Raw genomic sequence first — 142,844 nt, forward strand, 5'->3', positions numbered from 1 at the left:
CGCACTCGATGCCATTTCATCTTCCCCATGAACCTCTAAAATGCAGGTGGTGTTGCTGCAGCTGTGGCCCCAGAGCCTGAAGCTTGGAGAAACGGACTCCGCGCGAAGTCACACCTCGATGGCGAAGATGAGCTCTGTGTTCCGCGTCTCTGAAGCCAGGGCCCAGGCTCTGTGTGTGTGTGTCGAGTCAAGAACGCCCCTCCCACACCTGCTCCGGACACCTCCCAGGAAAGATTTCCAGAATTTTCGTGACTACGTTAAAGTAGTAGGATCCTGAATAGGAAAATTGGACCATCCGTCCATCCATCTCTGATTTCCTCCAGACAGATGTCAATAAGCCGTGATCCAGATCCAGCAGACTGTAAATAAAGCTTTATTGGAACACGGTTAGCCATACTCACTGTTTATGTATCACATGTACTGCCTGCAAGTGAAAGACAGAGACCCTCACTTCATCATAAGAGCCCTGGAGACTCAGAGCACCAGAACGGAGGCAATGCCATGACCTTGCAAAGCCAGGTGTCGGCCTAGAAGGGCAGGCTTGCTGACTGGGCAGTTGAAACGCCTTCAGAGGTCCTCCTGCGTTCCTCTGGCTGACAGGGCACTCTCCACTCCATAAAGAGTACAGTTTTCACACAGATTGTCTGCCCCGCGTCCGTCTGCCTGCCGGGCTGAAAGGGATATATAATGAACAAGACATGGTCTCCAGGATTGGGAACTTACGGGCTTACAGAAAGTCAGAAAGAGACAGAGCTTTGGTAGAAAACAAAGAACTCAGCACACACGGGTAATCCCAGCTTGGGAGGCTCAGGCAGGGGGATTACTTTGAGTTTGAACCTAACCAGGGCTGCACAGCAAGACCTCATCTCAATAAGCCAAAAAAGAAGAAGAGGCGGGAAGAGGAAAAGGACATAGAAAAGATGGGGTGGGAAGGGCAGAAAACGGAAGTGGGTAGGAACGGAAGCTCGGAGGAGGGCCCCAGGCTGCTCAAGAGTTTCAAGTGCCAATTGGTTCCCATGAGTCTTTGCCAAGGGGCTTTCCAGAAGAGGCACCGGCATTCCAGGCTGGCCCTAATGGCAGAGCAGCAATCTCAAGAAGAGACCTCTGATTCCTTGCTCATTCTACTGGGTGGGACTGGGTATGGAGAGGGGCAAGCTTTGAAGACCATTCGTCCCCCATCCCTGCAGCTGGTTGGTTATGGAGGACCCATCCTAGGCTGCCTTCATGCCTCAAAGGTTAGCTAATCATCTAAGGCCCTGCCTTACAGGTGGAGAAACTGAGGCCTCTTTGCCATGGCCAGTCTCCAGCCACAGAGGGTCTCTGGTGGGGAAGTTGCCATGGGGATGTCATCCCTCCCTCCAGTGGAGTCTGGACCGACAGCCCATGATTGACAGCCCTTGAGGCCCATGGAGGCTGAGGCAGCCACACACACCATTCCTCACCACAGCTCCAAGGAGAAAGAAATTAACCACACAACATCTTCCATGCTGGAAATGCCCAGAGCCATAGTGAACCGTATCCGGTACTGCCCTTTTCCGTAGGTTTGGCTGACGTTTCTCTCCATTCCTCTGCCTAAACAGGGCTGACAGTTTTTCTGAGCATCTGCAACTACTATTAATAAATAAAGGTTCTAGGTTTCCTCTCCAACCAAGAACATTCCTTTATCACACCAGCTCCAGGCGCTAACAACAAAATCAAGTTGCTCTAACCCGAGGGGGCTGACCACCTGAACCGTGGCCCCAAACTTTCCAAAGAGTTTGAATCATGTGTTAATTTCTCCCAGCTCCACCATGGTTTATGGCTGCATTTGATCACTGAAGTTGGTGGAGTTGAGCCCTGGAGAAGGAACGGAGGGAGGGCCACCCCCCCCCCCTTACCAGCTGCTGAATGTCTTCAGTAAGTGGCCTGGAGCCCCTGGTGTCCTAGATTCAAAGTTGAAAACAGCAGAGGTCCCTCTGGGCAGGACATTCCACACACCTCCTTTAAAGCATCTTTCCGAAGCCCACATGGCTCGCCTGGCCGATAATTGGCTAGGCAATGCTTTTTCCCTTGCCGATGATTGACTGAGAGTGAGCATGTGACCCAGTTCAGTAGGGGAGTCACCTCAGCCCTCTTGAGAGATTGGGTCCTTTGCTGGGACCTTACAAAAGCCCACACACTGGGCTAGAGAGAAGGCCTGGTGGTTAACAGCACGTTATGCTCTTACATGGGGAGGCCCACAGCTGCCTGTGACTCCAGCACACACACACACACACACACACACACACACACACACACACACACACACGATTTAAAACCTCTTCAGGAGAGACAACCCCCCCCCCTGCTTGGAGCGGTGAGTGAATCGAACCCCAATGGTGGGGAGTCATGTGGCCAGAAGACATGGGTGGATGGGATAGGCAGAGTGCAGCCAGGCAGGGATAGAGCCTCATTTTGTGCTGCCCAGGCTCCACCTGAAGGCTGCTCTGGTACGGGCTTCCTGCCTTGAGTTATCCAGCTTCTTCCTCTTGACCCCACAGGATCACACTCAGGTCAGCTCTGTTACTATAGAGCATCGGGCACCCTGCCCAGGTGATCACACAATGGGATCCGTTTGCCCCCTACCATGACCCCAGGATTCTCCGCCTCTGGCTCCCTCCCCCAAAACTGACACATAGCTGAGCCCTAAGAATGGGTATTCTGACAGGCATCGTCATGAAGTAGCCATGATGCACTCACTATGCGGAATGCTGAACGAGTGGAGACCCCATCCCTGAAGAAAGAAGGGAGGGGGTTGGTGACAGAGCACACGATGTGATAGGTGTCAGGGATCACCCGAGGTGGCCAAGGCTGACTCCGCCCCCTCCTCCATTGGGCATCCACTGTGCTTGGGGCAAAGGTACTGTGAAAAGCGTGCCCATTTTACCCTGAGACAGGGTCCCCTCTGTCTGGTGTCTCCACTTCCTACTGTGAGGTGGGACATCTCTTGTCACCTCTCAGTCCCTCAGTCACCTTGTGCTAGGGCAACATGAGTAGTTGGCAAGCACGCACTTTGCTGGGTCCTCAGAAGATGCTCCACAGAGGACTCTGGGTGGTCCTGTCGATGACAAGGACTGGGCAGCATGGCATCACACTGTAGGAATGCTAACACCAGTCACCCCGAGCTGGGTGGCCTCAGCCAACTCCCGCCCTCTGTGGGCTATTCAGTGATTCCTTCTGTGGAGTCAGAGGAGAGTCCTTGACTCTGTGATGAAGATGTGAGGAAAGAGACTGGAACCCTCCGTCCCAACTTTAACTGCCACATTGCTTTGTCATTCCATGGGACTAGGGTTTCCCTAAAAGCTTCTTTGAAGAGGTACCTTTTACTAAAAAGGAGGACAGAGAAGAAGGAGGAGGAGGAGGAGGAGGAGGAGGAGGAGGAGGGGGGCAAGATGGATTAGGAAGAGGAGAGGACATGGAGGGGAGAGGAGCAGGAAATGAAAGAAGAGGAGGAGGAAGGGAGAGAAATGGGAAGGTGGAAATAGAAGGAAGGGGGCAGGTTGTGAGGAAGAAAGAGAAGGGGAAGGAGAGGGATGAGGAAGAAGAGGGGAAGGAGGAAGGGGAAGGGGTGGGGTATACAGCATCAGCTCAGAAGCCCCCGGAGAAGGGTTTTGGTTATTCCCAGGCTAATGGCATCATCTTGGGATTCCGCATCCCTGGTCTCTGAGTCAGGCTGGCAATCTCCTAGACCACAGCCTCTGCAGCCCCAGGAGCAGATCCTTCACTCTGACCCTGGCCAGCAGGGGGTGCTGTAACCCCTTTCATTCTGACAGTCTGTGGGGGGCAAGATTTCATTGGTACTTTAATCCACACTTTCCTAATGCTGAAAAGTTCAAGCATTTTTCCTATGTTTGTTCTCGGTCACATGGATTTTGTCCATGAATTCCAATCTTCCCCTGTTTTCTTTTTCTTTCTTTCTTTCTTTCTTTCTTTCTTTCTTTCTTTCTTTCTTTCTTTCTCTTCTCCTTCCTTCCTTCCTTCCTTCCTTTTTTCCATTTTTAACTTTCTTGTGCATGTGTGAGGTCTCTAACAGTGTGGATACTATCCTAATGTAGTGATGTAGTATGGATTATTATTTTTTTTAATTGAGACAGCATCTCACTATGTAGTCTGGGCTGGCCTTGAACTTACAGAAATCCTCCTCCTGCCTCAGTCTCCGAGAGTGCTGGGATTTCAGGTATAAGCTGCTGTGCTCTATTATAGTGTGGATTTAAAAAACAAAAACAAAAAACCTTTCACCGGCTTTTGCTCTTTTTAAATCAATGATAAGGACACAGACTGTCCTGTCCTGAGAGGATTAAACAGTTTAATAATGCAGAATTCCTGGTGGTGTGCCCTCCGATAGCCCTTTCTGTTACTGACGAGCTTGGAGCATGGGGATGTGGTCCTGTGGTTATTTGGAATGTGTGCTCATCACTGGAGTCAGTGACACTCATAAGGCCGGGCAAATGGGTCTGTAAGAATTGCCAGTGAAGAGGCACTCAGAGCTCTGGCCATCTTCAGTCTCGAGATGGGCAGCAGCGCCTGTGTGACTGACCAACGCTGGGCATCACGGGGCTCTGCGTCTCTCTACAGTTAAAGGGGCACTCGCATTAGGGAGGTGGCAGCCAGTGGGGATTCCCAAGGAGTAAGTGAGGCGGTGCCTGTGAGCCATTTCTGCTGGGCAGCCCTGCCAGGAACAGCCCTTCTGGCAGAACCAGACTCCACCAAACGTGAGCCGGCATCAGGGTCTCTGGGTGCTGGAATCCATCAGCATGAGCTGTGTTGAACAAACGACTCGAGGGAACATTGAATACAAGCAGTGAGCGACAGACAGTGTGACTGTGTGGTCAGCCTCTCCGTTTCGTTAGTCTTGGATGAGTTTTCTTAAACCTCTGGGCTCAGCCAGTCGGCGGCGGTGGGCTCTTCTCCACCTATCTGCCATCCTTGAACAAACAGCCCGGGAGTTGGGGGGGGGGGCGGGTCTCATGCTGTGGACACCGGCAGCAGCCATGTTTGAGCCCCTTTTGGCTTGCTAAAATCTCAAGAGGCCAGAGCGAGCCACCCGTGGCCAAATAGGGCGGTTCACCTTTTGTGGCTGGGTTTGCGGTCACCTAGGAGACGCGAGTGTGTCCGTGAGGACGTTTCCAGAGAGGAGGGAAGACCCACCCTAAATGTGGGCGGGACCATTCTCAGCTCTTGGGTCTGGCGGGGGGGGGGGGGGGGGGGGGGCTACATGAAACTTAATGAGCTGAGCACTGGCATTTGTCACTTCCTGCTTCCTGACTGCAGATGCGCTGTGACCTACCAACGCAAGCTCCTGCCGCCATGGCCCACGGTACCCTCAGACTGTGAGCCCGAATCAACCCTTCCTTCCTGAAGATGCTTTTTTGTCCCTTAACTAACCTTGGAGAGAAACTCCCCAGCTCTGTTCTGTTGGGCAAGTGACTGCATCTCTATGAGCCTCGGTCAGCTTATCTGCAGCATGGATTCGGTGGTCAACATTGCTCATCAACATGACTGGATTAGAAATGTCCGGGGGTTAGCCGGGCGGTGGTGGCGCACGCCTTTAGTCCCAGCACTCGGAGGCAGAGGCAGGGGACTCTGTGAGTTCGAGGCCAGCCTGGTCTCCAAAGCGATTCCAGAAAGCGCAAAGCTACACAGAGAAACCCTGTCTCAAAAAAACCAAAAAAAAAAAAAAAAAAAAAAAAAAGAAATGTCCGGGTTCAATAAACTCACTCCTGGGTGAGTCTATGAGCTGCTTCTGGAGATGTTAGATTGACAGTCTGACCCAGTTGATGGATCAGTGACGCCACAGAACCATAGACTGGCATGTCAGGAGGTGGGATGGGAGGCGTGTTCTTGGGAGCATTTTATCTCTGTCCTCTCCTTCCGTAGTCCCCCTCCTACCCACCAAGAAGTGGGACACAGGCTCTACCAGGCTCTTCCAGTTCCTGCCGCCATGTTCTGCCCAAGTGCCTGGGGCCAAGCCACCAGGGACTGAACCTCTGGAACCGCTAGGCACGAACTGAAACCAGCACTTTTCCCTTTAAGTTTTTTGTGTAAGGCATTCTATCGCGGCCACAAAGGGAAATTAACTAATGTGGCGGCCGGGAGGCCCAGCTGTGGGGAAGAGCTGTGAGCTGACAAACAGGAAGTCAACCTCAGAATTCCGTCTCCCACAAGCAGGGGAGACCACCCCCTACTCCTTCAGATGCACAGAGTGGGGCTCCCTGGAAACAGTTTGGAGGGGAGAGAGAGCTGTAGCCTCACAGGGTGTGTCCACAAGTCAACGGAGGATAGTCAGGGCAAGCCAGGTTTCTGCATCCAGGACTCGCAAATGAAGGTCTGGAACACACAGTTCTGAAGTCTGCGGCTTTCCCGGCTGAGGTTGATGGTAGGCAGGGGCTTGTCAGATCAGGCAGCTGTGGGAAGACGCTGGGAGAGGACTTCTGAGCTGCCTGGCGTGGGAACATTCCCTCACACCCCGGGGCCTCATGACCCCAGAGCTGTGTGTGACAGATGTGAAAATGGCTGTCTTCTGGCCCTCTCTGCGCGTAGGCTCTCCCATCCTGACTCCGCGTCTCCTTCTCCTAACTAATGATGTCCATTTCTCCAGGTCCCTCGACTCTGGTCTAGCCTTGTCACTCAATTTTGGCTGACCGAAGGTGGAGGAAGTGACTCCGACAGTCCCCGGCTCCCAGCAGCAATGGGATGGGAACCCCAGCGCTTTGTCTTCCGTAACACTGGCCAGCCACAGAGAACTAGCCCAGGCTAGCCTGCTGGAGAAGTCCAGCCAAGGCTGTCCTCGATCAGCTGATGCACACTCCATCCCAAAGCCAAGAGGAAAGAGCCACCTCCGTGACCTCCGGCAACACCCAGACACAGAAGGGGTTCCACCTGGCCCAGAAGAGTCACCAGTCACCAGTTGATGCACAGGCATCAACCCACAGGCAGCGACGGAAAGGATTGAGGCCGTGAGTCCGGGGGTGGAATCATACATCAGTAGTGAACTGATACATTGTATGTAACAAAGAGCTCAATTAACTACCTCTTTCCAGAGGCTGCGGACTTCACATCTCCTCAGCCCCTCGGTCCTCACCGAGACCTACAGAGGACACCGAGGCTTGGCCTAGCTTACGTGCCCTATGCGTTGCATTTAGTGGAGAAGCCAGGACCAGAACTCAAGCCTACCTGATACCAGAGCTGCTTCCTGAGTCTGACTTAGAGAGACCCATTCTCAGAGTGAGGCCACCCGCCCAACCGGACCCCTGCTTCCCCCAAGGACCTTCTCTAAACACCTTCTGTCCCAGGCCCTTCCTCTACCTTAGTCGACGCTAACCTCCTTCTTCATCTGGAGCACCACGCAAGAAAACAGCTCAGCAGACTCCCGTGAGGTTAGGGGTGAGGCGTGTTTGTTACACAGCGCTACCGCAGCCATTGCTGACTGAGACAAACAGCCTTCTTGACTGTGCAGTGCCTTCCTGAATGTCCATCTCTGCCGTAATCTAGAAAGAGGTCCTACGGAGCGCTCCGCTCAGGTGAACCTGGCACCCAGTGAAGGTGGAAACCGAGGGTCTCTTTCCTGCCGAGCATCCAGTATCTGTGTGTTAACAGTTATGAGTTTCTAGGGCTGCAGGATCAGGGGCTTTTTTTTTTTTCTCTTGTTCACTTTTCAGTGCATAAAGTAATGGCTGCCTTATGACATTTTCACACACACATGTCATTTTGCTTGGTCCATAGTCACCCTCCCACACTAATTACTAATTACTCCGTGTTAGTGCTCATTCCATAAGGACAATCATTCAAGGCTATTTTTGTTTATCGTGAATGTGTGTGTGTGTGTGTGTGTGTGTGTGGTGTGTGTGTGTGTGTACATGCACCTGCACCACAGTTTGCATTCAGAGATCAGAAGACAACTCCATGGATTTGGTTTTCTCCTTCCATTTTTTTACACACAATTCAAGGAACTCAGCTGGTCCATTTGAGCAGTTACCTCCTTCCAAGTATCGTCTCAGGAGTTGGGAATAAAGCTCACACAGAAGCCGGGCGGTGGTGGCGCTCGCCTTTAATCCCAACACTCGGGAGGCAGAGGCAGGCAGAATCTCTGTGAGTTCGAGGCCAGCCTGGTCTACAGAGTGAGATCCAGGAAAGGCGCAAAGCTACACAGAGAAACCCTGTCTGGGGGGGGGGGGGGGGGGTAGGGAGAGAACTCAAACAGAAGCCCTGGCCTCGGGGGCTGATATCTACTGGGTGGGGTAGTCAATAAGCAAAACACGCAAGCATGTAGCATAGTATTCTGGGCACTAAGCGTTTTGAAAACAACAGACTGAAGCAGGGAAAGGGGGCAATGGCATTTGCTAGTGGGCAGTGAGGGAGGAGGTGGAGTGCAGTGGGGGGTGGCAGCTTTGGAACCCAGCGAGGAACCCAGAGCACAAGGCTCCCTGTCTCTCCTGGGGCGGGGGGGGGGCGGTTAGCAGGGAGAGTTCAGAGCCGCTACAACCTCAGTGGGCGTGGGACCAGCTTGGTTATTCTTAGCAGTGTTAGAGGAAGAAAAGGCCCTTTGGGCGGCCAGGGCTCCTGACAGCCCCTGCAGACAGGGTCCAGACCACAGGGTCCCCTGCTGCCAAGTCTGGTTGGAAATTTTTTCCGCCTGAGGTGGTGGGGGAATGTGGGAAATGTGGGGTGCGTCCTAGGGGCCCCTTCACTGGAATTCCTGGGCATTCTTGCCAGGGTGGTGGTCAGGAGTCCTGAGGAGCAATCAACCCACCAGCAGGACCCCCCCCCCAGGACCCTCAGGCCCTGCGGCCTGCTTGGATTTCTCTTTCACCACGGGAATGCTCGATTCCCTCACGTTCTGGCCCCAGAGCGGATGAGAGTTGCTCAGAAGGTCCTCCAGACCCAGCCTTACTGTGGAAGATTCTAGAAGAGCTGGGCACGGTTAAGACCCTTACACCCCAGTTTCACTCGCCAGGGAGGCCAACACTGCAGAGTAACTGACAGTTGGGGTCCGGGGGTTGGAGTCCCGCTTGGGTGTGCCTCTAATGAGCTGGGTAGGTTAACTCAGTTTCCCCAGCTGACCATAAGCCCTACAGAGTGAGATGTCTGTGGGGTTGAGTGAACACATCCATTTCTTAGGACGGACCAACGGTATTTGGTAAATTGTAACCAGAGCTGAGAGAACCCGGTGACGTCTTTCCACAGTCCAGGCTATTTATTTAAGGACGTTACGGTAAAGTCAGGAGGATTCTGCTCAGGACCTTCAATCTACTCCTTTTACACACGTGGCCAAGAACTCTGGGCTCAGATCTGGGGGGTGGGAGCCACACGGCCACCACCACATACAGCTACGCCTTCAAACAAGTGTGAATGGTTAGACGGTGCCTGGCGCGGGACCCACAGCATTATCGTTGACTTACTCCACGACAACCTTCTGCTGTACCTCGGGCCTGGGCTCCCAGGTGCTCTTTACCCTCAAAGGACTGACTCTAAGGACCTGTGGGTTCCCTCTGCAAAAGGGCTTTTGTCCCTAGTAGGGAAAGGGGAAGCTGAAATGATCAGGTTCACTGGAGCTCCAGGGTCTAAGGTACCCATGCAGAGGAGGGGCCTGGTACCTAAGATGTGCCCACCTCTCTTCCTGTTGGGAGACTGACATGGAGTGGGTGGGGGGCCACAGACACTGCCCACTTCTGCACACAGTGCTTCCAGGTCCATGCATGCATGGTGTTGGTAAGCGATAGTAACGGGCAGATGTATCCAAGCGCAGGGGTCTCACACTGGGAATCTCTACACTTGGGAGGCCAAGGCAGGGTGAGTGTTGTGAATCAGAGGCCAACCTGGGCTGTGTAGTGAGTTTTAAGCTAATATGAGCTACAGAGTGAAAATGTGTCTGTTCCCCCCCCCCCCAAAAAAAAAAAAAAAAATCTTTAAAATGGGGCTGGAGAGATGGCTCAGTGGTTAAGAGCACTTGTTGCTCTTCCAGAGGATACAGGTTTGATTTTCAGTATACACATGGCAGGACGGCTAGGGGGATCACAATCACCACGAATCTATCCAGAGGACCTCATGCTTGCTTCTGGCCTCTTGTGGGCACCAGGCATGCACACAGTGCACATAATTCATGTAGGCAAAACATATAATATTAAAAAAAACAATCTTCAAGAGGAAGATGGAGAAGCAGCTGGGTGCCAGTCGGCCCTCAGGCTCCACACGAGGGCGATTCTGTAATATTAGGCCTGCAGCACCTCCCAGGCAGCCTGGGCACCTTCCCTTTTGAGAGTTTCTCCAGGGAAATATCTCTGCTTTGTCTCCATACATGTGGGGCCCACCCAGCAGCGGAGCCCGGGCCTCACACCAGGGCACGTGAGTCACACACTTGAGCAGGTGGTGGTCCCGAGAAGTCTGGCGTCCAGGAACCTGTAACCTCCATCTGACTTATGCGACCTTTAACCCTCTCTATGTTTGTCCTGGTCACTCGTGCTCACTAAGGTTTTGATGCGACTGGTCCGTCCACAGGAAAGACGGGTGGACCCAAGGAGCCTTCCGGCCTTGAGCAGAGGTCCTTTGCTCTCTCTGTGTGCTGTGCCGTGTGACATCTCTTGTGTGTGTGTGTGTGTGTGTGTGTGTGTGTGTGTGTGTGTGTCCCTGTCTCTTTCCATGTGTCTCTGTCTATCTGTCTGTGTCTGTCTCTCTGTGTCTCTGTCTCTCTCTGTCTCTGTCTATCTCTGTCTCTGTTTCTGTCTCTCTGTCTGTCTCTCTCTGTGTCTCTGTCTCTGTCTCTCTCTCTGTGTCTCTGTCTCTCTGTGTGTGTCTCTGTCTATCTCTGTCTCTCTGTCTCTCTCTCTGTGTCTCTGTCTCTGTCTGTCTCTCTTTGTCTCTGTCTATCTCTGTCTCTCTGTTTCTGTCTCTCTCTGTCTCTCTGTCTATCTCTGTCTGTCTGTCTCTCTGTGCTGAGAGGACTGGACTCCCAGCTTCTGCACCTTCCATATGAGGTTGGGGATTGTGGAATGAGATACTTAACTGTCATGGAAGGAAAAAATAAGGAAGATAATTTGAAGGATTATTGAGTGCCAGGACCCAGAACGATTGAACAGGATGTCTGAGAGGATTTCAAGCAGAAAGGTCAAAATCTGCAATTTAAATGTGGAGACAGGGTGCCTTTCCCTGGTTACATTGGGGCTCCAATTAGTTAACATGTGGTGTGAGACGAGGTGTGTGTGTGTGTGTGTGTGTGTGTGTGTGTGTGTCTGTGTGTGTGTGTGTGTTGTACCTGTGTGTCTGTATATGTATGTGTTTATCTGTGTCTATGTGTGTGTGTTTGTGTGTATGTGTTTGTGTCTGTGTGTGTCCATGTGTGTGTATTATATGTGTTTGTGTATGTGTCTGTGTGCCTATGTGTGTGTGTGTGTCTGTGTGTCTCTGTGTTTGCATGTATGTATATGTGTGTCTGTGTTTGTGTGTGTATATGTGTGACTATATGTGACTGTGTGCCTGTGTGTGTCTGTATCTGTGTCTATGTGTGTGTACCTGTGTGTGTATCTGTATCTGTGTCCATGTGTGTCTGTGTAAGTCTGTGTCTGTGTGTATGTGTGTGTGTGCGCACACACACACACACACGCATGCACATGCATATGGAGATTGTCGAGCTCACTGCTGGCCCTCAGGTCCTATCACTGTTTCTGAGAAGGGGTCTCCCTGTGACCTAGGGCTACAAGTTAGCCAGACCGGCTGCCATTGATCTAGGGATCCTCCTGCCTCCTCCTCCCAGCACCGGAATTACAAATCCAGCACCACAATCAACATCTTCATGTGAGTTCTGGAGGTTCTTGTGTACGCCATCTCCTCAGTCTGTACTTTATTTTTATTTTATTGTTTGAGACAGGGTCTCACTGTAGTGATAGCTGGCCTGGATCTCAGTACATAAATCAGGCTAGCCTCAAATCCATAGTGGTTCAACCTACCTCAGTCTCCCAAGTGCTGGGACTAACAGTGTGCACCACCACACCTGGCTTCCGACTCTAATTTTTTTTTTTTTTAAGATGCAGGAAGACAATCTTCTTACAGAAATTCTCAGGAGTGTGTCATGCCTCAGTAACGATGCTTTGTTTTGTGGAGGCTCAGGCTAAGAAATTGCCATCAGAAGGCCTGCTGAGCCCTTGAAATAAACAAGGAACGGGAAGGAATGCACATAATGTGCTATGCATACTTATCTTTTTATGATATGTGCATACAGTGTGTACATATATCGGGTCTGGGTTCTACGTGGGCTTTAACTGACTTTAAAGTGATTTTCACAAGGGACTAAGTTTCCCCTGGAAAAAAAAAGCAAGAACCAGTAAAGAATAGATATTCTGACATTTTAAAGTAATGTGCTCCTTCTCTGCCAGCATTTTGAGGTATTGTTGGCTATTAAAAGCGTGTAAATTTAAAGTGTGCACACTGGGGCTAGAGAGATGGCTCAGCAGTTATGAGTGTGCACTAACTCCCTCAGAGGACTGGAGTTCGGATCCCAGCACCTGCATCAGTGGCCCACAAATGCCTGCAAATCCGGCTCCAGGGGTCACACATTGACCTCCACTGTTTCTGTGGTGTGGGATGGGGGAGGCTCAGTGCACACAAGGCCCAGGATTCCATCTCTAGCTAAGAGGGTGACGCAAGACAGTCACAGCATCCAGGCCAGCCGGAGCAGTGAGCAGGGGTCTCCGTGGCAGCCAGTCTGGCCTAACACGGGGGCCGGGGAGATGGCTTGTCACACAAACACAACAGGGACACACATTCAGATCCCCAGCAGCTATGTTAAAAATAAATAAACAAAGCCAGCTGTGGTGGCACACACCTGTAACCTGAGCTGTGGGGAGGGCAGAGACAGGAGAATCCTTGACACCCTCTGGCCAATCAGCCTGGCAGGATCCACGAGCCCCAGGTTCAGTGAGAGGTCCTGTCTCAAAACAATAAGGCAGAAAGTGGCTAAGGAAGAAGTCTGACGTCACCTCTGGCTTCAAGTCACACACACACACACACACACACACACACACACACACACACACACACACGGGGTGGGCCAGAGGGGAGAGAAAGCTGAGGACATAGGCCAGGGTCTAACACATATAAAAAGAAAGAAAGGCCCTCCTTGGGAACTTTAAGCTCTGCTGTAATGGTGTGTGTAATCAACCACAGGCATCACACGCATGTGGACTTATGCAGTCATGATGAACCTTTCTTCCCCTTGGCCACGCCCATGTCTCACTCCCCTGCCAGTCAGCCCTCTGCCTCCTAGAGTCATCCCTGTCAGATTCCACAGGCCACTAAGGTAGCTTATTGTATCTACTAATAAACTAATATAGAAAACTCTCAGCCTTAGATAATTTGTGCTGATACGGATTCTTGTATATTTGATACAAATGTAAACTATTCTTATATTCCTATTTAAGATAATTGTATATTGATACACATTCAAAACTATAATCGTCATATTGTACACATGTTCCTACTCCTATTTGAAATGTTTTATATATTGATACAAATGTAAAATTATATTCGGATACTGTATGCATGCTCTACCTCTATTTAGGATATTTTGTATATTGATATATATTAAGGATATTGTTATCATATTGCACTATACATTTCTACCTCCATTTAAGATATTTTGTGTGTTGTCACAATTTTGAGGTCATTGTCCTTATACTGTACATCTGTTTACAGATTGTTTGCCTTGTTAATGTGTAGCCTCAGTCCTTAGCTTATTTAAGTAGAGAAGACTTACAGAACTATAGTCACCCGTGCTTGTCATTTCTATAGTTATGTTAGTTAGGTTCTCCAGATTTACAGAAACATATGTCAGATGGATAGGTAATCTTCAAACACTTCATAGACCTAGAGAATATGACATTTAAATGTTTTGGTAACTTAGAATTCTGTTGGCGTGAGACACGATTGCTCCTGGCAGCACCAAACTGATCCTGAGAGAATGTTGGGCTTCTAAAACATTTCCATTTGGAAGTTTGTCTTCTTCTTGGCACAAAGTGGCCTGCTGGGCAAAGAACTGCCCTTGCCTTGACTGCTGACAGTATAAATGCTGTCCTTTCTGGACGAGCAGGACACAAGGAAAAGTGACTACTGAACCTTGCCAAGACAGGGTAAGATAGTCTTTCAAAATTCCTGCTTCTGAAAATGGTCTGTCAGATATTCTAGGCCTGTAGACAAAATGGATGCCCCAACAGTGCTGAGAAACGTTAAGTGACTGTCCAGGCTGCCAGCTATCTCTGTCTATTCTTGCAGTTTTTTGGATATTGCTTATTTACATTTCCTGTTTTCTCAGGTAATATTATTCTCCATTTCAGGTCTTTGATGGGGCTGAAGACTAGATAGTTACAGTTACAATCCTCTCATATCTTAGCTAACATTTCAGATAATAAAGTTAGATTCTTTAAGATAGAACAGCTATTGGAATAATCTCTATAACATGCCATTTACCTATGATCTGGACATTTCTGGATTTTAGTATGTGTCTCTTGTTTGATGTTGTTCTTGCTGATTGTAGTTCTATTTTTGTTTATGTTATTACCTCTCCTGGACAATACTTGATAACCACCCCTAGCGTATATAGTTTGTATTAGATTAGAACCTTCTCATTTAGACAAAAGAGGAGATGTAGTGGATACCTGTTCTGTCCATGACCTTGAAGCACTGCCCCTAGAGATGTAGCAGGCAACTGTTCTACCTGTGACCTTGAAGTGCCCGCCCATGGGGTGTGGCTCGGGGCCACCCTTAAGACCTGAGACTGAAGTAGGCCGCATTCTTTGCTCTCTCTCTGGTGGGACTGGGATGCCGGACAGTCTCAGGCGGAAGAACAATGTGGGACCGTGCCTCATCTTTCCAGGACCCTGCGACAGTTCCTCTGTTCTGTCCGGCTTGTGAATTTTCCTCTCTTAATGAGCCCCTTCACCCTTTAAGCTGACTCCGTGGATTTCTCGCTGTACCTCATGATGTCCTGTGCCTGGCTCCCCTCACGTAACGTCCTCCAGGCTCATCAGTGTTGGTGCGGACCACAGGCTTCCTCCTTCCTGACAACTGAGCAACATTTCACTGTGTGTGTGTGTGTGTGTGTGTGTGTGTGTGTGTGTGTGTGTGTGTCTCATCTTCTTCATCTGCTCCCTGTCGGTGGATGGTCACTTAGGTTGAGTCTACACCTTGGTTCGCCTGACCAACACTGTGATGATGTGGCCGTGCGATATCCCTGCAAGGGACTGACTGAGTTTCCTGGAATATATCCACCGAAGTGTGGTTGCTGGGTGCGGCTTTGTGTTCCATAACGGCCGCCCCATTTCATATTCTCTCTGAGGTTCCCTGCCCCTTCCGACACTTGCTGTTTGCTTTTGATGACACCCATCCCGTGTGTGTGTGTGTGTGTGTGTGTGTGTGTGTGTGTGTGTGAGAGAGAGAGAGAGAGAGAGAGAGAGAGAGAGAGAGAGAGAGAGAGAGAGAGAGAGAGAGAGACTGCACTGTGGTGTCTACTTTTCCCCCTGCTCATTAATGGTACCCACACCTTCTCGAACAAGTTGGTTGTGTGCACATCTTTCTCAAAACTCCTTGCCTATTTCTAATGGAATGATTTGTTTCCTTGTTTCAGGTTTTAAGCGCCACTTAATTTTAAATAGCCATGTCTGCCTAGTGGCTACTGTTCCAGATAGCCCAGCTCCAGTCCGAGGGCTCCGTGCTGGCAAAGGGTCATAAGCGTAGCTCCTAACAGCGTCCCCGTGGCTCAGCAGAGAGCCTGCTCCACACTGGGGCCTCAGTAAACATTTGTAGTGACGCTGTGATGTGATATGATTGGAGAAGGACTTCAGCCACTAGAAAACTCTGTGGCTGTAAGACACCAAATTCTACCCTGACCTTGAGCCTGCTGGACACCTGCCAATTGGCTTTCAATCCAACTGGAACCGGAGGTGGGAGGGGGGAGCATCATGGGCCCCTTTGGAACCTTCAAACCTAGAGTCCACGTTCACCAGAAATATACCTGCTTCCCACCAAGAGGAGTTCCTCAACTGACTGAACAATTCCTGGATGAGTCGGTGTGGCCGGCCGGTGCTAAGAAATTCTAAGGCTAGCCCAACAGGGCTCGAGGGCATGGCGGTACACTCAGGGCTGGGACTCTGGGTTTCACTCCGGCCCCATGGTAATTCTGTGTTGAGATTAGGCGGTGGCTACTGAGCTGCTTGGTGGAGAAGGCGATTCCGCTGGACACCCTGGGCTCTCCTTATCGCTTATGTTACTGGGAAAGTAGGATTGCAAGAAAGGAAGCATCCCAATTCAGGGCAGCATCTGGAAGCGGCCAGCTGAGCAGGTGCATGCTGGGTAGGGAGGTGGAAGGAGGACAAAGGGGTTCTGGGGCGGGAGGGGCGTGGCAGAAGCAGGAGTGGGAAGGAGACTGGAGGACAGACACAGGCGTCCCTGGGACTGGGGCAGCATCTGCGCTCTCAGTGAGTCCCCAAAGGCGTCTGGGGGGAGCTTCAACAGGGACAAGATGTGATCCCAACTGTTTTCTTCAAAGATGGAGGACATCTCAAGCCCTTCCAGTTCGAGTTCCAGCCCTGTGACTGACATCAGGCAGGCAACCCGGCTTTCCCTGAGCCTCAGTTTCCCCATCTGGAAAGGGGATGGGAACGTGTGCCTTGCCCAGCAGCGGTAATATTGCAAGGCAAAGCGGATGTGACAGTTCCTGACCGGTAGACATCAGACTTCCATGGAGCCTGGAATGGAGCAAATACTGCCTATGGCTCTCTTTCCTCCTGAGAGATTGGTGTGTCCAACTTGGAAGACGCCAGAAGGAGGTCAGCCCGGTGTCTCTCTGGAGAGAATGTGGACCTTGTTAAGGTGCTGGGGTTGACCCATTAGCCTGGCCCATCAGCCACAAGAGCCTGTGGAAAGTCTCCATGAAGAATCAGGGCATCCCAGGCCTGATACCTTTACGTTCTGTGGCTTTGGGAAAATCACTTCCTCCATGGGGCCTCCAGTTATCTCTATGTGCAAGGAACAATTAAATTAACAGACCCGAGGGCCACATGGTCACATACATGGATGTGGTTGCAGTTTGGGTCCCTAACAATGTGAAAAATCCTCTGGAGAACATTAGCTAGGAAGAACAGTGGTGGACCTGCCTTCCAGGGCAGGCTGCATCAGAACAGTCTCTGAGGTTGTTCCTCTCTGCTCTCCGTAAGGGGTATGTGGATGCTTCACTGCGGTGATAACCGGTCTCATTTACAGCAGACACGGCTGTCCCCTTTCCCCGTGGGTAAACTGAGTCCAGAGGGCAAGGCCACTTTCCTCAGACCATATAGTGAAGTAGACCTGAGTCTAACACTTGAACCCGGATCTGAGATCTGAGCCCTCATTTGTAGCATTAAAATACACCACCTAGGATGGACGGACGCCTTCAGGAAACACGTGTCCGTCAGCGGACGCAGGTTGGCCAGCAGCATCGGCTGCCTGAGCACCCACTATAAGCCAGACGTCTCTGGGGACAAGGGGTCCCCTCCCTGGTGCTGTTTCGAGACCAGTGGAGAAAAGAGTCCCACAGGATAAGCACAACAGGTACCCAAGAGACGCCCCCCCACACCCCCTCTCACTCAGCACCCTGAACAAACTGATACTGCGCTTACCCTCTAGAAACTGCCCGCTCTGGTGAGGCAGGGGGCTGATACTGTGAGCCAACAAAACCCTGACCCAAGGCTCTGCCCACTGGGCAGTCTGCCCTGCAGCCCTGTCCTTTGGCTCCTTCTCAGAGCTCTCTGCTCTCTCTTTTTTATTTTCCCTGCCTCCCTTCCTCCTTTCCCTCCTTTGTTCCCTCTTCCCGACCCTCATCTCTCCTCTCCTCTCCCAGACGTCCGACCAGACTGACCATCTCGAAGTCCCCCCTCGCTGCCTCTGGCTTCCTCTCCCTTTGGCTTCCGCAGACATCCTCCTCCAGGTGGGCGCACAGGGCTGCTGGGGTCAGGCTCGCAGTGGGGCCCGATGAGGGAGGAGCCCCGGGTGGGAAACGGAAAAGCCCCTTCTGGAGGCAGAGGGCCCCCGCCGCGGTGTGAAAACCAGTTCTGAACCAAAGGATGCGACTTCCTGAAGACAACTCCTTTGAGCATCGTGGGCCTCAGTTTCCCTCCCCCCTGCCCCACCCTGCTTTCCTATAGCTGTGAGCTGTGGAGTGATGGGATCAGATGGGAAGAGGCCAGATCACGGTTCTGAGTGGTGAGCTGGGTGTGCCACTTGCCGGAGCATAAAGTATCAGTGCAAAGCGGGGGGCCAGGTGGGGAGGGGGCTGGCAGAGCTCTGGACCAAGCAAACCCTGCTGGTCTGTGCTCTCACAGACTCCCATGATCCTCCTGCAGAAATCAGACCCCGGGGCCCTGGCCTTGTTCTTCTTACCCACGGCGTGGCCCTAGCCAAAAGGTCTCCCTTACAGATACTCTGGCTATGGTGTGTGGTGTCACGGTGGCCGGTGCCGTTATCTGGGCCATTTGATGCCAGGAATCTGCCAAATCAGATAATTTGGGCGGCCAGCCCGTCTCTCTGGATCACATGTCCCAGCCCTGGCCCTCGTCCCCACCTGCCCTGGTTCCCCAAACACAATCCCCCTCTCAGGTAGCTGGGAACAAGCCTGAAGTGGGTGAGTTCAGGGCCAGTGCCGGGAGAGGGGTCATTTTGCCTTCCATGCGACCTCTCTATCAATCGGCCGTCCAGGGCGGTGATTAAACCTCTGTAACCAGTCAAGGTTACAATACCAGAACTTGCCTTTTTTTTTTTTTTTACGCTTGTAAACCATTTTTAATGAAGTCAGTAGGAGTGTACAGGTCCAGGCCTTTCCCGAAGAACAAAACCAGCCAGCACCCGGGTCACAGCCACCAAGCTGCGGCTTTAGTATTTAACAGCCATGCCCCAATTCTAGAGCTTCTGGACTCCATATAAAAACGGCAGCAAACACAGGAACCGTGGTGGTTCTGCCTCCTTCTGTTTGAGATTGTATGTGCGACATTCACCTGTGTGCTCCTGACAGCCACAGTTCATCCATGATCACGGCTATATACTATTCCATCAGAGGAAGACAGCGTTGTGTAGCTATGGTACATCCTGCTGCATTCGTGTTTGAAGACATAACCATGCGTGTTGAACATTATTTTTCTCATTGCTGACTAGACACCCGAGACATTGCCTGGGGGAGGGTTTATTTTGCCTTACAGGTTAGAGGGATGTTGACCATCCTTGTGGGAAAGGCAGGAGCAGGAGCCACAGGTGACATCGCATCCAGAGCCAGGAAACAAGGAGACCAGACAGGAAGTAAGGCCTCAAGACCCTCAGTGACCCATGTCCTCCAGCAGCTGTGCCTCCCCTGAAGGTCCAGGCCAGCTGGGGGCCACGTGTTCAAACAGGTGAGCGAATGGGAGACATTTCACATCCATATTAGCGTCAGATGTGGGGCCAGTCAGGAACAGAAAATAGAAAAGGATGACTCTGGAGGTGGGATGCGGCTCAGTCGATACAGAGCTTACCGAGCACTGCACTACACAGACAAGATTCTGGATTTGATTCCCAGCACCCTGGGGCATTCTTGTAACTCCAGAACTCAAAGGGTGAAGGGGGTGGGGATGGTCAGACCTTCGAGGTCACCATCAGCTACGTATCTCGCAGAAGGCTAGCCTGGAATAGCCGCCACCAAACTAAAGAGAGGTGTTCCATAATCTCTCTCATGGTGGTTGAAATGTGCTTAGAGCACATTAACTCTCCTGAAGTCAAGGCCAGGTGTAGTGACTCTGAGCACTGGGGAGGCTGAGGCAGGAGGATCGCAAGTTCAGGGTGAGCCTGGGCTGCATAATGAGACTTCGTAACATTAAAAAGTTAATGACATCGAGTCGAGGAGATGGCTCCGTGGATAGCACACTTGTTGAGCCCCCGAGCCCATGTTCTAATCCCGAGAACCCGGATAAACCCCAGCTGCGAAGCTCCTGCCTGTCACCCCAGCAACTCCTACAGAGAGAGTCCCCCAGGTACTCGCGGGCCAGCTAGCCCGGAGGACAAGAGCAGCAAACGAGAGAGACCATGTCTCAAACAAGGCGAGAGGCAAGGCCTGACCGAGGTCGTCCTCCACCACATGAACCTGTGAGGGCGCACATGGCTCGTACGCTCTCCACACACATCACACACCTACAAACAAACAAACAAAAAAACAACTCTACATCAATTAAATAAACAAAGCAAAACATCCCTGACCAGCGCTGTGGGATATACCCCCCTCTGTTTGAATTTGCTGTATTGCCCAGGCTAGCCTCAAACTCTCCCTCCTCCTGCCTCAGCCTCTGGGATGATAGCACTGGGTGATATAGTCACAGACGCCTACCGCACTGACACCATAGTCTCTTCTTCATACACAACAATGTCACGTGCACCACTTGCCCTGGGCCTGAAAATAAATCAAAACAGAAGCATCTCGCCAGGATCTCTGAATGTGCCGGCATTCCAGGGCAGTTCCATCATTCGCCTGGGCTGCCAACTGCCACCCAACATCACTCTGATCACAGGTCACACAGTGTGCCTAATGCATGCACAGTCAGCAGCGTGGCAAACTGTTCACAGATGCCACTCAATCTGCACGCAACCCTCAGGAGCTGGGAACGATTATCCCTATTTTTAGAAGACGGAAGCCCAGAGAGGTTAATTGATTTCCCCAAGGCTGCCCAGCTGGCAGGTGGCAGGGCCTGAGCTTTGTCCTGGCTGTAGCTAACTTCACAGTCCTCTGGCACCAGGATAGTCTGAAGGCAAGTTTCCTCCTTGCACTAGAACAATGCCATCAAAGGGAACTACTCACGGCTGGACACGGTCCTCTCTGCTCTCCCACATTCTTTCCTTTCGCCTCAGCTACACCCAAAATTAGAGCAAATTCTATTTTTAGAGGCCGTGCTTCGAGTGACAGTGACGTATGAGCGGTGACTCGATCCATGAACGTAGCTTGGAGGTGTTGTCTGAACTTGCTCTGAGAAACTCTCTGACATCACCATTGGATCTTGCTGATCCGTTTCAGAGGCCGCCGTCTTGCTTGGGTCTTTACTCCGACGCCGGCCTGAAGCCGCAAATCCTGAGCTCTTGCTGAAGCCGGTGGAGAGGACCGAGCTCCACTCAGAAGCTGCTCGCTCACGCAGGTCACAACTGGGATGAGCCTAGAGCACAGCCAGCCCTCAGCAATGGGGTTCAGAAAACCGGGCTCCACTCCTTCCCGGGTCTGTGGTCTGCCACAGCCCCTGCTCATTCTGCAAGGTCAGTCGTCTCGCTGTGAAGACCAGCGAGGGGGCGAAGCTGCTCTTGTGGGAGTCCTGGCTGCCCAGAGACACAGCACAGAGGGAGCAGGAACAGTGCGAGGAGACTTAAGCAGCTCCACTGCTTCTCAGTGCTTTGCAGATGAAGCAACTGGGGCCAGAGAGGTTAAGCAACTTTACCCGAGGCGCCCAGCTAACTCTGGAGTTAGGACCCTGCGAGGGTTCATCTTCGCCGTCTGCCTGGCTGGAGTCACCTCGGATGCACACCCGGCTGTGCCTGGGAGGGTACTTTCCGAGCATTTTAACTAAGTGTCCTAGTCAGTTACTATTGCTGTGATGAGACACCATGACCAAAAGCGACTTGGGGAGGAAACGGTTTATTTGACTTACACGTCCACGTTGTAGTCCATCACTTAAAAAGTCAGGGCAGGAGCCTGGAGACAGGAGCTGATGCAGAGGCCATGGAGGGAGCTGCTTACTGGCTTGTTCCCATGGCTTGCTCAGCCTGCTTTCTTATAGAACCCAGGACCACCAGCCCAGGGTTGGCACCACCCACAACAGGCTGGGCCCTCCTCCATCAATCACTAATTAAGAAAATGTCCTACAGCCCGATCTTATGGAGGCGTCTTCTCAACTGAGGCTCCCTCCTCTCTGATGACTCTGTTTGTGTCAAGTTGACATAAAACTAGCCAGCTAGCCAGGCAGTGGTGGCGCACACCTTTAATCCCAGCACTCGGGAGGCAGAGCCAGGTGGATCTCCGTGAGTTCGAGGCCAGCCTGGGCTACAGAGTGAATTCCAGGACAGGCACCAAAACTACACAAAGAAACCCTATCTCGGGGGGGGGGACCCTAAAAAACAAACAAATAAACAAAACTAGCCAGCCCACTGCGTGAGGAGAAACCTACCCCGAATGTGGTTGGTACCATCCCACAGGCTAGAGTCACCGACAGAAGTAAGGCACTGAGCGCTTGCATTGGCCTCTGCTCCCCGGCTGTGGACTCTGTCACCCTGCTTCCTTGGTGGACTGCGCCCTCCGCCCAGCAGCCAGAATAGACTCTTGCCCCGTGGATGCCTCCGTCAGGTGTTTTCTCACAGCGGCTAGACGGTAAGAATTAGCAAATGACAAACACGAAATGCCCAAGACATCTGTATTCCAGGCAGTAACGAGGGGGAGGCTGTCAGAGTTCACGCTCGCCTTGCAAACGTCAGCGGGCATCTTGCTTTTTACACGCAGCTCTCCACGAGGCTCAACCTCGCTCCCCCAGCCGGGCCAGGCACCCCTTTCTTCCGAGACGGCGTGCATGCAGTATCGCAGGCCTGTGTCCCCGGTATGCCCTGTGCTGGCACCCCGTAATCTTCACACTGCCAGTCTAATAGGTCTGAGCTGCTCCTGCTCCAGATGGGGAAACTGAGGCAACTCAGTCAGGGCCACATGAAGCAGGAGCGCTTGAACCCAGTTCTGTTGAGCCTCACAACTGTCAATCAAAAACACAAACCCGGGTCTTATGCTGGGGGTGGGGGGAGGTGGCTGGTCGGGTAAAGCGTTTGCTGGGAAGCATGAGGGCCTGAGTTCAAATCCTCAGAACCCAAGTAAACAATAGCTTAGGTCTCTAACCCAGTGGCCCAACCAAGGTGCGAGGTGGAGGATGGGAAAACCCCAGGACCGTGAGTAGAAGCTGAGGACTGACACCCTGGAGTTGTCCTCTGACCCCACACGGGAACCATGTCACACAAGTTCATACGTGTGGGCCTGCACACACACACTCACACACACACATGCACACATGAAAATTTAAAAAAAAATTATTACACCTAAGCCAGGTATGGTGGCTCACATCGTTAATCCCTGCACTCAGGAAGCAGAGCAGCAGGTGGATCTCTATGAGTTCAAGACCAGCTTGCTCTACATCGTGAGTTCCAGGACAGCCAGGACTACGTAGAGAAACCCTGCTTCAAAAAAAAAAAAAAAAAGTAAATGAACAAAAAAAAAAAAAAAAAAAAATTTACACCTAGATTTTTCTAGTCACCCTTGGACCTAACCTGGAGCCAAGCTAGAGCTGCAAACTGAGCTGATGACATCCCTCAAGCCCACTCTTGTCTGATGACCCTGGACCCCCTCAGGGACCTCAGCGGGAGTCATCCAGGAGTTGGGCCATTGGCCCAGGGTCACACCAGCTCAGAGAGGGAGTCGGATAGCCCAGAGGCCACACAGCTGAAACTCAGGGCCCGTTAAAACAACACGCTGAACACCCATCAACAAAACTGCCCTTTGTTGGATTTCTTTGAGCTGCCTGCCGGGCGGGCACCCGGCCAGGGCTCTGAGCAGCGGCGGCCAGCGCGCAGCACGCTCCCGCCAGGCCCCGGCCCTTCGCCGCCCGTCTCGGTGCGTTAGTCCGCAGCCCAGGAGCGGGGCTCAGCGCAATGCTCAACCTGGAGCCCAGGCCTGCGGCGGGCGCGGCGGGAGGCCGGGACGCAAGGAGTTAAGCGCGGGCGGCCGGGCCGGGCTGCGGGGAGGCGGCGGGCGCGGGAGCTCGGGCTGCAGACTGCTCCAGCAGGGCCGGGAGTGCGGGCGCCCGCGTAGCCTCAGCCTCATGCCCCGGCCTCAGCCACAGCCTCACTCAACCCCAGCCCCGGCTCCGCCGCGCTCGGTGCTCCTCCGTGCTCTGCGATCCATGCTCCTTGCTCCTCCGCGCTGCGCCCCGCTGGGCGCGGAGACCTCGGCGCATCTCCAGGTAAGCAGCGGCTGCTGGTCCCCAGCGAGCCCCGCGCTGCGGAGAGGTGACAGGCGGCTCCGGGGAGATGACAAACTTTCCTCCGGTCGCGGACGCGCTTGGGGACATCCCTGGGGCCATGGGGCTGCTGGAGCAGCGGGGGGGTTGGGGGGGGTCCTTGGATCAGACTCGCGCACCCCGCTGCCGGGCCAGCTCCCAGCCTAGGGAGAAGGGGCAAGCGGTACCTATGAGCCGGCCTTGGGGTGGCGCATGCACTGGGGAACCAAGCGGCAGCCAGGGCCCCGCAGCGAGGGCTCCGCGCAGCCCACTTTGCAGACTGGCCTCTGTGGGTCCTGAGGGGCGTGTGGAGGGAGAGAGTCGCTTGTCCCTATCCAAACCCCACCAGGCCCAAGTGCCCTCCCAGAAGCCCCTGGACGCCTCCTGAGGCACACCCCACTCCTTGAGGCTCCAAAGGGGCTGCTCCTTTAGGGAGAGAAAGAAAGAAAGAAAAAAAGAAAGAAATCGAATAGAGAGAGCTGCGAACACTCCTTAACGAGACGTTAAGAGGGGCCCGGTGACCAGGCTGCTGGTAACCTCCTGGCCAGCCCGTGACTGCCCACTTCAGGTCCCTGAGGCTGTCCCAAACCAGATCACCGCTCTGAGTGTGGCCGCACATCTTTCTCCCTAGAGAACGCACAGTTTCCAAGAGGCCAGCCCTGTGTCCACATTCTGGTGGAGGGCATCACTGTCCTCCATTCCTGCCTGGGGCTGGGGTCACTGGCACACTAGTGGATGGTCCTTGGTAGACTTGACGTCCCCTAGAGACGGAGACTGGGCGCTCTTCTGGCCATGAGCTGTGTTTGGAAATGATCCCTTGGCCGTGGATTAGCCTGCTGCTGGGGCTGGGTGTCTGCCTTTGGGGGGCAGCCTTGCTGGGGTCCTTACACAGCTCTTAAGCCGCTAGGTGAGATTTTTAAGGACGTCCTGCCTGAGTTTAGGATTCTGATCTGAATCAAGAAGCCACTCTCCCAGGCTGCCCAAACCCAGGCACTCCTCCGGGGTGTCAGAGTCTGTGCCAGAGATCTTGGGGGAAACCCAGCTCTGATTCAGGAGGTAGCTTCAAACCTGCCTTTGACATGCTGTGTGACTTAGGGCAAACCACTAGGCCTCTCTGAGCTCAGCTGCCGTTTCTCTAAGAATGAAAACGTGCCATGTAGCCTCAGAGATTCCCTATTCAGACCACTATGTGGCCTTGAGCAATGTGGCAAGTGGGATTTTCTCAAAATCTCAGGGTGTGTGTGTGTGTGTGTGTGTGTGTGTGTGTGTGTGTGTGTTGCATGTTAGTGTTTAGGAACCCAGGTCTCAAAGTAGATGATCTGAGTGGCGCCGGCCACTTCTCCACTGTAAAGTAGGAGTTTACAGATCCTACTTCGGAAGGTGCCGGGAGCACTAACTGGGATGATGCCGGGAGCACTCATCACAATCTGGCAGAGTAAGGGCGCAGTGGGGATGCCCATTTGGAGGTCTTGTGCACAGATCCTGGGAACTGTTCCCCCAGGGAGGCTTCTCCAGAACCCCAAGGATCCTTAGCGGAGGGCCAGGGTCCCAGGTCTCTCCAATCCCAGGATACCTGCTGTCCCCGCCCCTTCTTGCTCCCTTTTAAAACCGCTGCTGGACCAGCTGCTCCCAGTGGGGAGCCCAGGGCAGTCTGGGAGGGCTGGATGCACCCAGCTGCTGCGTCGTCATGACAACAGGAGATGGAGGTAAGCTGTCTCCATGGCTTCAACTTTGCAGCTGTCTAGGGACCCAGGGCAGGGACGTTCTGTCTGTTCCGGGTCAGGCATCCAGTCTGCCTCGGGGCTGGGCATGGCAGGCTGCTGTTCCCGGCAGGAGCAGCCCATGCTGGGAGGAGTGCTTTCTGGGTCTGCGGTGGGGGTGGGGCACAGCCAGAGGCTGCAGGGAGAGGGGCCGCCACCGCGGAGAGTTTCATTTCTTTCTGACTAGTTGTGACACTTCCCAGGAGATGGCCCCGGGTTCTTGCTGAGACCCTGGGTGGGGGAGCAGAGTTTGTCCTGTGTGGACTGACGCGGTGTGTGCAGATGGGCAGCTTAGGGACGGATCCACCATGCCCTGGTAGAGTTGGCACCGTTGACTTTCAGGACACTAAGGAATGAACAGTTTGCTCTCCTGGTGGACTAGGGTGCAGGGGGCACGTGTGTGACAGAAGCCATGTGCAGACGCTGCAGTCGTGTGCAAATGTAGTCATGAGGGGTGTGTGTGTGTGCGCGCGCGCACGTGTCTGAACAGCAGGGGTGAACTCGACTTCTAATGAGTGTGTGTGCCCGTAGGTTTATGGATGTGCATGCTGTGTGTGTGTGTGTGTGCCTCTGAGAGAACAACTACCTGTGAGTGTGCATGAGGAGTGTGAGGTGAGCTTGTGTTGTGCACTTAGGGACACACATGTCTGTGTGGTTCTCAGCGTGTTTCAGGCCTATCTATACATGTCTAGAGGCACAGCCCGACACACTGGCTCATCCCTCCCTGGGCCTGTGTACATCTCTGCATTCACATCTCTGCAAGCCTCAGCATATGAATTTCAAAGCTTGTGAGTATCACGTCTCTGCACATGTGTGTGTGTGTGTTTCTATGGGTGTGTGCCTCTGTGTTGCCATGGACACTTGTGAGTGTGTGTACACAGACTTACATGTAAGTGTGTGCATGTATGGGACATCGCATGCTCAGTTGTATCATGTTCATGCGTGTGTGTTTCTGAGTGTGGGCATCAACGGTGTCCATTAGAGTGTGCCTGTGTTCACTGGAGTGTCTAACTTTCACACACATCTCCTGTGGGTGAGTGAGCTGCTGCATGTATGTACCTGAGGTATGTTATTGCAGTGTGTGCCTGTGTATGGTCCTGTGGCTTCTGCATGTGTATGTGACTGGGTGGCTGTGGAGGCGTGAACATGTGACGGGAAACAGGGTGAACACACAGCATGGACCAGCTCCTGCTGTAGTAACTTCCATAGTGTGCTTTGAGCTGGGCACCCTGTGAATGCCAGTCTACCTGTGCTACCTCTAAGCCTGCTGGGACGGCGTGCGTGTCTCGGGCGCTCCAGAGCACAGTGCATTCCCAGCCTCCTCATCGCCTACACACCCACATCTCTCTTGCGAGAAGCTCCCACCCAGGACAGTTGCTGCACACACCCACAGCAGCTGGGAGCACAGGTATGCATTCAGGCAGAACGTCTGAAAGTAGGCAGCTCCGATGTGCCGAGCATCTCCACAGCGCTTCTAATTAGGAGCAACTTGTTTTCCTTAAATAAACAAATCAAGTGAGGAAAGAAATTGCCGGAGATTAATGGCTCCCCGGAGCAGGTCCAGATGTTTGGAAGGTGGGGACTGGGGTGACGCACGAGTTGGGTCTTCGGTCCTGGGGACTGAAAGGGCACCTGCTCAGGGTCCTCCTGGTATGGGGGTGGGGTGAGGAGAGAGACGCCAATGAGGAGGGCACAGGCCCTTCCCCAGCCTGGCTGGAGCAGGGCCGTGGGATCCATGTGTTTCCGGCCCCTTCGCCCCTGTCGATAGATAGCCTTGGCCCTGAGACCTCCTCTTGCTGTTGGATTCCCTCAAGGGGCAGGCAGCAGTGTTTGCACTCTTGACCCCCACGGTTGGGTTCAGCCCCCATGACTGTCACTGCCCATTAGAAGAGGTCGGAGTGACAACCCGTGTGGCCTTGTGTGTGTGTGAACCTGGCTGGCAGGCCTCCTCTGGGGCCACAGCTGCCTCCCAACCCTGGTGCGAGCCTCAGGGAGGAGCAGAGTCCAGCCTGGTCACCAACGGGTGAGCCGGAGAAGCCTCGGGGGCACGCACCGTCACTGTGGTCCTAGCTGGGTGACACGGTGGCCGCTGGGTAGGTTTGACTCCCTGACCCTGTCTGCCCCCGGTGCTCTAGGGAGAGCGTCACACACCGTGTGCTGCTCAGGGTGGCCACCCCAGCCGCACCTGCTCTCTGCTCAACCCAACACAATGACACTAGCCGATGATACTTAGCACCACACGTATTTTAAACACATGTCACCTGTCACTCATGGGAGCCCTGCGAGACAATTTCTGCTACCATCGTTTGTGGCGCCCAGAGAGGCACGTTGATTTATCTGGGGCCACACAGCCCAGAGAAAAGGCCTTCCTGGGGGAGTTCACAGAGGCCTCCTGATGTCAGAGAGTATTTTTTAAATATGATATCATATTGCCTTCCCAGCGCCAGAAAGGCAAGGCTGACATGATAGATGTCAGAGCTCGTGAGACCTTTTCCGATTAGCTCACCCGAAGGATACGTTGACGGGAATGGATCAAGGCAGAGAACAAGCCAGTGTTCGTAGGAATGTGGGGGAAATTTCCCAACCATCCGTCAGTCAACCCATCCCCCTACCCACCTACCCACCTACCAGCCCACGCATCTATCTGTAGATGCAGCTGCCCATCTATCCATCTATCCATCCATCCATCCATCCATCCGTCTGTCGGTCCACCTGTCTGTCCATAGACATATGTGCTCATCCATCTACCTATCCATCATTCACTCACATATTCATCCATTTGGTGTCAGTATTTGCTGATGCCGGTGTTTGCTGGGATTCCTCTGGGTGACATACATGTTCTGTGCTGGTCACAGCCGTCACATTGATGAGGTTCCCAGCTCTGTCCTCAGGGAGCTCATGGTCTGGAGAGGCAGAAGGGCCTGGGCTCTGGAAGCACCTGAGGTGCCCGAGGCAGGGCTGTCCAGTCCCCCCCCCCACATGCTAGCTTTTGTGATAGAGGACATGCTCAGCTCTTTGCAAGTACCTGGCACATTGCACGCCACAGTAAATGGCAGTCCTCCCCACCCCTGTATAGAGCAGACAGCCAAATGGCACAGAGCAAAGCTGTCCTGGGCAGCCAACTCTGGGAGGGTAACCCTTTGTCCTGCTCCGAACCCAGTCTTCCTAGATCAGGACTTTCCAGGCTAAGTCTGGAAAAGTCCCCTCACCTCAGAACACCCTCCTCAACCCAGCCCCAGAGGAGGAACCAGGCTCTGCTCAGCAAGACCTAGAAGAACAGGGAACTGGTAAATCAGGCTCAGGTTCTGTTTTTGTAAATAAAGCTTTATTAGCACACAGCTACATCCACTCATTTGTATGCCCTCTGAGGGGGTCCTGAGCAGTGCTAGGCAGGGCTGGTAGTTGGGGCAGGGAGTCTATGAGCTTCACAGGTCCATAGACCCTGCCAGGAAAAAATAATCACTGACCCCCAAACTCTTCCAGGAGTCCAAGCTGTGGCCAGAGAGGGGAGATGAGGCTGGCATTGATGAACTTGGATGGATCACTATGGGTCAAGTGGCATGTGACTCCTGAGACTGAGCTACGGACTTACTAGCTAGAGACGAGATGGGGCTTCTCAAGGCCACGTGGACAGTGAGGGGCCGTGGTTGTGATGTGGTCATCTGGATATCTGGGAGGACCTCTGCGTCTGATCCAGCCCTGACTCCAACGAGTACACCTGGGAACCGGGGGCGGCGTGGCACCCCAGCCTGAAGCACCCAGGTCTAAATGTCCGTGTTGCTAGCTCGGCTGTTGGATACTATATCATGCCCTGACCCCTTTCCATGTTCCGTGTGGTCCTGTGAGTGTGGACTAAAGGGAGAGTTCCTGGGCGTGTGTGTGCGTGTGCGTGTGCGTGTGCGTGTGCGTGTGTGTGTGTGTGTGTGTGTGTGTGTGTTTGTGCCCTGGGACAGCCTGCCCTGTGTGTGTGTGTGGTTTTGCGACACAGAGATGACTTGGCCTGACTTGGATTCCTGTAGCTGTCAGCAAAGCCGAAGGCTGAGGCATCATGGGTGGCCGCAAAGCACACAGGGTCCCCGAGGACCCTGTGCAGCAGCGGAGGCAGGGCCAAGGCCGGGCTGAGTGCACCACGCTCCAGCAGCCTTGCGGGTTCATGGAGGAGGCCTCAGCTCCAGGAGCTGGTGCAGCAAGGCGTCCGAAGCCAATGGGGTTCTCCAGCTGCCTCCCCATGGCCTCCGCTTTCCTAATGTGGCCTCCATGCCCCATCCAGTGTGGCTTTTTGCAAGACAGCGACCTGACTCTGTATTTTTGATGCCTGTCTTAAAGGACAAGTTAAAATAATAATGATGATGATGATATGATGATGATGATGGTGATGATGCTGATACACAGACACGCGCGCACACCTGTGCGATTCAGAACAGACTCCTTCTCCTTTTCACTCTTACACGCATCTCCATTTGTCCTGGCCACTCAACCACACACAAAACAGAACAGGGACGATGTCCCACGGCAACCGCCGGCACCATGTGGGAACAGGGCCTCCGTGTGCCGCTTGGCGTCTCCTTACTTTCTTCGCCCACCGTTTCTAATAAGCTTGGTGACCTGGATCTCAGGAATGACCGCGTCGAGAAGGAACAAATGAGGAGCGTGTGGGATGGTGGAGGAGGCACAGCCGGGGGTGACAGACGGCAGCCCTGGGACACGGGTGGGTGAGGACTTGGGAAAAAAATAAGATGCTTAAAATGAGGCTGTGTGCCAGAGAGGGCGTGGGGGGGGGAGCAAAGGCCCCTCCGCAGCAGCGGCTTGTTCTCAGCTTGATATTACAGGGCAGGGTGGGGGGCCCTGGTGACAGCCGCGGACACAGTCAAGCCCTGCTTAGCAGTCGGAGCAAAGAAAGGGCAAGGATTCCGCATGGATGGAGTTAAAGCTACCGCGGGGGTCTCACACCCGGGAAGACTCATCTGTGTGTGATGTTCCGCTTCCCGCCACGTTAGGCCGGTGACATCTGCCTGGCTGTCCCCAGAAGAGGAGGGAGCTCACAGGCCAGCCTCAGCACAGCAGCACCCTGTGACATCAGACGTAGCCAGGCTTGGATCTCAGCCCCATTAGAGCAACGAGTGGGTGGCTGCCCAGCCTTCACGTCCTTCCCTGGACACTGAGTGCAGCTTTAGGGGCTGGGCCTGCTCTCAAGGGTGGAGCGTTTGCCCAGCGTGTGCAAAGGCCCTGGGCTCCATCTCAATCATGAAAAGAAACGGGGGTGGAGCGGAGAGAGAGAGAGGAGAGGAAGGGAGGGAGAAGAGCACATTGGCTAGGTATAATGATGTCAGTCTCTGATTCTACCTGCTCAGGAAGCTAAGGCAGAAGAATTGCTGCGCGTTCAAGGCTAGCCTGGGCTACAGAGGGTCACACCAAATAAGCCACAGCTGAGGCCCTGCTGCTGTGTGGTGACTCATGTGCAGAAAGCCGTGCACCATGGGGCGGAGGCAGGTGAGGCCTTGCCGGAGAGGCCTTGAAGGAAGGTGGCACGGTCTCCACGCAGGTCCAGCCGCTGGGTGCCCACAGCCCCACCCAGCCCTGGAGTCGACTTCAGGACTGGAGGCCAACTGCTGGGATTCAGTGTCCCTAGGCTGGGGGCCCCATCTCAGCCCTACACATAGGCCAGGTGACCCGGATGAGGTCGTGGGATTAACTGGGGGTGGCCGATGCTGGAGAGACAGTGGCCCGAGACACCTACAGATGTTCCGCTCACCTGTCTTTCTGGTTCTTGTTCCTGGGGACCCGACGCAGGTGTGGAGCTTGCACACAGGCGCCGTCGTTCCCACTCAGCTAGGAGTGAGAGCAGAGTCCTCCCCAGCGAGAAGGAAAGGGGAGTGTGGAACATAGGGCTCTGCAGAGCGAAATGGAGCCCCTGGGATCCCAGAGCCCTGCCCCCTCTCGCTAGCTGTCCCATGTCTGAACAACCCAGTACCTCAGTCTTGTCTCCCGTAAGTGGGACGGTGGCGTGTGCCTTCTCCTGGGGTCGCAGGGACACTTAGTCAGTTCTCACAAAACCCCAGCACGGTGCTTGGCTCGGATCAAAAGCCCACACAGAGCTCCCAGAGGCCCAAACAAGACACAGCTGGTTTAAAATAGCAGAGATTTGTGCCGAGCATGGTGAGTAGAAACTTAGGCGGCCAGGAAAAAGCTGTGGAGGGCACCAGGCTCGGGGTGAGACGCCAGGTCCTGAACTGACCATGACCTTGGACTTGGTTCAGCCTGCTGCCATGTTACAGAGAGGGAGATAATGAGATGCGCTTCTCCAAGTGCCCATCACCTTCACCCAGTGTCATAGCAGAGAAGCAAGGATGGGTCACAGACCCTGGCTCAAACCTCATCTCTTGGATGTGTGACCTTGGGCCACTGAATCAACCCAACCCCACTGAGGCTCAGCTAACCTCATGCACCAAGTGGAAGAGAAACTTTGATGGCAATACCAGTCACTACGGACACCATGACCGCCATTCCATACCTCAGTTTCCCCATCTGTAAAATGGGGACAATGAGTTTATGTTGCTAGGGAATGTCCCCCTCGTGGCTAAAGGATGTCCAGCTCAGAGTGCAAAGGCAGGCGAGGGCAGCTTCCCGGGACCCAGCCCTGGCTCTCTGCTGCCTGTGAGTGACTCGGTTTCCTCTTCTGTAAAACAGAGATGATAACGATCGAAGCTGCCCAGGTGGCTGGGTGAGGGTCCAGTGTTGAGAGCAGAGCTCTGGCTACGTCCCTGGAGCTCAGGAGACGTGTCCCTGTCACTAGGTCCTAGCATTTCAGCCCATTTCCTGCACAGGACAGCAGAGGGGGCAGAGGACAGGAGAGGGAGGGACTGGGGACTCTTGGTCTGGGGGCTCCTTGTCATCCGCCTCCAGAGGCTGAGAGGGACAGTCCTTGTCTGTCCCTTTCATGTCATGTCAGCTCTGCCTGCCCCCTGATTTAGGGGCCTGGCTCAACTGCACCTTCAAGTTTGAACTTGAGCAGAGCAGGGGGAAAGGGACCAGAGAGCCTCCAGGGCTTACAAGAGTGTGGTGGTTATGATCAACGGCACTGGTGGCGGAAAAGTCATGGACCACAGGCCACGGCCACCAGAGTTACAAGGAGCTTTATTAGAAAGAAGGAGGGGTTGCTGGGCGGTGGTGGTGCACGCCTTTAATCCCAGCACTCGGGAGGCAGAGGCAGGCAGATCTCTGTGAGTTCGAGGCCAGCCTGGGCTACCAAGTGAGTTCCAGGAAAGGTGCAAAGCTACACAGAGAAACCCTGTCTCGAAAAACCAAAGAAGGAGGGGATAGGAGGAAGGAGAGCCAGGCCTGGAGAGAAAGAAGGATGGCGGGAGTAGAGAGGGAACAGAGAGAGAGAGAGTGGGGGATCTGCGTCTGGCTCTTTAAGGTGGGTACTTAGTCACCTGCACCTGCTGACGACATAAGACGCAAGACCCCGAGCTGCGCATGTGCCGGAGTGAGGGCAGGATCCTCACAGAGTGGCCACTCAGCCCAGCCATCCCGAAGACGGGGAACACTGGGACTCGGAATTGCCTCTGGTCTTACAGAGTTGACCACCAGGCTGGCACCAGAACCTGGGCCTTCCACGCCCAGATCCCCAAGATTTCCTCCAACTTCATGCAAGCGGATGTTTTTCCTGTAATTTTATAACGAGTGACCGCAGCAGCAGGTGTGCGAGCTGACGCAATCCTGATGTAGTCTCCTATTCTCCAGGCCAAGGTTATAAACAAGCCCGGAGGCTGTCACCCTTCTAGAAGCTCCAAAGCAGGGTTCCCTTGCCTTTTTTTTCTAGGGTGTGTAAACCACCCACATCCCGTCTCACGGCTCCGCGTGGTCCCTCTTCCATTTTCTATCTCCATCTGAATTTCATGCCTCCTCCACGTGAGGATCCTTGTGAGGACAGTGCCCGCCTGTGTGACCTGAGCTAAGCTTGCCGTCAAGACCCTCAGGCCCAGTTCCAGAACCCCTGGTTGCTGTGGACGTTGGGTACATCAATTCCACATGATGCCCCTGGGGACTCCTCATCTGCCTTCTGTGATAAGCGAGGAAGGTGGCCCTCCGCAGGCACACACTTGCGTACTGTACACAGGACATGCTTACTGAGCGTCCTGTTATGTTGAAAGCTGTCCGGCTGGTGCTGGAGCGGGGACCATGCCAGCTCCTGTGTCCTGGGGAAGATTCTGAGCTCAGGACTGACCCAGAAGCACCCAACAGGGCAATAACTGTGTGATAACTGACAGCTCCCAGCCCGGGTCCTCTCTCCTTCAGGAACCTCCTCTGGATCCTGAGAACTCCACTGTCCTGTCCTGTTTGGCCTAGACAGGGTGAACCACTCCCCCACTGTGGGTGGTCCAGCCAGAGTCAGCACTCAGAACAACGGTTCTCATAGTATTCGTGGGTGACGGAAATGCTAAATAAAGTGGGATTGTTGACAAGATCATGCACACACACACACACACACACACACACACTCACACAAACAGGCACACACTCAAATACATGTATGCACACATGATAAAATTTTGACACAGGCAACAACAGACTGTGAGTGTGCGTTTAACATTCCCGAAACACACTCTTAGACTCCGCTACGATGACGCATGGCTTGGGTCTGCTGGTTGTTACTGTTGGCTTTTCTGTCGATGTTCTGAGAAGAACCCAAAGCCTCAGGTGTGCCAGGCAGGGACTCTGCCTCCCAGCCACAAACCCCAGCCTCCTGGGTAGTCCTCATCAACTGAAGGTCCAGAGGCCCAGAGATGACCCAATGGCCAAGGCCCCAGAGGCAGAGCTGGCGCTCCAACCTCGATCCACCCCTGTGCAGTGTTCTAAGGCAATAAGATCTCACACACGCACCTACAGGGAAAAGCATCTCCAGAGGCTCTGGAGTGGGGCCCAGGGCTTGGGGAGAGCCCAGGGAGAGCCCACGAATTTGTGTCGCTGTGTGCCAGTCCTATAGAGACCTGGAAGGAAAGACAAGACAGAGTCCTTCATATTATTATAAATGGAAAGGAGTCTGGAAACTTAACAATCCACTGGGGAAAGCGTGCTCAGCTGGGAGTATAGGATGGCGTGGTCGACTTCCTGGAGAAAAGGAAGGTGGGGAAACTGAGGCTGGTGGCTAGATAGTGGAAACAGCAGGTGCAAAGGCCCTGAGGTCCCCATGACTGAGCCCATGGGCATGCACTGTAGAGCTTTGTGAGTGGGGGGGCAGCTGCGACCCCAGCAGGGCAGCACAGTCCTCAGGGCCGGGGGGGGGAGGGGACTCTGTCCTTTGTCTTCTGGACAGCTCCTGGAGGGTTTGCTCAAAGGGGATGAGATGAGTTCATGATGCTGGCCAGAGCAGCAGTGAGCAAAGCTGCCCTGTGTGAGGGGAGTCCACAGAACTCCCCCCAGGGAGCCAGGGGGAGTGGTGGCTTCTGCTCCTGTTGTGGCCTTGGGGTGGGGGCAGCAGGAGAAAGAGTCCAAGCAGTTTCCTAAGCTGCTGTGAGTTCCGCGAACACCCGCCCCATCCTCCCCTCGCCAGCCGGTGGCCTGTGGGCTGTTTTAACTTCTATTAACGAGATTTTCTTTTTACTAAAGGAGGGCCCCGCCCTTCCAAAAAGCAACCCCGAGCTGTGTTTTGATGGAATTAAAAACAGCGCCACTAAGAGCTTTGATTCTCTCTCTCTCTCTCTCTCTCTCTCTCTCTCTCTCTCTCTCTCTCTCTCTCTCTCTCTCTCTCTCGGCATGGGAACGGATTCAATACTAATCATGGATCTCATCTCCCAGCAGCCCCCCCTTTCCGCCCACCCTAGCACAGCCCAAGTCCCCATGAACTCTGAACACACAGAGATCCTCAGGGCACCCCGCCTCTGCTCCCGGAGGCAGGGGACAGTTCCCCCACCCACCCGCGCACGCACACACCCCAGAAGCAACCCGTTTCTAACCTAGCTGCCTCTGGGGGACGAGGGGGAGGGCAGGTCCGGCTCTCTGCAGACGGTGGCGGCCCCCTCAGCCCCCTCCTGTGCTAACACGTGGAAAGAAAGTTCACCAGCACTGCATTCTTTGGGTCCTAAGAGATAAAAATCTCAACTTAAATATTATCACATTCTTTTACGCTCAGGCAGAAAGGGGAAAAGTGTCCGCTTATGTAAGAATTCATCTAGAGCTTCAGGCTTGGCTGGATCCAGGAGCTCGAGAGTGCCCCCCCCCCGCCCGCCCCCCCACACACACCTTTCACAATTTATTTGTCCTTTGGTTCATGTTTTTCTTTTACAGACTTCCTCCCAGCCCAGCTCTTGCCTTCTGGCACAAAGTCCCATCAGCACCACCCCCGTAACCACATCATTGAACCATTGAGTGATTCTCAAATTTCAGCCAAATTCTCCATCACAGTTGCTGTGACCAACCAAAGCCTAGGGGACTGGGGGGTGGTGGGGGTGGTGGAGAGATCACCAGCGGGGGAATCGCTCTCTGCGGTTTCCTGAGCCACAGACACTGGCAGATGGTCAGGGAGGGGTGATCCCAGGGGAGAGTCAAGGCCTCTCAGCACCAGCCATACTGAAGCGACCCCGCAGGCAAGCTGAGAGCTTTATGGATGAAAGGAGGCCTCCCGCACACTGGGCTTCCCCTGCCTCAGGCACGAGGCAGCTCCCAGGGCACAGGCTGTCACTGTCAGGGTGTCACACGGGCCAGGCAGGCTCTCAGCAAGGACTCAGGAGACGTGAGAACAGCCCTCAATCTGGGAGCTCAGCCTGGACTTCACAGCTACCCCATGGCACCCTGGACTAGGAGTCACTCCCCTCCACTGTCTGCATGCTCATACACGTGTGCGTGCGTGCGTGCGTGCGTGCGTGTGTGCGTGTGCGTGTGCGTGTGCGTGTGTGTGTGTGCGTGTGTGTGTGTTGGGCTACCATGCCCTCAGGGAAGGGAGGACTCCCTCCAGCCTTCTCCACTTCAAACTGTGTGCCCAATGGGGCCTCAGTTTTCTCCCCACAGCGTGAGGGTGCCAGCACGTAGTAGGTGCTCAATAAAACAGGTCCTCCTTGCACACCACAACCTCGGCAGCCTGAGAGAAGAAAGGCAGATCCTTCCTAGCCTCCCCCCCGTCCCACCCCTTTGCCCCATGTGTCTCTTTTCCCTTCTCCCCCTCGCCTCTCCATCTGCCCCCCTCTGCCCACCCCCAGGCTCTGAGGTCACAATTAGAACTTGCACAACTGAGATTTTAACTCCAGCCGCCCTGAACCGAGAGGCCCCTCCACCTCTTGTGAGGCGACCCCACGGCAACCTGTGCCCACTCTCCACGTTGTGAGTGCCAGAAACAGACGGGCACAGCTGTGTTTCCACGGTCTCAGAATTTATTGGCTTAACAAATTCGCAAGCCTGAGTGTCTCAATGATCATAATTTGTCATGTCATCTGCCTGCCTTGGTGGTCTGGCCTGAGCGAACGCAGGCTCTTTAATTGCAATCTTAATGACTGATATCAGCTCTCACATCACACTACCGTAAATGTGCGTGTGCATATGTGCGTGTGTGAATGTGTGTGTACATGTGCATCTGTGAACACATGTGGTGCGTATGGTGTGTATGCGTATGTATGCATATGTATATATATATGTGTGTATGCATATGTATATATATGTGTGTGTGTATGTGTGAATGCATATGTGTGTACACATGTGTGGTACGTCTGTGTGCACATGTATGTGCGTGAATGCTGGGGGGCGCACTACAGAGTGGATACAAGCTGCCGCAGAGGTTGTGAGGCTGCGAAGGCTGAGGGAGTCTGTACAGCAGGGATAATGAGCCAAGGGAGCTGCCGCTCAGCCATAAAGTGAGAAGCTCAGTGGCAGGAAACAGCGGGGCGGGCCCAGGTCCTGACGGACAGACAGGTGGATGGACCAGCAGACATTAGCCTGCATCAACATTGAGGGACCAACCAAGCTGGGGAGTCCTGGGTCCTTGTCCAGTGACAGATTACTGTGGCCACGCCATGACAGGGGCGGGTGTCCATCCCTTTATGCGGTCCAGGTGAGGGACGGACACCTCCTACTTGGTCTCCCCTAAGCTCCGGGCCCCGTTTCCCTGATACGATCTTAACACACCCGTGTGTCCCCACAGTCTCAGCTTTTCCCAATAAACCAAGTGGTGGTCCCCTTCTCACCCCAGGAATAAGTCACTTAACAGCCTCACTGGCTGAGGGGGGGAGCCTGATGAGGGCTGGCGTCATCCTCCACCCTCAGAAGAGCGTCTGCCTGGAAGACCGTTAGACGATGGGGTGGCTGAGAGCCGGCACAGCCTGATGTCTCCACCCTCCTCACATCCAGGCCTGTTTTCTGAGCGTTTAAACCCACGCTGCTCCACCCCAGGACCTTTACACATGCTTTGACGTCAGCCCCCCGGCTTTCATTTGGACCAGTTAGTTGCAGTTCCCCCTTCCAGGGTGAAGGGTTCCTTCGAGGCAGTCCCGGGCCCTCCCTGGATCTGGTCACATCTCCTTAGATCTGTCAGTCCCTTAGGGTTCATGTTCATGAGAGCAGTGACTGACCTATGACCTGGGTCACCTCTTCTAGACTGCCCGGGGGCTAAGAACTGGCTGCCACTGTTTCAGGCTCATGCTGGTGCAGAGTTCAGTAGATTGGCAGTTCCCAGATAATGCTGAATGGAGGAGACCTCAGGACACCCACATGCTGGGGAGTGTGAGTCTGCGTGCCTGCTTGAGCAAATGGCAGAGCTGACTAACACAGCTCAGTCATCTCTACATCGTGGCATTAGACGCACACTGGACAGAGATGAAGTCCTTACCTGTAATTTACTGACAGTGGAAGAGAGGCCATTTAAACATAATCCCAGAATGCACAGGGAGCACAGGACTTGAACTAACCAGGGAATAGTATACGGCCACAACAACAGACAGACTCTGGCTATACACCACAATCGGATGCCTTGTGCTAAAATAATACCAGCCCCAAAAAAGCCCAATTAGCAAAAAGCACATGCTGCAAAATTCTGAGTGTAAAAAGCCCAAAATGGAAGCTACACCACGGTCCTGGGGATGCGTGTGCGCTCAGGTGGAGAGTGTCGATCCAAGAGTAGGGAAGGACGGCCCTGCGCTGAAGGGAGAGAACCCGGTTTGGTGTAGAAGGGTATTACACTATTCACGCTGGGCTGGTAGCTGCACGCTGTGTGTTCATGGTGCTGGTCAGGTTGTCTGCGCTAGTTTTCTGTTGTGTGTGTATGTGGGTCTCATTTCCCACGGACACGACCCCCACATTCCCAGATAATTCTCTCAGCTGGCCAGGAAATGCTTCAGCCCCAGGCACAGACCCTTGACTCCTGGTTGCTGTGCTGCTGGGGGTGGAGTGGGAGAGAGATCGTGTGTTTGGCGACAAGGTCTCACTAGGTAGTCCAGATCAGCCATGGCCTGGCTACTCTCCTGCCTCAGCCTCCCCAGATGTGGAGACACCGATGCCACACCCAGCTCTGTAACCTGTTTCAGTCCAAGTCATTGCTGGCTGCAGAAAATTCCCAAGGGTCCGACGCACACAAGCTCTGTGAGCAGCCTGCCTTGACTCAGAGGCTACCAAGCAACCCTCCGGCCTAGCCCGGGCTCTTTCCCAAAGTGTGCTAAGGCTAGGGGGGAAGGGCTGCCCCCCCCCAAAAAATTACAAAAAAAAAAAACACAAGAAGCACTGTGGCATCCCTAGCTTTGGAGGACACCAACGCAGGCAAAGAGATAAATATCCCGTGTGGTTCAGGAGACAGCCCCTTGACCGCAGAGTCAAGGTAGGTGGTTGCTCCAGGGGGAGGTGGCAGAGGCCAGCCCAGAGTGAGAGGGCCCAGGCCAGGAGCTGGCATCCAGGTTCAGGGCAGTCAGATCTCTGCAGTCACTCCCTGCCCATCTGGGGACCCCTTCCTTCCGACCGGGTGGCAGGATGTGGCTGGAGACCCTTCTCTACCCACTGGACCCCAGCTGGGTAGCAACACCCCTGAGGTTTTCACAGACCCTGGATGCTCAAACAGGGCAGGATGCGGCTGGATTCTTCCAGTGTGACCCTGAAGTCTGGCTGGTGACTTTGAACCCTGACTCCTCCAGCAGATGTGACAGGGCCTTGCACACACCTCAGAAAGAACCTTCCTAACCGGTTTGGGGTTTATTCAGCGTTCCCCCAGCCTTAGCACTGAACCTCCGACCATTCAGGTGTCCTGGTCCCAGGTAGCCCTGGGAATGGCGAAGAGCCCTCTGTTGCTCAGCCCTGTGGGACACACGACCTCACACACCAAAACAGGAAGTAAAGCCAGGAAGCAATGGCCTGTACTGAATAGAAGACAGGAGACCCCCTCCTCGCTAGTTGGGGGCTTCCGGGCTGAGGTGGCATCCGGAAGTGAGTCCTTGGGAGGAGGGACCACCAAGGCTGTGGTATGGGTTGGAGAACATCACAGAGGACTGTTGGTCGCTGTGCTCAGGACAGGCTGTGGAGAGGTTGAGAAAAGACAGAAAGTGTTATTTAAAGACCACCCTGGGAGACAGTGTAGTGTCACACAGCTGTAAGCCCTACACTCGGGAAGCTGAGGCAGGAGGATGACATAAGTCCTAGCCCAGCCTGGAACTGACCCTTCAGGACCCAGTGAGGTCCTGAGTCTCTCCCCCTCCCTCCCCTACAGAAGGTCTTCAGTCCACAGCCCCTCCAACCCCACACCCCCAACCAGGCTGTGTGTACCCCGGCCTTCGCCCAACAGACACCAGTATCCCCTGAGGTCCTTGCCACCGCCAGCGTGGTAACCTACAGTGTCCTCACCACCACCCCACCCCACCCCACCCCGTAAACAAGTCCAGGATGGAACAGGGGTCACAGGGGATGTACAGCCCGTGACATCACTGTAGTGGCCAAGCAGCTCCCCGGAGCCTGGTGGCGATGATGTTTGCTGAGTGACTCGGTGAGTGAGGTCTGAGCTGGTGTTTGAGGTAGAGTTGGGAAGCGCTGAGGTGATGGAGTCCGTTAGGTCAAGGGAATTTCTGTGGAGGCAGAGCACACATCCACCTCCTCATCTTCTCCGGGGGCTCTCGTTATTTTGTTCTGTGCAGAGGGTCCCAGAGGTCACAGTGGCCGGAGTAGACAGGACCTGGACCCTTGGCTTTAGAGATGGAGCCTCAGGTTTGCTGACCCTTCTCTGGCCAGTGTGGATGTTCTCTGCTGCTGAGTTTCCCCAAGTGAGGCAGGCTATGGGGAAGCCATGGACGAGAGGACCCACCTAGGTTAGTCGCCTGCTGGAAAGGTTCCGAGTGACCAGGCCCCGCCACACGTCCCTTCCCCTGACTCAGTTTCTCCTCAGTCCTTCTTTCTGCTCCACCATCCCAGGCTCCAGCTGCTGCTGCCACCCTCCACATGCTCAGGGCACCCAGATTCCGTCTGTCCAGTCCCCAGCTCCCCCCCCCCCACCTGCCTGGCTCTGGCTCCTCGCTGTCCTTACCCTCTTTAGAGCTGCTGGTATCTCCAGAGACAGGCCCTCAGTTGCCTGAGAAGAAAGAGAGCGGATGGAGAATGGCCAAGCTCTGTGATTCTCCTCCTCCTTGTGACATGCACAGCAGAGGTGGGTGAGCTGAGAACATCTGGGACACACACACACACACACACACACACACACACACACACACACACATCATTTTACATTTGGGGAAACTGAGGCCAAGAGAGAAGGAGATTCATCCAAGGTGCAAAGCCACTTGGGAAAAAGTCGGGTGCAGCGGATGTAGCCTGCCCTGCCCCACGCTGCCTCCTCCCTGCAGCCCTCCCAAGACACATTGTAAACCACAGAGCCATGGAAACATTTACGAAGCACACTGGTACAAGGCTCAGTGGGTTGGCTGCCTGGAAGCTCTCTCTCTCTCTCTCTCTCTCTCTCTCTCTTCTCTCTCTCTCCTTCTCTGAGAGCTTTTAGACAAGAAAAGCTCCTCCACAGGGGAATGGCCAATTAATGGTTCTCTTTGGCGAGATAACACTCCTCTTTTTTGAGACTGTGTTTGCCTCCCCTGAGGTCCAACCAGTTCTTTCCAGAAAGTCTCTGCTCTCTCCCCTCCCTCCCTCCCTCCCTCGCTTGGGCCAAAGGAAAACCTTGCTTGATAAGAGGGCCATGGATCCCTGGCCAACGTCACTGCCCTCCTGGGTCAGTCTCAAGGCGGCAGGGATGCTTTGGTTCTTCACAATGAGGGCATTTAGCAGAGCTCGCCTCCCCTGGGACCTTGGAGGAAACTGAGGAAGAGGAGAAAGACACAGAAACCAGACCCAACAAGCTTCCCCTTTCAAAGGAGGCGGGCTGGCAGCCTAGACCCAGGCTTGCTCCAGTTTCAGAGCGTTTCAGCAAACGTCCCTCGTGACTCGGTTTCCCCACGGGCAGCCGATAGGAACGTGGCCAAGAAACGACAAAGTTGGAGCCCTGTTCGGCTCCAGCCCGGGCTCCAACCTGAGCAGGGCAGGGTGGGGAGGCAGGAGAACAAGGGCCCCGGTGTGCTCCTGGCACAGGGACATAGGCACCCGAGTGCCAGGCTCTGTAGGCTCCAGCCAGGCTCTGGGAGTCACCAGAAAACCCATGTGGCCAGAGCCTGAGGCCTGGCAACCACCCGCTGCGAAATGCGCCTGGGCAGGGTGTGGGCAGGAGAGGCCGAGAAGCAAGAGTGGCTGATGGAGTCTGGCCCGGGGCAAAGGAGACTCCAAAGAGTTAGCCAGGCTCAGCGTGGAAACCCAGTAGTGGGGCCTTGAGTTCCCTTTCCCCGAGAGGGAAAGAGGACAGCTGTGAACGGCCCTGGGAGCAGCCGAGTATAAGACACCGGTGGCTGGAGGTGTAAGATGGGAGCAGAGTAAGCTGGGGGGCACCATCGTCCGTGAAAAGGGGGGCTTCCTGACAGACCGTAACAGTGCCACGGCCTGAGCCACCTTCAACAGTTTGGCGTGAGACCCCACTCGTGAGTGTCTCTGACAGGTGACTTAATTCCCATGCCTCAGTTTCCTCATATTGTAAAGGGGAGCTGTGCTGGTGTTCACCCTGGGGGGCGGGGATGAGTCATCCCGAAGATCGGACACGAACGAACCACAGGCCCAGAGCAGAGCCGACGCCACTCCCGTTCAAGAGAAGCGGGTGCTCTGCACTCGTGCTGAGAAACTCCGTCTCGGCGTGGGTTAGCGAGTGGAGAACCTGAGCTGTGTGCCCTTTGTGGCCGCAGCCCACGGGTCCCTGGGCACCTCTAGCTGAGCATTCCAGGAGAAACTGAGGCAGCAGCGGCTCTGCCCCCTTCCTGCTCTTGGCCTTGCACAAGTGATGGAGTGTTGATGTGGTCCCCACAGGCCACCCTGGGGGCGGACAGTGGGCCAGGGGACAAGAGAGAGTCCGGAAGACTGGCCACAGTTGGTGAGTCTGAGGAAGACTGAGGTTCCCTTCAGCTTGTGCCCTGCTGGAGGCCTTCCCTGTCCCGTTACAGCCAAGATGTGGAAGGCAGGCTGGCCTGAGGGGAGGCTGGGGGTGTGAGTGTCCCAGGGCACAACCCTGAGTGTCCCCAGAGAGTGTTGACTGGAGTGTTCTTCCCAGTCACGTTCACACACTCTGCCTTAAAAACAGCCACACAGACGGCAGAGCCCCAAGGCCAAGACGGATCGGATCGTGCTCAGCTAATGTCACGATCCGGGTCACACCCAAGTGCTGGAGACACGAAAAGAAACTGGCCTTCTCCAGCCAGACTGGAGAAGCTGCCCACAGCCCCAGGCCTCTTGTCCAAAGCTGGCACCCGCCACACCCAGGTCTCGGCTAACACTCCGGCATCCTTGCCTCCCTCTTTCCCCTGAGATACCACCATGCCCCCGAGTGACCCAGGCCAACCTCCCCACGCCCTCCAGTCATGGAAGGTGACATGTCACGGTTCTGGGAAGGGGGACGTGGGAGTGTTCGGAGGTATAGGAGACGCTGGAAGCTCCCCGGGGGAGACATCTTCCAGCATACAGCCCCAGCGCCCCAGCTCCGCTCCGAGAGTAGCTCACTTTGCTTGCCCTGACCTGTCTTCCAGGGTGTCCCCAGATTTCATGCTTTTAAAAAAGTGGGTCCTTAACAAGCCCCATTCCACTCAGTCTCCTCCTGAGTGATGATGGGAAATTGGGGTGCAGTGTTCACTTGGGATGTTTCTGAGAATTCCTCTCCCTGGTGCGGTAGCCACATAGACACAGACGTGATTAGAGAAGTGGATTTGGACACACACACGCACACATACACACACACACACACACACACACACTCTCTCTCACAGCCCACATGGCCTGCGGGGGAGCAGAGAAAATGCCCCGTGGCAGGGGGAGGGCCCTTCATTTGTCCTGAGGGGGTAGACAGACCTTTTTTGACCTCTCCAACTGCTCAGCAGTCTCTGCTAAGGCTCCTTCTTTTCCAGGCCTCAGTTTCCCCATTCACACTAGCGCAGATGTGACAGGACTCCGCCGGTCACTTAGTAGTGTGTCAGTCACAGGGCGACAGGACCCAGCTCAGGTGGTGATAACAGCTTCGGAAGAGAGCCGACACACACGGTGTGCCTCACCCCCAAACCAGAACTCCTCCCTAGTGGGGGTCACACCTCACACACAGATCCTGGCTCTTAGGAGGGAACTGGATTTTATTCAGCCTTGTAGCCACAGATGCCAGTCTTACAGCAAGGATTTGTGATCTGTTTGTTGAATGACTGACTGACCGAAGAAAGAGCCATATGATTCCCAGGGTAACCTAAGAGATGATGTTCAGCATAAGCTCCAGCCCTTTTCACACTGAACATCCCAGAGAACTTTAGTGAGCACGTTGTCTCTGTGAGCCTGACAGCGCCGGATTCAAATCTCAGCCATTACAAGCTGTGTGATCTTGAGCAGGTTACCTCACCTCTCTGAGCCTTAGTTGTCTTATGTGTACATTGGAGATATCAATACTGAATAGGAGTGTGTGGTTGTGTTTAAATGAGATGATACACGCAAAGCCCGGAGCTCCACAGACACTCACAGTTAGAGGCGCTTTTATTGTTAAGATTGGTCGGCCACCCCCACCCCCATTGGCCGAGAAGGCCACCCATTCTGGAGGTGTGAGGAACTGTCGGGGACGCCCCGTGTGAAGTGGTCCCCACACACATGCTCCGTTCTGTCCCAACAGAATTTCTGTAGCAGCTCAACTGCTCAGATGCCCTGTGTTCAAAGTGTTTTCCCCGAATGCTTGCCAGGACTAAAAATTTCATGCCGAGCAGAAAATAGTCTTTTTTAATTTGGTCTTGTGTCGTGTGTGTGGCAGAGTCAGATGGGGAGAGAATGAAGCCAGACGGGTTGGTTTGTCACGGAGAGGAGGGGGCTGGGCTGGGAAACCGGGGGGCAGGTATAGGGGGGACACCTCCCCTCCCACGTTCTTCTTAACCACAGGTCACTCAGGAGCCGCACATCTGAGGGTCCCCTGGGTGACAGTAAAGGCCTAGCCTGGCCAATGGCGTTAGCCCAGCCGCCGCCGGGAAGCCGGTGTCCAGCCAAGAACAGCAGCAAGTGCTTCTGAGGAGGCTTGGGAGAGCTGGAGGGGGTGGGGGGGACGCGGTCCCATCGTCAATCTGTTAACTTCCCTGTGAGCCGAAACCCTGCGCTTTCAGGAATGGCGGGCGAGTGGTGGCTGGGTTTAGAGAGGAGCCTTTTGAAGAATGGGTTGGAATCTGGCCCGGTCCCCGTATGAGGGTGCCAGCGCTCAGAAGAACAGGGTTAGGCAGATGGCGGTGGAATTGCAACCTGGTGGATGTGGATGGGCGTGGATGTGTAAGGTGTGTGGAATCCATTTCAACCCCCAAATGCAGCTATCCCAGAGACCCTGGATTTCCTGAACCCCCTTAAGTTACACCTCACATGGAATCCTCATAAAATGCAAGACGCTTAGTTCTCTCTCCCACAGGCATGGCACAGAGATGTGTCTCTAGGGACACACCTGTCCCCAAGGTACTCAGCACCTTCCCTTTGCCATAGCAGCACAGCCCCCCCACCCCCGCCCCTGTCTCTGTTCTCTCTACACCAAGCTTGGGACAGGGGACCTTCTGCATAGATGGGGGGGGCATAAAACATCTGATGTCCCTTCAGGCACTAAAGGGGTTTGTTTGAAAACTCATGCCTTCACCCCGACCCCTCACATCTGACCTCCTCCTAGCAATACCAACCCCCTGAAGCCCGTCACTGAGCTCCGAGCAGGGTTAGCAAATGGAGAAGAGGTAGGTGTTGGTGTCAATGTGCCACAAACGGGGGTCACCTGGAAAGAGGAGCCTCAATAGAGAAAACGCCTCCATCAGATTGGCTCTGTAGGCAGGCCTGTAGGGTCGTTTCTTAATCAGTGATGGATGGGGGAGGGCCCAGCCCATGGTGGGTGGGGCCATGCACAGGCTGGTGGTCCTGGGTTCTATAAGAAAGCAGGCTGAGCAAGCCATGGGGAGCAAGCCAGTAAGCAGCTCCCCTCCATGGCCTCTGCATCAGCTCCTGCCTCCAGGTCCCTGCCCTGCTTGAGCTCCTGTCCTGACTTCCTTCGGTGATGGAGTGTGACTGTGATTTGGGACACCTACCCCAGACAAGCCCTTTCCACCCCAGTTTGCTTTTGGTCACTGGTGTTTATCGCAGCCATAAACCGAGTGAGGACAGTGGCCACATGGTGGTCGGCTCCCTTCTGCTCGCTGTAGGTATTTATTTGCTTTCTATGTGCTGGGCTGAACTTGAGTTAGGGGAGCAAGTTTTCTGTCTAAAAATAAATAAATAAATAAAAAGCGAGCAGAAAGTAGAGAGTTCCTGCTGCCTTCTAGGTCCGGCCCTCATCCATCACGTGGCTCTGGGGGCTACGTTCTTGTTACTCGGGCCCGTGGCTGGGCCGAGGGCTCCCTCTTCTCGCATAGTCCGCGATGGTGACAACTGAATGACCCACCACCGGACACCATGCAAGACTGACTCTGCTCCCCGGATTCTCTCTGTCTCCTTCCCTTCCCTTCTGAGCCCCTTGGCAACCAGTGAGATTTCTCTCATCTACATGGTGTATCTTTTCTGGATTTTTAAATAGTTAATTAGCTAAGAATATGACTATAATGTCTGCATTCCAGAAACAGACACAGAGGAGGATCGCCAGTTTGAGGCCAGCCTGGGCTACCTAGCAACACAGGATCTTAAAAAGATCAAAAAATGTTAATTAGTTTCCAAGATTTCAAAACTGAACCGTGTCATAAATGAATCCAGAGGTCCATGACCCCTGAGCACGTGCTGACATCCTAGAGGACCCTGGAGTGGGACTACACACACACACACACACACACACACACACACACACACACACACACACACACACACCCGGGCCCCCAAGCAGGGTGGCGGCTCTCCCTCTCTTTCTGCCAATCCATTTACTGTTACCTCTCTCCCTCCCGGTCCCCGAAGGAATTTGAGCCTGAGATTCTGGCCATGCCCCCTGTGACCACTCGGCAGTCTTTGTTTGGAGGTCGTCCTTGTTTTTGCCCAAATGTCGTAAAGTCTGGCGGCCTGCCTCAAATTATAGAGCAACAGATACCAGGACATGTCGGGACGAACCCCCTGGAATTCAGGGGTGGCTCATCTGAGTGGCCATTCAACCACCCAGCCATGGGGCTCCCCTGGGCTCCCCGGTGTTCTCGGACCAGCCATGTTCTGGCTTCCAAGGCTGCCTGCCCCGCAAACTCCTCCAGCGGCTGCCGGGCTCTGGGTCAATAATTTATGCTAACGCTGCAATTCACCCCCACTGACCCCCTTCCTGGAGCGAGGCGGAGAACTGGACACCCAGAGATTAAATTGCACAGCTTAGGGGACCAGGGGCCACAGGGGAGCCAGCGGGAGGTTCGGGGCCTGCGCACAAAGGCGGGTAGCCCTTCGACTCGGCGAGGGCGCTCAGGCACTGAACACAGGTGTTTTCTCTCCCTCGTTCAGTAGCTCACCTAGAGTTACACAACCCCTGTGAGCTGAGTGCTGGAGCCACACTTGGGAAGGAGACAGGACCCACCCTGCCCGTGGGGAGGACACAAGGCACCAACCATCATTCCTTCCTTGCGTTTTCTTGTGTCTTAGATGCCGGGACCCTTACCCACAAGCTGCCCTGACCCAGCTGCCTCTGCTTGCCGCTGAGACACTGGAGCATTCTCTGCACCGTAGCCAGCAATTCCTCCTGGGGCTCCCTGGTGTGAAATCTCACCGCACCAGGCTGTAGCCATCGCCCCCTCTGCTGTGTCTGGGACAGATGACTTCTGACCGGATGTCGTCCCCACCCTTGCCTCATTAGGTGATTTTCCCACTAGGCTCTCTTCCTCTGGACTCCTCCAGTCAGCCCCCACCCACCCACCACCCACCCCGGACCCTTCTGCATCTTGGCTCTCCCTGTACCTGGCTCTGCACTGAGCCTGGGTCCTATTAACCCCTTTGGTCTCCATATCCGGTCTCGGCTTCCCCGGCACACAGGGGAGGAAGCCCTCAGCAAACACCGAGTCACAATGATCCTCCACTCGGCTCATGTGAGCAGGAGGGGTTGGTCCTGCAGAGGGCAGACTCGGTCTCCAGGCCCAGAGGGTCCCCGCAGCACCTCTGCTGGGAAGGCGGCTGTGGGAGGAGGGCTGTTGATGGTGCTGGCTTCTCTCCCTGGTGACAGTTTTCCACCAGTGTATAATTGCCCGAGGCTAGAAACACAGTCCAAGGGCTGGGCGTCGCTGGGCGTGTTACTGGCGGCAAGTCTGGGGTTCCTCCTGTGCTCACATAAAGACATTTGCCCAGCCAGGCTCAGCTGTGTGAGAGCTGAGACCCGCTCCTTACAGCTTCACGGTTAACACGGGAGTTTGGCCGGTCCGGGGTACACGCTTCGCCGTCCAGAGGCTTTCATTTGGGGACCTCTGAGTGTGAGCTGCTTCTGGGACCCAATTTGAAAGTGAGTCATGACGGTGTGTGTCTTGTAGCGGTGGGAACAGCTTGCTGGGCTGGCCTGGCCGGGCCGCAGGACTCAGTCGATCCCAGTAGTTAGATGGACAGAGCTACCTCTGAACCCCTGCCCTCCGGGGGTTATGTATGACGTAAGGCATGAATGTGGTATGGTGTCACTAACATGTAGCGTGATCTGATATGCGTGGTCTGCTTTGATTGGTGTCGCATGGCACAGTGTGATGTGACATGAATGTGATAACCCATTCGGTCTATAAAGCGAGGCAATTCTAGCGCTCCTCAGCTTATGACGGGGCCGCGTCCCAATTAACCTCAGCATACGCCAAAATCAGGACTGTGGCGATGCTTTGAATGCCTAATTTAACAGGACACCCCAGCTCAGATGCAGGCCTCCCTGCAGCCTGTGGGTCCCGCTCTCCACATCGCTGCCCAGCAGCGGGGGAGAGGACTGAACGACATAGCCACGGCCTGGGGAAAGATCCCCATCAAGGATGCACAGTTTCTATGGAAGACATGTAGGTCCTGTCACACCTCCTTGAATCTGAACGTCCTAAGTCAAACCACCAGGAAGCGACAGCCGTCTGGACTGCCGTGTGTGGCTCTTCCCATCACGGTGTACAGCAGCTGCTCCTTTCCCTGGTGCAGACTGAGATCTGAGAGAAGGTCCAGAGGCCACCCCTGGGAGATGCCTGGAGGGCCCTCAGCTCAGCCCGAGCAGCTTAGGCAGCCTCATCAGCCTGTCACTTCTCCGGGCTTCAGTTTTCCCACTCATGACGTGGAAAGAGTAACTAGGGAAGGGGGGGGCAGCGCACACAGGGGGCAGGCAGCTAGATGGAGTGGGGGGAGTTGCGAAGCCTGATATGATGACGCACACTGTGTCTGCAGCTTTGGATGAAGTCTTCTCATCCCTTCACCTGTGAAATAGCATAAATCCCAACCTACTTTCCAGGGCCACCGTAAAGAAAATGTCACAGTGCATTCAGGGCTTGTGACAGTTTGGATCTGGAGTGTTCCTGTCCCTGAAAACTTACAAGGCGAGGCTTGTCCCCCAGTGTGGCAGGGCTCAAAACTGACTGGGTCATGAGGGCTCTGACCCAGCTATCAGATCATCCGTGGACGGACGCACAGCTGAATCCGATGGTTGGGAGGCAGTGGGAACTGAAGTAGGCCCAGCAGGGAGAAGGAAGTCACTGGGGGTCAGCCTTAAAGGGGATACCTTGTCTCAGCTCCTCCCCCATCTTCCTGCCTCTCCCTCCTTTGCCTCCCCTTCTTCCTCTTTTTCCTGGTCACCATGAGGTGACCAGCTTGCTCCGCCATGGGTCTCCACTATGATACCCTGCTCGCCACAGCCCAGAAGTGATGGGACCAAATAGCCATGGACTAAGACTTCTGAGACTGTGAGCCAAAGCAAACCTCTCGCTTCCAAGTTGTCATGGCAACAGTAAACTGACTGGCATGGGTGTAGCTCTTGGACTCAACCCAGGACCTCAGAATACAGCTTTGCTTGGAAGCAGCTTTTGGAGAGATCATTGCTATGCCATTGGAACACAATAGAATAGAGAGCTGATAGATAGATAGATAGATAGATAGATAGATAGATAGATAGATAGATATAGATAGATAGAAGGATGGATAGATAGAAGGATAGATAGACAGAGACAGATAGAAAGACAGACAGACAGACAGACAGATATGATCTTTTAAAGGCCCCCATTCTTCAGCCCCAGCTCCTGTCACATCTGAAGTTGGTGCTATGTCCAGCCTTCCTCAGAGACACTTCTTACTATAGCCAGGGGAGGTTATTGCAAAATCCCAAAGCTGGCCAAAATGCCGAGAATAAGTGAGGTGGAGTGCTCAGCCTCACATGGGACAGCGACATCCCTCCCTCCAAGGCTGAGGGACACCAGGAAAGGGTGTTGTAAGGGCCAGAGTTTGGGAGATGTGCAGTAAACTGTGTATCTTGGGCATGAAGAGACTTTTACTCACAAACTCACTGCAATTGTGTTACCACAGAATACCTGCCCCGTGTAGACATTTCATCATGGATGGGAGGTATCCATGAGGCCTGTCTTAGTTACTGCAACAAAGCACAATCAAAAAAGCAAGTTGGGGAGGAAAGGGTTTACTCAGCTTACACTTCCACATTGCTGTTCACCACCAAAGGAACTCAGGACAGGAACTCAAGCAGGGTAGGAACCTGATGCAGAGGCCATGGAGGGGTGCTGCTTACTGGCTTGTTCCCCATGGCTTGCTCAGCCTGCTTTCTTATAGAACCCAGGACCACCAGCCCAGGGATGGCCCACCCACCATCCCGCATTGATCACTAATTGAGAAAATGCCTTTCAGCTGGATCTCACAGAGGCATTTCTTCAGCTGAGGCTCCTTCCTCTGATGACTCTAGCTTGTGACAAGTTGACACACAAAAGCAGCCAGTACCACTGACCCCTTGTCAACCTGACACACAAACACATCACTGTTAAGTCACGACCCTTCCTTATTCATCCCTAAGATATAATACTAAAAACTCAAACAACTTGTAAAGTCCCACAGTCTTTACAAATTCAAACACATTAAAATCTCAGTTCCTCTAAAGTAGCCAATCTCTTTTAAAATCCTGTCTTTTAATAATCAAAGTCTCTCAACTGTGAGTAAAATGCTTTCTTACTCCAAGAGGGAAAAAATCAAGGCACAATCAAATCAAAGCAAAACCAAATGCCAACAATCTAGTGTCTGGGATCCGCTCACTGTCATCTGGACTCCTCCAAGGGCCTGGGTCACTTCTCCGGCTCCGCCCTCTGCAGCACACACAGCTTGTCTTCTAGGCCCTGGCTCCACTCCACAACTGCTGTTCTTGGTGGTCATCCACGGTACTGGCATCTCCAAAATGCTGGGGTCTCTGCCGCAAGTGGGCTGCACTTTTACCAATAGCCTCCCCTGGGCTCTCTTCAGGGACTCCAGCCCCGCCACACAGTGCCAAGCCTCAGCTGCTCTCCATGACCCCTTCAGGCCTTCAAAACCAGTCAGTACTATCTGGGTGACTCACACTACCAAGTCTAGCTGCCAACATGAAGTACAACCATGGCCACCTCTGAACACAGCTTCTGTGTGCTCTCTGGAAACATTTCCCAGAAGACTTCACCTCAGTGATGCCGGTCTCTTCTTAATCACCAGGAATTTCTTAGCTCCAGCAGATCAGCACTAAATAGCCCAGCAAAGTTTCACTTTAGTGGTTCTGGTATCTTGTTAATCACAGCTGATTCTTCAGCCCCAGCTGACCAGGACCACGGAATCTTAATTCAAAATAACAAATGGCCCTGATAGAGTCTTTAAACGTCACGAGCCAGGCCTCCATCATCCACACTGCTCTCAACATTCTTATCTCCCAAGTTCCCACAGAACAGCTCACTGAGCTCTTAACACTCAATGGCTTTTCTAGCCCAAAGGTCCAAAGTCCTTCCACAATCCTCCCAAAAACACGGTCAGGTTTGTCACAGCAATACCACTACCATGCTGGTACAAACTTGTCTTAGGGTTTCTGTGGCTGCAACAAAAACACCATGACCAAAGAGCAAGTTAGCGAGGAAAGGGTTTATTCAGCTCACACTCCCACATTGCTGTTCATTACTGAAGGAAGTCAGGACAAGAATCAAGAAGAGCAGGAACCTGGAGGCAGGAGCTGATGCAGAGGCTATGGCGGGGTGCTGCTTGCTGGCTTGTTCCCATGGCTTGCTCAGTCTGCTTTCTTATAGAACCCAGGACCACCAGCCCAGGGATGGCACCACCCACCATGGGCTGGTCTTCCCCCATCAATCACTAATTGAGACAATGCCCTACAGCTGGATCTCATGGGGGGGTATTTCCTCAACTGAGGCTCCTTCCCCTCTGATGACTCTAGCTTGTGTCAAGTTGACACACACAAGCAGCCAGTATACAAGACCCCGCCCCTTCCTGAGGGACTATTGGCAGTTCGTGGTTGCTTCCCTACTCCAGGAAATAACCTCTACCCGCACCTCTGCAAGCAACCCTGCTTGAAGTCAGTGGGTGTCACCCAAAAAGAAGGCATAGGAAGTGTGATGGACATGTTGGGAAGAAAGGGTCCATGAGAGAAGGGGTAGGAATGAGGCAAGAGAATGACTAAGTTATATATGCATGTGTGAAACTGACAATTTAAAAAATGGATGTAAGATGACAGGCAAACAGACCCAGGAAGGAGACCAGCATGCAGAGATGAAGGCAGGCTTGAGGGGAGGGGGATGGCTACCAGTTTTCTGGTGACACCTGCAAAGTCAGGCAAGCCTGGCGCAGACCCTTCCTCACGCCCTCAGAGGAACCAACCCCACAGAGCGAGCTCAGGGAGGAGAGGCTGTAAGCCACTCAGTTTGTGATGTTTGGTTGCCAGCCATAGCGAACAGGCGCGGTTCGGGCCTTAACGTGGAGCCTGGGGCAGAGTGAGGGAGAAGTAGGCTGTCTCCTCGCCATGCCAGCTCTGTTATCTCCGCGTTGGACCTTTCATTGCTGTGTTGATGAGGCAATAGTTTGGGGTTCTGCTGGGCGTGGGACGGGGTGGTCCAGCTTCCTAGATGAAAGCCGTGAGCACACCGCCTTCATGCTTTCTTCTATGGTTGCGTCTCTCTTTCCATCGATTCACTTTTTTTTTTTTTTTTTAACCAAACAATTGCTTATTTGGAAGTTAACTTACCTGAAACTATGAAATCAACATGCCTTTCCCTTAAGCGGCCAATCAGTATATACATTCAAAGGCAGGCAGAGTGCATTGGCTCCGGCAAACATTTCAGGCTGGGGCTCTGAGCCTGAGGCTGGGGGATGTTAAAGATCTGTCATCGAGAAGTCAGGGCCCTCCTCCCAATTAATCGATGAATCGAGGAGGTTCAAAGTGAATGCTCCTCTCGATTCGTGAACGGAGGTTTATTCACACTGGAATCAGTCCTGGCAAGGTGACGTCTGCGCCTCCTCTTCTCTTGACATGTTTGGCTCTGCGTAGGTAGGGTCTGCACTCGAATGCTTGCTTGCCTAGCTTCACGGCATCGGACAGGCAGATTTACCTCTCTGAACCTGGACCCCCATGCTTATACAGCACGGTTATCCTGGCACCTGCCTCTGCATCCTGGCTCTGCCCTGACGGCTTTGTGAGATGCCGTCTCTCGTGAATCCAGTGTCAAGGGGTGGATGCAGGAGGAGGGCTGAACTCTTGAGCAGCAGGCAGTGTAGCTATGGCTCTGTCCGTCAAGGACCCTCCCAGGACAGCCTGAGCCAAACCCATTCCCAGGAGTGTTTACTGCCCTTGGGATCCTGCCAAGGTTAAATAAATGCCAGACCAGCGCTGTGACATTCACACACTCTGTAACTTGCTTGCAGACAGGGCTGTTAAACCCGAGGTGACTCGGAAAAACATGATGATGGGTAGGCAGGTATCAGGCAAGAATGGTGGTTATGGCAGCTGTCTCTTGAGGAAGCCCTGAGCTGACATAATGCCCTGTGGATCTGATGTCACCTCTTGGGTATGTGGCCATCCTAAATCTTTGTCTCAGAATGCCCAGAATCAATCCTCTTCCATGTCCTGGATGTTACCCAGAGTGTTCAGAAGCCTGGGAGGCCGTCGGTAGCACCCCTTACCCAGGTAGGATTCTCTGTGCTGAAATTGGTCTGAGAACAGCTTTCTGAAAAGAGAATCATTTATTTTGACTCATGGACACCAACACCCACCAGGATCTTCCTTCAGCTGTGACTTGATCGGGACTCAAATCTCAGTTTCTCACATCACATCCCTACTTCCCCTAGGCTCTGGCTGCCCGCATGGAGCCGAGGCTCACCTTTCCCAGGTGCCCCCATCCACAAGACGCTGGGGACCCAATTCTCCCAGGCCAAGTCTCTAATGGCCGTGGTGGGCAGGGGAGATGGGCTGTGCTGACCCGAGTGTGAAGTCAATTCTGCTTAAGCTCCGCTGGCTGGAGACCTGGGAAGTGAAGAGGGGTAAGGGGGAGGGGGAGGCTTCAATCTGAGGTTCTGACAAAAATCCAGCAACACACACAAACACTCACACTCATACACACACAGAAACACACGTATACCACACACATGCACACATACATGCATATACACAACTCACACAGAAATACATACCACATGCGCGCGCGCGCGCACGCACACGCACACACACTCACACACACACACACACACACACACACACACACACCACTCCTCGTCTCCAGGGCCATGTTGCCTGAAAATAACAGGACGGGAAGTCAGAGTGATGAATGGACCAGTGTTCTGCACTAATTTCACCTGGAAGCTGTAGCTATTTTGGGTTCTGGTGGAGCCCTGGTTTAGCTTAGCTGGATACAGCTCCAGGCTCCTGAGGTAAAGGAATGAGGGAATGAAGGGTGAGCAGAGAGGTGTGGAGACATAGACCTGGATGGAGGCAGCAGCCCTGCCTGAGACCTCACTCCATGCTGCTGAGCTGGAGCCCGGTGACATGAAAGTCCCCTTCACAGTCACCACCTCTGCATCAGCTCCTACTCGGGCGTGTCCTGCTCCACATGTCAGGTGTGTCCTGCTCCACATCTGTTGTCAGGTGTCTCCGTGCACCTCTCAGGTCTCTGAGACTTCTTAGGTCTCAGCCTGATTTCCTACCCCCAGGCTGGCAGGGAACTCCCTCTCTGTAACTCCACTTCCTGGGACTCCAGACCCATCTAGATTCTCCATGTGCCCCTGGGCGGTTACCCCCTCACTGAGCCTCTTTCCTTGTCTGTCAAGTGGGATAACGGGACTAGACTCCATCTGGGGTGGTCTGTGTTAGATAATCATGGAACTGATTGACATGGGGGCTGCGCTCAGCAAAGGAAGAAATCCAGGCAGCCGCATAACAAACAGCGAAGCCAGGCATCACTGTGTGAGGGAGATGGGCTGCCGGCTGGTGGTGAATGCCGTAAATCCCCAAGCCTGGGAGGATGAGGCAAGAGGATTGCTGGATTACAGAGCAAAACCCGGTATCAAAAGAAATAACAACAACAAAGACTCGGAGCTAGAATTCGACTCACCCTCTCCTTCAGCTCCGTGCCCAGTCTATGCCTGCCTGCAGCTCAATACTAGTTGAATAAAGGCGCCAGCTCCACACACGCTAGTGTCCCCAGAGCTAAGGAGCACGGACCCAAACAATCCAGTTGTCCACGGGCCTCAGCAGAAAGGTCAAGTTTAATAGACCAGCGTGAACTGGGAGGAAGCAGCTTCCTGAACTGTCTGTGAAAGCCCAGCCCCAAGCCTTCCTCACACACAGACATCTGCATAGGAACCCCCATTGCCAGCATCCTGTTGCCGGCCTGAGGAGCTTTATCATGTGAAGGAACAGGACAAGGCGAGGGACTGAGGAAGTCGTGGAGAGGCAGCCGCCCAGGAAGACAGGACAGGAAGCCAGAGAGCACACCTGCCGCTCTGCCCAGAAGTCTCCTGTCTCCCAGAGACTATTACAATTGCTAGTGGGAGCGCTGGAGTGCCACACACAAGACGCTTTCTGTGGGGGAACATTCCAGACCCAAGAGGGCTTATCTTAGTTGGACGCTTCTCCAAAGGGAGGCGAAGAAGCTAAGGACACAGCACCCCTGTGCCAGGAAGGGAGAACTAAACTCGGTGGAGCTGGCCGGGCAGCGTGCTTCCCTGTCCCCAGGGCATTCTCTGTGCTGAGTGCTGGCTGTTGTCTCCATCCAAAGGAAACGTGCTGGGTGGAGGTGCGTGGGTGTCTGCGTGACTTCCACACAAGAACCACCTGCCTACCTGGCCTTCCCACGTGTGTTAGTGATTGGTTCAGACACAATGTATTGCTGAGTCCTGACAAGCAGCTCCGTGTTGCATACACACACAGGGTGGCAGAGGATGAGGTGACGATAAGGACAACGGACAGGATGAGGGGTGATGTAAATGTCCGTGCCAATGCTGACGATGATGATGATGGTGATGTTGACCATGATATTAATAGTGACTGGTTGACCATGACTGTGATGTGTTGACAGTGACAATAATATTGACGATGACAACAGTGGTCATAGTGACGATGTTGACATTGATGATGTAGGTAGTGATGTGTTGACGGGGTGATGATGTCATCCATGATGGTGATGTTGACAATGACTGTGATGTTGTGGACGCTGTTGATGGTGATGTTGATAGTGACACAGATGTTGTCAACCATGATGGTGGCAGTAATGACAGTGATAATGATGCTGATGTTGGTCGAAGTGATGGCGACGGTGGTGATGCGGACAATGGTTGTGGTGTTGTCGGTGGTGACAGTGATGTCAACAATCACGATAGTGATGATGATGATGATGATGATGATGACGGTGACCGTGGTGGTAGTCATGATGTCAACAGTGACGATGGTGGTCGACAGTGGTGGCGGTGACCGTGACGTTGACAGTGATGAGGAGAAACATCTCCTGCCCGGCATTGCTCTAAGTGTTTTGATCTCCGCTCACCACTTCATTTCCACAAGAACTTGGCAGCCCCGTCTGGTGTCACTGATTCCACCACTTGCTATTGACCCAGCAGTTCAGCTTCCCAGAGCCTTGGTGTCCCTGCCTGTGAAATGGGCATAAAACAGCAGCCCTGGGCTGCACCATTTGTCTGTGTCTGACTGTGCAGGAGACGCACTGGCTCTCACAGACCCTGCTCTGGAATTCCTGTTCACCCCTGTGAAAAGGGAGTCTTCACAATTTCACCCAGAGGAGGCCAGCCTCGGGCTGGGTGTGGCTGCTCTGGGCCTCACTGCCACAGCGTCACTATGGGGCTGTTCCTGACCCACGGTGCCCTCTGAACCCAAGCCGCGCTCCAGAAGACTTCAAAACGAACCCTAGTAGCCCAGCCAAGCCCTCGGCCAGGGCGACCGGAGCCACCACAGGGAGGCCAGGTAACGGGCGGTTGGTGGGGACTCGTGCTGGTGAGCTGTCACCCAGGGCCTGCGCTAGTCTGGCCAACAGACACGATTGGAAGCCAGTGGTTCGTGTCCACGGTGCTTCTCGACTTGGAGACAGAAATATCTAGATGTTCTCCCGGGCCTGCCGCTCCACCGACATCTCTCCCGAAGCAGAGAGAGATGAATACCGGCGCTCAGTTGGCTTTCTCCTCTTAATGTGACCCAGGACCCCACGGGGTGGTTCCGCCGTGGGGTCCACCTCACTGAACACAGTCTAGAATGGTGCCCAGCTGCTTCCATCCAAGGGATTCGGATCCTGTCCGTGAACAATCGAGATTAACCATCACCTCTGCTCAGACGTGGAGCCCCGCGTTCAGTACAGCGGATGGTTGTCCCAGGGTGGAGGGAGGGGGACCGAGGCTGGGCTGAGCTCACGGGAACCTTCATGGTGAGAGCCACGTGTGATTCACAACGGGAGACCCTCGGGGAGAAGACATGTAACTATATCTACCGAGACGCTGGGTCCTCCTGACTGGGGGGGGGGGGGAGGCTCCTCGAAGGCAGAGCCAACAAGCGTGCTGAACATCCTGCAAGCGAGGTATAGGACACCACAGCCCCTCCCCCTCGATGCCTTGAGGGCTGAGAAATGCTGTGTGTGCACAGACACCACACAAGCGCCCATCACCAGCTCCTGTGCCCTCCCCATAGAGACCCCAGGTCCCTGAACTTCTGATAAGCGCTTACCTGGGCTGGCCTGCGCCAGCAGCTTTCTCCTGTCAGCTGCTTCCAGCTGGATAATCAGGCCGCCCCAGGCTTCATAGGATCCTGGCTGCGGAGGCAAATGGAAAAAACAAAACCCTGTGCAAATGTGTTTTCATGTAAACACGGCAGGGGGTGGCGCCGCCTGCCGAGAAACAGCTCCGTGGCTGGTGCCGCTCACAGCAAAATAACCCGGAGCCGTGCAGCTCTGGGAGAGGAGAAGGCAGGAGCCAGGGTCATTCGGGAATCCAGGTGCTCCCTGGAGCACGCCCAGCCCTCCAGATGAGCCTCTCAGGGGCCCAGATAAGTGAGTAGGCAGATGTTAACCCTACTTCCATGGGGAGGCAGCTGGCCAAGTGGGAAACACGCACCATGCCTTGTTACTGAGCTAGGTTTTTTTTCTTTTTTTCTTTCAAGTATAATTTGCCTATGGTAACATCCACCTGGTTTCATCTGCAATTCTGTGAGCTTTGACAAATGCATATAACTGAGCACCCTGCTCCAAAATCAAAGAACACCCCCCTCACACCCGACACTCCACATGCTGGGCTCTGGCGATCACTGATCTTTACCTTTTCCGGAATGCCACAGAAATGGGCTTCTACAGTCCCCAGACTCTAGCCTGTGTGACTCACCAGGGTTGGCTGTCTGTGTAGCCACAGTTTCAAGGACTGAGTAGTGCTCTCCTGAGCACACACTCACCACCTTGGGTCCACTTGCCTGGGATGGGGGGTGGACGGGGGTGGGGGTGGGGGGGTCGGGGATAACCGCTCTCTGCATCTGAATTCGGGTTCTGCTGTAAGCATGTGGGATTCTCTCAGGTTAGCAACCAAGGAGGGAGATAGTTATCGCAGTAAGTGGACGTCTCTAACATCGTAAGCAACAACCTTGCTGTTTTCCAGAGGGCTCTGTTCCCTTCTTCATCTCCACCATCATGACCGGAAGCCCCACCCACTTCGCAGCCTCCCCTCACTGAGTTTACAGGGTCTGTTTTAGCCACCTTGATGTTTTCTTGTCCTGGCTTTAATTAAAGAGCTGGCTGTGGCTCCCTGCCATCCTGTGTCCCTCAGCAGAGCCTGGTGAGGACAGTGGTCAAGGGCACGTGCCGTGGAGCAGCCGGGCTCCATCTCAGTCCTGCTCCTCAGTGGTCTCAGACCTTCAATGCACGCCTCATGTTTCCTGTCGAAGGGCCCCGTAGAGATATGAGGCTGTCTGTATAGTGTGGGATCCGCAGCGGCCTCGGTTCTCCGTGACCTCCCAGAGATTGCTAGGTTTGCTAGGTCTTGAGAATCCCCATTTTGCACCCACCCTGAAGATTCTAAGGGAACTTCATTGGGTTGGTTCAAAAGACTAAGTTAGAGCCAGGTGTGGGACAGACCCTGTGACCCCAGCACTTAGAAGGCTGATGCAGCAGGATCAAGAGTTCAAGGACAGCCAGGTGGTGGTGGCGCATGCCTTTGATCCCAGCACTCGAGAGGCAGAGCCAGGTGGGTCTCTGTGAGTTTGAGGCCAGCCTGGGCTACAGAGAGAGATCCAGGACAGGTACCAAAACTACACAGAGAAATCCCATCTCGGGGAAAAACAAACAAAACAAAAAAAAAGTTCAAGCCCAGCCTGGGTTATATAATGAGACTCCCTCAAAAACAACAAAAGAAAAAATCCCTAAGTACGCTCACAAATGGAACCCAGTGCTTAGCTTAGACATCTTCCTCTGACAAGGCGGCTTTAGGGTCCACCCTGCTGTGTACACAGGCTGCACTTGGGGCCTGGAGCTGCACCAGGCTTCCTTTAGGAATGGTGTGCTCACACAGCCACCAGGATTCCTAGAGATGTGACTCCTGAGCCGGAGGGGGGGGTGCTTACCTCTGAAGTGCCATTCCTATGGAAACCGGAGATTGGGTGCTAGGAGAGGGAGGAGGTCTCACACACACAACACACACAAACCACGCACACATACACACATATATCGTACACACACAACACATGCACTCACACAACACAACAAAAATTACATACACACTCAAAAATAACAAACAAACATACAACACTCAACACAAATAACACAACACAACACACACACAAACCACACACACATACACACATGTATCACACACACAAAACACATGCACTCACACAACACGTACACACCACACACATCACACACACACTCACACACAACATATACACACCATACACATCACACACACACCACACACACTCACACACAACATATACACACCACACACATCACATACCACACACACTCACACACAACATATGTATACCACACACACGATACACACACAGGTGTTGTTGTTTACTTTAACTCTTTTGGGGGGCCTGCCACCCAGCTCCCAAATAAATCACAGAGGCTCATTCTTAATTATGAACACCAGGTCTTAGCTTGGCTTAGTTTCTAGCCAGCTTTCCTTAACTTAAATTATCCCATCTACCTTTTCCCTCTGGGCTTTTCCCATTCTCTTACTTCTGTAAATCTTACTCTTACTCCGTGGCTTGCTGTGTAGCTGGGTGGCTGGCCCCTGGAGTCCTCCTCCTTCTCTGGTTACTTCTCCTTTCTCCTCCCAGATTTCTCCCTCTATTTATCCTCTCTTCCTGCTAGCCCCGCCTATCCTTTCTCCTGCCTTGCTATTGGCTGTTCAGCTCTTTATTAGACCATCAGGTGTTTAGACAGGCACAGTATCACAGCTTCACAGAGTTAAACAAATGCAACATAAACAAAAGTAACACACCTTAAAATAATATTCCACAACACACGGGCCCAGGCTGAAGTCTTGGCTCTGTATGAGTGAGCTACATGACCTTAAACAAGTCCCTTGACCTTTGGGAGCCTCAGTTTCTCACCCCTGTGATGGGGACACTAACTGCCTTACAGATTCATCTTCAATGTTGGACATCGTGTATTTTGAGGCTCTGAAAGCTGAAGTGAGGTGAGACTAAACCAGTACCCACCCCAAGTCTGAAATGACAAAGACACCAGTTTCCCAGCTTCCTGGTGCCAGGGGCCACATCTGCTTGAGCTCTGGGTCCACAGGCTGATGTGCAGCAGGCACTCGGTGCGGAGAGAACAAGCCAGCTAGCAATGCTCCTGACCCACAGTGGAGCCGGAAGGATGAGGGGGTCTCTGGGTGAAGCAAGTGTTGGGTCCATGAGATGATATATGATGAACCCTCCCTGGTGGTAAAACCTCCACATCAGGCCGGTACCCCACGGCAAACTTTGACCTGCTTGTGAGGCTGGTACTGAAAGTCCGTTGCTTGAATGAACGAGTGAAACGTAGTTTGACTATAGGAGGGGAACAGTAGGTAAGAACTAGGAATACGTAGGGTAGTGTTTTGTTGTTGGCAAAGAAGGACCCAGAAAGGGCAATCTACCTGGCCGAGGCCACACAGCCATAGAATGACCTTGAAGGTAGAATGGGACGGGGTAAAGGCTACAACTTGAGGCCCTGCCTGGAACCTCCACATGCCCTCACAGTCCTTTGTGGGCAGCTGACATTTTGCAGGAGACAGTGTGAGATGATAATATCTACCTCGTCTTGTAATAAACATGACAAGAAGCCGCAACAGGCACAGAACCCAGGCAAGGCTCTTCTGGTGTGGGCCAGGGTGACTACAGGTCATGGGCAAGCCTATAGCTGTATGTCTGAGACTACTTCCTTTGTAGACAGGAAGTAACTCAGAGAGGCTTGCAGCTTCTGCAGTAGGGAGTCAGTTCCACCCACCAGCCTTGACCCATTGGCCTTCCCCTCCATTGGCCTAGCCCTACAGGGCAGACTCCCTAATCCTGTGCTCCTGACAGCAACATTTAACGCCACCATCAAGGACAGGGAGCCACTTCCCTGTCCCCAGGAGCCTCTGGCACCCTCCAGTTCTCCCCATTCCCTCACCCCCGGCATGTAACCACACAGACGTCTCCCCTTCACCGGGTGGATTTATTCTTGGGGGTGTGTGGGTGGTAAGCGTTTATGTGGGGGGATGTTTGTCTAAATTTAAATTTCGAACGTGTTCAGCAGCAGCTTATTAATGCTGGGGCTGGAAACGGATGGCGCTTTTTTTTTTTTCTTTTTTAATTCAAATAAACTGAGAGACAAGTAGGCATCTCCTCCAGCTCTCACGTCTGACCCAGCCCTGCCTTCCGATGTGCCCAGGCAGGGACTATCTGGCCATGGGGTAGCCGTGGGCTATCAAGCTTGGAAAGTGGAGGCGTGGAGAGATAAGGGCTCCTGCCATTCATTCTCTTGCCTTTCTGCCACTGGTGTCTGGGCTACTTCCTGCAACCCAGGCATGGTATCCAAGGACCCACCACCTTAACATGCCTGGCCCCTGCTAAGCAATTTGCACCCATTGTATCAGCCAACCCTCTCCACAACCAGGCTGGTGGGGTGGGACCGGTATTCTCATCCCCTGCGGCCATGATGCCTTAAATGGCCTCCGTGTTCTTTCATGCTCCCGAGGATCAGAGCCAAGATTCAAACTCCATTCTAACTGGCAACAAAGCTCACGCAATGGCTGACAGGATGGATTTGCTGCTAAGGGCACTTGATGTCAAATCTGAAGATATGATTTTGATCCCCAGAACCCACATGATGGAAGGAGAGAACCAACTCACAGTGTCCTGTGACCTCCTCTCTGTGCGTGTACTGTGACACACACACACACACACACACACACACACACCACACACACACACAGAGTAAATAATACCAATCATTTTGAAGAGCCCTCACACAGCTCCCCTGTATTTTTCAAAGCACAACTTAGTGTGGAAAAGAAAAAGCAACCATAAATTCACTCCTAACCCAGCCTGGCTGGTGAGGTCTCTCCTGTCCAGCTGCGTCTCAGCCCACAAGGGAGGCTCCTGCCTCTGGGACTGCCTGTGGTGTTCTGTAATTGCTGAGCAATTTGGAGATGGCTGGAAATATATAATTCATGGGTGTGTCTTTCTCCCCAGTCTCTGGGAGGCACTGAGGTGTGACCGTCTCCCGGGGAGCTTCGACCTTGACACAGAAGGAACCAGAATTTGAATGTCCCAATCAGAGGTTGGTAGACCCCAGCCACCTCAGTACAAGGTCCTGCAAACGAGGAACCCCAGCCTCGAACCCCGATAGAGTCAGTGATTGAAAGCTGGGTAAAACCTGAGGTGGAGTTTGAGCTAAAAGCTGTGTGCATTGAGAGACGAGCCCAGGCTTGTTCCCCAGGGCAGGTCAGCAACTATGCCTACAGCTGCATCCCTCGAGAGGGAAATGATGCTGTTTGGTGTGGGCCGGGGTGTGGGCGACCATCCTTCGATGCTAACAGCTCAGGTCGGCACCAGCCGCCTCAGAGGAGCAGGAACCTGGCCTGGGGGCTTCAGGCTCCAGCTGGCGGTTCAGTTTCAACTCCCAAGAGCCGGAGAATCTAGTTTGAAGCTTCCAGCATTAACCAGGTTTCTGGGGCAAATGGCAGCAGCCGCTGTTCCTGGTGTATAAAGTGGGGTTCAGGACCCCTGTCTATGCTGAGATTGAGGAGGGATAATACAGGGTAGAGTGCCATAGATCTGTGCTGGGGTCAGGGAAGGGCAGGCATGGAGTGTGCCATGAGGGGCTTGGGCTCTGTTTCCCATGATGATGTCCAGGTGATTGACAGAGGAGCCAGGGGACATTCTCTTCCTGCCTGTGGTTACCATCGGGGGAGGACAGTGGACACCTTTCCACTAGGTGTCCTAGAGCCCTTCCAGCCACTGAAGTTATGATGAAGATGCCCAAGGGTGTAGCAGGAATCTTAACAGGTCTTATTAATAAAAACAAACCCGGAGCCAGGTATTGGGTGAACGCTGAAAGATCAGAGAAACAGAACAAGCCACAGCCAACCTCATCTTGCCAACTTCTCAGCTGATCTTGTTTCCTCAAACTGGAAGCCTCTGAGTCCTCATCTGAATGGATCTCAGCTGAACTGCTGCTAAAAGCTTAAAAAGCTAAAGTTTCTGGTCCTCAGGCCTTATATACCTTTCAGCTTTCTGCATCACTTCCTGGGATTAAAGGCGTGTGTTTTTCCCAAATAAGACGTGAGATCTCAAGTGCTGGGGTTAAAGTTGTGTGTCACCATGCCTGGCTATTTCCAGTGTGGCCTTGAACTCACAGAGATCCGGATGGATCTCTGCCTCCCGAATGCTAGGATTAAAGGCATGTGCTACCACTGCCTGACCTCTATGTTTATTATAGTGTCTGTTCTGTTCTGTGACCCCCAGATAAGTTTATTGGGGTGCATAATATATCAACCACACAAGGGTCAGGGACCTCTGTGCCTTCTGGGAAGTCCTCATTCCCTGCATGGGCTCCTCTGAACACACAAAGCAGAAAGGCTCCCTGAGTCTGAAGGATTCTGGTCACCATGCTCTTCCCTCAGACTTGGGGGGACCAGTCAGCAGTGGGCAGAAGGTTCTAGAGTCGCACAAACCTGGATCTGAGAGCATTGCTGCTTATTGGCTCTACCTCCATCAAGTAGGTTGGCTTTCTCATCTATCAAGGGGGCATCAAAACACTGTGGAGACCCCTGGAGAGGCCCAGATGGGGGAGACGAAGGTCCACACTGCCGTAGGTCTGCCGTGGGCAGGGTTTGCTATGCTTCCTTCCTGGGGGCACAAGGTCTAAAGCCAACAAGAGGCCTGGGCCTTAGAGGAGGTACCACAGAGGCCCTCCCTCTCCCCTTCCTGGCCTCAGTTTCCCCATCCGACCTGGAGATCAGGTAGCCCTCCCTCTAGTGCAGATGGGATGTAAGTTTGTCTCTGAGTCCGGCTCTGAGCTGGTGTTCTTGAGGAAAGAGGACCTGGCCTTGAGGAGCCCCTGGGGGTTCAGAGAGGCTTTCCCCCAGTGCACACTCCCAGGCAGGGACACCAGACTGAGTCAGAGACGATTCTGAGTGGAAATTTCCTCTCTGGGTAAGGGTTTCTAGTGGAAGCAGCCACTGTTCCCAAGTTAGAGCCTAACTGGGTGTGGCCACGAGGGGCAGTTTGCTGGTGGTTGTGGCTAGAAGGAGCTGACCAAGAGTGGTGTGGACACAGGGTGGCAGTTTCTGGAGCTAACTTGGGATTGGCCTGGCTACATGACCCTGGGTCACTCTGTTAGACTCTCTGAGTCCTCCAATCATCCGGCCTGTCCTAGCTGGTTCCTAAGAGTGCCCTGCCCTCTGGGACAGTGATGACAAGAGCCGACATCACTGAACACTAGTCCTGTCCCAGACTGCATCAGGCATCTCACAGGGACAGAGGTCGTGTCGTTCTGGATTCCCTAAGCCTCGGTTTCCCCTTCTGTTAGAGAATGCCGCTTTGCTGGGTGGTCCATCCCCAGCTCTGTGTTCCTCACTCCAGGGAAGATGCCGCTGGCTAGAGGGTGGTGTGATTTCTGGAAGTAGAGTGCTGTTCCTCGATGGCCCTTAAGCCCCTCTTCTGAGGGTCCCTGCCAGCTGTCTGGGCTGACACAGGTCAATGGAGGTATCCTTCGAAAGGCCACACTGAATGTCCCAGGCTTTGTGGTCACAGATCGGAGCCCTACCAAGAGGGGCATGTGCATCCTGGCTCCATGCAGGGCAGCTAAGGCTTGACACAGTCCAGCCCCAGAAGGGACCTTAGAGCCCCCTCCTCCACCCTGTGTGGTCTCCCTTAGGAAGCAGGGGCAGAGTTGAGGCGCAGCCTCTGCAAGATGGACCCACTCCTGTCCCTGTATCCAGTCAGTACATGCTGCATGGTGCCCGCCTGCTGGGGACCTTCTCCAGAGGTCTTAGCTTACAGACCTTCCCAGAGGGTCCTTCTGGGCCCAAGGCTTCCCCGTGGTACTTGTGCCTCCCAGTTATTCTAATAGAGTAGACTGGAGTAGCACACTTGAGCACAGGAAGCTCCAGATGATGAGGCGGCCTCAGCTCAAGCAGAGCAGGCTCCATCCATCCCTCCCTCGCGTGGCGCCTCCTCTGGTCTCCAGGTCCCTCCTTTCTCTTTCCCCCTGCGCTGCCACCCCCTGTGGGTCTGGCCCCTGGATAAACATTCTGCCCATGAACAGAACCATCCATTATCCCCCTGACAATTAGCAGCCTATTAAGGATGCCTATGCAAATGAGCACTAATTGACCCGCGACACAGCAGCGCCTGCAGGAGAGCGATGACTCCAGATGGCTTAATGATAGGGGACCAGGGCCCTGCTTTACAAGTCTCCCTCGTGGGTAAGGGAATGATCTGGGCTGCAGAAGGCAGCCAGCTGCCTGGTGGAGAGGACCCCAGATGGGGACTGTGTGCCTCAGCTGGGTCATCAGAACCACCGGACAGGACACAGCTTCCTGGCTTGTTCTCTCCTCCGTCCCTCCCTTTCTTCAGTTTCTCTTACTATCCCAGCACAGAGCCGGCAAGCATGCGACCACCCTCTCTCGGACACAAGCACATGACCCGTTAGAAACTCTTTCAATCGCAGCCACCATGATGGTGTGTGTTATGCGGCACAAGGTGATGGTTCAGTCCGTGTGTGAGATGTGTGAGGATGAGGGGATCGGAGGGACCAGCCCATCTACTGCCTGAGACATCTGTCATTTCCTTGTGTTAGAACACTCAAACCCATTCTCCCAGCTGTTCGAAAAGTGCAATGAGTTACTGACAACATGTATGCTTAATGTGCAGATGATTGTATGTGTTGAAGCAGCAGTTAGTTGGAAGGCACAGTGCCCCCTGCCCACGCAGTCAACATCAATGGGGTTCAGACCCCCTGTACCCCCTGCCCATGCAGTCAACACCAATGGAATTCAGACCCCCTGCACCCCCTGTCCACACAGTCAACATCAATGGGGATCAGACCCCCTGCCCACACTGTCACCACCAGTGGGGTCCAGACCCCCTGCCCACACTGTCACCACCAGTGGGGTCCAGACCCCCTGCCCACACTGTCACCACCAATGGGGTCCAGACCCCCTGCCCACACTGTCACCACCAATGGGGTCCAGACCCCCTGCCCATGCTATCAACACCAGTGGGGTTCAGGCCTGTGGCCATCTGCACATGCTTCCTTCACAGGGTCAGAAGCTATTCTCCGTGTCATGTGTTCTGTGGTTCTAGACATCACGTGCGTGACATGTAGGTGTCATTACAGTATCAGCGGGGTTGAATCATCACCCCCAAAGTCCTGAGCTCCACCAGCTTGGTTCCCCACCACCCCAAGCTGCAGACAACGCCCTTCCTGTTCCTGTCTTTTCCAGATGATCTCGTGGTTGGAATCACACAGTGTGCTTTCTCTCAGATCGGCTTCTTGCTGGGTAGCAGGAGTCATTTACACCTCATGTCATGGATGTCTGGAGCGACCTGGGATATCAGCTCCGGCGGAGGCCCAAGGAGCACCACAGTGCTAGGTGGTTAGCAGGCAAGGAGGCCATTGGGAATAGACCCCTCTCCCCATGGACGCTGAGCCATCGAGGAGAGGAATAATTATTCCCTAATGCTACCATGTACTTTCCCATCCCAGACGGCCCTCCTGTGGTAGGGATGCTTGCAGACGCAAGGCTTCTACCACATGGCACCCCAACTCAGGAAAGTGGAAGTTTTTTCTTTTCTCTCTTTCTATCTTTCCAGGCACTGGCCGAAAGCCTGGGCCTTCATCCCAGACCCAGTGGGTTTTCTCACTCTTTCTCTGTCCTGCTCCTCTTCGGCCCTGTGATGCTTGTCCTGCATTCCCGGACCTGCCGGCTTTCTTGGACCCTAACTTAAAAGGACAGGGCTCTCTCTCTTCCTCTTTCCCATCTCCCTCCTCCAGGCAGCTGCCAAGATTCACAGCTTGCTTGCCCCTACTGTTTTTCTCCCAGACATTACTGCAATTGTCCCCGGGCTTCCTTCGGAGTCTGTTTTAAAATTCTTTTATTAATAAGACTAAGAATCCAAAAGGGACCCGGTTTCCCTGGTAACGTATGGCCTTGAACAGGGACTCCCCAGATTTCCACAGTAACGGTGGCTGGATCAGATGGGAGAGAACGCTAGATCTCAGCTGCTGCCTCAGTTCCCCTGGTTTCCAAAGAAGCTGTGAAACAGAAACTGGCGAAGGGAAATGTACTTATTTGAAGTTTTGGGTAAACAATGACGAGAACCAAGATTCTCAGTTTTTTTCCTCACCTCTGTCTCAGTGCTTCACAGAATTATAGGGAAGACGGACAAGCTGGGCATGATGGGACACACTTGTAATCCAGCACCCAGGAGGATCAGGAGTCCAAGGCTATCCTCAGGTACATAGGGAGTTCGGGGCTAGCCTGGACTACATGAGACCTTATCTCCGAAGAGGGATAAGCCAGATAGCTCAGCGCTTGCCTCTCAGCCCAATTTCAATCCCTGGACCCCACAGTGGAAGGAACAGAACTAAGAAAGCTGCCCTCTGACCTCCACAAGCACCATTGCACATGCGCACATATGCACACACACACACACACACACACACACACACACACACACACGAATAATAGATTAAATTCTAAAAGCAAAATGAGATGAAGCCAGGGTCTGTGAGACAATGTCCAGACTGGATGGAGACAGCCCCTGGGAGGCACACTCCTTCGTGAGCATTGGGGACATTCATCTTCCCGGTGGTCTGTGCTGTCGCGAGATCAGAGATGAAGACAGAGGTGGCCCAGACGGGCTCCTCCCCAACACCAGGAAGACATCAGCTTTCACCAGCCAAGTTTCTCAGCATCTATGTGTTGGAGAAACTTTGGTCATAGGTTTAGTTGGTCCCTGGACCTGTCTTATGCCTCCCTCAACTGCCTCTGACCCCCCCCCAGTTAGGCTCTGGGGGGAGGGGAGGAAAGGAAGCCCCAGATCCTTCCCAGCCTGCAAGCTTCCTTGCAGTCTCCCTCAAGAACGTGGAGGGAGACCCTTTGCTCTCAGGGGAAGGAGCGACAGGGTGGACAGCCTCTTGATTTCCCTCTCAGCGGGGCAGGCCTACCCCAGCCAGGACCCATCTCTTGCTTGGCCTCTCAAACCCTACGTCGCTTCAACTATTAAAAAAAATAATCTACATGCAGTCACTCAAGGGCTTCCTGTCCCAGGAAGACACCGAGGACACCGAGACCCCAGAGGTCTCCTTCAATGGGGGGGGAGCATGAGAACTCGCCCTCAGTGAGGGCCAACCCCTGCCCTGTGCACTATATCTCCGTGATTGACACACCTCATGGAGAGAAAAACGTAGCCCAGGGACGTTTAGACACTGTAGCGACCAAGGTGGCGGGGGGAGACGATATCAGTGCGATAGAGTCCCCTGGCGTGATTTGAGTGAATGGAGACAGAGGGGAGAGGGTTTGCTGAAGGCCAGGCAGGGCTGTGGAGGCACCGTCTGTGGGCTGGGGAGCCTCCGAGGTTGTGGGGAGAGACGGGTATGTGAGGCCTGTCAGTAAGGCCTTTAACCACAGCACCTGGAATAAAGGAGGTGTTCAACAAACGACAGCTAGCTAATTCTTCTGTACGCCTTGGAGTGGGGTTTCTGTCTGTGAGAGGTGGGAAGAGGACAAAGTCTTAGGGAGAGCCACTGCGTGGGGGAGGCTGGCAGCTCCAGGAGGCAGAAGTACTTAGGTTCCCCTGAGGACGGGATTCTGTGACTCAGAAAGACTTTCACCCAGACTCACCCAGTGACAAATAATACAGTACACTGCCCCCTCAGAGACAGACACACACACACACACACACACACACACACACACACACACACACACACGGCTATTACCTGAGCGCATCGGGCGGCCCTTGGTATGAAGCCTGGGGTGAGGGGAGGTCCCTTCCGTCCTCCCCCCCTCCACTGCTGTTTCCTGGGGGCCTGCTGTACCCCAGGTGCTGGGGCTAAGACACAGAGTGAGGGGTTCAGACTTCAGGGTGCTCTCCCGTCCAGTCCTGGCAGGAGGGTGTGGGTAAGATGTTCACATTCGCGCCCTCCCGCCGACGACGGTGGGGTGGCACAGCCCCCGCTCTCTGCCCCTCCTCCTTTGGTCCCCTGTCCCCTCTGCGCCCATCTCTTTCTGTCTTCTGCCAGCTGATGATGGGTTAAATGTTCCCCGACGCCCACTCAGCAACCACTTAGGGGGAAAGATGTGGGGTGCGATAAAGAACATGGAGGGAACAAGCAAGGAGTCAGCCCCAGAGACACCCTCAATGAGGGAATGGCAGCCAGGACCAATGGTGGTGAGTCCCTCCTGATGTAGGAAACAGCTTCCCAGTCGCTCACAGGAGGGGGGGGGGGGGGGGCAGGTAGATGAAGCAGGGGATGGGGGGAGGCAGCCTCGAGCATTTTCCTTTGTCTCCCTACACTTCCATTCACTCCTCCAACAACATAAGCAGGGGCGTGGAGAGTCGAGTCACCCAAGGCTGGTGGAGACAGGTGTCTCTCCAAGTCACTGTGAATCCAGGCTAGCGACTGTCCAGGCCACTGATCTAAGATCTGATCGACAGAGCTGAGGGGGATCCGCAAAGCACCAGAGTGACTCCTGACTTCCCCTCTCCATGGCACAAAAGTCCCCACAAGGCGCTGGCTTCTAGAGTGCAGCATCAGCTCAGGATGCAGCTCGCTTGGTAGAGCGTCTGCCTCGCATGCAGGCAGCCCTGGGTTCAATCGCCAGCTCCCCTTAAACCAGGTGTGTGGTGCACTCCCGTAACCCCAGCACTTGAGAGGCGAAGGCAGGAAGATCAGGAGTTCCAGGTTATGTTTAACTTTATGGTGAGTTTGGGGCAGCCTGGGCTACGTGGAGACACACACGGCCTTGAAAAAATGAAAAGGCTAAAATGTAGTGATCATGAAACCTCGGTGAGGTCTGTTCCGTTAGCAGGGCCACGGCACTCAGGACCCTTGTGGTCTGGCTCCGCCCACTGTTTTCCCGCCTCCTGGCCTGGCTCTTCCTCTGCTGTCCTTTACCCAGAGGGTTGTCTACTTGTCCCAGGCTGGCTGCTCCCTGGGGAAGCCCTCTCCCACCTCTCTCCCCAGGCAGGTGTAGACCCTCCATTGTGACAGGTTCCCCTACTCCAGGGTCGGTGGGGTCCCCAAATCTCCCGACACTTTAAACCCCAATCTGGCACCTCAGTGCAAGGACTTGTCTCTTCTCCTGGGCTTGGGCCTATCGTTCCAAAGTCAGAGGCAGATGTCCCGTTCCTAAAGTCTTAGGGTCCTCACAGCCTGCCTTCCACTTACCAGCTGTGTGTCTCAGGATAAGTTAACTAACCTCTCTGAGACTCAGTTCTCAGCTCCGTGAGGCAACATAGAACTTCACAGGATCGTTGTGGGAACTAACTCAGAGTGTGGGAGTGCGCACGTGGATGTGCGTGTGCATGAGAGTGTGTGTGTGTGTGAGTGTGCATGTGCATGAGAGTGTGTGTGTGTGTGAGTGTGCGTGTGCAGAGCGGCCCGTGTACGTGATTATTAAACACTGTTAATATGTTGCTGTTCTTTGTCACGAGATACACACCCTGCAGGGTTCTGTCACTGTCTAGTTGACAGCAACTGTGGAGTGGCCTGCTTTCTCCCTTGGTTGACAAAAACTTCCCTGAAAATAGAGAGTAACTTATTCATTCTTGTGTTCCTAACACACACGGTCAGGATGAACAGATTTTAAATTTTTGAAATTACATTTACTTATTTGTGTGTGTGTGTGTGTCTGTCTGTCTGTCTGTCTGTGGGCATCTTCGTAGGATCATGCCACAGCATGCATGTGGAGGTCAGTGGACAGCTTTCATGAATCAGTTCTCTCTTTCCATCCTGTGGGTTCCTGGGGATTGAACTTGCGTCACCAGATTTGGCGGCAATCACCTTTACCTGCTGAGCCTGGCCTGTGCCTGGCCAGCTGAACAGGAATGTGGGTTGAAGAACAGGAAGTGCCTGGCTGAGTGGAGAGTTGGATGGAAGGACGGGTGCAGGGATGGATGGGTGGGTGGACTGCAGGAAGAAGACAGACTAACAGATGACCGCAAGGACGGAGGGGTGGGTGGGCAAATTAACGGGTGGGTAGATGGTTGAGGGTGATGGATGGACAGAGGTAGGAATGCTTGGTGCCACAAGTGCATGGATGTTTATGTTTGGCGTGCCTAGGAAGTGGTCGGTGCAGTAAGCGCTGAGTTTCTGAATGAGTGGGGCGGCAGGCACTGCCTGAAACCACAGTGGAGCTCCCATGCTGCTGTGTGGCTTCAGGGGCTACCCAGAGCCATACTTCCACTGGTGATGGCACGGTTGGGTCCCCCTCGCCTTGGCTAAGAGCAGCCTGTCGCCCCCTGCTGGTGGTAATATGAAACAGCACTGCCCAACAGTTCATCTACATCGTGTTTTTCCTTCTGGTGGATTGTCCCAAGCGGGGTCTCAACTTTGTGTGCCCACGAGCACTCTCCAGGATCGCCTGTGATGACAGAGATGCTAGCTGGAAAGTCAGGACTTCTCATCAGCTCCAGGGGGAACTCGAATTCCTAACCGGGAGCTCATCATACCCTCCTCGGAGAATCCCTGACCAGAGGAAGTAGCAGGAAAGAAATGGACTCTTTTGTTCCGTGGCTACCTCTGAATTGCCAGGCAGTGTCCAGAGTACATGGGAACACATGGGAAGAGCTGTGGTTTGACCAAGCAGGATGGCACTTACCTGTAACCCCAGCACTTGAGAGGTAGAAGCAGAAAGAACAAGAGCTCAGGGCTAGCCTCAGCTACAGAACAAGTTTGAGTCTATCCTGGGCTACATGAGACCCTGTCTAAAACAAACAAAAAGGCGTGGTTTCAAATCTCACGCTACCCCCCACACACTGAAGCCCCCACACCCCTCACCTCTAAGACAGGAGAGAACAGACAGACAGCCTATGGAGGAGGCTCAGCCCTGAGCTGGCCACCCAGAGGCCCTCACCAAATACTGATGGCATGGATGTGCTGCTTCCTAGGCCTGCTTCCCTCTCTAGACGATGGCCTGTGGATTTGATTTCTGCACTAGCACGCACGCCCTCAGGAGGTGTGTTTTATCTCTGCATCTCGGCTCTCGCTGGGACACAGTTGGCCTCCTTAACTCTTCCTTGAGGAGGCGATACGAATGAGTTTGGGCTCAGAACGTCTCTGCGGTTTTCTTTGGACTTAGGGAACCCACCAGTCCATGTTTGTTTGACAAATATATACAAAGCCTGTTTAGAAAGAGAGGAGCTAGCAGCTTGGGCCTGCCTTGTTGGCAGCTTCTATAGACAGATCCAGCCAACCATGGGCAGAACACAAGTGGTGGGGGGGATGTCTAGGGCTGAGGAGACGGCTCAGTTGGTAAAGAACTGGCCACGTAAGCAAAGGGACCTGAGTCCGGATCCTCAGCACTGGGAGGGCAGAGCAGGAAGATAACCTGGAGCACACTGGCCAGACAGTGTTGCTGAATTAGCTCTCAGTATTGGAAAGACCCTGTCTCAAAACACAAGGCGGGTGGGGTGGGGAGTGAGTGGAGGAGCTACTCAATATTGACCTCCGACCTCCACATACACAAATACTACACACTCATAATACACACACACACACTCATAATACACACACACACACACACACACACACACACACACACACACGGTCCATAGTGAACGTATAGAAAAGTCCTCCTTTGCCGTTATTTTAAGTACAATGTAACAACTCTTGAGCACCGACATCCGTGTTAGGTGTTCCAAGACATGTGAGGTGTTTGGGAACCCCTAGGAGGGTGTGTGCCTAGCCTATACAAACCCTGCCTTTGCACCCAAGATACTCAGACCTCTCTGGGACCAAATGCCCTGTGGATTCTGAGGGACAGATGTACACAAATAATGCATAGGAACTTGTGCTTGAGTGAGGCCAAGCGCTTCCCCGGACTTCAATCCCCTCTAAGATGGAAGCACCCCAGTTCCCGTGTGCCCGGGGGCAGAGACCAGGCTCTGCAGCCCTGGAACCCAAGCCGCCTTCTCTCAAGGTGCTTCCTTCCGTTGCAGTTGGTCCTCAGCCCTCTCTGGGCCTCGCACACCCCTTTGAGGTTGCTCAGGACCTCTTTACATTCTGGGTTTTGGTGGCGGGGGGGCCTCATGCCCATGTCCACTGCTGTTTTGCAGGTGGCAGTCCAGTGCCCTGAAGCTTGACCAGATGGAGGCCTTCCGGCGGGAGTCCCCAGAAGGTGGCACACAGCTTGGTCGCCCGTTGGAGCTGGAGGAGAGGCCAGCGTCAGAGCCCACAGTGAACTAACCAGGCTCAACGGACCACAGGGGGCTTAGAAGGGGCCAAAGGGATCTGCAGCTGCTGGGCTCCCTCCCCTAGTCCTTGTCGCCGGAGTTCTTCTTTAGCCACACTCCGGGATGAGGACCGAGATGCGGGAAAAGGAGACCGAATCCTGTAGGTCCCCTTTCTTGGCCCCAGGCAGCTCACGTTGACCTCGGGACTCCAGAACCTCTGTCCTCGTTTCCCTGGCCTCAGCCCAGCCTGGGCTTGCTTTCTGGCTACAGTGTCTCCTCCGTGGAAGGAACAGAGTACACGCCCTCCTCGGAGTTGCATTCTTAAGGTGTCCTGGGAAGCCACGCCCTCCACGCCCCTTCCCAGCCTTCAGCCCAGGCAGCCCCGAGCCAGTCCGGAATGGTCCTGCTATGGCCAAGCTCTGGTTCAAGTTCCAGCGGTGTTTCCGGTATTTCCGCAGGAAGCCCGTGCGCTTCTTTACCCTGCTGGCTCTCTACCTGACCGCTGGGAGCCTCGTCTTCCTGCACTCGGGCTTCGTGGGCCAGCCCGCTGTGCCCCAGAGCCAGGCGAGCCCTGCCGCAGGGAGCCCAGCCGAAGGAGCCGAGCTGCCCTTCTTGGGCGACTTGCACCTGGGCAGAGGCTTCCGGGACACGGGGGAGGCCTCCAGCATCTCACGCAGATACGGACCCTCATTCAAGAGCAAGGAGCCCAGCGAGAGAGCCAAGCTGGGTGACTACGGGGGAGCCTGGAGCCGAGCCCTCAAGGGGAGGGTTGTCCGGGAGAAGGAGAAGGAAAAGGAAGAGGAGAGAGGTAAGAGCCTGGAGGGACGGGGAAAATACAGGATACAGGACACAAATGCAGAAATAGCAGCCAACAGCTGGCTGAGGAGCTCCAGACACAGGGAAGTAGGAAGTCTCTGTAATGAGCAGCCATAGCCCTTCGGTTGGTAAGGTCCATTAGAACCCCACACTTGCCTCAATTTAGAATCCCTGTGGTGGCGCACGCCTTTAATCCCAGCACTCCCAGCACTCGGGAGGCAGAGGCAGGCGGATCTCTGTGAGTTCGAGGCCAGCCTGGGCTACCAAGTGAGTTCCAGGACAGGCACAAAGCTACACAGAGAAACCCTGTCTCGAAAAAACAAAAACAAACAAACAAACAAAAAAGAATTCCTGTTCCCTTTATCACTGCTTATTAAACACACACAAAAACTCCAGCATCAGTGATTGCAGAGCACTGAATGTCCCAGGATCTGTGGTGAGCACTTGACACATGCAGAATCATCTCCATGGTACTAAACGGCTTCTCTGCCTGTTTAAAGACAGAGAGACAGCTGGCTAGGGTGGTGAATACCTTCATCTCTGCCCTGGGGAGGCTGGGGTGGAAGGAGTTGGAGGCTAGCCTGGGCTATATACTGAGACTCTGTCTTAAAGTAAAAAAGGGACACCAGGATCCCAGGATTGATGGAAAAATACTTAGCAAAGTGAAGCTATGGCCATGCCAGAGTTCTCCATCTGCCAAGCTCTGTCGTGGTGATGGAGCTCCGGGCACTAACACTGCCCTGGGTAAATGCCTTGTTGCATTTTCTCAGCCTTTTTTTTTTTTTTTTTTTTTTTTTTTTTGGTTTTTTGAGACAGGGTTTCTCTGTGTAGCTTTGCGCCTTTCCTGGAGCTCACTTGGTAGCCCAGGCTGGCCTCGAACTCACAGAGATCCGCCTGGCTCTGCCTTCCGAGTGCTGGGATTAAAGGCGTGCGCCACCACCGCCAGGCTTTCTCAGCCTTTTACAGCCAAACGGATTTTGATTACTGGTACATTTCACAGGCTTGAACAGGGCACAGATGAGCGGTGCCTGCCTGATTAACAGATGTGGAAGGCTGGGGGTGTGGCTGCATCCCCAGGCAGGGTAGTGCATACCTGTAATCCCAAAACAAAGGAGGCAGAAACAGGAGACTTGGAAGTTCAAAGCCGGTCTCAGCTACCTACATAGGGATTTGGAAGCCAGACTAGGCTAGAGACCCCGACTCACAGACAAATGGGGCTGGAGAGATGGCTGAGAAGTTATGAGCACAGCCGCATGCTGCTCTTGCAGAGAGGACCCGGTTTCATTCCCAGAATCCAGTGGGTGGTTCATAGCTACCTATACCTCCAGCTCCAAGAAGATCCTGTGCCTCTGGCACAAAGCCACCACACATACATGTAACTGAAAACAAAATAAATTGAAAATGAGGGAGAACCAGATGTGGGAGCCAAGGTTCGAGAGGTGAAGAGGCTGGCCCAGGGCTCCACAGCTAGTCTCAGTATAACCTGGGGTTCAAGCACCATCAGCCCAGGTTCTCGGCTTTCTCTGATGGTATCCCCACTCCACTGACAGATACCATGTGACCAGCAGGCTAGGGAAACCTGCCATGGCCACAGCCCTTGAGATTAATATGGAAGGGTGTGCAGGGAACCCAGAGAGGTTAGGGTGAGGATTGGTACCACAAGTCTTTGTGTGGCACTGTAGGATGCCCTTCTCCATCCCTGCAAGGCACAGGATTCACAAAGAGACCCCTGCCCCAGTCCCAGCCTGAACCTGGCTCTCCAGGAGACTGCCTTCCCACTCTATGAGAGATCCCAGAGCTCACAGAGTGGTGAGGAGACACCTTACCACCGGTGTGGTCCAGGCAATGGCTCAGTTTCCACGCCTGTCACACAGACCCAACGATGGCTCCCCTCCAGGCAGTCCTGAGAATCCAGTGGGACACAGGTCAGGCAAGGATCTGGCAATACAGCTGGGACAAAACCGGCATTTAGCGATCAATGTTCAGAAAGTACCCCCGGATCTACTCATAGAGCGGCCAGGTCTTAGCATGGCAAGGCATGAGAGGCTGGTCTGATAGAGAAATTGCTCCTCTTTCCATACTCTCCACTCAAGCTCTGCCTCTGGCCACTCCGAACACCAGCCGATCTTTGAAAGCCCCCAGAGTCCTCGCCAGTCGGCTCCTTAAGCTCTCAGGTCCCTCCTGCACTCCACCCACGGTCCTTCTTCCTGTTCGTTGAGCACTTTCCTCTTTTTGCTCCAGGATCTCTGCCCTTTCGGCCCATATACTCTTGCCCTACATGTCTGCACAGCTCTCTTCCTTGTCACCACTGAGGCCCTGCCTCCCATGGCCCTGCCTCCCATAGCCAATTCCCAGAGGTCCTAACCAGCTCCACTCCATGCCTGGTGCAGTACACACACACACACACACACACACACACACACACACACACACACACACACACACACACACACACACACAGCGTTACCCTGATGCCAAGTGCATCACCATCCACAGGCATCTTGCTTGTCCAACCGGGTCTTTGCACTCGGTGCTCCCGGTTCGGCAGGGGTGTCCACTCCAGTCTTGGCCCGCTCAACCCGTCAGCACCTGGGACAGCGCTGTGGCTCCTGGCTGCACCCCGTGGACCAATGAGTGACTGGATGGGTAAATGAATGTGTGACTGACTCTCCCGCTGCCAGGAGACCTCCGAGTTTCAGCTTTGTCCACCTCCAGAACACTGTCCCTTCCAAGTCTAACCAAATGCTCTTTTCTGCTCCGTGCCAAGCAGGAGCTCCTGTGGCAGTGGATCTGTGCGATGATGTCCCTGTGGGTTGGGAGAATGAAACGCAGTCAGCTCTCCATGGCTGAGGGTTCATACCCTGGGTTTCAGGCAACCACAAACAAAAAAACACCTGAGGGAAAAAATGCATTTGTAAGAAACTTGCACCGGATCCCCCCTTGTATTTCCGGCGTTCACACTGCCTTAGGGCCCAATGTCACTTAGGACTGCAGAACATGTGAGGGAGTTCTGTGCAAATACCGCATTTCATACATGTGCTGGGCCACAAGGGATGCTGAGGGACTGACAGATGGCCACTATGGCTGTCGGTAGCAACAATGCCCTTTACTGAGCACCCGCGCCATGCTCAATGCTGTTTGTTTCCTGCTCATGGATTAGAATGGGGTGATGTATGCGCGTGCCCGCCACACTCCCTGATTTGTGATGATATGTCACTTGGCAGCTTCCCTGTGGACTGGACCATGTCGGGTTGATTCGCTGCTTTATTTAACTAGCGCCACTCCATGAATCAGAGACCCTTTTTGGTCCATTTTGCGCATGATAAGACTGAACTCAGAGAGCAACGGCTTCCCCTGGTTCCACGGGTTGTTTGCGGGATAACTGAAGTTTGAAATGGGGGTGACTGACTTCCAGAGCATGGGAGCCACCTTCTGAATGCTGGGCACTGCCCAGCCCAACGAGCTTATACATATTTTATGAAATGCAAAGAGAGAAGGGGAAGGATATAGAAAAGTAGCCCCAAGCTCCCGGCTCTCGGCAGGCAGCGTCATTAGGAAAACACAGATGAAACCCGTCTGTTGATGGGCTTATTTGGGGTTCATCACCTGAGATCAGCACCACCGAAATCGAAACGCTTCTCTGACCTGACTGAAGCCTGGCTCCCGCCCCAAGCTAGCAGGTACCCTGCTGGATGTGGGCATGCAGGACTTGAGCCTGGGACCAAGAAGGGGGAGGGAAGAACTGCATCCAGGAGGAGCGGGCACCAGAGGAGAAGTCAGATCCCTGGATGCAGCCAACACTGGTCAGTTCACCATGTTGTCTGTCTGTCCCAGTCTTGTGAGAGCATCGAGCATCGAGCCCCCAGACCAGCGGTCAGATCTCAATGCTGCAAGTTGTTCTGCACAGCCTTGATCAGGTCACGTCCTATCTCTGAGCTTCCGTGGAAGCACCCAGCCTCAGATGGCCGTGAAACAAACGGAGGGTGCTGAGAGCCAGACACTGCCTAGAAGAGTGTGCACACATCGCACATCGCTTCCAACCCCACAACAGCCCGGGAGTGGCTTCACGACCCCATCTGACCTGGAAAGAACACAGGAGCAGAGAGGCTGAGCAAGTTGCCCCAGGTTCTGCCCTTGAGGGAGGGAGCCGCAGAGAAGTCACAGGAGTTGTCTGGGTCACACAACTGGTCGGGGAGAGCCAGGGAGTGAGACCCAGCTTGATTTCAAAGTTTCCTTCAGATAACAGGGAGGCTTGGGCCGAGCATGAAGGGGGGACATGGGGAGGGCTGTGTGACCCTGTTCAGAAACAGCAGGGAAGCCCACTCCCCACCTCCTCTGGTGGAAGACTCAGACACTTCATGTAGAAATTATTGAGTCCCATTTCTCACCGAGAACCAGAGGATCAGAGAAGTTAAACTACCTGCCCAAGGTCACACATACAGCAGCTTAAAAGGCGGAACAGACTCTGTCCCAATTCTCTCAGAATCCAAAGCCTTTATTGCTCACGGTGGAGTGACAGTATCTCTTTCCTAAGCCGTATAACCCAGCTGGGGACACGGCTCAGTTGATAAACTGCTTTGCACCAGGACCCGGAGCTCATGTAAGAAAAGCTGGGCTTGTAGTGCATGCTTGCAATCTCAGCACGGGGGAGGCAGAGACAGGTAGGTCCCGGGGGCTCACAGGCTAGCCCACGAGGTGAGTTCCTGTCCAGTGAGGGACTCTGTCTCAAAAGGCAAGGTGGGAAACACCTGAGGAGCAACACTTGATGCTAGCTACAATGTGTACATGCATATGGAAGTGTTCACCCCATATACATGTGCACGCACACACAAATACACACATACATGAATGTCCACCCTACACACAAATATGCACACATATGTGCACATACACCCGTGAACATACATATACTCAAATGGTACATATTTTTATATAAATATATATGCACATATCTCCACTCATTCATCGATTCCATTCATAGGTGCCACACACTCTGTCCAGTGTCCTCTTTCATCTCATTTGGTCACATGATCATCAGCTCCAAATGACATCATCACCTAATCCAGGGACAGTGTGACCATCTACCACAGGCAATATTCTGAGGTGCTGGGCTTAAGAGTCTGGTGTCTCCTCTTGGGCAGGGGCTGTGCATAAGACACAGGTCTCCTCAAGGCACCCCCGGCAGAGTTTCTGATCCCACTTGTCAAGCAGGGAAATGATGTCTCCGGGAGCCCAATTCTGTGGCTAGGTGCCTCAAACCCAGGTCTGGCTGACTTCGGCACAGCGGGATACCTCAGAAGCCTGTTCACAACAGTACAGAAAAAAGCATGCAAACCTGCTTATGTTCAGCCACCCTCTTAGCAGATGGCCTCCATCAGAGACCGGGGAATTCCATAAAAAATAAAATAAAATAATGAGAGCAGAAGAAAAAGTGTGAAGAGAGGAGAATTCAGAGCAGTGAAAAGGAGTCCTCACATGCTGGATTCTGGGCTGGACATAAATGCCAGCCTGGGCCCCTTAGATATTTCAGTGGTCTCTGGGGTCCTAGAAATGCTGACAGATTGTGTGAACTTAGCCATTAATCCCCCTTCCTGTGGCCTGTGACACAGTGTCCCTGTTTTACATACCTGAACTCCCCTGCCTCTGAGAGTGTCTGCCACCACAGTGGGATTTGAGCACAGGACCCGGGAAAGGCCGAGCAGGGTCCCAGGGTTGTCCGTCACAAGGCTGAGCTCATATATGGCAGTGCTGTGATATTCTAGGGGTCAGGACCAGATTGGCTGGCAGAGAGAAGCCACCTGGTCCTGCCCAGGGGAGGTAGGAAAAGTAACTCAGCTTGTGTATCATGACAGTGACTTCACAGGGAAATAGTATGTGGCAGGCCTGTGTTCTAAGCACAGAGGACCCTGTGTCTCCCTTCTGTTGACAGATGAGGAAACAGACATTCTCGTGTTCTTTCAACAAATATGGGACATCTCAGTTTAATGCTAGCCTGGGGACAGCCTAGTAGAGTCGAGCAGCATCTGATGGTTCAGGGAGACCCCTGAATTCTCAAAGCTCTGGGTTCCATCCCCCAAACAACACCATACCAACTGAAAAAGGATTCTCTGCCATAGTGAGCATATCATTTCAGATGGAAAGTCTAGACTTGGGGGAGAAGAACTTGTCTCCAACCCTGACTGTCACCAGCCCCAGGGAGTCCTCCCTCTCTGTCCTCCACCCTAGTGTATGAGCAGGGTGGAGAAAACTCCAGGGTCCTGCCTCAGGGTAATATGCCAGAAATGGCAGCTTTGGAGGAGATGAGCCTGAGCTTGGGTTTGGTCTAAGAACTTCCCTGTGGGCGGCTTCAGCAAGTCAATAAGCTTCAGCATCAGGGTTCTGGGGAGTGTCCATCTGTCCTGCCATGCGACTGGACTGCAGAAAAGATCTGACACCTGGGCTTCAACACCTCTTAATCCTCTCCTCCCTCCTCCTCCTCACTCCCTCTCCTTCTTCCTCATCCCCCACCCCCATTCCCCCCATCTTCCCACCACCACCACTTAACTGCCCTCCTGCACAGACGGAACTTGGTCCTAGCTGTTGTCGTATTTGGTCTGGCAGAATGCCAGTGTCGTGAGCCAGGAAAGGTCGTGAGCCAGGGGAGACAGGCCTGCACCCCCAGCTTCAATCTGTAAGAATTCAGGGCATGGGCCTCATGCCCTGTCTTGAGTCCAGCAGGCTGGTGGGTGGGCAGTGCCACCCACCCTAACTGGGTCAGGGAACCCCTGTAGGGAGGCAGGTGAGATCTGCCTATAATCCCGGCACTCAGGAGGCAGAGGCAAGAGGATGTTAACGTCCTAATGACTGGCTCTCCAGTCTGTAAAATGGATCCCAGTGGGGTTGGAGAGATGGCTCAGCAGTTAAGAGCATCCGCTGCCCTTGTAGAGGACATGAGTGGCGCGGTCCCAGCACCCACACCAAGCAGCTCACAACCTCCTGTAACTCCAGGGGATTCAAACTGTCTTCTGGCTTTGCAGACATCTGCACGCAAACACACACACACACACACACACACACACACGCACGCACGCACGCACGCACGCGCACACACACGCACATGCATGCACTTTTTAAAAAGGGGGTTCCTAAAAAGCTTGTGAAATTTGAGTTTCAGAAAGTCACAAAGGCTGGGAGCATGGCTCCACGGCAGAGTGCTAACGAGTATGTGTCGGGCCCTGGGTTTTGCCTGAAACAGAAATAAACAAGCTTAGGCCCCAAGTGAAGCATGTGGGAGACCCTGCCCTGCACCTACAGCACCCTGTCTGTCTGAGATGGGAGGCGTTTAGGATGCCAGAAAGAACAAAGGCCAGCGGGACCCTCCGGAGTTGTCACTAGTGATGAGCGGACCTTCCAGACCTTCCACGGCCACTAAAACAGGCCTTATCCTGGGTGAAGTGAGGCTCCTTCTGGGCTAGGGGCGTGGCCCCAGCAGCCAGTGACACCAGGAAACGGCTGTCCCTCCTGTCTTCAGGGCCTGCAGCCTCACCCATCAGTGCCCACTGCCCTGATTGGCCAGCATTTTCCTCCCCTTGTTTGTGCCCTGAGGACACACTTGGCGAAGCCACACAGCCAGGGGCGTGACAGGGACCTCCTCTTGCAGCCCTCCGGCTTCGTCCACAGCTGTCCCTAACTCTTCCTCTTTCCACACAGCCAAGTACATCGGCTGCTACCTGGACGACACCCAGAGCCGGGCCCTGCGAGGAGTGTCCTTCTTCGACTACAAGAAGATGACTGTCTTCCGTTGCCAGGACAACTGTGCTGAACGGTAGTGACACGCGCCCCACCACCACCTCTGCCGTGTCCCCAGACATGTCCCTTCCAACCCTTTCTGCCCAGGCAGGGTCCCTTCCGTGGTGTTATTTGCCTTGCCATGGAGAGAATGCCAGAGGGTGAACAAGGGGCCATGGAAACAAAGGATGGCATGTATGATTGATGTGTGTGCATTCGTGTGTGTCTGTGTACGTGCATGTGTGTGCATATATCCACATACATATGTGTGCACAAAGATGTATACAAATGTGGTCTGTGGTGTAGGACCCCAACTGTAAGGACTGTGCCAAGGAGCAGGCTGGTAAGGTATGGTACGCATGGTCAGCTGGTTACCTTGGTGATCGGAGTCCTGACACCTGACTGTCTCTAAGAAATGGTGTTTGTGTGGCCACAGGTCTTTTCAGTTCTCTTGCCTCGGACTCCGGGAAGTGGCTGGGATGGCAGACCTGTGCCGTCATGCCCGGTTTTAAACTCCACTCTTTAAGAGAAGAGCAGTTTACAAATGCTCTGTGGACTCCCAGTGCTCCCAAGCCAGGGGTTCAGCTGGTATACAAGCCCCTTCCCCGGCTGGAATCACTGAGCCCTCTCTAGAACAATGCCCCTCCTCCTCAGCCATCATCCCTTCTGGCTCTGATTTGCAGGCTGTCTCCTGTTTCAGAATCAATAACTTTCTTCTCTTGGGAAAGGTTGCTTCTGTCAGTGGGTTCCATTGTAGGAGAGGGGTCCAGGGAATGTCTGAGACGCAGGCTTAGAGGGATGGAAGCAAGTGAGGTTCCAAGATGCTCAGTCATATCAGCTGCTTTCACCTCATCTTCCAGAGCGAGCAGGTGGATGGGGCAAGACTAATGCTACAAGTCACCAGGGCATGTGCGGGCACAAACCTGGGTGGCCCTGCCCACCCACCCAGCACTGAATAGGGACCCAGGAGACAGCTGTTACCACCGACAGCTCCTCCGGGACATGTTTTTGCAGGTTTCTCTCTAAGGGGCCCCAAGGCTTTGGAGACTGTCTCTGGGAGCACAGTGGTCAGGGGGCTGGCAAGGACCCCCCTCCTTCCCGGAATCCTCAGCCAGAGCCCACAGCCTCCTTCCATGTGTTTAGACTGGTGTCCACTGCGTATCCTTTTTAGGGAAGAATTCCACGGCAAGGAAAAAATAGCCAACCTCAGAGCTCCTGGAATTTTGTTTTGCTTTGTTTTCGGGGAAGAAATTTTTTTCTTGGCTGGGTATGTGAGCTTGGTTTTATAGCCTGCCAAAGGGATACAAGCGCCCCGCCTCCTCCTCCTCCTCCTCCTCCTCCTCCTCCTCCTCCTCCTCTCCTCCTCCTCTCCTCCCCAGTGCTTCTCAGGGGACCTGGCAATGAGGTGTCTCCTTGGGTGATGCTTCCTGGAAGGCAGAGGTTGGGTTCTGCAGTGGTGAAAGAAGAATGGGGGAGGGGCGAGGTGGTGATGATGGTGGTGTGTGTGTATATGTGTACATACGAGTGAATGTGTGTGTGTTTGTGTGTGTGTGTGTATGAACAAAAGTATCTGTGGGTGTGTGAATATGTAAGAGTGAATGTGTGTGTGCACACAAGTGAATGTATGTGTATGTGAATATGTGTGCGTATATATGTATGAATGTGTGTGAGAGTGAATGTGCGTGAATGTGTGCGTACATGGGTGAATGTGTGTGTGAATATGTGTGTGTGTGAGTATGTGTGTGAATGTGTATAGATGAGTGAGTGTGTATGAGTATCTGTGAGTGTGTAGATATGTATGTGTATGTATAAGCGAACGTGTGTGTGTGTGTGTGTACAGAGTGTAAGTGTGTGTTATGTGTGAGTATGAGTGTTAATATGGACATGGAGAGTAGTATGGGGGATACAACACATCAGGCAGTGATGAGGGCTGGTGGGTGTCCCCAGGATGTTCTCCCTGTCCCCAGGGGTCTCTGAATTCCCCCCACACACACACAGTGCCTCGGGCCCTCTGACTCCCCACCCTCTGGGACTCCCAACAGGTGACCCTGCCCTTTGGAGTAGTTATGACGCCATTCCTCCCCCAAGCTCCCGATCCCTCCAACCCTCTTGTCCCCTTTCTGAAGTCTCCTGTGTTCTCATCCCTTGGCCTCCAGGCCTCCTGGAGACTCTGTCCACCTCCTGTTACCCCAAAGTCTCAGGGTCCTATTCCCCGGGGTTTTCTCCCACTGCGTCCCCTGTCCCCCGGGGTCTCCCTGTCCACACTGCCCTGCCTGACAACAGCCCTCCCCCAGGGGTTACCTGTACGCTGGGCTGGAGTTCGGCGCTGAGTGCTACTGCGGCCACAAGATCCAGGCGGCCAACGTGAGCGACGCGGAGTGTGACATGGACTGCAAGGGAGAGCGGGGCAGCGTGTGTGGCGGTGTCAACCGCCTCTCAGTCTACCGGCTTCAGCTGGCCCAGGAGTCCGCCCGCAGGTGTACGTGAGTTCGCCCCGCCCCTCTGCTGTGGCACGATAGCCCTCCACTACCCACTCCGAGGGGTCTGATGGTCTCATCCTCAATGTCTGCCCTGTACCTTCATCGCCCACCCCGGTCTTCACCCACTCCAGCCGCTCAACGTTCCTGTGACCCCACCCTCCTCTGCCCCGAGTCTGAACCTGACCTTGGCCTGTCTCCTCTGAGATAAAATTGTCTCCATTGCCTAGGACAATGTAGTAACCAAGACTGTAAGAGCACAAAGCCTTTGTCCTCTTCCGAGCACTTTATGCAGACTAGGCCATGTCATCGTCACAGTGACCTTTGAAATAGACACAGGGAAAGCCAGACCTCACAGCACAGGCCTGACGTCCCTGCTCCTGGAGAGGCTGGTGGGGCATGATTCCAAGTCAAGGACAGCCTGGGCTACAGAGGAAGTTTGAGGCCAGCCTAGGCAACATAATGAGAACCAGTCTCAAAACAAGTTTAAGGGGTGAGAGGGGGTTGGGGATGTAGGTAGCTCAGTGTTAGAGGACTCACCTGTCACACACAAAGCCATGGGTTCAATCTCCAGGACCGCAAACTAAAAAGAAAGGAAAGGAGGAAGGGGGGAGAGGGAGGGGGAGGGGAGGCAAGTGTGAGGCATTGCTTTTACTTGCTCCCATTTGAGGCGGGAAACCTGTCTCATTGTCACAGCTCTGCGCAGTGGGGCACTTTCTCTAGCTCAGCAGACTTCCCACAGTTCCCCTGGGCTTTGCTAGTGTTCCCAGCTTGAGTCTGGCTGGAAAAACTCTGCAGTTTGTAAACTAAGGGAGGGGAGATGGTGGGAGAGGGAGGAGTCACCTCTGCGGCGGCCATCATCGTCCCTCCGCCCCTTCCCGAGCAGGGAGTGCTGAGTCCCAGTTATTAGCTATTGTCAAGAGTCTGCTGGTGGCCAGGTGCTGCGCTCAGGGCAAGCCTGACTCCATGTCTCCTCCCCTCAGCCCTGCCCAGGAGTTGCCACCGGCAACCATCGCTATCCACAGCAAGGGAACGTAGGCTTTATGAATTGAAGTCATTTTGCCCAGGCTCACACAGGCAGGAAAAAAACAAAAACAAAAACAAACAAACAACAACAACAAAGGCAGGGGTTTCGTCTTCATCAGGGTTTCTATTGCTGTGATAAACACCATGACAGAAGGGTTACTTGAGAAGGAAAGGGTTAATTCCACTTCTCCATCACACAGTCCATCATCCAAAAATGTCAGGGCTGTTCCCAAGGCAGGAACTGAAGCAGACGCCATGGAGCAACAGTGGCTTCACTGGTGTGCTCCTTATGGCTTGCTCACCCTGCCTTCTTAGGACACCCAGAACCATCAGCCCAGGGCTGGGCCCCTCCCACATCAGTCATCAGTCAACGGAAGTGTACCACAGGCTCGCCCACAGACCAATGCGGCGGGGACCTTTCCTCAACTTCCGTTTCCTCTTCTAAACTGACTTGAGCCCGTGTCAAGCTGACGTAAAACTAGCCAGCCGCAGGCTTCTAGAAAGCTCTTCAGCCAGGCCCCACTTCAGCATGCCCGATATCCCTGGAGACCTTGTTAAATTGAGTAATTCCTGTACTTGTTACTTTTCTCTTGCTATGAGAAAACACTATGACCAAGGCAGCTTGCAGAAGGAAGAGTTTATTGGGGTTTATGGTTCCAGGAAGAGAAGAGCCCATTGTGGCAGGCAGGCAGGCAGGAGCAGCAGGCTGAGCGATCACATCTCAGCTGCAAGCATGAAGCAGAGAGCAAGTGGGAGTAGCACCAGGCTTTGAACTCTCAAAGTCCAGTGTCGGGCGGTGGTGGCACACACCTTTAATCCCAGCACTTGGGAGGCAGAGGCAGGTGAATCTCTGAGTTCGAGGCTAGCCTGGTCTATAGAGTGAGTTCCAGAATAACCGGAGCTGCAGATGAGGCCCTATCTCAAAAAAAAATAAGCAAGCAAACACTAATGAAAACTCTCAGCATCCACCCCCAGTGACATACTTCCTCAAGCAAGGCTGTGTCTCCCAGAACCTCCCCAAACAGCACCACCAGCTGGGGCACCAAGTGTTCCGATGCCTGAGATGATGGAGAACATTTTCATTCAAACTACTGTGACCTTGTTTGGTTTGGGTTTGGGCTTTTGCAGTACTGGGGAATGGAACCCAGGATCTCAAACATGCTAGGTAACTGCTCTCTACACGCCTTATCTTCAGCCTTAAACTCAGTCTGTAGCCCAAGCAGCCTTGAACTTGTGAAGCCACTGCCTCAGCCCCTAGAGCAGCTGGGATGACAGGTCTGAGCTACCAGGCAGAGCTGGGTTCTACACCCCTAAGGTGTCCACAGGCTGTTGGCCCACAGCTCCCATCCTCAGTTTAGGGAGGCAGGAATACACAGGTGTGTTTGGCAGCAGCTCCATGCCTGGTTGTCTGTGGGGACAGGATATCTTCTCTGTGGCTGTCTCTATAACAACCCATCACTAGGTAATGTGTACAGGGCTTGAGATCCTGAACTCTGGCGGCCTCGCGCAAGCTTTACCCTGCGGCTAACTGGGTTGAGCATGTCACCAGTTTGTAAATGTGCCGGTCACACCATCTGCCTCGGTCACCTCGGTTCAGGTCTGAAGACCCAGCTGGCAAAGAGCAGAGGTGGGAAATCGCAGCTAGAGAAAACCCATGTGGCAGGCTTGGGTCTGATCATTGGTGCGACAAGGTTCTGAGTGGCAGACTCCCCATCCTCACGATTCATTTGTACTGATATCAAGTCATTAAAATGGTGACATGTTGGCCATCTGAAAAGATGGCCTCAAAGTGTTGCAGTCACTTAGAGAGGCTGCTGCTGCTGCTGCTTGCAGATGTACCTGGGATGGGTGGGAAAGATTTAGGTTGCGTGTCTCACTGACTAGATAACCTGGAACACCAACCACCCCCCGGTTCTCTGGTGTAACACTTAAACCAAAAGCTTCTCAATTGGGTGAGATGTATAAGACACACAAATGGTGGGGCTCTCTTCTGTGAGGTGGTCCTTATACATGTAGGGAGGACTGGGCTGAGCATGGATACATCCTCCCTGTTGAGCCTGCCCATCTCTGTGATAGTAGACGTCCCCTGCATGGATGCCATCCTGCCTGAGAGAAGCATCTTTGTGATCTTTGTGTTATGTCATATCCAAACAGAGATGCAGTCATTTCTACCAAAAGCTCTGCATCCTCAGACCACCAGAGTGTGGTGTACAAGGTGTGAAGCCTTCCACCAGAGAACTAAAGGAAAGCCCAAGCCTCAAGGCTGCTCCCCTTGAGACAAGAATGAAGGTAGTGTGGACAAGAAGACAGGCGGTTGACCAGATGTCCAGCCGGGATGCCTACTAGGTTCCCACTCAGCAGCCAGCACATGGCATATGGAGGAACTGAAGCAGAGCACTGTGCACTTTCATGTAGATGCAGTGTGGGAGGTATAGCCTCTCTTCCAAGGAAGCCACAATCCTTGGGTAACAGTTGGATGCCAGTTGGGTTGGTTCAGCCATGGGAGTAAGCACAGCAGACTGCAGAGGCTGCCTGAAGGAGGCAAGGGGACACGAGTGGAATTCTCTTCTCAGGAGAGTCCAGGTGAGCGAGAAACCAGTGTTCAGCCAGGAGCAACAGTCCAGATTCAGCAAATGTCTTGTTGAATAATCTTTACCATCTGTCCCCATTATACACTTGTGGAAACTGATGTACAGAGAGCAGAAATGACTCCATGGAACACTCTGGAAGACACCATAGAAGGGGGCACATTTGGGGGGGGGTCCTCAAACAGTGGATTAAAGCTTCCTCTGGTAGAGAAGGAAAGGGCACCCAGATTTGAGACACATTACCGAGGAACCTGGAAAAAAATCTAGACAAAGAGAGCTAGACCTAAGGAGGTCTGGGTGCACATCTTTCTGATGCCATGGTGCCTTCTGAGGACTGGGGTGACTGCACACAGGTTTCTGACTCTCATTTGGAACGTCACTTCTGCAAGGACTCAGTTTAACCTAACTCCTTCCTCCTCTGGCCCCTCACCCCTTTCCTGCCTCCTGGCTCTAAGATTCTTGACGTCTCTGCTGCCTTTGCCCTGACTCCAAAGCACCCTTGACTCCCATACCTGGGATCTGCTTTAGCCAAAAACAACTCAGAAAGGTGTGTTGTTGTCCAAGTCCTAGCTCACAGCCAGCTTAGCAGAGTAACCTGGGTAAAGAAGTGGTCTTTTCAGGAATGGAGGGGAAGAAACAAGACTCCATTTGCAGAGTTTCTTGAGAAGCCACACAGGACACTTTTAATCAAGATCCTATGAGGACATTTATTTCCTGAGTGCCGCACGGGTAGGCCTGTGAGGAGGTCGCTTGTTCCCATAGCAGCAAGCAATGAAGACATTCAGAGGTGGGCTTAGCCAATCTCTGCCCTTCTGCCTTCGCACAGACTCTGGGGCACACAGATTCATTCACTCTTGGTACAAAAGAACCGAGAAATGGACTATCTTCTTGGTGAGATGACATTTGTCACACCCGTTTGCTAAACGTGCCATTGAGTTTAGCTTTCTCCCCCGAGGGACAGACCAGCTGGTGATCGGAGAACGCTGTGATTTTACAGGAGGTCACAAGAGGGTGTCTGCCTGAAAGATGCTTGCAGGATTTGGGTGGAGCAGATACACAGCCGCCTCCCAGCTGTGCTGTGCTGTGAGGAGTTCCCAGGGTGCCTCGTGTGGCTGTCCATGGTGCTGACTGCCCTCTGCTACAGCTCAGACCCCATGACTGCCACCCAGCTTTCCCTGGGCTCTGTTCTTTCTTCCTTCTCCCCCTCACTCCTCCTTCCTCACCCCACTCTGGTTCCCACTCTCACCTCTGCCCCCTCTCCTACCTTAATGAGGCATTATGAAGTTCACAATAACACTGAAGAATCCGGCGGATACCTCCTAGCTGGGTTAATGAATTCTGCCCATGATGGTTAGTTCTGGAACCTCCAGAACTCTTTGAGAGTTGGGAGGAGAATGCCATGTGGTTTGTGCCTTCCACTCACTGGTCTGTCCTGCTGCTCCTACCTCCAGCTTGTCTAGGAAACTCGTGTCTCTTTGGACGGACCTTCTCTGCCAGACTCTAACAGATGGTACTGGTGACTCTTACAATCACAGGAGACAGTACTGATCGTAACAGGTGGACTCAGCTTGAGCTTCTCGATTCAAAATTCGCAAAGGCAGGGAAGGCAGACACAGGGAGTCATGTGGGTTTTCCCACTCGTTTTTATTTCTTTGCTACACTGACTCTGGCCAACCTACAGATCCATTCTGAACCTCTAAACATTTTCTGTAAATTAGGGATAACCCCAGCCATCACTGGAGCCACAAAGCAAGTGAGAGTCTAGACATCATCAGCATGGTGCACACCGCTCTTCCCTGAGTCCCCAAGTTCGCTCTGAGAACTACCCAGATCAAGCTACTGGGATTTCCAACACCCACAGGATCTTCTGGTGATGTATAAAAATAGCTGCCTTGAGCCCCCTTGGACAGGGAGGCTCTTTGTGTAATTCAGTGTCTTTCTGACTGTAGGTAGCTCATTGGCTAAGAACAGCTTCCAGCTAGCAGCATCCCCTTGCCAGCATCTTGAATGCAGTGGAACTTGGCCTAATTACCCAGGGGGTGGTGGCCTCTTTCTGACCAAGGAGAATTCCTCCATGTCTGCCTCTGAGCTCGCGCCGGGTGACATTTACCTCATTTTTTTTTAATGAAGCATCAGAACAATGAAGGGACAAGACTTCAGAGACTCTGGCACCTGCCCCCAGCAAAGAATGTCAATGCGCCATTGTTCCACTCAACTCTTTCTAGTAGAAAGTTCAAGCTACCGGGGTCACGCATGCCCTTGAGAGACTGCCAATAAGAGCCGACATTGTCAAAATGTGGGGCACGAGCTTCTGCAACCGCCTCAGGATCCTGCTGTGGAGCTTGAGAAGAATTCTGGGAAATAAGCGTGGCTGGCATGGGGTCTCCAGAGCCCCCACCTTAGCATGGGGCACAGCTCATGTGGAGAATTGAAGATGGGAAAGCGTCATTGATGTGCATGAAGATGGGGGGTCGAAAGCCAGCTCTGCTCCCCGCTGGCTGTGGGACCTGGAGACGGGGTCCTTCTAAGTCTTGGGCTCTCTGCCTGTAGGACAGGGTAATAGTTCAGATGACCTCACGGGCCACTGTGAAGGCAAATGAGATACTGTGCAGAATGTGCCCGACACCACGGTGCACATGGAAAGCCACCGTTACAGTCGCCATAACTGCTCCTTGGTAAGGGCTGTGGTGGAACGTGACCAGGAAGTGTCACTCGATCTGTGGTCACAGTGAAAGGCTGTGACCCTGACCTCTCTAAGAGATTCTTCCTTAAGAGTTCTTCCACTGCTTCTCCGGATACAAGGTGGCTGGAGGCTGGTGCCACAGCGCCTCTGCTGGGGAATGGAGCAGCAAGACGAGAAGCCGCCAGTGAAGAGTCTTTCGTGGAACTAGCCGCTCTGCTGTGAAGACTTCCCCTAGGCCTTCTGGAACTCTCTGGAATGTGGTGCTATTTAGGCTTCAGAGGTGATCTGCCCCAGGAAGAGAAGGCTGGACTCTTTATTCCCTGACTCTTACCCATGTCTGGCTGAGGATGGTTCCTGGGAAAGTCACCGTGTCTGGCCACCCTCATCCCGTCCTGGGATGGGCATGCCTGTTAAAGGACCCAGACAGTAGTTGCTCCTTAGACCCAAGCCTCTGTGTGCACAAGCGAAGGGGAGGTCAGTTCCATTCACAGCTGAGGAAAACTGAGGCTCCGTGAAAAGTGAAGATGACCACCTAAATCCCCTCACCCAGATAAGGCAAGCATCTGTAGCCGGTCCATTTGGGTGATCCCCTTTGCACTGGACTCCAGAGATTTTTTTTTTTTCCAGCATGAAAACAACATCCTAGTCCTGTGGAAATCCAAATATGTTTATGCCACAGAGAGGCCAAAGGGAGCCTTTGGCCACCTCAGTTTTATTTTCAAATCTAAGAGACACTAGAGCAGACAGCCTTGTGACAGGTACCAAAAAATGGGAGCAGGAAGGCAGTGGGAAGACCCAGGGTCCCAACCTCCATTGGCCTGCTCAGTGTCCAGTTGGCCACGCTGTAGTGCACAGCCACTTAAAGAGAAGAGGCCTCCACTGGGCTCTCCAGACTCCTGAGAATCAGCTGGACCCTTTCCTTACTGACTTTACTGGACTTCAGGAGCCTGTGGCTCTGCAATCTTCCCCAGGGGTTCAGAACAGGAACATCCTACATCCGGGAGACGGCTGCTGCTGGAGCCGACTCTCAGCCTGCTGCCCTCTGCACCTGTTCCCCTAAGACGCTGTCTCCATCCCTTTGAGACTCTGCAGCCCTCGCCTTATCTGAAATCGGGGCTTCCTGTTCAACCCTCCTCCCTCCATCGGGGCTCCACTCAGTGAGCAGCTGCTTACAGGACAAAGCAGACTCCTCCAGGCAGCACCGGACTACAAAGTCCTCAGTCTCTCCCTGTCCTTTGCAGTCTGGACTCCTGATGTCCAGCCTGGGAGTTCATACCTCTCTCCCCCTGTTCTCCGTCTCAGGGCAGCAGGCAGGGAGGCAGACCTGTCACAAGATGAGCTTACCAGTCTCCTTCACATCATTCCTAATCTAGACCTGAGAACATTGAGGCTGTGGGAAGCCAGAGATGCTCTTAGCTTTCTGGGAAGAGATGTCCCCTATGTGGCCTGGACTCTGGTCAAGGCCTGCCTCTCCTGCTCCCTCTCTGTACAGTGCATTGCCCCTTAGATTCTGCTCAAAGGACCATTGGGAGATGCTGGCCCCCCCGGTATATTCTGTGGGTCAGCCCAGCACAGCAGGTTAACTGAGGTGCAGCCTTGCCCTGAGCTAGGTGGAGGGAGCCCTGGCATTGCTAACTGGTAGGCAATCCAGAGAGAGCTCGTGGGGTTTCTGTCTCTGCATGACACCTTCATATACAACTGCAGTCACCACAGAAGCACACGGTCACATGCACCAACCACGGTCAGATGCTGGGCCAGGAAGCCAGCAGAGCCGATAAACACACACCTGCCCCCTACCCCTCAGAGCCCTGGACTGCCTCTGAAGAAACCCACAGGGCCACACCTGCATCTCAGAGTTTGGAGTCTCTGTGCCCAAATAGGTAGATCCAGCATGGACAGTCACACACACACACACCACACACACACACACACACACACAGACACACGCATCCATATCCTTCCCACTGTCCAGATACACATTCGCTGGGCCCTCAACGCCTTCACCCTCATCCCCTTGGATATAGACAGACACGCTCCTTCCCATGTACCCCAGCACCCTTCACCCCTCCTGACTGGCCTCTGCCCTTTCTGGGGGACTTGGACACCATCAGGGTGATGGGATGGGGCTCAGAGAAGGCCTGAGCTAGCGGGTAAGAGTTTATACGGCTACTATGAAGAGAAAGAGGCTCCAAGATACCCAAGCCTGGGTCAGCACAGCCTCAGTGAGAACTGTCAGAGCAGAAGGAGACAACTGCCAAGCCAGCGCCTCCCTGGCCCGTGAGCTGAGCTGGCATCCCGCTAATGGTGGTCTCTGGCCAACAGAGATTCATACAGGCTGCTGCATAGGCTTTCTGCCTCGTTGTCTAAACCTTTGGCTCAGAGACCATGGCCCCTTCCCCTGCTTCCCTCCCCTTCCCCTGCATGGCAAATATGGTAAGCTTTATTCACCAATCCCCAGGTGGCCTGATGGGGCTTCCTTCTGTGTACCCCACCCACGCAGCTGAATGGGAGACCCCAGCATTTCTTGTAGGGCATTGGTGGCTTTGGGTGTGACTGTTCCTTTTTGGGGTGATATAAGAGCTGTGGTTCCGTACTCCAGCCCTCCCAATGCCGGTGAAGCCCCAAGATACCATGGTAATCAAAGGTGACTCCATACTTTCCCAAACACTCACTTGATACAGTACCCTAGTCTCTTCTCCCCATGTCCATGTGGGGAAACTGAGGCCTGGAGAGAAGACACAGACACTGAGCAGCATTCTATCCAGTGCTGCCACCTCCAGCTCCTCCACTCCCAGCACCAAATGGGACTAAAGACAGAAATCTGAGACAGCACAGGACAGTATATATGCAGGCATGAAGTAAGAGTCGCCCTGTAAGTCTGTGCTGTGGGCCAGTGCCCCTGTGAGCTCAGGCTGCAGGTGTCCGACGGCAGAAATGACCACGGGGATGTCTTTGAGACCTAAAGCTTATGCATGCTATTCATGAACACCACATCTGGCTATTCAAGTCCACAGGGCTTCGTGTCAACAGTCCTGGTCCAGGTCTCAAGCCCCAGGGAGTTCCTAGAGAGCTGCTGGTCTTCAGTCTGCATTGGGATCCTGGAGAAGTGGGTTCCAATAACAGAGAGGGAAGGCCTCCGCAGCAAGATAGATGAACTTGCCAGTGAGGGTGAGGGCAAGCTGGCAAAAGGGAAAAGCTTTCTTCTTCCACGTCCTTATGTGGTGGCTGCCGGAGATTTAGGGTGGGTCTTCCCACCTCAAGCGATCCAATCAAGAAAATCCCTCGCAAGCCTGCCCAGCTACCTGGGCTTTAGTTGGTTCCAGATGCAGTCAGACTGATGATCAAGATGAGCCATCTCTAGGTCTGACAGCTCTGTCTGCCTCTTCAGATGGAAGCGCGGTGTTCAGGGGCTGCTTCCGCCGACCCAACAACCTCTCCCTGGCCTTGCCTGTGACGGCCGCCATGCCAAACATGTCCGTGGACAAGTGTGTGGACCTCTGCACAGAGAAGGTAAGCTGGGGCTGTTTGCAAGCCTTCAGGGTGCAAGGACAGGGTGGCATGAAGCCTAAGGAGCAGGGTGTGGGGCTGGAGAAGTAGCAGTCACTCAGAACAGATGGGGTCACAGACCGTGACCTGTGACGAGGCAGAGGAATGCATTAGTTCATGGATTCAAGGCAGTGGAGCCACACACAGTGGCAGGAGCTGCCTGCCTGTGTCTAATGGTGAGGGAGTGTGAGACTGAGGATGCCTGAGGAGGCGTAATAAACTCCTAGTTAGCTAATGTCATCAGCGGTGGCCCAGCGGGACCCAGGTGCATGCCACCTTTCTCTCTGCCACTAAGCAGTTCCTATAAAGTATCTTAGAAAGAAGCACAGCTCACTGGATATGATGTGCGGGTTTTCTCTCCTGAGTCTTTGCGGACCTGTGACCAGGAGGGGAATCTGGGCTGTGTCTGGTTTAGGAACCGACTGGACAGAGATAGCTTGGCTACCCGGGGGTCAAAGGCGATAACCCAAAGCTTCTTTGGGTGGACACACCTGTATCCTTTTGGTTTAAAAGCACACAGATTCGGGCCAACAAAATGGCTCAGTGGCTAAAGGCTTGCAACCAAGTCTGAAGACCTGAGTTTGATTCCCAAGCCCCACGCAGTGGAAGGAGAGAACTGGTTTCTGCGCGTTGGCCTCTGACCTCCATGTGTGCACACGGACACACAATCGGTTGATAATTCACAGCACAAATTGAGACGGCGTTTCCCAAGATGGATTGTGTGACACCGTCACACAAAAGACAGGGGCGCCAGTGACAGAGGCATGGCCCCCTGGATCCTCTCCCCAGCTCCAGGAGAAAGTGTCAGTACAGTGCTGACACTCCCTACCACAACCCTCGGTGAATCCCTTTGGCCGAAAAGATGGCAGTGACCCCAAGTTCACTCTCAGCAGGACCCAGGCAGAATTTACCAAACTAGCCATCCATCTGGGGTTGAGCTCCAGCACTCCTGGGTCCTAGGACACCCGAGGGTCTTATCGGGCTGGCAAGGCTCTGCAGAGGCCTTGCACACCCTCAGCTCTAGATGACTTCTAACTCCTAATGGGTTCCTAATGCTGTGTAAGGAGTTGCTATGGCAATCGCCGAGGGGAAGGAAAGGGTCCAGGTGTTCAGTGCCCAGATAGTACTTTTCTGGAATGTTTTTTTTACGTCACTGTGGAGCCAGCAGATGGGGAGGGCTGGTACATTCTATGGGTCTCCCTTGGCTGCGTGGGAGTGTGTAGGAGCCCACCTCTCCACTGGCCTTACTGGTCACAGACACCAAGTTTATCCTGAAGTCTTGTTTCAAACAAGGAATCAGATAAACAATCAGCACAAGTACTGGGATGGAGGAAATCCACCAGGGTGGGTAGCTGCTGAGGTCTGGGGAGGAGGATGGTTGGGCTCTACAAAGGCCAGGTGATTCTTCCTCTCCTCTCGCGCCCAGGAGTACCCCCTGGCAGCTCTCGCTGGCACCGCCTGCCACTGTGGCTTTCCCACCACACGGTTCCCTCTTCACGACCGGGAGGATGAGCAACTGTGTGCGCAGAAGTGCAGTGCCGAGGAGTTTGAGAGCTGTGGGACCCCCAGCTACTTCATTGTGTACCAGACGCAGGTCCAAGGTAAGCCAGCAGGTCTGGACAGACCCTCCTTCCCAGATGCGTCCCGGCCGGTCAGTTTCTTAAAGCCCGCAGTGAGGGGGGAGGAGGATTGATGTGACGGCAGAGGGCTGGGCTGGTGAAGTTGCCTAGGCTGAGGGCTTCTAGTGCATGCAAGAGAGAGGAAGCATGAGGGGAGGTTCTAATGACCTCCTGTCTGTCCCTCATCAGTGAGGGCCCTTGGTGGCTCTTTGCTGATAGAAGAGGCAGTGAGGTTGAGTGGAAAGAGACCCCTGGATCTCCTCTCCTCCAACACAGACCCAGAGTGTGACCCTGGACAGCTCCTACCACCCATCTGGGCCTCAGTTTCTCCATCTGGAAAATGAAGCTGTGATGGATGGTTGGCTTCCAAGGTCGTTTTCGGTTCTGGCATTCTGTCAGTGTGTCTGTAACTTCTTCCTTCTCTCTCCTTCTTCCCCTCCCCGACTTGGTCAACCTTTCCATCTCTCCCCTTCTTTGCCAGTAGAGCCCACACTGACTGACTGACCGTCTCTCTACTGTCTATGGGGGATGCCAAGTGCCGTGGCGATGACAGTGGCTGGGAGGGTAGGGGTGAAAGTGATGGTGGTCATGACAGTTATGATGCAGTGTTGACGAAGACAGTGATGCTGATTGTGATGGTGGTCCTGATGCGGCACTGACGACGACAGTGAGGAGGAAAGTGATGGTGATGGCGGTCATAGGCTGTGTTGATGACATGACGGTGGTGGTCATGATGCAGTGGTGTTGGTCATGACGGTCATGATGCAGTGCGTTGATGGTGATGGTGTGGATCATGATGGCGATGGTGACTGCACTTGTGTGTGTTAGTGTTTGTCAACTTGACACAAACCTAGATATATCTGGGAAGGGGGAATCTCAACTGAGGAATTATCCCCATCACATTGCACATAGGAGAGCCTGTGGAGCATTCTCTTTATTAAGGCCTGAGGTGAGCGGCTCTAGCCCACTGCGGGTGGTACCACCCCTGGGCAGATGATCATGGGTTGTATAGGAAAACAAACTGAGCAAGCCATGGAAAGCAAACCAGGAAACAGCTTCCTCCATGGTCCCTGCCCCTTCTCCTGCTTGACTGCCTGCCTTAACTTCTCTCAATGATTGGCTGTAACTGGGGCATGCAAGCCGAATAAACCCTTTCCGTGGGTCCATGTTTCATCACAGCAATAGACGAAGCAAACTAGGGTAATGATGATAATAATGTTTGTGCTGCTGCTGCTGGTGGTGGTGGTGGTGCTGGCCGTGATGATGATCATGGTGATGCTGATGGTAGCGACACTGTTGATAAGCAATGATGAAATGATGGTGGTGATATTTGTAATGAAGGTGATGGATGGTGGTGATGGTGATGATGATGATAATGATGTGGTATTGATTATGGTGATGATGATAAAAATGGTGATGAGAGGGTGTCATGAGTTCCTTGAGTCTTACTCCACACCAGGCTCAGTGCTAAGACCTTATTATATACTTCCTTCCCCTCAGCTGTCTTAGGAAGTGGGAACAGTGATTATTCCTACTTTCCTGGGAAAGTGAGACTCAGACTAGCTAAGGGACTTACTTGCCTGCAGACAGACTATAAACCTTTATTCCTGGCTGGGGCATCTCAAGGAGAAGTTGGTGTGGGGCTGGGTACTCACGCTGGAACAGAGCCTAAGGAAACCAGCATGGATACAGTGGCTGGATTTATACCAGCATGGATACATGGATACAGTGGCCATCCACTGTGTGCCTCAGCTCGTTCTGTGATAGAAAGGCTGAAATCAGCCAGTGAGCAGGGCTGTGCCCATTTTATAGACAGTAGAGGGTTAAGGAATTGGCCACAATCCTATATACAAGAGCAATGTGCCTTCAGAGATGATTCCAAAGATCGTGCCAGAATCTTCAGCTCACAGTGGCATGAGCACCCCCAACCCTTCTGGAGTCTGAAGAGCAAACAGCACATCTCTGAGCAGACTGCCTCCTAGCAACAATGCATAGATGGACAGGCTGGACACTGCATGGGTGTGTCAACAGCAAAAGTACGTGCAAGTCAGCCTGCGCTCTTGCACGCCAGCACTCTAGAGAAAAGCAGCAGATGCCTGTTTGTGATTTGCATGAAAATCCTGTACGAGTGACTGGTGGTCCCTGGCAGGAAATCCCACTTGATCTCATGTTGAGTACAAGAGCCTGGTGAGCAAGCCCTGCTCATTCACAGTCCAGTGAGGAGGGATGAGTGTGTGCTGGTTTCCAGGATGCACCGGCACTTGGGCAGAGCTACGTGACCCTGGCACACAGTAAGGTGTAAATAAGGCTGGAGAGTCAGGTCTGCTGGTTCCGGGGCCTGGAAAACACAGCCTGTAGCTCCTGCCTGGTTTATGGGGCTTCAGAATCAATGGACGCAATAGATTTTAACACTGAAAACAACAGCCGTCATCGCAGAGCTGACCCACCTCCCATCTGCCCCCTGCACTATTTTACCGAGTCACACTTCCCTCCACCCCTGGTCCCCAGGACCCTCTTACATCCTGCCCTTCTGAAGGAAGTGTGGTCCCCAATAGGAATCATTAATTCCAATGCGACATTTGATTGAGGTTGTTTTGGTGTTTTTGTTTTTAAGTCCCATTGCCATAGAGGGAAAGGCACCTTTCAAGTGGGGTGGCCCATGGTCACTTGATGACCTTTGACCCTCTAAGACCGAAAGAAACCGGAGGACCTTCTGGTTTGGTAGATGCCGCAGTGGGTGGGGCTGGGTCTCCCACAGGTGGGGTTCTCAGTCCCATCAAGTGGAAGGTCAAGCTGAACTATTGCCAACCACTCACCGTGAGGGACTTGCTACGCCAGGGGCGGCTGGGACTGAAGAGGAGGCTTTTCCTCCCGTGGGACTTCTGTCGGTCCTTCCTGTGAGCTCAGCACATCCGAGTGCCCCTCCTCTTCCATGTATGACCTTGTCTCCAGGGCACACTGTGCTGACCCCTGACCCCTGTCTGTCTGTCTGTCCCCCTGCAGACAATCGCTGCATGGACAGAAGGTTCCTCCCAGCCAAGTCTAAGAAACTCATCGCGCTCGCCAGCTTCCCAGGCGCCGGCAACACGTGGGCTCGCCATCTCATCGAACTGGCCACCGGCTTCTACACCGGCAGCTACTACTTTGATGGCTCTCTGTATAACAAAGGTGAGGGCGGAGGGTGAGGGGAGCATCTGCACGGCTCAGCATGCCTGGGCTCATCCCTGAAGGCCTCTGCTGTGTGCTCCTGCAGTCCTTCCTTTCATGTCTGACACACACATCCTGTGTGTCCTGTCTCAGTACCTCCCCGGAGCCTGCCGGCTGATGGACATCTAGTAAGCACCATTTAGGTTGCCTTAAGCATTTCTTAAGCACCTGCTGTGTGCTAGGCACCTCACCACAGATACTGGCTGACCAACAGCTCTCTGCTATCAATAGAAGTATGCTAACTGTGTTTACATCGGGGCACTTATTGAGTACCAACTGCTTACCGGGCATCTTGCCGACAGTGCTGTGTGCCATGCTTTATTCTGAGGCTGTGCGCTATGTTTTAGTGAACACCATTGTATGAGAGATGTGCTTCCCTTGTGTGGTTTTCAAGACACATTTATGGAGCACCAACTGTGTGTAGGGAATCTCAGGGAAGTTCACCACCCCCAGATACCTTGTTGGGCCAGCTACATCCTGTCCCCAGACATGAAAACTGAGGCTGAAGAGGGGGGAATAACCAGCCCCCAAAGTCACAGGATTTTTTTCAAATGGCTGATTAGAAAATGTCCCCAACTGTTTCCTGATTTCACGCGTATGTCCTTGTCACTTACTGGGCAACTAGACATCATGGGTGGCACCGGACATGAAGCACTCTCCTCCGTGTGGGTTTTACGTCTATGTGTGGACGGCCCTGGGTTGTGTCTATGTTTTAGTGGAGGAACACTTCCTGGCTGTGTGGTCTTGGGCACATGACTGCACCTCTCTGGTCCTGTGATCGTTCACCTACTACAGCCAACAGTTGGTACCTCGTGAGGGTGGTGTGAAAGCGAAGGAGCTGGTCCGTGTAACAAGTTCAGCACACGGGAAGTAGAGCCTGGTGTGACGGCTCTGGTGCCAGGCATGGCTGAGGCAAAGCTAGGCAGCGGCATCTCCCAGGATGGGGACAGGTGGGAGGTGGAGAGTGAAGGAGGTGGGCTGGAAGGTCGGAGCCAGCAGGGATGCAGAAGGGCTTTCTAGTGTGCGTTCAGTTGGCTATGACAAACACTGACCAAAAACAGCTCAGAGAGGAGAGGGTTTTTTTTATCTTAGCGGCCCCCAGCTCACAATCCGCCAGTGAGCGAAGTCAGATGGGAACTACTCCAGCAGAGGCCACAGAGGGGTGCTGCTCACTGGCCTGCTCCCCATGGCTTGCTTGCTCAGCCTGCGTTCTTATAGAACCTGGAACCACCAGCTGTGGGATGGCACCACCCACCCTGTGCTGGGCCCTTTTCCCATCAATTATTAATCCAGATAATGCCCCAGAGTCCGATCTGATAGAGGGCATTCCTGGCTGAGGTTCCCTCTCTGTGAGTGACTCGATTTTGTGTCATGTTGGCAAGCACGCAGGGCCTGTGCCTTCAGATCCCCGTTCTCTGTATTTGGTTTGGGTTTCTGCACTCTTTTGCTTAGCAACTATTAGGTATGAAATGTCACCTACTATGTGTGAGGCACCTGCCAGGGTTTGAACCCAGACCCTCAGCAGATCCTGAGCTCTGCTGTCTTTATGAGCTGGTGCCTGGGAACACTGGGGACACTTGGGGATACAAGGGACACACAACCTGTAATATTGGAGGGGTGAAGAGAGAGACAGAAAAAAGAAAACATTTATTTTTTTTTCCTGCAGCTCTGAGTCCATGTCTTGGAACAGTATTCTGGTGGCTCCTCAGAACCTAAGTGTCACATGCCTGACGGTCACATGCTCCCCAAATAAGTAGACCACTGTGGTGACTCTGAAAAGCAATATTTAAACATGCCACATTTGTGTCATGGTGGTGTTGGGTCCTGTAGAAAAGAGGGGTGCGGAAGGGGGGCCTCTGGTGGTGGAATTCAGCAATTCCCCGTTACTTATTGACAAGTGAGCAACGTTCCTCAGAAAAGCCCAGGCCACTGTCTTCCCAAGCTCCTTCCTAGACATAAAACACTTCTGGAACCTGTTCTGCAAAATGAAATCACCCCACCCCCATCTACAGGCCAGTTCCCCGGGGGATGGATATTTAGACTCTGCAATAGGTATTTCTAGATGATCGTGGCTTATCTTCTTGGTGCTTATTTATAATTTCCACAAATATCAAGCTAAGTTAATGCCATCATGGCATCAAAGAGACAGAATCCCAGGTCTCCCCAGACAGGGAAGTGACTTCTCCTACTGTCTCTGTTGATGACATCATGATGCCTTGTTTGGGGCATTTGGGAAGTTTTCATTACCGCTTTGATGGTTTTGGTTCTGGAGATGGCTTCTCGGCATCTCATGGCAATACCAATCCACCTGCCTCAGCTCCCTAGGGTGGGCATTGCCACCACACCTACCCAGACCCATCTTCTCCTCCACGGGTGTGTGGGTTCTTGTATGCCACCTCTGTCTGCCCATGGCTGGGGCTGTGATGAGATGGATTTCAGTGAAGACAAAAAGAAGCCAGAGGTGGGAAGTCCTTGTCCAGGTGGTACAGAGTCCCACCAGTGGGATGTGTGGCATAGGACTGTAGCCAGGGCTGTGTGGGGTGAACTTGCCCATACTCTCTCCCAAGCCCCACACCATCATCCTCCGTGCCCTCAGGATTCTGTGCCTCAGAGGACCTCAAAAGCTGTTGATAAAAGATCTAGTCACAGGTATGATCCAGCCCAAATTTCCAAGACTCCTCTAATCCCTTTGGCCCAAGCAGCCCCAGGGTGAAACGTAATTCAGAAAAGGCCATTCCATGTCTGCCTCTTCTGCCCAGAGGCCCCGTGAGGGCAGCCACAGCTTTCTGGACCTCTGGAACAGGATCGGGTGACATGCTAGCCCTTACCACCATCCACCTCCAAAGCGATATGTAAGCTGCTTATACATGTGGGCCGAACAGGAAGACACGGCACCCCACGGCCTGGCAAGGCCCTGTGGCCTCTCAGCCCAGGATTTGCTGTGGCTTATGTTAGTTTCTGTGACAGAAAACCTAAAAAAAATAAAAAACCAGTGTAAGGGAGGATCTGTTTTGGCTCATCCAGTCCATCATTACAGGGAAGGGGGTCATGGAGCAGCTCAGTCCCCAGGAGAGCAATCCTCCACCACAGCTGCATCACTGGTGGATTAAAAGGGCCATCCCCAGCAGCCAGCTTAGCGCCTTTCATCAGAGTCCTGCTCTATGTCTCGCCAGTTTCTCACAGAGGCTGGGGGAAGAAGGTGCAGATGAGAAACTGAGGCCCAGAGATGTGACACAGTGTCAGTCAGGGTCACTCGCTGTCTTAGAAACAGCGGTGAAGGCCGCACTTGTCCTTCAAGATCTTCCTAATGCCTCGCCCCTCAGAGTGTGGGAGCCCTGAGGGGGAAGGGCACAGGCTCAGGAGCCTGGGTGTCACGAGTTTGGCGCCTCTGAGTGCATCGTGACTCCCTCAGCCTCTCCAGCTCCCTGGGTTCCCGGCCACCCATTCTAGGACGTCCCCTCTCACTCCCCCCAGGACTTTGGTACCTGAGGTCCTCATCCTTTCTTGTCTTGGGATAACCAGTTCCTCCTTGACCTTCAGTTCTCAAATTAAACATCCCTACCCAGAAGGCCTTCCTGCACGCCACAAGCTCATGAGCTGGGCTGGGTCCCGGTCTGTACCTCAGAGGGTGGAGGTGTAGCCTGGGTCCAAACCAGAACCGTCCAGCCAGGTCCCTCCTGGGCCTGGGCCTCCTGTTCTGCTGCATCGACAGCAGCCGTGACTTTCCGTTCCTGTGACGTCGTTTAACCGATGCCACCCTCTGAGCTGTGATGCTCTGCTCGGCTTCCCTCAGGATGTTCGGTTACGTGGGTGCTCAGAACACACCCGGGAAGGAATGAGTGAGTCAAGAGAGTGAGGAGTCCTGAGGAGGTGCGGGACGGGGTGCCATGTCCTCCCCGCCTCCCCGCCTCCCCGCCTCCCCAGCTTCTAACTTCTCGCCCCCGGGGCTTGGGGACAGGGTTCAAAGGTGAGCGAGACCACTGGCGGAGCGGTCGGACCATCTGCATCAAGACCCACGAGAGTGGCCAGAAGGAGATCGAGGCCTTCGACGCAGCCATCCTGCTCATCCGCAACCCCTACAAGGCCCTCATGGCTGAGTTCAACCGCAAGTATGGAGGCCACATCGGCTTCGCTGCCCATGCCCACTGGAAAGGCAAAGGTACAGGGAGGGAGGGCCTGGGGTGGTGTGGGGTACAGGGTGGCCAGCATGGGGTGATAAGAGGCCCTGGAGCAGTGTGGGGTACAGAGGGGCCTGGGGCAGTCTGGGGTGCAAGTGGCCAGCATGGGGTGATAAGAGGCCCTGGAGCAGTGTGGGGTACAGAGTGACCAGCATGGGGTGATAGGAGGATCTTGGACCATGTAGGGTGCAGGTGGCCAGCATGGGGTAACAGGAGGTCAGGCCTGGGGCAGTGTGGGGTACAGAGGGGCCTGGGGCAGTCTGGGGTGCAGGAGGCCAGCATGGGGTAACAGGAGGTCAGGCCTGGGGCAGTCTGGGGTGCAGAGTGACCAGCATGGGGCGACAGGAGGAGGGCCCAGGTGGTGTGGGGTGCAGGGTGACCAGCATGGGATGACAGGAGGGGGTCCCAGGTGGTGTGGGGTGCAGGGTGACCAGCAGGAAGCTCTCCAGAGGAGTGCAGAGCTTTTTGCAATGCTCCAGCTCTGGGTGGCTGAGGCACCATGGGGCCACACCCAAAGCACCAGCCATGTGGCCCAGGAACTACGGCTTCACTCTTTACAGTGAGGCTCCCTTGCAGTGGGACCCCAAAGCCCTTACGCTTGCTTAAACAACTCTAACTTTCTGGACTCAGCGGGAGGACATGGGGTTTGAGAGGCTGGAAGGTTCACTTTCTCTACTCAGCAGCTGTGGTTCTCACTATGCTAACGGGGACACTGCTGGTGAAATCCAGATGGCATGGGTGGCCACGAGTTGTGGGTCCTCTCCTGGGTACCACATGGCCCGTGTCCAGCCCCTGCGTGGTGGTGAAACCCTACAGCTGTGGGACTGTTACCAGTGAACTCACCCAACAGCTCCAACCCACAGGGTTCAGAGGGCTTGATGATCTGCTAGTGTCGCTCCGCTGGGAAGCAAGCAGGGCCCCAGGCGAAGTGGCTTTGACAGTTCCTCCCCAGCTAGGGGAGAGGCCTGCACCAGGGAGCAGGCCGTGGCTGGAACATGGACCCAGCTTCTGGCTGAGAACCCTGGTTCTCTCTTTACTAATGAGGAAAACTGGGGCCCAGAGAGGTAGAGACCACTAAGGTCACTGGGAAACCCAGTGGCCAAGCTCTCCTCGTCCCAGGCCTCCTGGGGTCTGAGAGAAGTGGGGTGTCGGGGAGTGTGGCTGTCGTCAAGCCCTCCAGGAACTAGGGAGAGCGTGATTCCTGGGGCAGGGTAAACGGAGCTTAGTTAGCACCCTGGGTGCTGCTGAGCTGGGATTCCAACCCAGGCATCAGGCATTGATTGATCCCCAGCCTCCACATTCAGAGACATTCACACACACACACACACACACACACACACACACACGCACACGCACGCACGCGTACACACACACCCCACCTCATCTGCTCTGTTTCCTTATTTAAGACACCTGGGTCCTTTAGGTCAACACTGAGTCAGGGCATATGAACCAAGGATTGGTTCAGACTCATCTCATACTGGGGCCAGATTAGCTCCATCAGCTCCTCTCAGGTCAAAGCTTTGGCAGAGAACTCTCTCCAGGGAACAGAGCCCCGACTCTCCACCCTACTCCCCCGACCCAGTCCTCTTCTTTGATACCCTAGGCAACAGGACCACTGGGGGGCTCATTAACCATGCCAGTGACCAGGCTACACCCCAGACCTGCCTGACTAGAAACACCGCATTTTCACCAGCCTTTGGGGACCTTCCTGATGCACCCCTCAACTTACTTTAATTGCCTTAAACCCTTACTGCTCAGGTGTGGCTGGGGACCAGCGGCACCGGTGTCTCCTGGGATATTTCAGAGTCCATGTCCAACCAGAGTTCTCAGGGGGTGGGGGGAGTGGGGGCCCTCACAAGTTTTGAGGACTGCGTCAGGACACCCTTTGATGAACAGTGGGAGAGTAACCTGGAAGGAGAGGCCCCATAGCTCCCCACAGATCTGCTCCCTCCTGATTAGACGGAGATAAGCCTCCCCACCCCCCAACTTTGGTTCCATCACATTAATTTTACAACCCCTCTGGAGCAGAACCAAGGCAAAATTTTATGTGATATGATTACACAAGGTGAATTGTCCTGGATCTGTTTAATGAAACCGATCCTGTGTTTAATGATTCCATGGGGAACTGGCACGGAGAAACCATTAATCAGGGCCTGGTTCCTCCTGCCGACAAGAAGATGAAGCGGACACCTCCATGCTGTGTGCAGCCAGGCACGCCTGTGTGGCCTTGGCTCCCTGGGAGGGGGGGTGCTTTATTTCCAGATTTGTGGGTGCTGATCCATTACCAGGAGCCCTGAGCTAGCAGAGGAGGGCTTTTGTTACCATTTCTACTGTTCTTTGCGATGAAGTCATTTAGGAGCTTCGAGAGGTGAAGGGTTGGAGTGTGTGGACAAACGTCTGATACAGAAGAGCTCAGAACCGCTCAGGGTGCGGCTAAGCTTTGGCAGGGAAACTCGAGCCAGCGGGCTGGGGCACAGGGGGTGTCTCGGGAAAAGCTGGAGGCCAGCATCAGCAAGGATTGTCATAAGCAGCGTTTACTCTTCTGCACCTGGAACCTCATCAGGATCTTTGCAAAGCTTATTATCCTAAGAGGTCAGGGATGCCTGCCCTCAAGTCAGTAGAGTGAAACTCAAGGCGCGAGCAAAGAGCACCTCCAAGGTCATCCAGTGCGGGTGGAGAAGAACAGGGTCTCCAGCCCCGGCCCCTGGCTGGGAAGTCATCTGTGGACAGCCCCTGTGTCTCAGGCAGCATCCAGAAGTCAAGGACACAGCAGGTAGAGAAGCAGCTTCCCCAGAATAGGAGGTGCAGGTGATGGGATCGGAAGACACACCGGGCGAGTGTCTTCAGGATGGTCACACATGGCCACACCTGAAGTCTAGGCCTGTGGCGCGCTGGATGACAAGGGCCAGCCTCACCCGGGTTTCTCCTGGGACCATCGCAGCTGTCCTGAGTCACCAAGAATGCTGAGAGGGGACTCAGACGTGGGGACAGGCTGACAAAGGGAAGGAGCCCCTGTGTGTGCTTAAAGTTTCCTAATCATCCAGATACATCTGGCCCCAGCCCATTATACCAGTACGGGCCCAATTAGTCAGCTGCCTTGTGAATAATCTATTTTAAGAATAAAAAAATAACCTGTCGCCAGCATAAATATTTCTCAAGTAGCCGTGGGGTTCCAGGAGGGGACTGGGTGAGAGGCATCTCAGGATGGCTTCCATGGGTTCTGTCAAGAAAAGCAGCCTTTTATCACAGCGCAATTTAGCAGTTGGGATTTCAATTTAGTTCAGTGGCAGTTCCCCCCAGCTCCTGCTGGGTACCAGGCTGTGGGAGGAAGTGGGGATGCGGCTGCTGGTGTCTCCAGAGGATCTGGGCCAGAGTGAGGCAGGCTGGATTGGATGGTGCTTCCCTGCTGTGTGACCTTGAAGAAGTGGCTCCATTCACTGTCTGAGCCTCAGTTTCCTTCCTGGCCCCAGTGCCCAGCAGTCGTTTCCTTTCAGGGTGTCTAGGAAGGCTAAGAGAGACAGAAAGGCTCCGTCATCCAGTGAGGGATTAGGAGGTAGGAAGATTTTCAGGTCCCCAACCTAGCTGGAGGGACTCACCAGTCTGTCATGCATGGCCCACTCTGGACTGGGGGGGGGCTGCCTCATCAACCATTGAGCCTTTGGGGTTCTCCAGCTGAGTTGGGGCTGATGCTGTTCCCAGCATTCCAGTGCCCACCTTGGGCTGTCTCCCGGCTCCCCTCCCACCTGAGCCTGAGCCTCAGCAGCTCTCCTTGAGACTTGCTTGCTGTACAACTAACCCAAGGAGTGTTCTCAAGTCAGGCAACCCCAAAGGCACCCTCCCAGTCGGGTGACTTTCTGTCACATGGCAAGATGGCTGATGAACCCCCTACTGCCCCCCCCCCCCCAGAGACCGTTTGTGACCATTTCAGTGAAGAGTAGAGAGACCACATGAACAAGACTAACAGTCCTGTTCAAACCACCCCCACGGGCTCAGCCGGCAGTGGAGACAGGCGCGTAATCAGGGTGACCACACAGTCATGACTCACTGTGTGGTCAGGAGGGAGCACTGGACCTGCGGAGCCCACAGGAGGCCTCTGCCTGGGCCCCGGGAGCCAGTGAAATGACTTCTCGAACAACAGAAGGGATGGTGATAGCCACGCTTATTGAACAACATCAGGGCTCGGGCCAGTACGCCAACAGTCCCCGGTGCTCTGGCCACACTCGGAGCACAGCCCCCATTCCCCGTAAGATGCTGTTATTGCTGATGGGGGATAAGCAAAAAGCCCACCCCGTGCAGCCAGGTCTCCCTGAGTGACCGTGAACAGTCACTCACCCACTCTCTGCCTCAGTTTCCTCTTCTGCTAAATGATGGCCACAATGATGCTGGGCTGTGAGGACCGAATAGAACCCTGCCTACATCACCACGGTGAAAACGCAGTTTCAACCTGGCCATACACCTTGATAACGATCCTATCAATGGAAATGATAGACCTATGGTGTGAATATAGTTACATAAATTATATGTAATACGAATCTATTCTATAAAGCCGGGCAGTGGTGGCGCACACCTTTAACCCCAGCACTTGGGAGGCAGAGGCAAGTGGATCGCTGTGAGTTCCAGGCCAGCCTGGTCTACAAAGCAAGTTCCAGGCGAGCCAGGGCTACACAGAGAAACCATGTCTCAAAAAAAAAATCTCTTCTATATAAATTTTATATAATTTGCAGAGTATAGTGTCTAGGAGGGAGTTGGAAGTACCTGGACACTTTTTTCATCAGAATGGAGTCTTGGCCATGCTGTCTTCTTTCTTTTCAGTTGATGGAAGCATCTGGTTGTCTTTACCCTTTTGAGTACCCTGTGACTAGCTTCGAATTTAGTTATCCTACTTAAAAGCTATTTATAACACTATGTGTTACTCACTAATTAACAGGCCAAATTATATCAACAGATTTATTTTTTTAAAGATTTATTTATTTATTTATTATGTATACAGCATGTATGACTGCAGGCCAGAAGAGGGCACCATATCTAATTACAGATGGCTGTGAGCCACCATGTGGTTGCTGGGAATTGAACTCAGGACCTCTGGAAGAACAGCCAGTGCTCTTAACCTCTGAGCCATCTCTCCAGTCCTATATCAACAGATTTAAATATTTGTCCTTTTAAAAATGTTACAATCATTATTGAATTTAGTAGGAATATTCTAAAGAGGCATGTCTCTAAACAGATTTTTTTTTTTTTAATGATTAAAGCAATGACTATTCAAAAAACAAAGGCTTTGTTCAATGGGAAAACACATTTAGTCACAAGTTTTAAATGCACATTTAAGTCAAAAAATAAACAAAGAATTTTATTGTTGTTTCAAGCGATTTTTTTAAACATTACTAAGAACAAATCAGTACTTAAGAAAGTATGGTAGAGAATTAATCATTAATTTTATCTCACAGTACTGAATTGACCTTAAGTTTTATAACTTCAGCATTATTTTTAACCTCATTATAACCATATCCATTTTAAACAATCCTTTTGCAACATACATCTTATTTTTATTGTTATTACAAAATTTAGAAAATATTTTTTGTTTGTTTGAGGTAATTTTAAAAGAAAGTTCAGGAGGGTATAGTATAGAACAGAAAATATGGTATCTTAGATATCCAAACATTATAAATACAGGTAAAGTATATTAATAGTTTTTGTTTACTTGACCAAATTTAAATTAAGTATTTGTTAAAGAGTTAAGCCACGAGATCTGATACCTTGATAAGTTTCACTTTTATGCGTGCGTGGTTTTCGTTGTCATTGTTGGAAAAAGCATTTCCTTTTGTTAGTCTTTACCAGACACCAAAAGTATGAGGCATAGAGCGTGGGATGGAGGTAAGCTTTCACATTCATGACTTTATTATTCTTTTTAATTAGAAACAGAGTTGAATAATTCTGTTGAATTCTTAACTATAGTGTAACACATTAAGATGATCTGTAAGCTCTGAGATGTCTATGCAAACCTAACAGTAAGTTCTTAAAAGGACAGTTCAAAAAAGTAGACACTTAGGGTTTTCTCTTACATTGGCCATGCCGAGATCTGGCTCTTGAAACCCTACTTGTCCATTCATTTGTTTTTAAAGGGGCACTGGTGCTCAAACATATCCTTGAAATGTTGGTATGCATATAAACACTCCCATATAAACAAGACCTAGCTAAAGGACAGATGTGAGCTGGCCTGTTAATCCGTGGGATAGAGTTCTGTGTGTCAGGGGTGGCCGTTGTCACTAGGAAAAACATATGCTAAAGCAGAAGCAATCATATCGTAGTTACTTTATTCCCTCAAGTGATAGGGACTGTGCTGTAAACCAGAACAGGATAAGAATCAGGAGATGACATCTTCATCAGAATTGTATCTTGTACTTAAAAGCAGATTTAAATTTTTCTTAATCTGAAAACTCATGTTTTCATTGTCCCAAAGAAAGATTTAGGACCGTCAAAAGAGCCCATTGAAAAGCAGAATGCACAAAAAGGAGATTTAGTCAATGTGGTCACGCTGGGCAGGGGCACGATGAGGTACAGCAAACCCCTCAAGTTTGTCTTTAGGGACCTGAAGTGAGATCAAGGTATAAAGACCGGGGATATGCAGGACTGATCGGTCCTCAGGACTCATCATTATCTGGGCTTCAGTCTTGTCCTCTAAGGTGGCAGACAAGTTGCTACAACTGTCTGAAGTCTCAGGGAAACAGGGTCCCCTTCCTGCTGGTGCCCTTCCCTCTTCCAGCATGAGATTCCTGGGGGAACCCCTCTATCCTGAGGGTCCATTCCTTCAACAGTCTGATAGTCTGGCTGAGACACTCTGGAGAATATCTTCATTTCTGCCAGACTGGTTACTCGGGGGATCATTTTTTACGATGATGTTCCCCAGAAAAGCCACGTGTTACTACATAGGACCCACAAACAGAGCTGGATGGGTCTGGAAAATGCCTATTGCTGGTGTCATTGGCACTCAGACATCTAGAGAGTTTCTTGTTAAATAAAAGGAATACAGAATCCCGTGTTAGGAGGATCTGCAGGGCAGGACAGCGGATAGGGAAACTCCACAAGATGCTTGAAAATGGGTCTCCGCACAAGTCCCCAGGATGCTGGAGAGGGGACACAGACTCACTTGGTTATCTTTAATAGCCTGAGGAGTTCCCCTAAGTTCAGGCCAAGCTGAGATTTGGGGCTTTAATGCTGAAAGGAATTTTAGGGCTGGTTAAGACACTTTAATGTTAGAATTACAGGGAAACAAGCTGTTTAAAGAAATAGTAAGAAAGGAGGACACAAAGAAGCAGCCAGAGAGGAGAGGCGGGGGAAGGTCAGGGGGGGGGTCTATCTTAGCATTTGCCTTTGACATAAACCTCCCCAAAAGTTTTTTTTTAATTAATTTTTCATTTTAGCATCTAATTTAACTTGTATGGCTTTAAGAGCTCTTTACTATGAATTACCAATTTGATCAGTTTTTGGAGATCATTTTACATCTTAGTGAAAGCCGGTTGCCTATTTGTGATTTTTTTTTTCCCCCTAGGACTTTGCTTTTATGGCCTACTACTTTGGAGGCGGTGACTGTTTGGGTTATCTTTAGTGTGTTTCTTCCAAACACTTCCAAGCTAGTCAGCAATTATCTCTCCCAGAACCTGCTAGAATGCCAGATGGCCCTTACCTCCAGGCAGTTCCTCCTCCTTTTTGGAAACCTCGTGGCCGTGTTTATATATATATATATATATATATTTTTTTTTTTTTTTCTCTTTCTTTTTTTCTGTTCTCCTGAAAAATCACGGCGTCTGTGCTCGCTGGGAAATATGTGGTTTGGGTCAGTTTTGTGTGCTGCTTTTGGCATCGACTTTCTCAGCTTTTGCCCTGAAACCGTCTTCTCCTACTGGGTCTTTGGTTATCCTACACGTGTACACAAACACGAGAGAGCTCAAGACCCAGGGCGAACGAACCCTCGTAAGCGGTTTCCCTGAAGAGCCAGTGAAGTGTCTCCTGACCCCAGAGTGGGGCCGGTTTGCTGTGTCTCCCTATGAGGCCATTCCACAGAGTGGGGCGTTCCCCGTGACACCGCCACACTCTGGGGTGGGGTGGGGTGGGGACGAACAAGTACCTCTTGTCTTCAGTGTCTTTATCATCAGATGATCCTAACATTCCTGAGCTAACGGGTTGACAAGGTCGCAGGAGACATAGCAGGAAAAAAGCAGACTTAAGCCTCTGAGGGGTGTGGCAGAAACAAAGGTCAAATGTCAGGAAACAAAGGTCAAGTGTCAGGAAACAAAGGTCAAGTGTTAATAAACCCAACACATTTCAAAGACCAGGAAAACCCGGGCAAAATAAGAAACCAAAATGCCTTCAAAAGTCCCAGAAGCCAACAAAATACTGAAAACAAGCTAAATAGAACCTAAATTGCCTTTAGAGTTCTGAATGCAAGCAAGCAAACCAAACCAAATGTTAGAACAAAAAGCTTTCAAACTGATAACCTTAAAACAGATACTTTGAAAGCAGACAAAGAGAGATTCCTATCACAATAGGATCTGCTAGCCAGCTCAGAATAGACAGTCCACAAAACCAAGGGAGGGTTGGAGCCCCGGAAAGAACTCACCAACAGTCCCCATGAGGAAATAACACCAGATGACCGTGCAGGGTCCTGGCTTCCGTTCAAGCGATTCCTCTGGTGAAAAGTGGACCATTTTTGGAATCCCACATGTCACCATATCTGTTGACACAAAAAAACCACACCTCTCATCTTAAAGGAAATATGAAGTAGTTTATTCTGGGGCATTTTGAGTTACCATGGCCCAGAAACACAGATTTAGGTGACCCCAAATTCCATGTTCCGACGTGGAAGCCGTTTCATGAACATTTGTGGTTTTACAGGACAAAGAAAGTCATACACCAAGACAAGTGTAAAATATGTTGATTGGTACATCAGAGAGGTGGGTACAGCGAGGTGCGGGAAAGCTTTCCTGTAGGCCCAAGAAGCTATCTGATGGCATCCTTAGCTTTGGGGTTGGTGGAAGCCAGCCATCTGCTAACAGATTCCAAAGGATTTCTATCTACTAGTTGGGGTGGGGGTGTTAGTTCTGACACAGGCGGGCAAGGAATGGCGGTTCCAGGGGGCTAGAACTAGCCCAGGGTAAGGTAATCGGTACCTGGACCTGCAACATCGCAACCTCTCCATGGTACTGCAGTGCTAATCAATCAGTGTCTGCATGGACAGCTTCTTTCCAAGAATTCTGCTTCCCGAGATCAAACCTGGGGCTCCCAGCATCCTAGGCGAGCAAGCGCCTACTCCCCAACCCTTCCTGTGTAACCCTGCATCTCTTACTACTTCCTTACCTCCACATTTTGGTAGTATATATATTTATATGCGGTAGTCTATTCGTGTATAGGGCCGTGCCTGGAATGAACCAGGCACCAGTCAAGTGGGTGTTACCCCAGAGAGCACAAGTGGGTTCAGAGGTCTGGGAGGTGTGTCATCTGCCCATCTGGTGGCGTCCCTGATGCCCTGCTCTCTCCGCAGAGTGGCCCGAGTTCGTCAGGAACTATGCCCCGTGGTGGGCCACACACACACTGGACTGGCTCAAGTTCGGCAAGACGGTACTGGTGGTGCACTTCGAGGACCTGAAGCAGGACCTCTTTGCGCAGCTGGGCCGAATGGTCAGCCTGCTGGGCGTGGCGGTCAGGGAAGACCGGCTGCTGTGCGTGGAGAGCCAGAAGGATGGCAACTTCAAGCGCTCGGGGCTCCGCAAGCTGGAGTACGACCCTTACACCGCCGAGATGCGCAGGACCATCGCTGCCTACATCAGGATGGTGGACACAGCCCTGCGCAGTCGCAACCTCACCGGGGTGCCCGATGCCTACAGCCCAAGATGATGGGTGGCCAGGGAGGGTTCCAGCTCCCCACTTGGCTCCAAGAGCTGGCTTCCCTCTGCCATGATGACAGCCCCAGGCTTCTGCCTGCCTTCAGAGAGACCCCCTCCGAGGCCTGGGGAGGAGACATCCAGGCACCTTCCCCTGGCTGCCTGTTTGGGGCGTCCCTGTCCCTGCTGTTGGGGTGGGGGGGGGAGGAGATGATTATCATGGAGACGGCAGTGGTTGGGAGGTTCTGGAGATGACAGCTGATGAAAAGTTATAAGCAGTGACCCTGCAGCTGACTGTGTGGGCCCCTGTCTCTTCCCCTGAGCGAGCACTGGCTTTATGATCTCTCTCAGGCCATCTGTATGTGACAGGCAGATGTCTGGGACCTGTCTCCATGGCCTTAGATCTCTGGCTTCTGAGGTGGGGGAACTGGTGCCCCGGCACCACCGTGGGAGCTGTCCCCCAGGCTAAATCACGTATGAGATCCAAGCTGGGTGCTGTTCCACTTCGAGGGCTGGAACTCTGTCCTTTCTGCCCACGCTGTGTCTTGGAGGGCGGGGTGACTTTGGGGGTTTTGACCCTTCTTCCAAAGTCCCTTAGGTACCAAACATCAACCCAAAGGTTGGTCATGTACCACGTACAGAGCCCCCAATGACCCATCTTTTCAGGGTGGGGTCCAACATGTCTATCTTACACTGCCCTCCTGAACCCTTAACCAGGGAGTCCTTTACTACCCAGGGGAGGGAACAGACTGCTCCAGCTCAGAGGGAGCCACACTCAAAACAGTCCCCCTACCCACAAGACATCAGCCTCCCTTCCCTCGCTTACAGCCCAACAGGGACAGTCGCCCCCCCCCCCCGGGGACTCCTTAGAAACGGAGTAATGAATGGCTGTCCATTCCCACTGCGCCACTGCTCTCTCGATGCCGAGACACCAAACCAAAGGATTTCTGACTTGAGTCACTGATCATGTTTTCCAAAGCATGCATCCAGGATCCCGTCTCCCCACCTCGGATCCCCGTGGCTTCCCCTCCAGCCCACACTTTCACCATTCCCACTGCATAGACACAAAAGCCATAGTCACAGTCCCCTTGCTCTTCTGTCTGGAGCAGCCTCCACCCCCCACTCCCCACCCCCCACCCCCAGAGCCTTGGGGGGGGGGCAAATGAACACTGGTTCCCACCGAGCCAAGGAACCCCGGAGAAGGGTCACGCAAAGAGATATATTTTTTTAAGAGGAATATGACCAAGACATTCTGCCCCTTGGACACTGGCCACGCAAAAAGAAGGGCCAGAGACTGTCCCTGATTCCCTTCTCCGATGCCCTCGTCTGAAGGGTTTGGACCACCCCAGGGCTCAGCCAGGGGGCTCTGAATGTATTTTGTATGGTGTTTCTTCCCCTCCTCCCAGGCTAATTTATAGTTTTCTTTCACCGGGGAGTAGATGGCCGGGTCTCCCCTCCTGTTTGGAGGTCAGTTCTCTCTAGGTCCAGAACTCGGGCCAGTTCCTTGCTAGTGGCCACCTCTGGTCACGAACTTTCTGTTCGAAGATTCCTCAGGTCGACACTGTCATTAAAAAGAGTTTTGTTGCTAATTCTACCACGTGGCCCTGTTGTAGATTGTGAGTTCACAAAGGAGACATTTTCTTGGGGTGGGGGGATGGGGGGATGTCCAGGAGAGGGCTGAGGATTCTCTAGGTTTGTGCACAGATGTAGAAGAGGGTGTGGTGTCCCATGGGAGGTGTCGCTTCTATGTATGTGAGTGACAGAGACCCTGTATGGAGCCAGTGACAACATAGAGACACAGGGGAGTCTTTCTGACACCCAGGGGCCCTGTGGTTGGCCCATTCATTCTCCAAGCCTCTACCCTGGCTTCTCACACACCAGACTGCAGCTTCTGTGGGGAAGGCTGTGACTAGAGACTTTCCCGGCGGAGTGAGAAAGAGCTTTTCATGTTGCCTTGTTGGCACTGAGGGGGAGGGGCAGCTGAGACAGGCAGGGAAAAGGCAGGGCTTCACCCCCTCAAAGTCCTGGGCCACCAACACAGGAGCAAGAAGCAGGACTTCAGTGGTAGAGTCATTGGGAGAGGGAACGCTCTCATGAAAGCCACGCTGGGTGACAGAGTTCATCTGGGCCTGGGGTAACTCAGATCGAAGTCTTAAACCAACTCTGACCTGTCACAGACACACCCAATCCTAGACCCTTGAACCTGGGTCACCCAAACTGAGATACTTGGGTCACCCAAGCCTAGACCCTTGAACTAAACTGGGTCACCTAAGCCTAGACCCTTGAACCTGGTCAACCAAACTGAGACCCTTAAACCTGGGTCACCTTAAACCTAGACCTTTTAACCTGGGTCTCCCAACCCTAGACCCCTGAACCTGGGTCACCCAGTCCTAGACCCCTGAACCTGGGTCACCCAGTCCTAGACCCCTGAACCTGGGTCACCAGTCCTAGACCCCTGAACCTTGGGTCACCTAATCTTGGACCCTTGAACCTGGATCCTGTTACAGTTTATATGCTCATAGACATATACTGATCCATGACCAATCTTAGACTAAACCTAATCCTTATCCTATCTCCACATTGACTGAGTCCCAAGGCTGGTCCTATGCATACTGAGCCCTGCTCACAGCTATTTGACCACTCTACCCATGTTCCCAGGCTAATCCCTGACCTGCCCCAAAACAGATGCCATTGATGTCTCTTGAATGGTCCTTACTCTGTGTCCTGACCGACTCTAGGTGCTGACTAAGCCACAGTCTTGGCTTGGAAGGCATCTGAACCTTGGTCAGGTGTGCCCTGATGTGACCTTACATCAAGGCTTGACTAGCCCTGGTGGCCTGCTCCTGAACCAGTGTGCTGGCTTGCTTTGAACCTAAGTCCCCTCTATGTCCCCGAGGCCACCTCCACCCACCCACTCCCAGTGAGGGAAGCCATATGGCATCTAGCTGGCCTGGATTCTTGTCTCGGGGTCACAAGGAATCTGCTGCATCCATCCCCCACTCCTCCCTGATGCTCCAGGCCATGGCCAGGGGTGAAGCTGGGCTGAAGCACATGTCACAGGTGTTCCGGGGTCTGGGATTGGGTGACCCAGGTTCAGGGGTCTAGGATTGGGTGACCCAAGTTCAGGGGTCTAGGACTGGGTGACCCAGGTTCAGGGATCTAGGATTGGGTGACCCAGGTTCAGGGGTCTAGGACTGGGTGACCCAGGTTCAGGAGTCTAGGACTGGGTGACCCAGGTTCCGGGGTCTAGGACTGGGTGACCCAGGTTCAGGGGTCTAGGACTGGGTGACCCAGGTTCAGGGATCTAGGATTGGGTGACCCAGGTTCAGGGGTCTAGGATTGGGTGACCCAGGTTCAGGGGTCTAGGACTGGGTGACCCAGGTTTAAGAGTCTCGAATTGGGTGACCCAGGTTCAATGGTCACTGCCCTTCCTGTGGCCATTTTTAGTCAAATCTTTACCTTTCAGACTTAGGTGGAACTAAAGGAACGTTCTTTCGATCACTTGCTCACACATACTCCCTAAGCATGTATTGTCAGTGTGTCAGACCCTGCGCCCTGTTACAGAGTCTTAAAAAAAAGGAATTTAAAAAGTCCCCATCCCTGCAGATGTCCACGGAATCAGAAAGCATTTGGGGGAGAGGAGAGGAAGCCCCGGTGACCCCGTGAGCTGCAGAGACTGCTGACCTGCTCACAGCTCAGGCTCTCACTGTGGAAAGCAACAGGAAGCATGGCCGTGGGTCCCAGGGGTCCCCAGCACAAGGGGGCAGGAGACATCCAAGCTGGGTTCTGCTGTCTTCCCACAGTGGCTCCCAGAATAATCAGAATAAGGCTGATTATTGGAATCAATCCCAGGTTTTCCCAGGCGCCCTGGAGGCAGCCGCATCCCATGTAGAGGGAAGAGGAGAGGCAAGGGGGTGTGGGCAGGTCCTCCAAAGACTATCCTCAGGTCCAGCCCCTCTTCCCCTGGGTCTCTCTTTTGTTTTCTTTCTCCTCCTCCTCCTTTCTCCTCCTCACTGTTTTTCTTACGGCCATGGTTTCCCTCTCTGAGGTCCGATTTCCTCCAGCTGCCCAGGGTGCCTCTTTCTTCTCTGCCCACCCCTGGCTGCTCCTCTGCCTTTCTCTGCCTCTCTCGCCACCTGCTCATCCTGGTCTGCATTGTTTTTGCAAGTGTCTCTCCATCTCTACCCCTTGATCCTGGAGCTCTCAACTCCTCTCTCCTTCCCTCCCTACACCCCCTCCCACCCCATTGCCTCCTCCTGCAGCGTGGGGGTGGCTCTGTGGGATCCAGGCATCAGGAGACAAATGTACCTGGGCTGGTAACCAAGGAAGTCGTTTCCTTAGCAACAAAATCTACAGGCAGGGGCTGCACTGCCCTGTCCCCAGCTCTGCTGTTGCAGTAACAGGATAAAGGAAGAGGGAAGGAAAAAAATGAGAAAGGGAAAGAAAGAACAGAACGGGTGTCAGGCTGAGTGCCTCAGTGTGACACTGCTGTGGTCCCTCCAGGAAGGGACAATGCTCCGGCACCAGCTCATTGTCAGACGCTTTGGGAACACTCAAAATTTGAGGCGCAGAGTGGGTGAGAGCTGAGGGAGGCAGAGTGGAGGGGGTAAGCACCTGGAGGACTAGACCATGGGTCGGACGTGTAGAAAAGACAAAAAAAGGCAACCGGGGCCTGGAGCTCCCAGGCTCAGCCATCCCCAGACACCAGGGGGACCCCGTGACTGAATGAGAACACAGTGAGGGGACAAGGTGAGTGGGGGGAAGTATCCTACAGTTTCTGGTCCCTCAGGAGTTCCCCTCAGCGGGTGCCGGGGTAGGAGAGTATAATGAAGGGTGCAGAGATCTCCCTTCTGAACTGCTAAGGAGAAACGTGGAGGCCTGGAACCACCCAGGGCACAACCAAGGCTCGAGATGCTTAAAGAAGTTAAGTAATTCACTCAGACACAAAGGTTGACGGCAATGCTTGGGTTGAAACCAGAAACCATGAGAGCCCGTTTGGAAGGTGGGAGGGGCAAAGGGGGTACCGGGAGAGAGGAGGGGGAGCAGAGAGAGACAGAGAGAGAGACAAAGACAGAGACAGAGACATAGGGGGAGGAAGAGAGGGAGAGAGAGAGGGAAGGAAGGGGAGGGAGGGAAGGGGGAGGGAGGGAGGGAGAGAGAGAGAGAGGGAGGAGGGAGGGAGGGAGGAGGGAGGGAGGAAGGAGGGAGAGAGGGAGGGAGAGGGGGGAGGGGAGGGAGGAAGGGGGAGCCTTAAATCATTGCTCTGATGACGCACCCTGAGTGTGTGAGCACCTGTGCAGCTGTAATCATTGGTCTCCAAAGAACACTTCTGTCCAGGTGCATTCCCTTCCAGAGAGACAGGTTGGGTCCCCCTTCTAGGCTGGTGCTCAAGATTCAGAGGGATGTGGGAGGCATGAGGACGGAAGGGCAGAGAGCGGTGTGTGGAGACAAGGAAACACATCCCACCTCTTTCCAAAAAGCACTGAGGCGCAGGGTGAGGTGCCTGCAGCCACGCGTCCGTCTATTCGTCATCTTTGCCGGTTTACAGCTCCTGTCGGCCTCTGGGTTGCCCTCTTCCCACTCCTCTCAGGAAGTGGCCAATGGCCAAATGTCCTTAGGACTCCATTCAGGCTTCTTCTCCCAGGCACCCTGACCACACAGACTTGCGTTCAGCCTCTCCTTAGCCACCCTGATCACGCCTTTGGAGGTGGCAGTACATGTGGTCATGTTAGAATCCCAAGGCATGTGTGTGTTGTGCGTGGGACTTCCTGGAAAGCTGTGTCTGCAGAGGCAGGCTGACTCATCAGAACAGCAGCAGCTACCTGGAGAGGTGGGAATGTTGCAGGTCCAGAGCCCAATTACAGTTTACTCTGGGCTGTCTTCAGGGCCCTGAGTAGCTGTTCCTTAGCTGCCTCTGTTGGACCTAACGTCCTATGACTCACAGGTCATAGGTGAAGGTGAAGCCTTCTGGGATGTTTTAACTCAGCAGACCCCCCAGCGTCCACCAACCCAGGAGCTAAGCCTGTCATTAGAATGCACCCGAGGCCTCCAGCCAGGGCTCCTCCACCAGTGTATTCGAAAGTGTCTCCATCTGTGACCGGCCTTTTCTATTGCTATGAAAACTTCATGAAACAGCTTCCATGTTGGGACATGGAATCTGGGGAGACCTAAACCTGTGATCCCGGGCCACGGTCACTCCTATTGGGCTCCAGAATAAACCCTCCCCCTCCCTTCTTTGGAAGTGAGAGCTGTGTTTTTGCGTTGACAGTGTGTATGCATGTGTATGTGTGTGTGTGTGTGTGTGTGTGTGTGTGTGTGCGCGCGCGCATGGGGATATGCTCATGTGTGCTCGCATGAGTGCACATGGCTGTCTGTATGTTTGTGTGTGCATGACCATGCACATGTCACATGCCTCCCCAGGCCGTGAACTCCGTGAGCCTGAAAACCCAGTCTTCCTCCTTCGTTTACAGATGTCTCCTGATGCAGACAGTGACAAGCACTGGCCTGATACAGAATCATGTGCCCACCATGTCACATCCTGCACCCACTAGAGCTCAAGCATTTGAGGGCCGAGATGGGAAGATCCATCTTCTGGACACTGGCCAGAGAAAGGGGGGAATGGGAGATAATGGTTCCCATGGTGACAGTAGCTTCTGGTTGCTAAGCACCAATTATGTGCTGACAGAAGCTAAGACTTTCACAAGCCTATCACCCCAAAGTCACTCCCAAGACCCCTGTGAGGAAGGAACGCTTATCCTCCCCATTTCATGTCAGGATACCAAGGCTCAGAGAGGGAAGGTAATGTGGCCAAGGTGGCACAGCGTGAAGAAGGTGGAAGAGGACTTTGAACCCGGGAAGTCTGGTGTGGTGGTTAGAATGAGAATGGCCCCCATAGGCTCATATATTGGAATGCTTGGTCATGGGGGCAGTGGCGAATTTGAAAAGATCAGCGGGATTAGGAGGTGCGGCCTTGCTGGAGTAAGTGCGTCCCTGGGGGTGGGCTTTGAGGTTTTAAAATCCCAAGCCAGGCCCAGTGTCTCTTTCGTTTGTGGATGTGTCTCTCTGCCTGCTGCCATCCTGCCACCGTCATGATAACAGACGAACTGTAAGCAAGCTCCCAGCTAAAAGCTTTCTTTCATCAGAGTTGCCTTGGTCACGGTGTCTCCCCACAGCAACAGCACACTGAGGCATCTGGTTTGAGAGCCTACTTATGTGATCATGTGCTGCTGCATGGTAGATGTGGGGCAGATACGAGGTCAGGATGAAGAAGGAAGCTGTGGACCCGACTGGATGCTGGGGAGGGATGCTGAGGGTGGTCTACCACGGAGGCGAGGAGGAGACACGGGGCACACGGCCGGTCTTTCCGTGGTTGCCTGGACCTCTAGGACTCCGATTGGGAAACAAGAAGCCACTCAAATCTGTGGTTCCCAGATTCACACAATGAAACCCCAACTTCCCACACAGGGGCGTTTAGCAATGTCTGGAGGTGTTTGGGGTTTTTTCCACAGCTGAGGGTGTTGCTGGCGTGTTAGTGGGTAGAGACAAGGAAGGTCGCGTCCCACCCCCACAGTTCACGGAGCATACGGGTGAAATGATATGGACACAAGCCACCCTGAGAGCAGTGGGCTCAGGGGTGGCCATGCAGATGCCTCCCAGTTCTCAGCGGCATGGATGGCTAACAGGTTCCCATGACAACTGCCAGGCAAGGAAGGACCTTGGATTCTGTGGCTTTATAGGTTTTCGGCAACTCTTTCTCCTGCTGGAACTACCCACCCCCTTCCCCACAATCCGTAGAGAAGAATGAGCTAGAGAGGAAGGCGTGGTCCGAGACCTTTTCCTGATGATAAATGAGGGCACAGGACTAATTTGGGGTGGGGTGTAAAAAAAGGAAGTGTAAAACCACAAACGCCCAACTAGCATATGTGGAAGAGACTGGAAAGGGAGGTGTTGAGCCAAAGCCATGACTTGTCTTTCCAGAAAAAAAAATTATGTGTAGTTTTCCAATCCACTAAGGGGCTGAGGATGTAACTCAGTTGGTAGAGTGCCCGGTTCCATCCCCAGCACCTCATAAACCAGATGTGGTGGTGCACATCTGTAGTCCCAGCCTTCAGGAGGGGGAGGCAGGAGGATCAGGAGTTCAAAGTCATTCTGAGCTGTTGTGATTTCAAGGCTAGCCTGAGCTACATGAGACCCTGTCTCAACAAACCAAAAATGAATAAATCCATCCCTTGGCGCCTCAGTTAGGCAATTAGACTCTCCGTGTTAAAGCAGTGGGAACCTGTTTTCAGTATTGGCTATTATAGTGCTTCCCACTCTGGGGTACACCCAGGAAATGTCTAAGCAAGCAGAGGGAGGGGAGGGTATGTCTGGCATCTAGTGAGTTCATATAAAACTCCACCTGACAAATTTATAATTTGTAGCTTTATTTCCTATCTGTCCCGACTAGTTTTGTGTCAACTTGACACAAGCAAGAGTCATCTGAAAGGAGGGATCCTCAATTGAGAAAATGCCCCATGAGATCCATCTGTAGGGCATTTTCTTAATTAGCGATTGATTAGGGAGGACCCAGCCATTGTGGGTGGAGCCATCCCTGGGCTGGTGGTCCTGGGTTCTATAAGAACACAGTCTGGGCAAGCCATGGGGAGCAAGCCAGTAAGCAGCACCCCTCCATGGCCTCTGCATCAGCTCCTGCCTCCAGGTTCTGCCCTGCTTGAGTTCTGTCCTGTCTTCCTTTGATGATGGACTGTGGTGTAGAAGTGTATGCTGAATTAACCCTTTCTTTCCCTAGTTGCTTTTGGTCACTGGTGTTTATCACAGCAATGGAAACCCAGCTGACGGTGGACTTGGAGATTAAAAAACTTTGTGCCACTTTGTTTCCTTTCTCTGCTTTGTGGTTGAGGATGTGAGCTCTCAGCTTCCCGCTCCGGCCACCGTGTCTGCCACCTGATGCCATGCTTTCCTGCCACGATGGACTCTTATCCCTCTGGAATCATAAGCCCAGATAAGCTCATCTGTAAATTCCCTCGGTCATGGTGTTTTATCACAGCAACAGAAAAGTAACTAATGTGGGGCTGGAAGCATTTGTAGGGTGCACTGGGCAAATGAAGCTCCCTGGTGAGAAGTGGGCAGGGTGGTGGTGATGAATGCCTAGATGAGCCAGTAAACTGACAAGAAGTGGGTGAACCAGCAAATGAAGCCATGCATGGGATGGATGGACTGAGAGTGTGAATGATGAATGATGGGAATCACGTGGATGGATGAGTGGATGGGAAAATGGATGGATGAATGGATGGATGGGAAAAAAATCGCTGAATGGATGGATGAATGACTGGATGGGAAAATCACTGGATGGATGGATGGATGGATGGATGAATGGATGAATGAATGAATGGAATGAACGGATGGATGGATGGATGGATGGGAAAATCACTGGATGGATGGATGGATGGATGGATGGATGGATGGATGGATGGATGGATGGATGGATGGATGGATGGATGGATGGATGGATGGATGGATGGATGGATGGATGGATGATGGATGGATGGATGGATGGATGGATGGATGGATGGGAAAATCACTGGATGGATGGATGACTGGATGGACAAATGACTGGATGGATGAATGAATGGATGGGAAAAATCACTGGATGGAGTCTTCAGAGGTGACTTCTTCCCCTCTGAATGTGCTGTCCTCTCCTGTTCCTTTGCACAAGCCTATGAAGCCAGGTATTTTGCACACAACAGCATGAGAACCTGGACGTCATATTTGGTCATATTTTCCGTTGCTTGCTTCTGAAGGTTACAGCTGTTGAGTGACTTTTTCAAAGTCTCCACAAGTATCATATTCTTTGTCATGGATACCATTGAAGTCCCTGCCCACAGTCAGTGTGGTGGACACTGTTCAGTGGGCATCACCATCTTAACCAGAGCAGCTGTGACTACCCACTAGCAATTCGGCCTATTGGTGTTCCCTCATGGAAGCGAGGGTTGAGGGATCATTAGACCCTCATCAGATTCCAGCTCCCTACTCAGATACTCACAGAGATCCGCCTGGCTCTGCCTCCTGAGTGCTGAGATTAAAGGCGTGCGCTGCTGCTGCCACCGCCGCCGCCAGGCTCCCTACTCAGAGTTCTTAACTCAAGATTCATCTCAAAGATGGATGAGCAGGTCTGAATAGGTGAAGGTGTCCTAGTCAGGGTTTCAACTGCTGTGACAAAACAGCGTGAGCAAAGCAAGTTGGGGAGGGAAGGGTTTGTTTGGCTCACATTTCCACACCATAGTCCATCACTGATGGAAGTCAGGAGAGGAACTCAACCAGGGCAGGAACCTGGAGGCAGGAGCTGATGCAGAGACCATGGAGGGGTGCTGCTTGCTGGCTTGCTCCCCATGGCTTGTTCAGCCTGCTTTCTTATAGAACCCAGGACCACCAGCCCAGGGATGGCCCACCCACAATGGGCTGGGCCCTCCCCCATCAATCACTAATTAAGAAATGACCCTACAGGCTTGCCTACAGAGCCAATCTGATGGAGGCATTTTCTCAGTTAAGATTCCTTCCCAGATTTGTCTAGGTTTATGTCAAGTTAAAAAAGAAAAAGAAAAAACAAAAACAAAACAAAAACAAAAAAAAACCCCACACCTGCCCCCAGTGACTCCAGCAAGACTGCATTGCCTAACCTCCCCAAACAGCACCGCCAACTGGAAACCTAGGCTTCAAATGCCTGAGATTATGGGGACGTTTCCCAGTCAAACCACCGGAGACCGGCTGCTTAGATCCAGGCATCCCTTTTATAGCTGAACCTGTGTCTTTCCAGATGCTCTTCCTTCGTCCTCAACATTTCGCCCACTCTCTCTAGCCAGGACGCTGTGGTTCAGAAATAATCACACAGCCCTGCTGTCTCCCAAGCTTGGCACCCCTCTCTGTAAAGCCAGGGTGTTGAGCTAGGTGAGCCCTAAGAATCGGGAGTATTCCTAGACGAAGAAGGGGTCATGTGTAGGCGTGGAGACAAAGAAACAAACCAACCCCTGGAGAACTAAAGGGTGGGAGAAGGGAAGGGCTAGTCACACCTACTCCCCCTAAAGCATCAGCCCTGTCCGCCCCGCCCCCACCCCACCTCAACCTCTGCCCTTTTCTGTAAGTCTTTGAGCTGAATGACCCGAGGCTGGAGAAGCCTCACCCCCTTCCTGGCCTTCCTCGGCTGAAGCAACAACCAGCCCATCCCTTGTCTCCTGGACTGTGGAAAGGGTCTAATTAATAAACACGCCTTTAATGCAAGTTGATGTTAAAAAGCGACGTTTAAATGCTAATTATTGTTATCAGGGCCCGTTTCCTGCCTAATTAAATGCATGGATTCTGTAATTATTAGCTAATTCCCAAAGAGAAGCCAGGTCCTCAGGTGTTACAACTTTCTCTCAGCCATTGACCTGATTCTCAAGTCCTAGGAGGACAAGCCTGATGGTCTTGAGGCTTGAAAGGGGATGAAGTGGGGTCCTGGGGGAATATGGCTTTGCTGATGTGACCTTCAGGGCCCAGTTGTCAGCTCCCTGTGGCTCACTCAGCTTTAGGAATGTGACCCCATGTCTAGAAAGTGAGAGGCATGTAAGGGGATCTAACCCTCTGAGGTATTGGTGGCTGCAGCCGCTATGGGACCTGCCACCTCCACCCTGGGTTATGTTTTCTGCCAGATGTTTTGAAAGGTATTTTACACTCACTTGTCTTGTCAGCTTCATGTTGCTACAATGAACACCTGATCTGGTTAATTTATAAAGTGAGACAGTTTCTTTGGCTCCAGGTTCTAGAAGTTCCAGCCCAGGATGAGGCAGCCCCATGGGCTTCGGACTTCTGGCCATGGTGGCATCACCGCAGGAGGGCGTGGCAGAGAAATCCGCTTACATGGTTTTGTCTTTTCTAGACTTTCTCATCAACAGAACTGTTCAAGGAGCCTGGCTTCTGTGTGTGCATTAGTATTCCATTCCTTTATACAGCTGAAAAGTAGTGTTCCCATGTGTAAGAAATGTTTTATTGCTATTAAAGGTAGCTTGCAGTCCACATATTTCACGTGTCTCCCGACCCCAGGAAACTTTGATGCATATCTTTTCATATCTCCTCCTGGGCAAAATTTTTCTTCAAGCAAAGTACCTCCTCCCTGCATCCCCAGAAGTCCATGGCCATAGCAGCTGGCCACTCCCCCTTTTCTTCGCTTCCTTTGTGCCTATTCTTTTAAAACTAGCCAACAAAGGGGCTGGAGTGAGGACTCAGGGTTAAGGGAGCTGGCTGTTCTTGCAGAGAACCCAGGTTCAGATCCCAGCACCCACGTGGTGGCTCCCAACCATCCATACTTCCAGTTTCAGGGGATCTGCCGCCCTCTTCTGATCTCATTGTTTCGTGCACCTGGTGCACATGCATACATGCAGGCAAAGCACAGCGCTTTAAAAAAAACAAGCTAGCCAGTGTGAGGTGGGATCCAGCCAATGGGGAAAAGACACTGTCACCTTCTGCATTAGAAGAAACACCAGCGGCAGAGTGTGACAGCGCCCACATTTTATCTCAGCACTCAGGAGGCAGACGCAGGCAGATCACAGTGAGCTCCAGGCCAGACAGAGCCACATAGTGAGACCGTGTCAAAAACACAAAACAGCATAAATGAAGTGAACCTCCTGTGGGTCATGGCTTACCCAGTCTTTACAAAAGGAAATCTCCTTGTTGATTTACTTTCACTTCGTTCCCAGGATTTTCTTATGCGACACCAAAAATACTTGTCCCCACACATTTGGGGCGTACCACAGTTGGGACACACACCACTTGTGGTTTGAGTTCTTTCCAGTTTGGGGTTTCTTGGGTTTTGTTTGTTTGTATCAATAAAAACTGCATAAGCGCCGGGCGGTGGTGGCGCACGCCTTTAATCCCAGCACTCGGGAGGCAGAGCCAGGCGGATCTTTGTGAGTTCGAGGACAGCCTGGTCTACCAAGTGAGTCCCAGGAAAGGCACAAAGCTACACAGAGAAACCCTGTCTCAAAAAAAACAAAAAACAAAAAAAAAAAAAAAAACAAAAAAAACTGCATAAGCATGCACCTGTACTCTTTGTATGGACGGATGGTCTCACCCTCTCAGTTAAGTGTCCAGGAGAACTGCTGGATCACAGTTAGTTACCCATGAAATGTGCTGCCAAACTTCGCCCAAGAGGTCACATCCTTTGCATTCCCATCAGCTCTGTCAGTCTCTCCCTTTTAGACGTGTGTGTGTGTGTGTGTGTGTGTGTGTGTGTGTGTGTGTGCTATATGTATGTGTGCATGTGTGCACATAAATGCAGGTGTTCCTGGAGGACAGAAGAGGGAGTCAGGTCCCTAGAGCCTGAGTGACAGGCAGTGATGAAACCCCAGACATGAGTGCTGAGCACTGACCTCGGATCCTCTGCAGGTGCAGGAGCAGTTGGTGCTCTGACAGGTCTGGTCCCTGTTTCTCTCCAGGGTGAACTGAAGTGTTCTTTGTCTATCCTCGGGGCAAGTGCCCTGCTGAGGGCAACGCATCTTGGCCTCAAGCATCTCCCCTTTCCATTCTTTGGAGGAACCAGAGTCACTCATTTCGGTGAAGTCCAGGGTGTTGACTTTGCTGTGTTAGCTTGTGTTTTGGTTTTGTCTCTTTCAGACATCTCTGTTCTTGTGAACCCAGGCACACATAGGCCTCCTCCCCAGAGCACCCACTGTTCCCTTCCTCACGCTGGTGCTGGTGTAAGATTACTCCCTAAACTCCCCTGGGGGAGTCTGTCAGGAGACCAGCTCCAACCTGCTCCCACCTTGGGTGGAGGAGAGAGGAATTAGGAAATATTAGGTAGAAAGATAGACCTAGACACGGAGGAGAAAGGCAGAGACACAGGATAGCTTCGGGAGGGCCCTGGGTCAGTACCCAGTTGCCCAGAACTTTATTCAAAAGGGCTTTTTATAATATGCCAAGGTGAGAGGCAAGAGACCCTCTCCTTGCAAGATCAAAGCACATCGTACAGCCAAGTGTAGACCCTTCCAAACACCTGGTAAACACACCTCTGGCCAAATCATCTCCTTATGCAGCCCTGCTGGGTAAAGCAAGCTCAGAGTCTCTGACCCTGGGGAAGGTCTCACTAGGAAGCCTCTGTGGGCCACTACACTTCCCCAAAAGCTATAATACATTTCTCTGGCTTCCAACCTACAACAGGTAGGCAAGCAAAGGATCCTCTATGTCCCCCATTAAAAATGAGCCAGAGCATGGGGGATGTGGCACATGGTTAAGAGTGCTGGCTGCTCTTGCCGAGGACCTGGGTTTGGTTCCCAGCACCCACGTGGTGTCTCATAACTTTCTCTACCTCCAATTTCAGGGGATCGGATGCCCTCTTCTGGCCTCTGCAACACTGCACACACATGGAACTCAGACAGACAGATGATGATGATGATGATGATAATAGATAGATAGATAGATAGGGAGATAGATAGATAGATAGATAGATAGATGATAGATATGCAAAGCAGACATTTTACAGAAGGCCAAAATCACCACCCCTAACTCCATCCTGAAGGTGCCCTGTGCTGTGGTTCAGTGTGAAATGACCCAGAGATCTCCATGTTGGATGCTCAGTCCCTTCCTGGGGATGACACCTTGAAGGCTCTGGAAACCCTCTGGACCTGCCGAAGGTCCCAGAGGACTTTGGGGCATCTTGTCCCTGCTCCTCCCCCTCCTCTCTCCCTCCTCTCTTCTTCCCTCCCTCTCTGTTTTCTGCTCACCATGAGATGGGCACCCTCCTCCACCACATGCTCCCTCCCATCTCCCTGTCGCTCAGCCCAGGCACATGTGGTTAAACAACAAAATCCAGACCCTCAGAAACCCTGAGCCAGAGCAAAGCCTCCCTCCTTCATGCTGTTTCCATTACCCTGGCCTTGGTGACAACCACCTGCTCCAGATCCTGCCGGGGTCTTCGGGAACAGAGCGCAGAGCAGATGCCTGGCCTCAAGTCAGCCCCAGGTCAGCAACGCGGCTTAGTAGGTAAAGGTGCCTGCCACCAAGGCTGACGACCTGCGTTCAGTTCTCAGGAGCCACATGGCAGGAGGAGAGAACTCACCCCCACAAATTGTCCTCTCACACAGGTGTGCCGTGGCACATGCCCGCCCCGTACTCAAATAAATAAATAGATGGTGTAGCAAAACCTCAGCCCCACCGGTTCACCGGCTTCTGCCTCCTCAAGGTGTGGCCTGTCGTCAGCCCTATCAGCGCCATCTGGGAGGGGACGAGAGGACTCACGTCTCAGGCCCTGCTCCAGACCCTGACAAGAGTCAGGGGTCAGTGTCCCCGTCACACCTCACCCGAACGCTCACTTGCCCACAGCCAGTCACTCTGAGAACAAGAGCGTTTGTCTTGAGAGACAGAAAGATGGAGAGGTTGTCTGACTGTCCGGTTTGTTCTGCTGTTGACCTCTCCCTGTGCTAATCTACAAATGTTGTCACAGCTGTATATGCATACGGGAGGGGGAAGCACTATGCACGTAGGGTTTGCCACTATCTGTAGAGAGGTTCAGGGATAAGAGGGGCCACTGCCAGCTCTGGGGGCACACCCTGTAATCCCAGCACCTGCCTGGGAAGGGGAGGAAGGAGCCTTTGCTACATAGGGAATTCAAGGCCTTCCTGGGCGCTAAAACAATCCCGGTGTTGAAAAACCAAGAGCCGCGAGTGTGTCTGAGTGGTGGAGAGCTGGGGGCGTGGCTCAGTGGTGGAGAGCTGGGGGCGTGGCTCAGTGGTGGAGTGCTGGAGGGCGTGGCTGAGTGGTGGAGTGCTGGGGGCGTGGCTGAGTGGTGGAGTGCTGGGGGCGTGGCTCAGTGGTGGAGTGCTGGGGGCGTGGCTGAGTGGTGGAGTGCTGGAGGGCGTGGCTCAGTGGTGGAGTGCTGGAGGCGTGGCTCAGTGGTGGAGTGCTGGGGGGGGGGGGGTGGGGGGGGGGGGGTGGGGGGGGGGGCGTGGTCAGTGGTGGAGGTGGGGGCGTGGTCAGTGGTGGAGGCTGGGGCGTGGCTCAGTGGTGGGAGTAGCGAGCTGGCTAGTGGTGGAGGCTGGGGGCGTGGCTCAGTGGTGGAGGGCTGGGGGCGTGGCTCAGTGGTGGAGTGCTGGGGGCGTGGCTCAGTGGTGGAGGTGCTGGGGGGCGTGGCTCAGTGGTGGAGTGCTGGGGGCGTGGCTCAGTGGTGGAGTGCTGGGGGGCGTGGCTGAGTGGTGGAGGGCTGGGGGGCGTGGCTGAGTGGTGGAGGGCTGGGGCGTGGCTCAGTGGTGGAGTGCTGGGGGCGTGGCTCAGTGGTGGAGTGCTGGGGGGCGTGGCTGAGTGGTGGAGTGCTGGGGGGCGTGGTCTTAGTGGTGGAGTGCTGGGGGGCGTGGCTTCTAGTGGTGGAGTGCTGGGGGCGTGGCTCAGTGGTGGAGTGCTGGGGGCGTGGCTCAGTGGTGGAGTGCTGGGGGGGCGTGGCTCGTGGTAGTGGTGGAGTGCTGGGGGGCGTGGCTCAGTGGTGGAGTGCTGGGGGGCGTGGCTCAGTGGTGGAGTGCTGGGGGCGTGGCTCAGTGGTGGAGTGCTGGGGGGCGTGGCTCAGTGGTGGAGTGGCTGGGGGGCGTGGCTCAGTGGTGGAGTGCTGGGGGGCGTGGCTCAGTGGTGGAGGTGCTGGGGGGCGTGGCTCAGTGGTGGAGTGCTGGGGGCGTGGCTCAGTGGTGGAGTGCTGGGGGCGTGGCTCAGTGGTGGAGTGCTGGGGGGCGTGGCTCAGTGGTGGAGTGCTGGGGGGGGGTGGTGGGGGGGGGGGGGGGGGGGGGGGGGGGGGGGGGGGGGGGGGGGGGTGGGTGGTGGAGTGCTGGGGGCGTGGCTCAGTGGTGGAGTGCTGGGGGGCGTGGCTCAGTGGTGGAGTGCTGGGGGGGCGTGGGGGGGGGGGGGGGGGGGGGGGGGGCGTGGTGGAGTGGTGGAGGGCTGGGGGCGTGGCTCAGTGGTGGAGTGTTGGTGTAGCTTAACTACACCAGGCCCTGAGTTTGATCTCTGTGCTGGGAAGAAAGGAAGGAAGGAAAAAAGAGGAGGGAGGCAGGGAGGGAAGAGGAAGGGAAGAGGGAGAACCTCTTTGGATACACTTCAGGAGGGGCTGCTGTGGCCCACTCCCATTCAGACTCCCAGGCCCATTGAAGAACCAGCCTGCTCTGTTTCCTTCCACCTTAGGTTTAAAAGCCACCTTGTAGACAAACTAGGTTCATTCCTGTTTATGATTAAACCTGTTTCCCGGGGGCTGGAGAGATGGCTCAGCGGTAAGAGCACTGACTGCTCTTCCAGAGGACCCAGGTTCAATTCCCAGCACCTACATGGCAACTCACAACTGTCTATAACTCCTGTTCCAAGGGATCTGACACCCACACACAGACATACATGCAGGCAAAATACCAATGTACATCAAATACAAATAAGTAAATTACTTTAAAAAAAAAAAAAAAAACACCCTGTTTCACAAGGATCGGGCTAGGCCTTGCTGTAACCCTAATTAAGAATGATTCTGTACTGCCTGTTCTAGGAATGGCCATCATGTCTCTGTTGCAAAAAGTTGTTTATACCAATCTTGCAACCCCGCCCTTGTTTCGAAAGGTTATATGACTCCCATGACATCCTTGTCATGACCACCTGTGATGTCCTGCTCCTGTAATCCTGCCTATTTCCCAGCCATTTGGAAACCCTCTAGCCCTGACCTATAAAGCCTCATCTTCCTCAAATCCAGTGCTGACCTCTCGAACCCCGTCTTAGGGGGAGGCAGCCAGTGTACATTATTTTAAAGAGCTTGCTTTAATGAGTTTAGCCACAATGATTTGGGTCCATGATCTTTCTTCTCCCATCTTTGGGATTAACACCATCATCAACTCCAAAAATCCATCCCTGGTCCCTCAGGCTAGAGGCTGGGCTAGGTGACACACCCCGTCCCCATGTATGAGAGAGTAGGCCACACCTGCTGGGGTCAGCCTCCTCAGTTCACTGGGTCTCCAGGCAGCATTTGGTATCCACCCTTCCTCCACGGTCACCATGTGAACCCTGGCCACCATGTGAACCCACCAAGTGGAGGGCGATTTGCCAGCAGGTGTTTCCCACACTAACCCTTCAGGGTGGAAGCCACAGCCACTTCCTTCCACCACAAAGGGAGTCCTGAGGCTGGAGCAAGACTTTTGAGAGCCGGAAGGACATGGGGCCAGGACATAGACCTTTAGTCTGAGCCCAAAGCCAGTGGATTGAGCCATTTATCAAGCGGCACAGGACAGAGCGACTGGGAAAGGAGTTGTTTGAGGGAAATTGCCAGGTCACATCTTTCCAAGACTCTGAGGGGACACAGCATGTAATGTGCTCATCGGGAAGCTGGTGCTGGGGGCAGGAGCCTATGGGGGCGGGGTGCATGAAAAGGCTGAAGTCTCCAAGAGCCCCCCCCCTTCTTTGTGGTTTAAAGTCCACAAGCCAACCCTCCCCTTAATCCAATTAAAATGGGCTTGTTTGTGCTTATCAGTTCTTTATTTCGCTTTGTTAAAAACAAGCAAATTACCCAGAGATCTCTACAGTCCCTGAACCAAAAGGCAGCTGTAATTCCATTCTGTTAAATCTAATTAAAGGCAACTGCTGGAAGCGGACTCTGGTGGAGTGGAACAGATCAAGGAAAGGGAGGGCTCCGAGGACAGGAGGAACATGAAGAGGACCCAGAAGGGAATCACCCTGTCATGTGCTGACCGAGGGGCCTTAGCGTAGTGGGATTTTGTTCTCTTTTGCTTTGTTTGGGGGCTATGGTCTTACATAGCCCAGGCTGGCCTACCCCAAGACTCTCTAGGTAACCAAGGATGGCCCCGACCTCCTGATCCTCCTGCAGCCATTTCCCAAGCTCTAGGAGTGCAGACATGCATGGAACATCACACCCTGTTTGTGTGTACTAGGCATGGAACCCAGGGCCGTGCCTGGGCAGGCAGGCACCCTGCTCCCTCAGACAGGCCCCCAGCCCTACCGCATTTCTTTATGTCATCAGCTCTACCAGGCAGCCATGACAAGGGCCAGTTCGGCAGACGGAGGCTCGATGAGGGGAAGCAGTCTGGTCAGGCTGGGCCTCGAGCAGGATTTGACCGTCTGCCGGAGACCTTGGCGTGTCCAAATGGAAAGGAGGTGGCAAGACAACACGATGCCACAGCAAGGCTCCTGTCTCTGCCCGCCAAGTCCTGCCTCCCAGCGTCAGGAGATGCAGCTCGGGTCTAAGGAAGTGCTCTCCGCACACAGTAGGTCTGCATAAATGCTACCCCCTGATCACTGCCTTTCCTTTCTCTGCTCCCTTTTCCATGCCAGAAGGCCGAGGCCAGAGCATGGCTGGTGATCTCACAGAGGTTGCAATGATCCTTGTCTGTGCTTGAGGCTGACCCTCTCTGGGCGCTTGGCTTCAAGCTGGGGTTCATGGCTTCTATTCACCACTGAAGTCTGGAGTGGGCTGAGGATAGACAGGCGAGGCCCGGTGTGGTCCAGGAGGCAGCATGGAGAGACACTGGCCAGGGCCCTCACCCACTCCCATCCCCCACCCCCTGCCCAGAACACCTGCAGCAGACGCCAGCCAGAGCATCTTTCTCAAGGCGCCAACAGCCCGGGAATGGGTTCTTAATTCCTGGCAACCCTCAGTCAGGGCCCTCAGGAGCGGCAGCCCAGGTTCCAGGCAGCGTTAATCCCATTACACGTGCATTAAGAACCGGCCACACAGTTCCACCCTTTCCACGGATCTCTGCCAGCCACCGGCCCATCCCCAGGTTCCTAGAAATCCGTGGAGTTCCCTGTGAATGGCAGAAAATCGAGTGTGACATCACACAGGAGCCTGAGAGCAGCGGCACGTGAGCCCTCTGGGGGAGAAGCCCTCTGTCACCGCCATCCATCGGCAGCTGGCCCTGAGTGAAACCGGATGACACCAGGCACCTTTCTCTGGCTGCTTCTGTCCTTTGTGAAATGTGGAAAATGTGTGAATGATAGCAGAAGAGCTGTCCTACTCACCGCTAGGGCCTTTTCATTCTGACTTTCCGGACCCCTGGGGCTGTGGCTGAAGTGTTTGTGTCCCCTGCATAGTTCATGGTCAATCTGAACCCCAAATGTGACAGCGTTAGGAGGTGGGACCTGTAGCGGGTATGTTTGTTACTTCAGCATCTCTGTGGCCGCAGCACCTGGGGGGGGCAACTGAGGGTAAAGAGGATTGATTCGGGCTCACAGTCTGAGGGGAAGGAGAGGCGAGATCCTCACAGAGGAGTGTTTGGCAGGGGCTGTTCTAATCACAGTGGGCCAGGACGCAGAGAATGTGTGACAGACACCAGAGGCACTAACCCTCAGGAGTCCATCCCAGGCATCCTCCGTCCCAAACAGCACAGACAGCTGGGAGCCAGGTGCTCCTGGAGAACATGCCACGTTTGAAGTGTAGCATAGGTCACTGTCTTGAAGGAGGATTTCCCAACTCCTGTTTCTATTCATCTATTTTATGGTGCTAGGGATGAAACCCAGGGCCTCGCCGTTGTAGACTATTGTTTGAAGATGTGTTGCATTCATTTATGCTGTGGAACATTTGTTTAATTAATGCAAAATGACATTTGTTTAATTAAAAAAATGTTGCATTTGTTTAACTCTGTGAAGCTGTGTTACTGTGCCTGTCTAAAACACCTGATCGTCTCAGTAAGGAGCTGAATGGCCAATAGCGAGGCAGGAGAAAGGATAGGTGGGGCTGGCAGGCAGAGAGGATAAAGAGCAGGCAGGTGGGCAGTAACAGATCGGAGGCAAAGAGAATTCTGTGTTCAGCTGAGTACAAGTGAGTTAGGAAAGGCGCAAAGCAACAGAGAAGTCTTGGAAAAAAAAAAAAAAAAAAAAAGAAAAAAATCTGGTAGGAAAGAAGGAGAAGCAAAACAGGAGACAGGCACACAGGCCCACACAGTCAGCCACGGAGTAAGAATGAAAGTAAGATATACAGAAGTAAGAAAAGGAATAAGCCCAGAAGCAAATCTGAGATGGGATAATAATTTAAGTTAAGAAAAGCTACCAAGAAACAAGCCAAGTTTAGGCAGGGTATTTATAAGTAATAATAAGCCTCTGTGCGTGATTTTGTTGGAAGCTGGGTGGCGGGTCCCCCAAAGAGCAAAAGAGTATAAATAAATAAATAAATAAATAAATAAATAAATAAATAAATAAATAACAAACAAACAAACTACACCTCATGGATGCTAGGCAAGTGCTCTACCACTGAGCTGCATCCCAGGCATCTTTTATTACTTTCAACATGTGAAGGATAAGGCTGGAAAAGCCCATCCCTGGATTCTCCTGGATCAGGGACACCAACCTGGCTCTGCTTCTCCAGGCTGAGTCAGGGTGTATTAGATGGATGATGCTCTTCTTGTTATGCCGCAGAAGCACCGTAAGGAAGGAAGGGTCTATTCTGGCTCACGGTTTGAGGATACAAGCCATCGTGGCAGAGAAATTGGGGTGCCAAGAGCCCGTCACCCTGCGTCCACAGTCAGGAAGCAGGGTGGGGGAAGGCTAGGGTTCGCCTCAGGTTTTCATTTTTTATTCAACCCAGAACTTCAGCCCTGGAGTGGTACTGGCCCTCATTCAGGGTGTGTCTTCCTCTCCAGTTCAACCTTTCTGGAAATACTCTTTAGACTTGTACCAGGAGGTGAGTCTCCATGGTGACTCAAGATCCCATCAAGCTGTCGATGTAGAGTGACCCTTCACGACAGGAGAATTAAAGGGGCGCTGTAGGAGACAGCGTAAACGTAGAAGGAGAGCAGGCATGAGACGGAGGGAGGAGAGGCAGGAGGAGGAGGAAGGAGAGGGAGTTGAGAGCGGGAGAGAGCCCTCAAGTCTGGGCTTGGCTTCTCCAAAAGCAGGAAGGTTCTCTGGAGTTCAGCCCACCTCCCACCCCTGGACCCATGTGGCCTGATGTGTGGTGGGAGCCAGTGAGACAGTCCTGAGGGAAGGCTGGGAAAAATCCAGGCGGACCCTGTGTGCAGCATTCTAACAAAACCTAGATGAGGGGTGGGGCTGAGATGCTACAACTCACCTTTGGGGCACCCAGGCCAGTCTGCCAGGTCAGAACGGCTCCCTCTCCCCACTCTGTGTGCCCACAGGTGGTGTGTAACACACCCAGGAGCATAAACACTCAACTCACATGCTTCCCGAGGAGCATCACACTGTACCCACCACCTCCACCCCCCCCTCCACCCCTAGAAAACAGAGAGGGGACGGTGCATTCCCAGAAGTAAGGAGTGTGTGGTCCCAGAGAAGGTGTGATCATCTATAGGGGGACATCCAATGTCACTCAGACTGAAATTTTACAACCGGGCTGGATTCCTTGGCTGTGGCTGCTGACTGAGCTCAACAACATAAAATGAGCCATGGGCAATGCAGGCTGCGTTCACAGCGTAGGAGGCCAGAAGCCCACAAGCCTCCGGTCTGCAGGGTTGGCTCCTTCTTCCAACAGTGAGGTGTCTTCTCTGCTCCCACCAGCAGGTAAGCGGCCATCCTCTCTAGTTTCCTCTGCCTCATCTTCCTTTTGGACCTGTGCTCCAATTCTTCCCTTCCCGTGGGGTTTTAGTCACACTGGATTAGGGCCACCTCAAGGACCTCCTTTAACTTGATTGCTATAAAAAAAAAAAAAAAAAAAAAAAAACATCTACAAAGAGCTGCTGAGCTGCTGGGACAAAGGATGACAACATGTGGGTTTGGGGTGTGGTCCCGTCGAACCTGTGACGGGCCTGAAGCTTATTCGTGATAATCTGTCTCCCTTTGTTTTCTGCCGCTCAAGGTGGGGAACCGGGTCAGCTATAGACAGAGACGTTATATTTTCTTCTCTCGTCGCATAGAAGAAGCATGACTCCTGTAGGCTTAATACATATGTAAGCAGATGTATGCAACTTCCCAAATCAATGACCTGGGTTAGGCATGACCCCAGGAACCACACAGCAAATACAGTCTAAGCAAAAGGCACAAGCCATTACAACAGCAAGAACAATTGTTGGGAGCGTAGCACCAAGGTCCTTGCAGCCACAGATCTTCAGAGAGACCAGGAATGTTACGCATACAGGGTTGCCTTTCCAATGGGAAAGATGAAAAACCTGTTCTTCCATCCAGAAAGCTGAGAATTGGAAATGATTAACAGCCTGGTGATCTGTGTTACCTGTTGGGCCAGGCCATACTAAGCTCTTACAACCAAAACCCAAGGTGGCTAACAATCTGAATGACCCAGATAACCAGAGGCTCCCCCAAGCTCCCCCATCCAGGCCCAGAGGTGGCTAGTAGACCAAATGACCTCTGCACTATCTGTATGACCTAGGCCAGGCCAGATCCTTAGGCCCTTAAGCTGGTACAGGTAGTGTATCTCTAGAACCTATCTTTTTGCAAGAAATGACATGTACTCTGAGTTGAGTTTCAATGTAACTATGATTCCTTGTGCAACAGGGATTGTATCACACCAGGAAAGTTTTTCCAAATTATACTGGGCTTAAGTACATTGGGAATAAACTACCTGTTATTAGACTCCCCGAAGTCTGATCCAGGCTGACAAAGTCAATCTGGACTGGGTTTTCATTCTTATCTCTTTTCATGATTTGCTTCCCTGTATGACACCTGCAGGCACCCCCACCCCCACCCCATCCAGCAAGCAAGCAAGCTTCCAAGCACACAACTGTAGGCCTCAGGACAGATGCTGCCCATGGCTTATTTTCCCTGAATGTGCATGCAATCCCACAAGGCTTTTTGGACTCCCAGTCTTACGGGGGAGAGAGCTGAGGCCTGGAGAGTTCTTTGCCTCATCAGATGGGCTGGATTCCAGACACTGTGTGGTCAGCTTCTCCTAGGCAGTCCCCCCTCCCCTTTCCAAGCTGCTTACCTCTGAAAGCTTCCAAAGAGCTCTTCGGTCTGACTCCCCACACTGAGCCCCCACCCCAGAGTGGAGCTGGGACCCAGAGATAAGGCTGGCAGCTGAAAGCTAGCTGACCTGGACCTGTTGGTGTCTTTGTTGTCAACTTGACTGAATTTGGAATCTCCTGAAAGATTCTGGGTATGTCTGTGAGGGAGTTTCCAGGGAAAACCCACCCTGGACGTAGAGGTGCACGCCTTTAATCCCAGCACTGAGGAGGCAGAGGCAGGCAGATCTCTGAGTTCCAGCCCAGCCTGGCCTACAGAGCAAGTTACAGGACAGCCAGGGCTACACAGAGAAACCCTGTCTCAAAAAACAACCAAAAAAACCCAGAAAATCTACTGATATTCTTCATCTGCTTCTTAAGTTCACAAGAGTGTGTGATAGTTAATCAGCTTGACAGGGTCTAGAATCAGCTTGGAGACAAAGCCCCAGGCTTCGTAAAAAGGAGATGTGGAGCTGGGCTGAGTACCTGTGCTTCTTGACTAGAAAGCAGTGTGACTCAAGGCTGTGGTGACTCACACTCTGGGCCTCTGAACCTTCCTTCCTTGACAGGGATTTGCTCACACATCTATTGCAGCCAGAGACAGGGACAAGGCTGAGACATTGAAAGAATAAAGCCGGTGTGGCTCATCTCTGTACTGATGAGTTGTAGGGCCAATTAAAGTATAGAGAATGTAGGCAGGGCGGGACGGGGCTGGACCACACTGACCATAAAAGCTTCCACGTAGTTGACATTGGTTGGAGAACAAACTGTTCGAAGAGATGTTTATGCCCAGGAAGAGTCTAGGGAAATAACGTGAGATTTATAACAGGGTTGCTGGTGGGAAAGAAGCCAGTGATGTTTTCCAGTCCGTGTGTATGAATGGTTTTGCTCACATGTGCGTCTGTGCACCCCGTGTGCCTGGTGCCTGTGGGAGTCAAAAGAGGGAAGTAGGCCATTCTTGACCGACAGAGCGGGTCCTAAATGGAGCTAGCCAGGAGATGAGAAGATAAAGTTTGGGATCAAGAAGTTTCACAGAAGCTGGTGGTTCGTGCAAGCAAGTTTATTTAAGAAGCACAGCGCCTCATATACTATTTCCAGGGGAGAAAGGGGACAGAGTCAGATCAGAAACTGTCACACAATGGGACGAAGTCAGCAGGGAGCTAATCCAGCGATATTGCACAAGGAGAACACGATATCTCAAGATCATTATAGACAGAGCCTTGGGACTGATACCGCAGCCCCATATGGCAGGAAGAGCTGAATCCTCAGGGTCTGAAGACGCAGCCCCTGCAAGGCTCTAGCCCCAGGCCACTGCCAATTCTGCCAAGCATATTCCTGGTTCCTTCTCCACACATGAGGGCCTTGGGGGAAAGCCTTGGATTTGCCCAACCCTCAACAAGAACTACATGGACAGTTGTGACCCACTACCAAGATGCCTGGAATTGAACCTGGGTCCTCTGCAAGAATAAATGCTCTTAACCACTGAGCCATCTCTCCAGCCCGTAGAAACATTTGCTTCCAATGGGCTGGGAAGCTGGTGGTCCCTACGGTGAGAGGGACCCAGGGAGTTCACACTTGTTTTCTTTCAGGTTCCTGCCTCTATCAGCCACTCACAGGGCTTGAGAAGGGAAGAGCTGATGGGTCAGAACCCTTCCTACTCAGAGGTTCAGGGCTAGAGGGGCGTTACTGGCAGGTGTGTATTCGATTCCAGAATCAGTCTCCACTCCACTCCCATTTAAGAATTGAGTCTTTTCTCTCCAACTCAACACCGAGCCTTTCTCCCCAGGGGGTCTTGATTCCCTGGGATCTGACTTACATCACAGGAAGCAGAATGTGTAGTGACCGGGGAAAGTCTGAGTTCCCCTCTGAACACCAGCTCGGATTCCAACTCCACTACAGCCAGCACCCGGTACAACTGACTCATGAAACTAGGATTGTGCTGAGTCCCCAGAGCCCAGCAAGTACTCAACGCTAACCCACAGATGGGCATCTGTGTGGATCTGACTGTCACCTTCCTCATCCCTAAAGCAGAGGCTCCTAAAGACGGTGACCTAGGGCAGATGCTGTGCCATTATCCAGCCTCTTCTCATCCTACCTGAAAGCCCAATCCGAGCCAGTCCTTCCCAGTGAGGCATCAGGGAGGGCCAGAGCCTTATATTGTAAACACCTGCTGCTGACTGAGAACCATCCATGCTTACATCCGAACACTCAGGCCCTCGGTACCCCTTTCCTGCCTCCTTCAACATCTGGAGTCAAATCAGAAAGTCATTCAGCTATCCAGATGCTTGCCGAAGGTTGCCAAACATCTGTGCAGTGGAAACTGGGACACTGAGAAGCCTATGCCTGTCTCTCCCAGCACATCTGGGCTGCAGAGTCTCAGGGCGTCAGGGGACCCCATTTGTGGCCAGCACAGACTCGATGCCCAGCATATTCTTTCGCGATTTCCAAGCGGAAGGATAAACACAGGAAGTCTGTGGTCATAGCCATGCCTGCCAAGCCTTTAAGAGAATGCTGGTCTGGAGGAGACGGAAAACAATAGAGAGGGTGTGGAACTGGGGTGGAAGTATCTGTTTTTTTTCCCAAGCTGCAATAAATCAGTCAGGAAAGAAGGCCTGGGAGAAGCAGAAACCATTAATGAAAACCTCCTCTGCCCCTCGATGGTTCCTGACTGCCTCAGGAAGAGCCACAGCTCCTCCGTTTCATGCAGGGATCTGGTCCACCCTCTCCAGGAGTCACACCTTGGGGGTGTTGTGAGATTACAACATCAGGGGACCGAGGGGAAGGGACCACATCCTAGGACTATTCAGTGACGGCAACACGCAAACAGAGCTCTGCTGTGGGGGCACAGGGCGAGTGGGACCCACGGGTCCCTGCCTGACGGAGTTCCTCTCCCAACGGGGAACAGACAGGAGACAACCAAATACATAAACAAATCAAGTGATCTTGATGACCATACCACAGAAAAATGAGATCTCACCTGTGACCCCGAACAGGGGTCAGACCGCCTCAGAGGAGGCGACGTCTCTGATGAGGGAGTGACTTGATGGTGTGGTTTGGGCTTTTCTTTTTTGAGGTAAGGTCTCATTCTGTAGTCGAGCGAGCGTCAAATTCGCAATCCTCCTGCCTCGGCTTTTGGATCCCTGGATTACAAGTGGGCCTGCCATGCCCAGCAGAAGGTGACATTTGAGGGGATGGAGAAGTACATAGGTAAAGCCAGCACCAGAGGCAGGGCCACCTCCAAGGAAACAGCCTGGGGATTGGTGATGGCGGCTACCTGTTTGCTGTGGTTTGGTTTTGAGGGCCAGTGAGACTAGCCGGCTGATCAGCAAATGATGTCATGGGGAAGAAAGTTGGTGGCTGGCTCTCCAAGGCTCTGTGAGCCATGGTAACTAAGGTTTTAGCTGAGTGTATTCTACCATGGAAAATTGTGAGTGAGTGGTCTGAGCCAGTGAGGGGCTTGTTGTCCGTACGAATGAGGGCCAAGTACTTGTACAGGGGTCTTCTACAGCCTTGCAGCACCTCAGAGCTACAAACCATCCATATGGGAAAGGAAGATTTTTCAGAGATGTTTCAAAACCTCTCCCAAGGCCCCTGATCGCTGTGCACAGTGCTGGTGGGATTCCAGCCCACGCAGGCTGAGAAAGGAGCCTCTCTTCCAAGTCAGCGCCACCAGAGGCTTTAAGCCTGGTTGTCTGTGAGGGCTCAGTCCCTGGGTGGAGTCTGCCGGGGCCATGATGTCTACAAATCTCCATGCTTGCCTCTCCCTCCCTCCCTCCTCTGCCATCTGCAGGGGTGTGAAGGGAAGGTCACTCCTGAGGACACCCTGGATTACTTCTGAAAGATTTTTCATTTTTCTCAGAACACATTCACCTCAGGTGTACAAACTGGGATTTTATTATATGGAGGCTCCCCTGCCATTACCTCCCAGGTCCAGAGACACCCTCAGTCACATCCAGGGCAATAGTGAAGGTGTCTTGTTGTCTTGTTTCTGCTCCAAAGCAGGTTTTGCTGAGACCTGACTACTTCAGCCAGAATTCTGCTCAACCCTGGGCACGTGGTCACTGAAGCTGGTACTCAAAGCTTAGCCATGAAGAGGGCAGCTGGATGAACCCCCAGGTATCCAAGCTGGCATTTTAAAAGTGATTCTCAGGAGCATGTTCACACCATTCTCATTGAGGTGGGGGTGAGGGGGTGGGGTCCCCAAACTATTTGTATCCTGTTCAGTTTCATGATCTGGAGACTAGGGGGCTGAGAAAGGATGGACTTCAAGTAGTGTCTGTTCCGAACTCCTAAACCCGAGGCCAAGAGGAACCGACAAGTCCTGTAAACGTCATGGCCTCCCCTCCCAGGACAAGGCACTCCCTCAGACTCCCCACCGCCCCACCTCAAAAGTTAATGGGGGCGGGGGCAGAGACTGACCAAGTAACTTCTGGGGATAGCAAGAGCTTTCCAGACAGACAGACAGACAGGGCTTGGCTCCCAGTTCTCAGTAA

At 53.1% G+C, this 142,844-nt stretch overlaps 1 protein-coding gene across 1 annotated transcript; it reads left to right on the plus strand.

The window, feature by feature from the left end:
* Positions 1-23,551: 23,551 nt before the first annotated feature.
* Wscd2 (WSC domain containing 2) lies at positions 23,552-116,048 on the plus strand. The gene is made up of 9 exons (XM_028860836.2): positions 23,552-24,029; positions 74,556-75,480; positions 83,178-83,292; positions 85,550-85,734; positions 95,418-95,539; positions 97,002-97,176; positions 100,198-100,362; positions 104,360-104,560; positions 114,115-116,048. The coding sequence occupies exons 2-9, from the start codon at positions 75,081-75,083 to the stop codon at positions 114,465-114,467; spliced, it is 1,716 nt and encodes a 571-aa protein (XP_028716669.1). The 5' UTR covers positions 23,552-24,029; positions 74,556-75,080; the 3' UTR covers positions 114,468-116,048.
* Positions 116,049-142,844: the final 26,796 nt, after the last annotated feature.

This window comes from Peromyscus leucopus, chromosome 23 (assembly GCF_004664715.2).
Source record: "Peromyscus leucopus breed LL Stock chromosome 23, UCI_PerLeu_2.1, whole genome shotgun sequence".
Lineage (NCBI taxonomy): Eukaryota > Metazoa > Chordata > Mammalia > Rodentia > Cricetidae > Peromyscus > Peromyscus leucopus.

Bases quoted from the DNA above. Each gene is read 5' to 3' on its own strand.
- Wscd2 (XM_028860836.2), top strand. From the start codon at position 75,081: ATGGCCAAGCTCTGGTTCAAGTTCCAGCGGTGTTTCCGGTATTTCCGC. The intron at 75,481-83,177 runs GTAAGAGCCTGG...CTTTCCACACAG, and splicing joins GGAAAAGGAAGAGGAGAGAG to CCAAGTACATCGGCTGCTAC. The intron at 97,177-100,197 runs GTAAGCCAGCAG...GTCCCCCTGCAG, and splicing joins GTACCAGACGCAGGTCCAAG to ACAATCGCTGCATGGACAGA.